This window comes from Microtus pennsylvanicus, chromosome 21 (genome assembly GCF_037038515.1).
Source record: "Microtus pennsylvanicus isolate mMicPen1 chromosome 21, mMicPen1.hap1, whole genome shotgun sequence".
Taxonomy (NCBI): Eukaryota; Metazoa; Chordata; class Mammalia; order Rodentia; family Cricetidae; genus Microtus; species Microtus pennsylvanicus.
Genome location: NC_134599.1, coordinates 27,025,432 through 27,169,610, shown reverse-complemented (window position 1 = coordinate 27,169,610; position 144,179 = coordinate 27,025,432). Strand labels below are relative to the sequence as shown.

The 144,179-nt window shown below is 42.3% G+C and overlaps 1 pseudogene; it reads left to right on the top strand.

The window, feature by feature from the left end:
- Positions 1-81,219: 81,219 nt before the first annotated feature.
- LOC142839268 (peptidyl-prolyl cis-trans isomerase H pseudogene) lies at positions 81,220-137,726 on the top strand (annotated as a pseudogene).
- Positions 137,727-144,179: the final 6,453 nt, after the last annotated feature.

The following is a 144,179-nucleotide window of genomic DNA, read 5'->3' as shown; positions in this document are numbered from 1 at the left end:
TTCAGTAACAGAACAGCTCTCCTCTTACTGCTTTTGTGAATAAAAACTGCATCTTAGAAATACATCATATTCACAATATGAGAACTGGTGTTAGCTACACTTGCTGGCTGACATTGTAATTCCATCCTGCCTGGGTCTGTGAGAAATGAGGGCCCTTCCCACCCATAGACGTGGAGAAGTTGCCAGCTAGTGAGAAGTCACCATTAATTATTTGCTCAGCCAAGCTGATAATGCGTTGAAAAATAAAATGACTATGTAAATATCCTGTTATTGACCATTAAAAGTTTGTGATGGATGCCCCCCAGTTTCACCTTTGCTCTTTGTGAGTCTCAAGTCTTCTTAAACATTTTTTCTGTTTGTTCAACCATGTTGGATCTATTCTGAGGCAGACATGTTGCTATGGCCACCACAGCCAGCACTGACACATTCTCCCTCATGCTGGCCACAGTCCCTGGTAACTATCAGCTTTTCAGATATAAGTGACAAGAGCGGAAAGCAAAATCTGTGGGAAAAAAATATGAAATTCGATCCCAGCATTGAATCTAATTGTTCTCTCATTATGTCAAGATGATCTCATGTTTTCTAAGAGTGGTGACTCTCAAGGATCCTGAGAATGCTTGGGCAGAGCAAAATTGTCTGTTCTGACAGACCCATGATTCTGGGTAATGGTGCCTCTGGCCAACCAAAATTCCAGTTTCCAAATTCACATTGCTCTTGAAAGCAACAGAGAAGAGTCGATTCCCTCAACAACTATGGCAGGATTTAAGCCACTTCATTATCAAGAATTTGTAAAAAGTTGATGATTCCAGATCCATTTTGTAAAGCCAAGAACAAAACAACTTCAGTAACAGGTCAGCTCTCATATGTCCCCTAATCTCTGCCTTGTCATCTAAAACTTTCCAAGTTCCGTGTTGAAACAACAATTCCAGCCCTGCTCCCCTCAACCAAGAGGTCACCCTTCTAATCATTTTTTGTCCTAACTTTAAACATTCAAAGTGCTTATGCTTGCTTTCATGGATAGTCATTTATTTACATGGGATTCACTGTGTTTGTTGTCAAACATTTGATCTTTTCCTTCCTGGATTCCTCAAGGATTTCCAGCTAGCTAATATGACTTTCAAGTTTCCAACAGAAAGAGCAAACAAAAACACAAGAGAAATGCGAGCATCTCGCTAAAATGTGGGGGCACCCAGGTTATCACCAGAAGGGCCCCTGAGTCATGACTGCAGTGCGCAGGGACTCTGAGGCACTGTCTGAGGAGACAAATCACATTAAATGTGTTTATTTGGTTTTCTGAAATGCCCCCCTTCCTCTGGCTTTGTTTACATTTCATTCATATGAAGTTCTTCAACCTGAGAGAGACTTTTTGTTCTCCGTAGTTTTCTGACTTCACTTTCACAAGCAGCCAGAGAGTGAGATTCATTCTAAACAAACTCTTGGATGATGGGAAACCTCTGTAGTTAATGAAGGACGAGAACTTTAGTGGACCGGTGTTCACTTCCCCTACAGAAGTAATGTTTTCACACTCCCTTGGGGAGAAGATCACCTCTGTTGCCTAGCAAGCTGAGAGGGTATAGAACTACTCCCGGGATCAAGGGTTAATGTATAGGCTTTAAATTCCTCAACTAGGCCAAATTTTTAGTCTCCATCATGTTCAATTTGAGCTAACCAAGTTCTAATTAAGCACAGTTTGTTTTAATGAAGTCAGAGACCAGGTTCTGCCTTGTCTACCTGGACTTGCAAGATTGCAGACTTCATTCTTAATTAAGGTAAGGAATTCGTTTTGGCTCCCACAGCCAAAATTTTCCGTTTGTTCCATGGGGAGTGCCAGTTGGCTTTCCACAGCCTGCAAGCATGTGCCTTTGGCACAGCTGGACAATTTATGAACTTCTGTAGGATTAAAAAGGTGCCATATCCTTGAGAAACATTCCCCAGTCACCCAGATTTCTATTTATTCTCACCACGGACCAACCTGTTCCAAGTAATGACGAGCATGTGCATAGCAGGGGTGGGGAACCACGGATATCAACAGCAATGCTTCCAGAGAAGTCTCTTTTTCTCCTTAAGCCTGAATTCCATGAAGATTGATATGGAAACCATCAGCCAACATTCTGACTTCAATCTGGTTCTGAAACAATCTGAAGAGAGAAGGAAGGACCCTGGGCAGTCTTTTCAGACATCTGGGATTTGTGAGCACAAAGGGACTAGCATCCCTTAGAGATCTCTGTGACAGCAGAGCTGGCACCCGAGTGGCCAGCTCAAGCTCCCCCACTGTCCTCCTGGAGCAGCTGGTAGAAGACCTTGAGTAGACATCTCGCTTCTCTAAGCCTTGGCCTTCTCATCTGCAAAGAGAGAGTGAGTAGCCCCAAGTTTCTCAAGCTACCTGGTATAAAGGAACACATCTTCTCTCCTTATTTTCCTTCCTGCAATCCACTGTACCCTGAGCTTTTGGGAAGCACAATAAAATATGAATTGTCAGAAAAAAATGATAATGTTTGAATGTTGAAGCAATAACAAATTGCTAGAAAAGTCTCTGAATATTTACCATTTCTGTATTTACTTCACCATGAACTGTTAAAAACGTATGGACCATCAGTGACACGTGACCCATGAGGACTAAATGAGGTCTTGGTCCCTTCTCAGCTGTTATTCTCTTACGTCTCAAAATCAACCTCCACATCCACTAGGTTTTCCCAAGCATCCAAATGTAAGCTTAACGGCATGGTCACACTTATATTTCTGGAGTGCCTTCCAGGGTCTGCCAGGACTCTGTAGAAAGATACTGTAAAGTGGATGGATAGCAAACAGTAGGGGTCTGTTTCTCACAGCCCTAGGGATGGGAGGTCTAAGATCAAAATGCCAGTTTTTGCCCTGTGATGTGGGACTGTCATATATCAATCTGTTGATTTCATTGGTTAAGCAATAAAGAAACTGCTTGGTCCTCATAGGTGAAAACATAGGTGGGAGGAGTAAACAGAACAGAATGCTGGGAGGAAGAGGAAGTGAGCTCAGAGATGCCATGCTCCTCGCTCCCGGGCAGACGTGATTCAGCTCCAACCCAGGATGGACGTAGGCTAGAATCTTCCCGGTAAGTGCACCTAGCTGTGCTACACAGATGATTAGAAATGGGCTAAATTAATATGTGAGAATTAGCCTAGAAGAGGCTAGATAGAAATGGGCCAAGCAGTGTTTAAATGAATACAGTTTGTGTGTTGTTATTTCGGGCATAAGCTAGCAGGCGGCCGGGGTACTGGGGACGCAGCCCCGATGCTCCTATTACAACAGCCCTGTCTGATGAGAGCTGATTCTTGGTTCATGGCTGACTGTTGTGTTATCATGCTAGAATGAGAAAGGGGTCTTCCTGGTATATCTTTTCTAAAAAAGAAAAGAAAAAATAGTATCACTCTCGTTCCCTCATGACCTAATCACCTCTCAAAGGCCCCACCTTGCAGATGGGAACATGCAACAACGACGGAAATGATTATTGTGCAGCTAGTAATATTTTTGTCTCTTTCCCTCTTTCTGTCATTCTCTCTGAACAGTAATAACAAATCCTGGCTGTGCCATGTGGTATCAGGGAACCCAAAGCAAGCCAGGTAACCTATTGGTGCCTCGTAGTTTTCATCTCTTAAATGGCAACACTAATAATGCATTTTTCCTAGGAATAGCGTGTGTGTGTGTGTGTGTGTGTGTGTGTGTGTGTGTGTGTGAACACACTTATGTACACATCAGCAGAGAGAACCGAGGTAGATGTCAGATGTGTTTTTCCCTTGCTTACCTTCTCCTTTTTGGAGACAGGGTCTCTCTCTGACACTCAATCTCTTTGATTTAGCTAGACTGGCTCACAAACAAGCCCCCCACACACACACACTTGGATCTACCTGGTTTCCCCCCCTCGAAAACTGGGGTTACAGATGTGTGCTACTGTACCAACTTTTTGCACATGTTCATAGGAGTCAAACTGCAGCCTTCCCATTTGCATGGCGAGCACTCTACTGACTGAGTCATAGCCTCAACCCCTGGCAACATTTTTGATAGAGGTTTATTTTCATACAGTTTTAGCCTAGTGAAAAGTTGTTAAGTTAGAGTAAGAATCCTATTTTCCTCCTGATTTTTTCTTTTCTTTTCTCAATTGTCCTGTCATTTTCTTTCTGCCCCCCCCCCAACCCATTTCTTCTTCCTTTGCTCTTTTCTCAACTGCTTGAGGGTAGCAGGCATTGATCATGCCCACTGGAGTGTCCTGAGCATTCATGAAACTGATACATATGAAATGCTGAATGAGTCAACCCTCATAAATCATTAGGTATTATGCTTAATTTTCAAAGCCCATTCTGGACATTAAAAAGGAGCTCAAACACGATCACTTGGAGGCTGCTTTACACCAACTCTCCAGCATGCTGAAGACCCGCCTCTGTGGCTCTGCCCTTCTCAAATATTTATGTCAGGTTCACTTACTTTCAAATGTGTTGAATTTGACCAACTGGGGCGGGGGAGGTTTCTCTGCCATCTATAGCTAGCCTTGAATGCTAGTGCAGAGCGTGTCTGCTCTAAATTACCCCATGGCATTAAATCCAAAGAATTCTGGGGTTTGAACTGTTTTTTAAAAAAACTTGAGATACTACTGTGGATAAAATATTAAATTGATGAGTAGTGACTAAAATACAAGCTCCTACTACTCTTACTGTTCTCTCTGTTCTCTGGGGAAATAAAAGCATCGATTTCTAGGAAATTCAAATGTTACCCTTTGAACAAAACTCCCTGAACTTCTCAAATGCCTCTTTTTTCCATTCTCCAATGTGTTTGCTGATTTGCATACCGTGTCAGAGTTAGCCTGCTGCCGGTTTAACTCCGAGCTGAACCAGAACATCCCTCTCTCACATTCTCTCCTTGGGTTCCTTTATTTCCTTCATCCAGTCCCTGCTGCGCTGAATTGAATTAAGATGGGGGGAAAAATTACTGATTCAGCTTCATCTTCCTGAATCCAGACTCAGCTACAGAGAAAGCAGGACTGTTCAGTCCACACACATTTCTTAAAATTATTCCACGTGAGTCATATGCCAGAAAGAAATCAAATCACAGATGATCTGGCTTCCAGAAAGCCTTGCTCTCCCAAAGCCGTAATCTAGAAGGCTGGGTGACTTGCTTTGATGACTCATTGCTCTTGGAAGTATATTTGAATAAAGCCCACATCACTTCCTGAGTTTTTTTTTCCTCAGAATTACCACATGACCACAGGAAATCCTATCATTTCTCCAGTAAGATTCATCCATCAAAACGTTTGTGAGAAACAGCACCTGGGGATGGGGAAGGAAACAAAGTAGGAGCCTCTTCCTTCCCAAGAAGAATTACATACGTACATCTAGAGCCAACTTAGCCTTGTTTCAACTCCTCCTCGGGGAGACAATGCCAGGCATAATCACAGCCCACAATGAATTGCTGTTAGTATTTGACTAAAGCATTTTGAAGTATTGGGTTAATGGCATTTCTTGGGCTAATCTGTTGCAGTCAAAAGAGCCACAGCATTGATACATCTCCCCCTGAAAAGGAACTCACATTTCTGGGCTGTTAGAGACTCAGATATGAAGAGGAAGTCACCGCTTACACTACACACAGCCCACATGGTCCATACAGATTCTAGCACCACTACCATTGTCTTCTAGAATTACTTCCAGCTGTCATGGGAGCAATATTCTTTCTAGGGGATCCTGTAAAAGTAAAATGATGGCTGAGTTTCAAGATTACTGTCTGGTGTAATTGCAAGTAGTCTCTGACTAGTGGATAGGGTTTTTCTGAGGTTCCTATTTCTAGCCAGAATGTTGTAAGGAGGTGCACCATTTCAGCTAATCAAGTTGGAACCATCTTGAGAAGCTGGTACCCCAAACCTGTCTTAAAGTAGTGCTATCAGCGTCATGACATCATATTAACCAAGTGGAGTCAATTGTTGTGTGACCCCATCTTCTTCCTAGAAACTTCAAAGATTACTGCAGGAAAATCTACTGTTCATGGTGGAAAACTTCAACATTCTCCATACAGATGTATATTCAGTGAAAGATATGATATAGACAAAATAGGTATGGAGAAAAGTAAATTTTTTCCTAAAATCTTTCTGCTTTCTGTCTCATACCAGACAGCTCCTGACATGAGACAGTAACTCTGAATTTTTGTTTCAATAACATGATTGGATATACATATACATATACATACACATATATAATGGATTTTTACCCTCAGATGACCTGTCCTCATAAGTCATATTCCTCTTTGCATACTGTCCTTTCTGGATCGTTATTGGATATCTAAATGTTCAGGGTCTCTTGACTCTTTGAAGATGTCCTGCAAAGACAAGAACAGAACCCTGCCACAACCCTTATGAGGTTTTCTTAACACCTATATGATTGTCACCTCTGTTGAGCTGTCATTTCTGTATCAAGAGGTTTCTCCTTTTCAAATCAAATCTTTATTAATTTTGGTGGTATCCTCAGCTTTTCTTCTCCTGTGGAAACAAGAACAAAACCCCTTCCCCAATGTAGCAGAGCTCCTGATTTCCATTCTGAGGTCAAAACATCCTTGAAATACACTGGCTGATTTAATTCAGAAGTCTTTTCTATTATCCAATGTCTCTCTGCTGCCGTTGTTCCTTACTCATTAGCATTAAGATAATTCAAGATTAATAAAGAATTATGAAATATATTTCTGGGTATATATTTTCATCACTTTCTATTTATTTAACATGTCCTTTATAGTTAAATTTGATCTTTCTATAACTGCAAGCCTGTAGAATTGTTTTATATACCTGTAATATGCTTTATACTATACTAAGCAAAAAACTTTTATTTTCTTAGACACATGCTGGACCATTATTTATCTTTATTTGTGCCAGTATACCCATAACTTCTAGTAAATGCATGATTACTGAATCAGCCTTTTCTGAGTTAAGGCAGTCGCCCATTGAAAACCTGAATAAGTGTCAATGGTGTGGTGTACATATTTTAATTTTCCAAATTCTGTAAAGTGGAAAACATCCATGTGCCAATTTCATTCCTTTGAGTATCCTTTAGGTTACTCCCTTCAGGTAACAGTATTTGATTATAGACAGAGCAAGTAGGACATCTCTTTATAATCTCCTTAGCTCATTGCCATGTAATAGAAAACTCTTTCCTCAAACCTTTACTATTGACATGATGTTTTTTTATGAAATTCCGAGACCTTCAGCATACTTCCAATCAATAATTGGTTAATTTTTGCATTATCTTGTGCTAGAGGACCTGGCAGACCCATATGGGATCAGATGTGTGTTATATATATGGGACAAAGCCTGATTATATCTTGAAACTGAATGATCAATGAAGTCAGTTCTGTATCATCTGGTATAAATTCAGTGGTTTCAATATGCAAGACAACTCTTTCTGTATATTGCAAACCAGTAACTATATTGAGAGGTTCTTTAAAATCCCCTAGTACCATAAGAACAGCATATAATTCTGCCTTTTGGACAGAATTATAAGGGCTTTGTTCCACCTCACTTAAATCTTCTGATTTGTAACCTGCCTTTCCTGATTTATTTACATCAGTATAAAATGTACAAGCTCCAGTTATTGGTGTATCATGTACAATTCAGGGAAGAATCTAAGTAGTTCTCTTTATAAGGTTAATACCATTGATTTTGGGATAGTTGCTCTTAATCTTTCTAATGGAGAAAGGTCATTGGTTAATAAAGAAACTGCTTGGCCTGATAGGTTAGAATATAGGTGGGTGGAGTAAACAGAACAGAATGCTGGGAGGAAGAGGAAGTGAGCTCAGATGCCATGCCTCCCCTCTCCAGGGCAGAAGCAATGAAGCAAGCCGCCAGGTCAGACATGCTGAATCTTTCCCGGTAAGACTGGTGCTACACAGATTACTAAATATGGGTTAGACAAGATAAGTCACCACCTCGTGGTGCTACACACATTAATAGAAATGGACCAAGCAGTGTTTCTATGAATACAGTTTGTGTGTTGTTATTTTGGGGCATAAGCTAGCCAGGCGGCCGGGAGCTGGGTGGCAGGAATGTAGCCCGCAGCTCCCACTACATCTCTCCTTAAAAAAAAATAGCACAAGCTCTTTGCCATGGTTCATTGTCTTCCCATAATTTTTTAACTTCATCAGTAGTGAAAGGTACTATAATCTCTGCTGGGTCTACTCCTGTTAGTTGACAAAGTCTCAATTTTCCTTTTAAAATTGATTCAGAGAACTTTTCCACAAAAGTTTTAAATTTTTACTTGGTTTATATGGTAAAAAGATCCATTCTAAGATAATATCTTCCCTTTGCATTAAAATTCCTGTAAGGGAAATTCTGGAAGGCAATATGACTAGAATGCTATTAAGATCTGGATCTATCCTATCAACATGAGTCTCCTGTAATTTATCTTAAACAACAGTTAATTCTTTCTCAACTTCACCTGTGACTATTTAAGTCTTTGTCACCATCTAAAGTTTTGTTTAAATGAATTATTAGATCAGATGTTATTCCAAAAGCTAGTCATAGACTGGAAGTGTCTAACAATCTTTGAAAGTCATTAAGAGTCCACAATCTGTCTCTCCTAATTTGTGCCTTTTGTGTTCTAATTTTCTGTAAACCTATTTTATAACCTAAGTAACTGACTGAATCTCCTCTCTGTATTTTTCCAGGAGCAATTTGTAATCCCCATTTAGGCAAAACTTTCTTTACTTCTTCAAACATTCTTTCTAAAGTAGCTGCATTCGAATAAGATAGCAAAATGTCATTCATGTAATGGTAAATTATAGACTTAGGAAATTGCTATGTATTATTTCCAATGGCTGACTTATAAAGTATTGGCACAAGGTGTGACTATTGAGCATTTTCTGTTGGAGGATGGTCCACTGGTATCTCCTAGTAGACTGAGAATTATTATAAGTAGGCACTGTGAAGGCAATTTTTTCTCTGTCCTTTTCTTATAAAGATACAGTGAAGAAACAATCTTTAAATCATTAACTATGAGAGGCCATCCTTTTGGTACTAGAGAATGCAGAGGAATTCCAGATTGTAGAAGGCCCATAGGTTGAATTACCTTGTTGACAGCTCTTAGATCTGTCACCATTCTCCATTTTCCAGATTTCTTTTTAACAATAAATACAGGAGAATTCCAAGGGCTGGTTGATTCTTCAATATGGTGAGCATCTAGTTGCTCCTGTACCAGCTGTTCTAAAGCCTTCAGTTTGTCTTCTGTTAAACACCATTGTTTAACTCATATTAGTTTCTCAGTTAACCATTTTAAAGGCAGGGTCATTATTACCTCTGAAGATTTGCTAGTTGCTTTGTGTTCTTATATAGACTGAATGGCTGATGACCTCTGTTTATAATACCTTATAATATACTTCCCAGAAACATGAGTTTGGAGGACTGCAGGAATGTTAATTTGGGTATTCCATTGTTGCAACAGTTTACAACCCCATAAATTCACTGTAATATTAGCTAAATATAGCCTTAGCCTTCCTCTCTGTTCTTTTGGCCCTATGCATTCAACCCATCTCATGCTTTGTTTCACTTGAGATAGGGTTCCAATTCCTAAAAATTAAACATTGGCTTCTTAAAGAGGCCAGTTTGGATGCCAAGATTCTGGAGTAATGATACCCACATCCATACCCATGTCTAGTAATATCTCAATTACAATGTTATTTATACCCACTCTTAGCTTTGGTCTTTGATAATTTATAGAAGCCTGTCAAAAATATACATTTCCTATTTCCTACTGGAGGTTTTGATTCATCCTCCATGTCTATTCCATCATCCAGAAGTATGGTTTTTACAGTAGGCACTGGATTTTTTTATTTTATTTTCCTGGTGAGACATGTTCTCCATAGTGATTGGGAATGACTGCACCACAGTTGACATGGGGGCCTGAGAGAGACCCACCCAAGGAGTTTCCTAATGATGTCAGATTGCCTTGTCTATCTTTTGTCAATCTAAATTCATTGGTTCAATGTCAGTCTTTGTCAAACCTCCTACATATTCCAGAAGGCTGAGACCACCTATTCTTGCCATTCCCAGAGGAGCCATTATTCCTAGGAATCCCTTGTCTATAATCCCTTTTCAGATGTCCTATTCAACCACAATTAAAGCATTTGGCATTTTGATGTCTCCTTATACCACTGGAAATCGCTTCTACTATCCAAGCCTCAGTAAAATAGTCAAATGTCTCAGCATTCATTGTATGCAAGATTCACTCATTTATTGGTACTGATATGACCTTTAAAGGCCCAAGGGTTCTTTTTTATTCTAAGTTGGGCATTTTCCAAAGCCAGAGATTCAATAAGTACATGTCTAGCTTCTGGGTCTGTTACTCCTACTTGTACAGCTTTAGTTAATCTTTGTAAAGAGTCACAAAGGGTTTTCACTGATCCTGTTTAATCCTGATATATGATTCAGTTCCCTCTCCTAGTTTCTGAATCCTGTCCCAAGCATTTAAAGCTGTTGTTCTACATAGGGACAAGGTATGTTTGTCATAGAGATCCTTGTCCTGAGGATTAGAGTATTGGCTCTCACCAAGAATTTGATCTTGGGAAGCCTCAAATCCTTGTTTTTCCCTATTGTTCTAAAATTTTTGCCACTTCTCACTAATAGCATTTCCATAGCTGCTGGGCTCTATTTTCTAGGACCACTGAGATTAATTGAAGCCAATCATGTGGAGTAGCCTTATTGCTTGAAGCCCACGTTTTTACCATTTCACTAACAAATGGTGATTACAGGCCATAGGATACTATTGCTTGCTTAATTTCTTTTAGATCACTCATACTTATAAATTGCCATGTACATTCTTTGACTACCTTAGGGTATTTTGTGACAGATGGCTTCTCGGAGGATATTACCAGATAGGCAGCTAAAACTCTGGGTAAGTCATCCCAAACTCTGACATGTACTGGCAAGGCTAAATCCTGTCCTTGTACCTTCTCTTCCAGCTCACCAGTTTTGATAATTTCCTTAATCTTTTCAAATCATTTTACCACTGCCTTTTGTAAAGTCTGAATCTCCAGTCCAGTGTTCTGTTCTAATGTCCTCATTGATGATTCCCAGCTATGAAACTTGTCCAGTAACAATAGCATCTCATCCTTGGACATAATTTTGATGGTGTGCATATTGCCTTTCTGAAAAGATACCTTCTCCATTAACCTATCATAGCTTTTCAACAGATTCTAGTTGTTAAATTCAACAGCATGAATTCTTTCAGATAATGTCTCAGCACCCTTCAACACTGATTGGGTTTTGTCTGTCAAATTAATGTTATCTTTTTCAAAAGTATTAATTTTTTCAACTAGCTGTTTATTATTAGTCTGTAAAGACTGTATTATTTCTAAAAGTGCCTCATTTTTGGCTCTGTTATCAAACCATTTTCTTAATGATATAATATGAAAAACAAAACTAAATCCCAAATTAAATAAATGGATGTATAAGGAAAATCACATAAGCCTTGCAGAATACCATCCATAGCATAAGCAAAATGGTTATTAAATTCCTAAATTGTAATATTGCTTGTCATCATGTAATTTTCAAACCTTACCTGTCGTAGGCAATTACAGTGAATTGAAGTAGATGTAATAATCTTATTGGCTATAGAAAGGAAATAGGAATGGGGTCCAACATTCAGGTATGGCTCACAGGAAGAGGAGGAGCAAGTGGTTGGGGCCACAGCTTTTTAGTACCCCAAAGCCACTCCTCAACCTGGTCCAGCCTCTCAAAGAGCATTGACTGAAAAAGGTTCCCCATCATCCTTGTGCTCCATCCTTGGCAAACAGAAAAGAGAGGTACAGAGTCACTGCTTGGCCTGAGTTTCTTACTTCAGTCTATATCCAAGTCACTAGACAATGTATGACAATAGACAAAATCCCACAAAAGAATATTCACCAAAGCACTACTTAAAATGGCCAAGAGTAGAAATAACCCAGCTTTCCATCAATTGATGAATGGATCAAAATTTATAAAATTTATTTGGGGACATAAACAGATTATTGATATATGTCAAAAGATGGACAAACCTCAGAAAAACCTGCCCCTCTACAAAAAAGCTCAAGTGAATTAAGTCAGACTCTGAGAGACTATGTCATGATACATTCACATAAAATGTCCAGAACAGGCAAATCCATAAATCAAGTAGAATAGTGGTTCCTTGACTCTGTGGTGGAGAGCAAGAAGAAGCAAGGAAATAAGTAATAAGAAATAAATAAATAAGAGTAAGTAAAGAAATAGTCCTCTTTGGAAGTGATAGAGGTTTTATAAAGTAGCAGTAATGGTTCGGTAAGTCTACAACTATTCCAAAATGCACTGAATTATACATTTTTAATAAAAGTGATTTGGGGTATTTTTAAGTCAATCAGTCGATAAAACAGGACACAAAACTTAAACAGCAATAGCAAAATATGTGGTAGCTAGCTTGCTGATTTTCTGTTTTCCTTGCTAGCCTTGCCTTTCTTCTTCAGAGTCGCCCTCCGATGTGGCCCAGGAAAGGTCGGCTCTTTCTAAAATCCGGCAGGTACTCTGCATTTCCCACCCCCTGCCCAGATTGGATTCTGATCCAAGCCGTGGAACCTTGTCTTCAGTGGTTTTTTTTATATTGTCCTACATCCTTGGACAGCGTGAGCCTCAGGCTCGTACTTCTCCATTTCCAAATTGCTAGTGGTAATTTCCATCGGAAGCGATCATCTGTCTTCCTTAGCTGAGCAGATGATACCCAAATGTTATCCCCATCCATCAAACTGTCAGGATAATTGTTTATAAAACATCCGAAGCTACTTGTCACAGAACATCAGCTAACTCAGTCCAAACAAAACATCCCTCATGTGAAGGAGAGAGAGCCCTGCTGACATTTATGGTGATCAAGGTTCACAAACACCTTGCCTTCATCCAATGATGAACAGAAACCTAGGGGGTGGGACTACCACCTTGCAATGCTAAAATGGATCTCAAGGGATTTGATTTTCCTAAGTGAAATTTCCTAAGACAGTTTTGATAATGCAAAAACAAATCAGTTCTGTCTTAAAAGACCTACCTAGGCTTTAAGTTTCCACTGATGCAATGTAAAGGAGGAGCATCACTGCAACCACGTGATCCCAGAGTTAGTTACATGGAGTAGAACCGTGACTTTGCAGCCAAGCTCCCCTGTGATGGAGGTGGAGCTGGGGGTGGGTTTTAGAACCTATCTAAGGAGGAGCTGACTCCCATCATTGCGGTTTTTCCAGCAGAGCTCTTGACTCTGACATCCCTCTGCCCTTTCCATAGGACACTACGTTCAGCCTGGATAAGGTGGCAATCTCCTGGACCACAGCTGGTCTAACATGCCCCTCTCCCCCTGCTCATCTCCCAAGGGATTCTTTAGCCAGTTTCTCTACCGTTTTTCTTTCTGACGGCATTCTATTTTTAAGCAGGTCTTGGGACCTGAGCCAATCAGAAACATTGATTTTTAAGGAAGTGGTTAAGCTTGTTGTAAGTGCCAAATGCTGTGTTAGGCTGGTGCAGAAATAATAATAATAATAAATATAGTGTAGTGATGCACTGGGTATGGTAGTGTATGCCTTCAGCTGCAGTACTCAGAATCAGTCCTCAATACTCAGATGAGTAGACAGATGCAGTACAACCTACTCTACATAATAAATTCCAAGATACCCAGAGTACTGGGTGAGACCCTGTCTCAAAACAAGCAAACGAAGGAGCAATAGTGATGGTGATGGTGGTGGTGGTGGTGATGTAGGCATCAGCTCTCTTACCCCACAGTTTTTTTCCACCCCCTCTGACTTCTGGTTCAACTGTGAGATCTTTGTAACTGAGTATTGTTCACCTTTAAAAATATTTTTTTGTCTACAATATATCCATCAAGTTCATCTTCTCCAGACTACATAACTCTTGGTCTTCCCAGGTAGACAAAGAAAATACTGTTTAGTTACAGGCATAAAACATAAACAACAAAACATGCGCAGATACCTGTTTGGTATAGTAAAAGAGGGGTTCGTGACCGGATACTACAAGTCTTGGTCTTCTTATTTCACGTAAGGTCAGCCAGCTACTGAGTAACTGCTTCATACAGCCTTAGAAGATGGAGCTGAGAGAGGTACTAACATAGCTGAGGTTCTGATCAGAAAACATCCATCATCACCATCTCCAAAGTAAGAATTTACAGCTGAGCCACAAACTTCAGAGTTTCTACCCTCTGAACATAGTGGTCCGCAGTCCTGCCAAAGACGGAGCTACTTCTGTGGTCTGCTTCTTCCCCATGACTGGGACTGAAGTAGGACCTAATAAATCCAGCCTGCAAGAAGACAGAGTCATGATGTGCCATCGACTATTGAAAGAATATCTATCAAATGTTTTACAGAACTCGGTAATTAAGTGATGTAAACAGATATTAGGAGAGGCTCAAAGAGTGTTTTTAGAAGTTAGGTTTATATTAAAAAACAGTTGATGTCTTTCGGGGCACCCAGTCTCTGAAGAAGAATGTTTGTCATTAGACAGAATTTTTCAGCATCTTTTCTGCAATGATCCACAAATTAATTTCTGTCCTCTTGAGTTTTCTTATAGACAACCCAAGGCAAGTCAAAATCAATGCGTTACTGAAAACACTTTGGAGTCTCACTGGGTTACTCTGAACTGTCTTGTGTATAGACAGGTCATAGCTTCTAGGACTTGGAACTGACTGGAAGAAATTCTTTGTTACTTAGTGTTAAAACAGAAACAAAAACAAAGCACAGATGGTTTATCAACAAACAAGTGCCAGCCAGCATCCTCCAAACAGAGGCAACAGCTACTATCTCCATGCAGCCCCGACATTCTCCACCTTTAAATGTATGGATTAGTGGACAGTAGAAAGAGAAAAAAAATCCCCCATGAAGCTACAACAACAACAACAGGAACAAAGATTGCTAGTGAACCAGGCAAACCAGAATAGCTGCCCTGCAAGTGCATAGACCAGAAATGCTGCATGAAGCTTAGGACTATTCAGCTGCTCTCACCTTTGCAAGCAAACATAAGTAGCTGGAATCATCTGAGGACCCCGCAGACTTATTGCTCATAAGATAGGAATGGCATTGCCTTCTGAAAGAGATGAGAAATCTGATTCCTTTCCACTGCCCGCACCTCTACTCCACCGGAGGCCTTCAGATCTCGAAAGAGAAGCAGACACCATGCGCATCAATCACTGAGATGTCCACGATTCTGACAAGCAAAGCTGAAGCCACGAATGAGTTGGGGCTTTTTACAGAATTAGCACACATTGTATAAGACTATTCTAAATGAAAACGAAGCTTTATAGTCGCTGCAGTTTTGGTTTTATGACCCATCATCATAAAAATTATTTATATGTGTAATATCTATGAATTATCTCCTGTTGTTAGATTTATATCTGGCTTAGTTCTTCCTGAGAAATGCAACCCTTGATTACTTGATCGCTTCTCGTCCAATGTTTTTATGGGTTTAGATTTCTGTGTTTTAAGGTGACATCTGTAGAAACTTGTTATTTTGTGTATGGGCTCAGTTGTCCAGAAGAGAACCCCAGAATTTCACTTGCCTCAAATAACAATACTGTATTCATGCAATGTGAACATGTTGGGTCCACTCGGGTGTGAGAAGAACCACCTCAACAGAGGCCTTGCTGGGTTAAGGGAGGAGATTGGGTGACACATTGCACACTTGCACAAAAAGTTTTCACCTAAGAGCATCCCCTGCCAGGTTTTCTTATGTTTCATTGGCCAAAGTAAAGCACATGGCCATGGCTAATCTGAAAGAAACAAGAAGTATAATCCCGAGTAGAGTAGAGACATTCATTACCAACTCTAACAGCTGCCAGAGCCTATTTAGGAAAGTAACCCCTTCTATTTTTATTTTTCTTTTTTTCGAGATAGGGTTTCTCTATAGCTTTGGAGCCTGTCCTGGAACTAGCTCTTGTAGATCAGGCTGGCCTCCAACTCACAGAAATCTGCCTGCCTCTGCCTCCCGTGGGCCGTGGTGGTGCACAGCCCTTATATTTTTAAATGACTTTTATTCTTTTTTTTTAAAGTATGTATTCACCAGCATTTTGCCTACATGAATGTCTGCACCACATATACGCAGTGCCCTCAGAGGCCAGAAGAGGGCGTTGAATCCCCCGGGACTGGAGTTACATGTTGCGCGCTGCCCTGTGAGTCCTGGGGATCAACCCCAGGTTCTCTGGAAGAGCAGCCGTTGCTTTTATCCACTGAGTCACAACTTCAGGCCTACCTTTATTCTTTTTCTTATACACACGTGTATATATTTGGAGTATGTACTGAATGTGTCTGTGTTCATGTGTGTGCATGTGTGTTGCGGTACACATGGAGATCAGCGGGACGATCTTGGGTGTCAGTCTTCATTTGAGAAGGGGTCTTTTTGTTATTCACCCCTGCATACATGGGGTTAGCTGGCCTCCAAGCTTCCAGCGAGGCCTCTCTCTGTGTCCCTCATTTTACAGCCCAAGTATTGGGATTACACATGGGTACAGCTATGCCCGGCTTTACAGGAGTTCTGGGGATTAGAACTCAGGTGTTCACACTCATGTAGTGAGTGCCCTATGTGCTGAGGCATTTCTTCAGTTGTGTGTTTTATGCACACAGGTATATGGATCTGGTTATCAATTTGCAGCATGTTTTTTCGACATCAGAATAGGCATATATTTTTGATCCATTCATTTAAACTTCAACTCACCTAAAAACACTAACCAACTATAGATTCGTGTGTGTGCCCTTGTCTTATGGCAAAATGCCATAGAAATTAATAATACAGAATCCTGCAACAGATCCCAAGGCAGGCAATTTGGTCTCAAGCCAGAAGACACAGCTTTCGTTTTTGGACAGAACTGAGGTTTGAGATTGGCCATTTCCTTTTCCCATAAGGTCAGAATCTGTCAACCTGCACAACACAGAAGGCTCATTTGTCACACCTGGCTTGCATCTGAGGCTTGAATTAACACTGCATTTTGAGACTTTATTTTAGCAAACGTTGGTTAGCAGGAGATTTTGTGGTTTCCATCTTATTTCCTTATTATTAATTTTTTACAGCCTAGCTTCCAGTTGCTGAATCCGGATTTGAGAGCATAAAATTCCTCTGACACAGCAGGCTCAGGTGTAACCACGGAGTCACTGCCAAGGTCAGAGGTAAGGTTCAAGGTTGTCGTGTGATGCGTGTCACAAACGTCCGCCCAGCAAGAGTCCAGGAAAGACAGGACGACCCAGAGTCCTTCCCAACAGCAGGCAGACCTGAAAATGAGCTTCTATAATCAAAAAGCATTGAAAGAAGCATGCATGAGTACCGGCTGTCAAATGACATTGGAGCCATGTAATTCTAAGATGAGGAGAGATGTAGGAGGCCCAAACTCTAACTATTAACTATCATTAGAGGATTTCATTGGAGTTTCTGAGTCCTTCAGGCATGCAGTTGGCATCCTGTGTTAGTTAGGATCATAGCAGGACACAAACGGTCCATTCAGCTAGGGGGATGAAGGAGGTTGCTGGATTGCAGAAATGGCTCAGTCTAGCATGTAAGAGTACTGGTTGCTCTTGCAAAGGACCCTGGTTCAGTATCCAGCACCCACATGGGAGCTCAGAATTCTAATTCCAGGTAACCCAAGGCCCTCTTCTTGCCTTTGTGGGCGTCAGGCACACCCATGGTGCACATACATCCGTGCAGGCCAAACACTAATGCACGTAAAATAAGATAAATGAATCTTTTTATCTTAGATGAAGAAGATTGTTAGTGCGGACTTTACAGAAGCATGGTAGAGATAGGGGAAATCTCGGTGGCTTTTGAGGAACCCAGAGACTAGCCATGGCACAAGCTATTAGCACCACTATGTCTGAAGAATCGGGCAGGAAGTAGTGCCAGAGCTCAGGGAAAGAAGCAGTCATAGGAAGAGGAAGCTCAATGGGAGTTGCAAACCTGCAGGAACATGGCCACCGTTAAAACAGAGCCAAGACCAAGGGAAGAAACCATATGGTCTCCTGCTAGACAAACCCAAACTTCAGGGCTTCTAGGGCAACTGAGGTGACCAAGTCCAGCTCCAGAGCATAGAAAAGCAGACCGGGACTGTTGAGCTGGCATTTGTCCCCTCATTAAATGAAAAGTTGCTGTCTGTAACTGTGTGTGGATGTTTCCTCTTTTTTGCTCTGTTTGGCCAGCATCGTTCTGTCCTGTTTCTTTTCTCCTCAGTGCTCCCTCCATCTTGCTTTCATTGTTGAGTCCAAGAGAGCTCAAAAACAGATGCCAATTTACAAATTAAAATATAAACAAACATATGCTCTTCTCTCAAACCCCCTTCTCCCCAGTCAACCAGGATGCTTAAGCATTTCAAACATGTGTACTGTTCGGAGCATAACTTTTGCAGAGTCTTCATAGGATATTCTTTTCATATCCAGTTTTTGGTGTCAAATATCTATCAGATTGTCCCTCCGTTGGAGTGGGGGAAATAAAGAGGCTCATTTAACGTCCTTTACACATTGATGTTAACCCTCCCTTGATAAGCCCTATGGCTCATTAATTTTACTTTGTGTATGAGTTTGTCAATTGAATTTTACATTCTGGGAGGAAAGCACATTAATCATTCAAAAATGATTGAATGCTTAAAATCATAGCCATAAACTGATCATAAAGTATCAATTTTTAAGTTCAAAAAATGTACCATTTATTTTAATGGATTAATCTCATTTTGAAGATGCATTCTGGGATTAGAACAACACCTTTCTTTTTCTGACCTTCTCAATACACATTTAAAACAAAGTTTCTTCCTGAAAAATCAAAGGCTACCCAAACAGTAGATTTTTGTCAGCATCCACTTACAACAATGCTGGCAGTGTATCCTTTAAAGTACTTAATAAACTTGAGTGGTTTCTGCATGTCCTGGTTGCTTTCCCAGAATATTTTTTCCACTAACTTAAAAAAGTCTGCTGCTCGATTATCAACAGACTTGAATGTTTACTTTTGAAGTCATAAGAGTCAGATTCTTGTTGTCTCTAATTACAAAAAGACGTTAGGGTTTGGATTTTTATCCTGGTTTATAAAGTGACATTATTTCATTTATCATTCTCAACTACTTCATCATCAGTGTCATTGAGTTGGCCAGAGGCAAGGAGCTTAGGATTTCTTTGATTTCTTACTTTTTTTTTTCAGTGAATAAGAAACAGACAAAGAGATGAACTGTTCATTCTAAGTCTGCAACTTAATGAGTTTATGAGATGAAACATCCTAAGACAGAGGAAGACAGTAAGCTGAGAATGTGCAACCTATTAAGAACTAGAACAAAATACCCATCTGAGAAGTTCTGAACAAATCTAGCACACAGTTCCAAGAGACATTATCCCCAAAGGCTTTGTAAGAAAACACTCAGCAGAGATAATGAACATTCCTATGTTTCCCAAAGAAAGGGCACCTGAACCTCTGATGAAGAAGTCATTGGAGTTTGTTCACCAGTGACCAGGGTGACTTCTCCTCCAGCAGGATGTCAGCAGGACTTGCACCTGATTGGCCTCATCACAGCTAGTAGGTGAGGCCTCTGAATGAGTAGTCTAGCTCTGTTGTACACAGCTCAAAGCCAACGAGGCTCTCTTTCCATCCGTGTGTCCACTACTTAATGCATGGTGAATGCCCAGCAAATGTTTGCTGAATAAAATGGTGGATGAACGAAAGAATACATAGCAAATGAGGCTGGAGGAAATGACCTGAATAAAGAAGACCAGAGATAAATGGGGGAAACAGAGGGAAATCTTAGTCTGTGTACTCAAGAAGAAAACCTGATGGGTCTGTGGCTTCCCCCCAACTTTGTCTGCCAGTCGGACATCTACTTCTCAAGCTTTCCTGAGTTTTACAAACTCAAGAGTTAATTTTTTCTTTTCTTTCAATATTTGTGCTTCTGAACATTTACCTTCATCTTGCATATATTCTGTTGCTAATTCTAGTTGACCTTCTATTTCCACTCACCTCCTTTCTCTTCTTGATACTCAAGAGTGCTTCTACCCCTCACTCCGAGACCAGATGTTTAAAATCCCCCTCAGTCCTAGCATTTATAATACTACTGAAATATTCGTCTTTTCCCTACTGATTTCCCCACAACATAGGAGCTCTACTATCCCTTCCCCATACCTTGTCCTGGAACAGTCACCTGCAGACGGTAGGGACAGTTGAATTTGGACAAGAAACTGTCTTAAATATATTAAAGTGTTACTACAAAAAGCAAACCCGAGATGCAAGAGAAGGAGTTGAGTCTCCAAACATTCTCTGGATCCTAGGAGTTTGAGAGGTCAGAAAGGAATAAGGAAGGAAAGATAGGAGAAGGAAAAAGGAGAGGAAGGAAATTCAGAAGATTGAGAGTGCTGGGAAGGAGGAAAGGGGAAGAGAGGAAAAGAAGTGGCTTGCTGTAATTCAACTCTCTTCCCTAATGACAACGCACACGAAGAGCCCAATTCCTCGTCGCCATTTTCTTCCTCTCAGTCCCCAACTTAGTTGATCACTCTACCTCCTGTAACTCTTGCCTCCTTGTCTCCAGGACACTTCTGGTCCTGACTTGTCTACCGACTCTCAACCTGTTCTGCAGATAGATTTCCCTGTCTTGTCCACAGCCGTTTTGCTAGCTCTCCGCAGCCTTCTTGACTTTGTGCTTTTTAAAAAACCCCATCAAAACTTGGCTTCAACCATTCAGACAATGTTGATGGAAGAGCTCACATTTTGACTGAGCTTCTCTTTTCAGAAATTACGGTATCAGACAGCCTTTGGGGCCCCGTAACTTGCATGTGTTGCAGATAATTGCAACTGAACCTTTGCATTACTAAACTCATCATTTATATCATATAAATCTTGTAATATGTAACATGTAATAGTGATTGGCACCACCAGTCAAATTACTGAAAGCCAAAGTCTGGGTTCACATCTCTGTACTCACATACGTGCCTAAGTTTATTCCACTGCCTAAAATTCTCTTGAATTCTTTCAACCTACTCTGAGCTCAGACAGGGCCTCTTGCTTGATATACATGGATCTATTCTTGGTTGGCCCCTCCCCATTATTCTCTTAATGGTAGCTGTGATTATAAAATACAACTGTTCATGTCTTAATTAAACTGCCTCAACAATTCCCTATTGCACCTTTAGAATGTCAGCTTTCACTAATACAATCCAAAAAGGCTTGCTTTATCAATTGATCTTCGCTTCTTAGTGGTAGCCCTTAATAGTCTCAATGCTCCATCAGCTGTTTTCAGAGAGACAAAAAAAGCAGTGCTTCATTAACAAATTCTTAGGTATGAACGTCATTGATAGTTTCTAGTAACCTTGATGTGAAATCAATCACAAGAAGTAAATTAAACACAGAAATTTATATTTTGCTTTGGCCCAGGAATATATGTTGGTATTATTCAAACAAAGACAGTGCATTTATACATGCGGCTCTGTCATTTCTGCAGCTGAAGTCTTTATCTTAATTCTTTCAGTGTAATTTGATTTTGCCTCTTTTTATTAAGCTGCACTTACTATACAGAGGATATCGTGGTCTTCTGAACGTATGCTTGCCATTCTCTTGCAAATTGTATCTTCCAAGTAGCTGTTCTTCCTAGAACTGGGTTTTTTTTTCTATTAGAAGCCTGTTACAATTTTGTCAGTGGCAGCAGAAAGCTGGGTTGTTTATTTGCGGTGGAGCAATCCTAGAGATGTGGAGCTTAGGTTTCCCCAGATCCCTAGTCCGTAATGACATAGTATTCTGATTTTGACCAAACCTCAGGATTTTTTTGCCCGTGGCCCAATAAATGGATGTACTCTCACTGCTTAAATCAGTAAAATGTGCTGTTGCTGTCCAATCCCCCAGTCCTTTGGTTACTTAGTAAGCCGATGCCGGCTTTCGGAGGCTTGTGGAGGTTTCAGCACAGGAGTCCTCTTCCGTATATGGACCTCCTGTCAAGGTGGCCACTTCTTTTTTTCTTTCTTTGATTGTTAAACCACATAGTTCTCTGGGAAAATGATTATGGATGAATGTATCATGGTACTTCATGTATGAAACCAGAAGTGTCTGGTTTAGACAAAATGAGAATATTTTAAAGGGATTCCATAAAGCCTAAGAACCATCAGGAGGCCTTAAAACCAAGTAAACTTATGTATTTGTTGGGGGAGGGATGCAATATCCCTCTTGAGTCATGGTTTCTATATGAATATATTATTGGCACATCTAACTATACTGGCTCTTTCCCATAGGTCAAGGAACTGATAAAGGATTCTGTCCAATGCTAACTGCTTCAACTCTAATCATATCCCAAGAACTGCATCCTGCATCCCTAGGACTGTCACAGGGTAAACTTAGCTAAAAATTGATTCCATGACCAAATAAGTTCTTACCCCCTGACCACAAGATGACACTGGCACTTCAGATCCCAGGAATGATCAGTTATCTCTAGAGGATCCTGATATCACCACCGAAGTCAGGGAGTGATTTCAAATGCCGTGTCTTTCAATGTGTCACCGGCCTCCTGAGAGCAATCAGCACAGCGGATGAACAGGGACAGTCAGAGAATCCTGGAGGAAATCCGAGAACACCGGGTCCTCCTCACTGTGCTTAGCTCCCCCACATTGGCACCTCTGATCTGTCTGTTCACACCACTACATTGCAAAGATGTGGAGCTTACCTTGAGCACCTTGGCAAAGACGCTGCAGGCTCCCCAAGTGCCATGCCTACAAAAAAGGAAAATGGGTTGTCAGGAAAAATCCTCTGCATCATTCCTATCTCTCTAGGCCTTTGGGCTCCCTTCAAACATTACATCTCAATTCACATATGAATTTTGAGCCACCAAAATACCTGGGTGGGTAGAAAACCAGGTTGTTCCCCAAACACTGTAGATATTCTAGGTCCTTATCTCTTCCAGTTTGTGTTCATTGTTTGATGGAGGAAGGTCATTGGCTAATAAAGGAACTGCCTTGGCCCATTTTATTGGTTAGGACATAGGTAGGTGGGGTAAACAGAACAGAATGCCGGGAGGAAGAGGAAGTGAGCTCAAACTCCACAGCTCTGCTCTCGGGAGCAGATGCCTCAGAGAGAGACGCCATGATCCCAGCTCCTGGGCAGAGGCGCGCGATGAAGCTCCGACCCAGGATGGACTTAGGCTAGAATCTTCCTGGTAAGACCGGTGCTACACAGATGATAAGAAATGGGCTAGTCCAGGTGCGAGAGTTAGCCTAGAAGAGGCTAGGTAGAAATGGGTCAAGCAGTGTTTAAAAGAATACAGTGTCCGTGTAATTATTTCGGGTAAAGCTAGCCGTGCAGGCGGCTGGGGTGTTGGGGACTCAGCCCCACTGCTCCCTATTACTACAATTGTTCAGAGCATCTCATTCCAGCTGATGGAAGAAGTTTTGGGATGAGCGGGCGGTTCACATTTCCAAGGTAGCTGGGGAGTCAGTTACGCTGCACCACTAGAGAGGATCGAGGCTGTCCAGTCAAGCACAGAATTGATGTCATTTCACTACCCCATTCCAAGAGCTGACCTGTCCTCTCGCCTCAGCCATAACTAATCACACCAGAAACAGTGCCTTCCCCTGAAAGGATTCCCTGCAGAATCTGTCCTCATGAGACACTAGTTCCTAATTTACAGGCTTGGGTAGTGTGCCACACATCCACAGTCCAGCTTTCAAGGAGGCCAGGAAACACATGTTAATATATCAAACAGCACCATAGAGCATTTCATAGGAGTATGGCTCTGATGAATAATGACAGTTATCTACTGCAGAGTGTTTCCATGCTACTGATTTTCCAAAGTATCTAAGAATTACCAGGCATAGAGATGTGTGGCTGCAACCCCAACAGGCAGAGGGCAAAGGAGGGAAGCTCGGGAGTTCAAGGACAGCCTAGGAACATAGTGAGACCCTGTCTCATGAAATAAGTAGAAGGGGTTGGGGTCCAGTTTCCCATGGCTCTCTGATGAGATGCAGATTGATGCTCCAAGGGCAACGTAATCCATTGAGGCCTCTTTGGGAGTCAGGCCATTTTTTTAAGTACTACTAAAGAACCATTGCCAAGTAACCTATGACTTGCTGAGACGGCAGTGGATAAAAACTAAAATTATAAGCAACTGTCCATATGAATGAATACATAACATAGATTTTATTCAATTAAGTATTTAACTTTCTATTCTTATTTCATTTGCCAGGGAGAGAACCCAATGTCTGGAGCACGCTAGGCAAATGTTCTGTCTCTAAGCTATATCCTCATCCCTCAGCTCCCTGAGCGAACAGTATGATTTGAGGAGCTGTGTACATAAACGCAATTTAAAAGCCTGCTTGGTTAGATTTAAACAAAACTAAACAAAATACTAGCTAGTGTCAGAAAATACTGTAGACACAATTACTGGGATTATTCATCTCACTGAACATAAATTATTTGTATTTAAATCTACAAACTCAGCCACTCCTATGGAGCCACAAAAGGGCCAACCGGAGAGAAAACAAGACCCAGCATTGTGCAGAAAGAACACGTAATCATCTCCTCTGCCTTCTTCCAAGCTTGGGATCATAGTTTTGAAAGTCATAGCACTTAGAGTTGCGCTGAATTTACACGAGAGTTTTATCACAGGTCAGTCTCGTCCATATGTCGAAAGAAATGAGCAAAATAAATAAGAGAATTTAAATCCATTCTCAAATACATTCAAACCCAAATTCTTATAATACATTTATCAACTTGGAGTTAGTAAGGTTCCTATTTTGCTGTGAATCATTGTCCCCCTTACGTCAGGAGGCTGGCAATGCAACACTTCTTTCAGTCATTTGTTCAGGTGTCAGTGTTCTTGTGCTCCTTCCTCAGACTTCTTCTTAAACATTTTCTCTCTGTGCAGAGTTTGGTTTTGAAATGACTAAGTTTGAGGCTCTTCAAATACAGACAAGCACAGCACCACTGTTCATGGTCAGCAATGCTAAAACATCCTGCACCAATCAGGATCCCTTAGAATACCTTGTAGGCTGTGGTCTAACTAACCCGACAATGGCTGGTTATGAGCAGCATGTCCAAGAATCCAGGGGTTGTTCAGTCCGTGAGGCTGATGTCTTGGATGATCTTCAGTATATGCCAGAATCCTAAAGAAGTAGGCCTAGACACCAGCGATGGAATGGACTTGCAAGCAAGGTGAGGGCAAGCAGACAAAGAGCAAAACCTTCCTTCTCCCATGTCCTTATAATAGGCTTTCAGCAGAAGGTGTGGTCCAAATAAGATCTGAATTAAAAGTATATTATTCCTACCTCAAAGATGGGATTAGAAGTAGCTATTCCCATTTCAAACTAAGCGGAAATCCCTCACAGCTGTGCCCTCCATTTTTTTGGGTTTTAGTTAATTCCAGATATAGGCAAGTTAATAGCCAGAAATGCTACGATGCAAAATACGATAGCCCTACATAGAAAGTCCTAACCAGTCATCTGTACCATGTTTTGACTTCATATTGCTTGATGTGTTCCACCTGTTCTGGTATCAAAATTGAGATTGGCTGCTAAAGATTCAGTAGGATATATTTTTCCTTATTTTATTTCACTAAAAGGGTGCTCCCCCACTTTTAAGTGGTTGTTGAGTTCAATATACTACTCAGATTACCAATGAGAGATCCCACTCACTATAGGGAACTCACGAGTGTTGTAGGAATCTATCAGAGCCACTATATCTAGGGTAAACATGAGAACAAAATTGTTGTTTTCTAGAAGTGCTTTAACCTTGAAGAAATCTTGCTGGATATCAGTGATTGTTTTCTGTGATTTATTGAGCTGTTTTTCTGAGGCAGCTTTACAACCTCTACGTGACTTTGGTCACAAGATGCTCTGACATGCCTGAAACAAACTTTTGGGTTATTGGATACTGCAAACAGTACCCAATAAGCGATAAAGCAACAGGGGCTTGCCTTCAGAAAATCATATAGATTAGATCAGGAATTTCGGTATTAGGGACTTGTTTACCCCCAAGACAACTTTGTGCAACAATCAATAAATAAAAATAACTTTGTATGACTGTCTGCGGTTAGGTCCATCAGAGGCTGGGCCTTCTGTTGTCACACTAGAAGACTAAAAAGTTCATCATGAAGTGACCTCTTTCTTCAATCGATCCACACAACACAGAACAACCAGCACACATGTGTCCTGTAGAGGCTATCATACTTCTCTGTAGAAAAAACAAAACACATACATACACACACACACACACACACACACACACACACACCTCCTATTAAGACAAATTGGTACACCATAATATAGAAATCACGGTGTGGTTACATATATGACTTAGAAAATGAATCCGACTCCTTTTAGCAACATGAACCAGAAAAGACCTTACACATGCCCATAAGGGATGCTGTACTTTAGCACCCAACAGTAACAACGAATAACCCTAATGTAATGTCCAAACATGCGAGTGAATGGAATCATGAAATGATAATACAATGAATTCCTGAAACAGAAGTAAATGCAAATGTATTTTTCTGTATTGAGAAGTATTTCAAAAGCACGATGCTGAATAAAGACCAACTTTCAGAACACACACACCATGAAATTTAAGTCAGTAAATGGAACACAGGGCTAGTCTGCTCGCTAACACATAATTAAAATCATGAACGCCCAAACCAGTGACATGGCAGCAGCTGCCTTCAGGAAGAAGAATATGATGCCCAAGGTTATTTCAGCTTGGTTTACAAAGTTGGAACTCTTTTATTTCGAGGATTCTGATGAAATGCAAAATTATGCTGTATATCTCGCCGGCCATTCTGAGTAGCTCCTAGACAGGGCTTACTGTATTTTTCATGTTTCACTTTTTGTGGAAGAGAAGATTAATGGAAAGAGGGCAAAAATAAGGGGTGTATATGAGAATTGGGGAGCTCCAGCTTTTGAGTTTCAGCCCTGTCATTGCTGTAGTGCGATGCTAACTAGACTTTGACTATTATTTTGGGACCTGTAGCTGCTGCCTAAAGCTGAGCACAGTGGCATGCTGATCGCCTTGCCTTCTAAAGGGAGCCTTCAGCTTCCCAGGACAAGTACTCTTGGGATAAACTAGAGGGGCAGAAGTAGCCCTGCCTCTGTTTGAGCTTTTCCAGGGATCACTGGAAAAGCTCTTGCCGAGTCCTGGGGAGGGTTTCATGGTGGCTGCTACACCACCATCACCACCGTTCCTTTCAGCCTTCACACCCAGACAAGGCAAGGAAACTCCAAAAGAAGCATCCATGGAGACTCAAGACGGAGGACTTGCATAAATTTGAAGCTGGTATCTGAGCCGGACTTTACCAGTGAACTTGCAGGCTGATACTGGGCCAGTCTCAAGCCTGGCAGGAGATATTCAGATGGATGATCCAGATGGCTCTGGTGTTTTCTGTTTTCTCAGCCGCGCTCTCCGCTGCTTCCCTATCGAGCCCTTTCTCTTGTACTCTTTTCCTCTTGGTATGGATTACAAATCACCATCTATATCTAGAAACTTTTGGCCAATTTACAGTCAAGCACACAAACCCTTCCCATTAACTAGCCCTGGAAGCCAACGGCAACACCCCACACAGCTCAGGGAACAACCGGGAGTCCCTCACAGTTCACCTTCACCTTTGTGGGGTCAATCTCAACACCATCAACTGATTCCAAAGGAATCCCTCCCCACCCCCACCTGCCTCAGTGAAGCCTTCATTCCAGTGTCATTGCACTTGTCTTTTAATGAGTTGTGTGGAAACGTGTAAACCAGTCACTGGCATGAGAGCCTTTGCCAACTGGCAATATCAACTTGACCACAAATAACATAAGCAACCAAAAAAGTCTGTGAGAGAGAGAGTTCACTCTCCTCAGCTTCATTCCCTTACTAGATTCTAACCAACACAAGGCTCAGCCTCAGGAGGAGACTCACCCGATCACTATCTACAAGCATAGCTGATGCAAGCTAATCAAACGACCTACTCTGGAAATTGAGTCAGAGCTACCTTTAGCTTCTCTGCCCCTGGTGACATAGTCCTGTGCAGAAGTCCATTCTCTCTTCTCAGACCACATGATTAGAAATTCTGCCGAACCACTCGCTCTCAACTGGGGTGACTGGGTCCCCAGGGGACAGCCGCCAACAACTGGAAACAGGTTTTCACTGTTGTAAGGGAGACAGTATATTCCCAGCTTCTAAAGATCACTATATCATACAAAGCATCTGACAGACCCTAAGACCGTTTATTATCCAGTCCAAAATATAACAAAGGCTGAGGTCAAGAAATTCTGTCCCCAACCAATGGCTAGATACAGAAGCAACTAAAGACTGTCATCAATGTAGAAGTGAGAAGAAACAGACCTGGGCAGCCTCTGAAACCCTAGTCAGGCAAGGATCGAGACAGTGCCGTTATTATACTTTAACCAACCTCCAAAAATTGAATACTTTTAATTGCACCAATGAGCTTCCCTTTCCAGCACTTATTCTAATTAGCAAGTTGCCAGTTTCACCCATTAAAAACGCTTTTTTCATCAGTATGCTAATTAGTAAAGCTTTGGTTGTTGATTAAGACATAGGTAGCAGAAGGCATTTAAGATAGACCAGAGATGTAGCAAATATCTCAATTAAGCCAGAATGTCAGGGGGCTGCATAAGGCCTCCTAGTGAAGAAAAGGCGGCAAGGTAGGCCAGTGCAGGAAAAGCTTTTAAGTGGGCTCCTGGGGAGCAGAAGTGATGAGTGTGCAATTGCCATTAAGGTTTGCTGCTGGCCTCCCTTTGGCAGCTCACTCAGAGAGATGAGAAACGCCAGCAGGAAACAGGCACACTTCACACCACACTGCCATCCTGACTGGAAGCTGGAAGTATCCCGCCCGCTTCCACAGAGGTGAATGATTCATTTCCTAAGGACTTACATGGTGCTCCATTCTTTACTTTGTTTGAATCCCGCCTAGAAGGTTTCCAAAGAAGCCTGCATTTTCTAAATCACGAAAACGTTCTATCCATTCTCCTTTTTAAATATATTTTTATTGATATTTATTGAGCTCCACAGTTTTCTCTGCTACCCTCCCTGTCTCTCCCCTCCCTCTTTAATCCTCTTTCAAGGTCCCCATGCTCCCAATTTACTCAGGAGATCTTGTCTTTTTCTATCCGTTCTTCTGCAGAGCTACTCCATTAATACTCCTAAGGGAGGAGGAAGCTTTAAGAATTTAGCAAGTTGAGATTTACATCATCCTTCAAAGAAAGAAGCAGACTGTGTGTCTATGCGTTTAAGAATCACATCATAGAGACTGTCTTGGGGTTTCCATTGCTGTGATGAAACAATATGACCAAAAGGCAAGTTGGGGAAAGAAGGCTTTATTTGGCTTACATTTCCACATCACAGTCCATCGTTGAAGAACATCAGGATAGGAGCTTAAACAAGGCAGGAACCTGGAGGCAGACCCTGATGTAGTAGCCATGGAGGGTTGCTGCTTACTAGTTTGCGCCTCCTGGCTTGCTCAGCCTGCTTTCTTAGAGCCCAGGACCACAGCCCAGGGATGGAACCACCCACAATGGGCTGGACCCTCCCATCAATCACCAATTAAGAAAACGACTTACACTGGATCCTATGGAGCCATCTTCTCCTTTAAGGTCTCCTCCTTTCAGATGACTCTAGTTTGTGTGTCAAGCCAACATAAACTTAGCCAGCACAGAGATACAAACATTAAATGTCTCCATTTCAGCTTCTTTACCCGATCTGGTAAAAAGTTAGTGTCGTAGTTCACTTCTCCATCACTGTGATAAAACACTGACCAAATCAACTTGAAGGCAGGAAAAGAGTTTATTTGGCTAATAGGTAGCAGTCCCTCATCAAGGGAAGCCAAGGCAGGAACTCAAGATGGGAACCTGGAGGCAGGAACTGAAGCAGAGGCTATGAAGGAACCCTGCTTACTGGCTGCTTCCCCATTGCTTGCACAGATACCTTTCATACGTATCCCAGGTCACCTGTCCAGGGTCGGCACCATTCACAGTGAGAGGAGCCCTTCTCCATCAATATCTGTCAAGAAGGAGCTCCCTACAGATATCCCAAAGGCCAATCTGATAGAGTCAGTTCCTGGTTGATATTCTCTCTTCCAGGTTTCTCTGGTTTGTAATAAATTGACAAGATCTAGCCAATAAAGCTAATTATTGAAAATAGTTGTTTATTAAATTTGGAAAAATCACAAAAACGGAACGCAGAAAGTGGCATATATAAATTTTTAAAGTTAGACAAAAAATATACTCCAATTTTTAAAAATCGACTGATATTATTAATCATTCTTATTCTCTGTTACAGCGGGAAGTTATGTCAGCTATTTAGTTAGTTGGGGTTTTTTCCATGTGTGTATATGGATGTGTTTCCCTGCGGCTGTGGGTGCACTGTGCATGCACATGTGTGTGGAAGGCAGAGGATAGCCTCAGGTGTCACTCTTTGGGCCCTGGGGACTGTCGATCTTTGTTGTCTAGTGAATGTCTCTCTTTGACCCTGAACTTACCAAATAGAGTGGCCAGGCTGGCCAGGAACACCAGGGCCTTTTTCTGCTTCCCTAGTGAGGGATTACAAGTGCACACCACCACACCTGACTGGTTTGTTTAAATATGAGTTTTAGGAATTGAACTCGTGACCCCATGCTTGCAATGTAAGCCCTTTGCTGACTGAACCATCTCCCAGTCACCATGTATTATTTTCTTATTTAAAAAAGTAAATGGATTCAAAGGCTATCACCCATGGAGTTCATAAACACATTTCAATTTCTTATTCATAAATAGCATTACAGGTTTAGTGAGTGATGATCAAAATGACTACAAAATGTAAAGAAATTACTAATGAGGAACAAATTAAATGATTGATTATATTTTATTTACCTCATAAGCAACTGATGCTATTCTATAGCATTTATTAATAAAAGAAATTCTGACCACTCAATGATAATAATAATAATAACAACAGCAACAATAATCCCAAAGACTGAATGAAAGAGATAGAATATTTTTAAATGGAAAAGGTTCACGAGGGAATACAGCATATATATTTAATGAGCATATTGCTTACTCCTAAGCCTTTGACTTGTTAAATTTTCATGTTATAATAAGTGCCGTGATTATTAGCTTTTTCAGGGACAAGAAAACTGAGTTAAGCAGTTTGCCTGAGGTCACAGTTGAAGGCTGTCACAAATCTCCTGGAGAATTCAGTAGCCGAGACGTATAGAAAATGCTTAACAAACTATTTCAGAGAAAGAACAGGCTAGGTCTTGACCTATGGAAGACAGTGGCTCACAGTAAACAAATTACATCGCAAAGCAACGACTTCATTCAATTTGGATTTATCTTTTCTATTAAAAATGATCTTCCTTGTGAAAAGAACAGAATAAACATCATTAGGACCAAACTGAAATGTGAAGACCCAGCTGCAAAAGAGAGTTGGAAACAAGACGCTTCATCACACAAAATGGATTCTGATATCTACACGGGAATTCATTTGGGCTAAAGCAACAGGCAGGTGTGGCTATGATAACCTCTAAGGGAAGGCTGAGGAGCAAGGCCTGGGGCCTACAACCGAGATGAACAGACGCCTGGATCTTCAGAAGTGAGGAAAAGTTAGAAATGTGTGCATCTCTGGCAAACGTTGGTAAACAGAAGGTGTCACAAAGCCCTTGCGATTGCCAGGTGATTGCCAGGAGTCTGTGTGAGCTTCCTAAGAAAGAGACTGCCAAACAAAGCTCATGGCCTGTTGGTGTCAGGGACACGGGAAGCAGGCCGGCTGCCTTTGTGCTTTCTAGCTATGGCACCGAGGAAAGGAAATGGCTCTAAAATGACAAGGGCGTATCACATGGCATGTGATGAGCAAGCAGAGGAAACCCTAACCATCTGCACTCTTCATCCACAGCCAGGATTTCTAAAGTAGGTTAGATTGCTGGAGAATTTAGCTTTCCACAGAGCCCAGGAAATCGAAGGCTGGCCAGGTGACTAGTGAGCAGGTGGTGTGGCCAGCTTGAAACAGGCTATAGGCTCAAAACACATAGCCTTTGGGCTTGCCAATTGGTTGTGAAAATGATGTCTTGTTGTAATAAACCCAGGAAAATCAACTTTAAAATAAATGCCACCTGCAGCAGAACCCAAAGTGTTTACAGATCGGTGCCTGAAAAAATAAAATCCAGAGATTCCTAATCTCATGAAGAGGCCACGATGCGTCATGCATAATCAAGGTTACCTGCTGCTATCACTAATGGAAAAGAGAAGAGGTAATCAAATTAAATTGATTGTCTTCTGACTGAGGAAATGATGAGTTAACAGAAGGGTGGCAAGCCGCATGGTGCCGAGAACAAAAGGAGCCAAGGAATGGGAATTTGGCTGCGTTTATCCAGTTGGGTCCAATGAAGACTAACACTGTCTGTCCCACTGAGTGTTTTGTTAATATTTTGATGACTCTTCCTCTAGCCATTTTTGTAAAGCATATTGCAAATTATTATATACTTTAATCTGTTCGCCCATTTTAATAAAAACCAGCACAGAAATATAATGATATTTCCATCGTAGTATCCCTTCATGTGAAAAAGCTGCACTTTGGCTAACTGCTGGCTGAATTCTTATTTTTAATTTTGTGTGAGTACCAATATTCTGCAAAAGCACAAACGTTTTGTTCTGTTCTTTCTCGTTTTCTCAAGGTAGATTTTAGAGATGCCATCGCAGAGCAGGAAACTGCGACAGCTTCAAGCTCTTGACAAACATAACCGATTGCTTCTGCCTTGCTCATCAGTGTGTTCCTCCTTCACAGCACATCCTTGGTGATTCACAAGGCGAGATGCGCTTCCTTCTAATTCCTGCTTCTTAATGAAGCTGGGAGTTTTTCCATATGTGATTTGCCGTTTGATTTTTCTCTTTTGTGATTTGTATGCTTGTGCCTCTGTCTACTTTGTTACTTAATTTTTGCTATTAATTTAATGATCTCTTATAGGTAAAGAAATCAAACACTTATTTGGCATGGATTGCCAATTATCTTTAATTAAGTGGTTTCTCAGTTTTATGTTTCTACATAATAAAAACATTTACTTTCCTTTGTTGTTCTCTCATTTTTTTATTTTAAAAAGCCTTTGTGATCTTCACATTTAAAATATTCCTTTATTTTAGTACAGATTTTATAATGGCTTTATTAATGCTATCTAACTATCATGAGGAATATTTTAAAATGTGGTATGATTACTGCTGAATGTGGGAAAGTCAGTTTCCTTCATGGAAGTGGCACTTAGTATAAAGACCACACTCCAAGGACAGTCCCATGTGCAGGAGTAATCACCCAACACAAACTGGACTCCATGGGATTTTCTATGATGAAGAGAGAGAGGTCACAGAAAGTTGAATGGATTAGGAGGTGACGGGGATATGGAAGGAGTTAGGGGAAGGGAACAAATATGATAAAAACACAGTGTATGAAATTCTCAAAAAATAAATAAAAAAGAAAAGAAGAGTGAACACTATCTAATTAAAATATTGTGACTCTTTTTAGTGCAAAGAACTTCATTGTTTCCTAGATGAAAATCCAGATGCTGAAAGTTCTATACTAGATCCATTGACATTCCAAATGCTCCTAAAAATAACCACTAAAGTGGTGTCAGTCTGTGAAATAAAAGAACCAAAAGATATTGACAGTCACCTAGCGATGTGCAGCTCATCCTATTGCTGAAATCCCCTGACAGCATCCTTGCCAAGTGATACTCAATTACACTCACCTTCCCTGTCTCCTAAGATAGTTGATCTTGTCTTTAGAAAGCTTTAGGTCTCAGACCTTTTTATATAGAATAAAATGGGTATCCTCGAACCGTCTCATGTGAATGGGTTTCAGTCCCCATGGCCTAAGCATCTGCCCCATTTTTAAAGAGAGTTATTCCGTAATCGCTGAATCTTTTATTCTCAAGCTAAGCTTATTTGCTACTCTGCTCAATGCCTCACTAAGATGAGATTTCTAATCTTCTCCTCATTGGTGTACCTAGAAACTCTAGTTAGTTTCTCTATTTTGAATTAATCAGAGCTGTGGGCAAGTACACAGTGAAGAAGTGGTGTTTCATTTTCCCTTTAGGACCCAGTTCCGTGACTGACCACGGGATCCCAGTTGAGCTGGAGAGACCCATCTGCATAACCTGAGCACACTATTCTCTAAAACAAAGCATCATAAAAGAAAAATGGTGAGCAGAAGTCACAACAGACAACAATAGACTTCAGGAGTTATGTATTCTAAAGTCACCCTCAATAAGTGTCCAAATACCAAGTCTCCTTCGTCACCTCTTCTCAAAGACTACAGAAAGACAAACACCAAAACATCCAAAGGTCAAAAAGAAAGTTGGGTCTACCTCAAGAAGAAACTGGGGGATCCCACGTGTGACTCCATAGAAAGATGGCTTTTGAACAAATTCTACTAATTTGTGGGAAAACAATCAGGGAGAGAAAGACAGCATCTTCATTAACCAAAGACAACCCTTCTCATTTATTTGCTTTGTTTTGTTGTGTTGCGTGGCAGGGTCTTCCATAGCCAAGACTGATCTTAAATTGGAGACCTGCCTCAGCCTCCCAAGTACTGCAATTACAGGGCTGTATCACTACTCTTGGCTTATTGCTCTCCCTCTTTTTTTCTTTTTCTTTTTTTTCTTCTTCCTTCCCATTATAGCTGCGTGTAGAAGACTACAGAGGAAATTAGCCTGTCATGGACCACGTCCCTTGGGCCCTGCTCCTGAGGAGTGACTGAGCAGAGTAACAAAGCTGAGGAGAGCTGATTCCCAGACCTTGAAACCCAGACTGAAGCCTGCCCTGGGAGGGGATAGGAAGAGAGATGGAAAGAGTTCAGAGGCTGGGGGATGCCGCCACTAATAGAGCACTTGCTTCCCAAGTGTGAGGACCAGGGTTTGATACCTAGCCCCACAAAAAGGAAAAGAAGACAAGGAAATAAACATGCACAGAATTTAGATTGAAGCTTTTAATCAGAGACGATGGAAAGAATCCTATGAAATCTGCTAAGATCTCACTGGGTGACTGGAAGAATATTTACATTGAGTTACAATCTCTACTGCTGCACAATTAGCGGATTTGTGCCCCGGTCCCCCCAGAGGGGTCCTGCTCCCTCCCAGAGGGTACCTGCTCCATACAATAGCTGTAAAGCTCCCTGGTCTTGCTTTGCTTTGTTATTTTAAGGTCAATTTTCAGGAAAATTCCAAAGCTGATTAGGGCCAGTTCAGATGGCTACAAGATATCCATTGCCCTGCACATCATCCCTGAAATTCTCTTCATACTGTTCAGCAAGGCCCTGAGCACCTACGGTTTGAAACATCTGTATTTCTACTTGAGCCAAATCTGAATTTTTGCTTTGCTGCCAAAAAAATGTAAGAAAAAAACCCTTTGGTGAACACAGAGGAGAGTATTTGAAAGCTGTGCTTCAAAGCAGCATTATGTTCTCCTGGTAGCAATTGTTTAATACCAAAATTTGTATTACTCAGGGGCTGAGCAGGTGGCTCAGGAGGTAGTGAGCCTAGCACACAAGCATGAGGACCTGAGTTCGTGTCTCCAGCAGCCACGTCAACTCATGGCCTACCCATAACTCCAATTCTAGGGGAAAGGCTGTAGATCCTCAGAGCTCTCTGGCCAACCAGTCGAGCCGGTCTGAGTGAGAGACCCGTCTCATAGAGATAAGGTAGAGAGCAACAGAGGAAGCCAGCTGACTCTATCTCTGGTCATCACATACACACACATAAATGTGATATGCACACGTACTACACACACATGAATACAATATACACACATACTACACACACATACACACACTACACACATAAATGCGATATGCACACATACTACACACATGAATACAATATACACACATACTACACACACATACTACACACACATACTACACACACATACACACACTACACACATAAATGCGATATGCACACATACTACACACATGCAAATGCAATATACACACATACATTATATGCACACATACTACACACACATACCACACACACACAAATACACTATACACATACACTGCACACATACAGAAATGTGATATGCACACATACTACACACATATACCACACACACTACATATACATACACACATATACTACACAATACATTATATACTACACATGCATACCACACACATACACAAATACACTATACACACATACACTACACACACACATAAATGCAATATGCACACATAGTACACACCTATAAATACAACATACACAAATACATTATATGTACACATACTACACATCCATATACCACACATACAAATACACTATCTACACATACACTACACACAGAAATACACACTACAAAATATAAACCAAAACTTCCATTTACTTAGATATTCTCCTAGTAGAGAACTATGGGAAGCAGACCACTAGGAGGTTTTAATTAGAAATAATTTTCACCAAAGTGTTTTTCTGGGTCACGTGAAGTGGGGATATGAATTAAAGGAGAAAAGCAACAGCTGTGCTATCAGATGCCGGTTTGGCTGGTTTGTGGTTTTGGTTCTTTATGATGCTGGGGATCAAACCCAGGTCCCCGGGCATGTAAGGCAGGAGCTCCATCACTGAGTCACATGTCCAGTATGAGCCAGAGCTTTTAACTGTCAATGACAAGTGCCAGACCATTGTTATTTAGATCCTGTTAAATAAGACAGAGAAATGTGTCACTTTCCTTAAAACAACAGGATCTGTATTACAGGAGATATTACATCCTTTTAAAAAAAACTGTAGCAACAACTTCTCAAGTTTTAACAATCTTCACAATTAATAACTTGAATAGCAATTATTTAGCTTAAAATATGAAAAATAAAATTAGCCTGTATTTCAACAGGAGTCCTTTGAATAAAAAATAATCTCAAATTACAGAATTAACAAAGATCTCATCTTTTTCTTAATGTGAAATTGATATTCAGATAGTTTAATTATTAGGTAACAATCATAGAAATTAGGAAAATGAAAATAAACTTTAATTTTTTTGGACATGAGCCGTGAAAATAATTCCAGGGGTAGTTTAAAACATTTCAATATGAATTGTACATAGTTACATGACTATTTTAAGTAGAATTTTAATCTCTTTTTTATATGCCTTGGTTGCAAATTACTCCGTTTTTAACTTATAAAATTTTCTTGGTATTAAGGAGGATACACAGATGATCAAGAATCCCTTTGGAACAGATGGGTCTAAGTATGAGGGTGCACGCATACATGTGTGCTCCTGTGTATGTAGAGGTCAGAAGACAGCTTCCACCTTTTGTTTGAGACTGAATCTTGCTTTACCAAGTAAGCCAGGCTAGTTGCCCAGCGTCTACCAACTCCACGCATCTACCAGCCTGCTGCACCGAAGATACTACCACTCACACCATCTGGCTTTAGAGGTGAGTTCTACGGCTTCCCAACTCACGTCCGCATGCTCCCAAGACTTCACCAACTGAGTCAACTTTTCAGTCACTGTAAATGTTGACAGCTCGCTCGTCAAAAGGTTGAGCCCAACTCCGCCCTGCCCCCTCTGAGAGCCAGTGGGACTTGCTGCAGGCTCAGTTCTAACAAATAGGACTTGGTGGAGATGACCTGAAGTGCTCAAGCTAGGTGTGAAGAGAGAGTGTTGAAACTTCCTCCTTTCTTCCTTGCATTGCCCACTCTGGAACCTCCAGCTGTCATGTCATGAGGACCCATGAGCACCGTTACAGAGAAGCACTAAAGATTTCTAGTGCTGGAGTTTGGGGGTTGAATGTCTATTTTTTTTAAAAAAAAATCCATCTGTGAAAGAAAGACCTGGTCCCCAGGGAGGTGCTGTTAGGAGGTTGTGGTAACTTCAGGACAGCAATTCCCAACTCGTGGGTCATGATCCCTTTCAGGGTCAAACAACCCTTTCACAGGGGTCGCAAATCAGATGTCCTGCATGTCAGGTATTTACATGATGATTCACAGCAATAGCAAAGTTAGTTATGAAGTAGCAACAAGAATAATTTTATGGTTGTGGTCACCACAACATGAGGAACTGTATTAGAGTGTTGAGAACCACTACTTGAGGAGGTAGAGCCTTGTAGGAGGATCTTAAGTTAATGGGAACGTGGTCCCAATGGGAATTTGGACATCTTGACCTGTCTGGCCTTCCCACTTGGCTTCTTCGCTTATACGGATAACAGGTTTGCACTGCTAGGCATGCCTGCCGTGTGCTGCTTTGTCACAGATCCAGAACAACAGGGTCAATGAATCATGGATCAAGACTCTGGAACTAAATGCCAAAATAAACCTCTTCTCTCCGTGAGCAAAACTTCTCAGCTGCTGTGTTAGAGTGACAAAAATCGAACACGCCTGTCAGACAGAAGCGTGAGTCATCTCGGAACCAGACTCCTTGCTCCAGCCTTCCCATGAGTGAACCCCATCTGATGTCATGACATATGGGTGATCCTCAACTAGAAACGACCAACTAAACTGATCCTGGGTTCCTCAGCTAGAAACGACCAACTAAACTGATCCTGAGTTCCTCAGCTAAAAACAACGAACTAAACTGATCCTGAGTTCCTCAGCTACAGAAACCACATGAATTGTTAAATGTTTCTTGCTACTTAGAGCTGTTAAGTTTGAGGATAACTTGTTGGGGATTTGATGCTATTTTATTTTTTAATTAGCATTAAGGTAAGAGGTTACCTGTGGCATTTTCTTATAAACTTTGGGTGACCCTTCTCACTGTTCTTCTCACTCCCATCCATCCCTCTCCCAGTCTTCCTGTTGACCAACTCCATTCCTATTATACCCTTCCGCCACTAAAGTGCCCTTCTAATTTCATATCCCAATGCTCTGTTGTCCTCTCCACGCCTTTGAAGGCTCTCTCCTCTGGACCTCATGCCCCTTTTCTCATTTCTTGACTTCTACCCACACTCACTCCCACATAAACATGCAAATATAAAAATTAGAATCTGAGATCCACATAGGACAGAGAAAGTGGTATTTGTCTTCCTGAGCCTGGGATACTTCAGCTAATTTAATATTCTCCAATTCCATTCATTTCCTCAAATTTCCATAATTTCATTTCTCCTTATGGTTGAAGGAAATTCCATTGTACGTCTATCCCATACTTGGGTTACCCATCCATTTGTTAATGGGCGTCTAGCCTGATTCCACTTCCTTGCTGTTATGAACAGAACAGCAACCATGTGCAAGTATTTCTGCAGTAGGATATGGAGTCCTTGGGACATTTGCCCAGGAATGATATGGCTGGGTCACGTGGCAGTGCTATTTTTAGGTTGTTTTTTAGGAACTTCCACACTGATTTCCCTAGGGGCTGTACCAGTTTACACCCTTACTAACAGTGAATGAGAGTTCCTCTTCCCCACGTCCGTAACAGAATGTGTTAGCACTTGTTTTCTTGAAGACAGCCATTCTGACTGGGGTGGGGTAGAGGCTTGAAGTAGTTTTAATTTGTGTTTCTCTAATGGCTAAGGATGCCCAGTGCCTTCATCGGCCACTGTGTTTCCTCTGAGAGCCGTCTGTCTGGTTCATTGCCTGTTGGATAGTTCGCTTTTGTGTCAATGTTCAATCGGTATGAAAATCTCTGGACTCTCGGCTTTGGTTCGTGTCTCTTCACGATGCTGTAACAAAAGGTCCACATCTTGGCACAGGCTCGTGGACTATGCTTTCCATGGCAACGCCCTTGACATCTGGCTGCTGCCCCCATGACAGCTGTCCTTTAATCCTGGGTATGGTTTCTACCCATCCTCTCCAAAATCCCTAATGGACCTTCTCTCTCTTTTCCAGGTATTTGCTTCTGAACTGGTGCCAAGCTCTGGTACACAGTTGTGTCTAAGTCATGTGCTGTAACTTTCAGGAAATGCAGGAGTAAGTTTCCTTAAAGGGAAAGGGAGCGTTTACCAGGTGCTTAGATGCTCGTGGGCCTTCTGGCATCCTTATCAAGTGGGCCCTGTGTCTTTGGTGCCGCCTTTCAAATCAGTCTAACTTGCATCAGTGGTTGGCTGCAGTGCCCCCCCCCCATTTGCTTCCACAGACAATCTCTGATGCTCCCTGTTGTACTCACCACCAACACAAACCCATGTGGTGCCCAGAACTACCCAGTATTGTGACCAGCTCTGATTTCCATTACACCGAAAGTTCCCCTAAAGCCCTTTGTTCTTCTGTCCCTGGTATCTTCTTCACCTTACAGCAATCTGTTCGCTTTGTAGTCCAAACATGATTATAAATTAGTTCTTTTGATTAAACAATAAAATTAACTTCAAAGGAAAACTATAAATTATTTTTCCATGTCATTTTGTCTGTGTGTGTGTTAAGTAATCAGGACACCAGGTCAATTATTGTAAATGTATATACCCAGTTTTTTTTTATCTACTCATATACTTAGAAAATTTGGATTCTGAAAGTGAGGTACAGAAGCTGGAGGTGGAGTGTTGGATTTAGAAGGAGGTTTTAGAGGAAACCCTGCCTGCTCCGATGTAACCCTGCCACTCGAGAGTGGCAGTTCTCAGCCTGTGGGTCATGACCTCTTTGGGTTCACAGTGGCCATCTAAAATTATCCTGCATATCAGATATTTACATTACAATTCATAACAGTATCATCATTACAATTATGAAGCAGCCACAGAAATAATGTTGTGATTGGAATTCACCACAAGTGAGGAACTGTATTAAAGGGTCACAGCCTTAGGAAGGTGGGGAACCACTGCTCTAGAACATTGTGGTTCTAGGTAAAATAATTAACCCATCTGCATCGTCTTCATTGCGAGTGGAGACAGTTACAGATCCAGACCCTGCCAACCGAATGAGTCAATGAGTGTGCTAGAATACAGACACACTCGGTAGCTGTTGGCCGTCAGCAGGGGGTCTATGTTCACTTGCAGGCAATGGATATCTTTACCTTCTCTGATCTGTGTGTCAGCAGCGCGGACCACAATGTTTATGTCTTTGTATCTTCCTGTTGTGCCGATGCAACACAACTCACAAACATGCTCGCAGCTGTATTCACCAGCTCCCCCAGGAAAGACAGGCAAAGATAAGAACCTCAACAGGATTACAAACCAGCTGTGGCTGTTCTCTGAATTTCGGTAGCCTATGGCACTAAACAATAGTGTCAGGGCTGGAGAGGTGGCTCAGTGGTTAAGGAGAGTAAGCCACTCTTATAGAGGCCCCAAGTTTAGCTCCCAACACTTATGTCAGCTGGACCAGTACTGTCTGTAACTCCAACTCCGGGGGGGGGGGCGGGATCCCACCTCTCTGGCCTCCACAGGAACCTGCACTTGCTTGCATTAACACGCACTCATACATGCAAACACATGCATGTACACACACAAGACCAAAGAAATCGTTAATAAGCGTCATGAAAGTCAGGGTGCTGCGTGGTAGAATCGGAAAACAACTGAAATTGTCCATGAAGAGAATAAAAACGCCTGTGGTTCTCAACCTGTGGGTCGCGACCCTTCTAGGGGTCAAACGACCTTTTCACAGAGGTCACCTTTGACCATGGGAAAACCTAGATATTTACATTGCGATTCACACCAGTAGCAAAATTTCAGTTAGGAAGTAGCAACAAAATCATTTTGTGGCTGGGGGTCACCACAACATGAGGAACCGTATTAAAGGGTCCAGCATCAGGAAGGTTGAGAATCACGGCTTTAGACAGTTCTAGTCACATGTAATTTAGTGCTACAGCCAAATTCTAAGACAAAGCGCCGAGGCACTGGGTGTTAGCTGGATTGTGTATTTACTCGATCCTAGCTTTAAGAGAAAGCAACGGTCACATCAGCCTCGGAGCAGGTTGTCGCCACATCAGCACCGCCGGCTTTAGAGAGAGCTTATTGCCAGGGCTCCACCACATCTGCAAGAGATTGCCTACCAACTGCCGCGGGATGCGCCGCTCAAGGTAGCAGTTACCAGCTGCACATTATTTGTTTGGTCCTGTTTAAAATAGTGCTAACTTGCGTGCCAGCTACTGTAGGCTCCAGATTCTATTCATTAGGGATGGAAACGCTAAGCCAGCGGCTTGTTCCCTGGCAGCCTGTGCCAGCTTGCTTCCAAAACTCTGCCTCGGAGTCCCCGCGGGCCCGTGAGAGACTCCAAGATAATGGCGAGGCTCTTCCAGGGCATTGCTTCTGAGGGTGGTCCACTCGTGATTTGCATAATAATCACCCGGGGAAACAAACTTATTTAAAATAAAATTTAAATTTCAGTCCCTTTCCTAGATCCTAAGAGATCAAAAATCTCTGGGGACAGACTTTGGAATCTGCACTTTCGCTACATATATTCTTACACAGGGCACACTTTGAGACCCAAAGTCATCTGGAGCCTTCTCTAAAAGGAATTGTTTCTCGGGAAACCAATTGGGATTTTTCCCAGCTAGAAACTGCCGACTGCTTTTCCTCATTTTCTCCCACTACTGTTATTCAAGGTTCAGTAAACTCTCATCTGCTTAATCGCTCTCCGCAACAATTAAAATCTTTGCTGCTAAGTTTCGCTAGTTGGTAAAGCCCAGATATAAACCATTCGGTTCTTTATGAGCATGGCCCTCGTGGGAGTCTGTGTCCCCTGTTCATTGTGAGAGAGCCTGTGTCTCTCCTTAGAATACACAAAGCTCCTAGAGCATGCGCAATGGGTAAATATGCGTTACCATGGCATCCTCCTCCTCTGTGGCTTCCCTTGTAACAGATTTAGTTGTAAACATCTTTCTTGGCTAAGTTCCTTAATTGTGTGACTCTTTGTGCTCTAGCAAGTGGAGGATATATGTGAGCAGTCTTTGAGTACATTTGATGTGTTGACGTTGATTCTGACGCTCGGGTGAAAGGATGCGTCTCTGGCCCAGTTCAACACCTGGTCAGCCCTGGCATTTCAGTGTAGGTGGAGTGAATGATCAAATGAATACCGCTTCTCTGCTACCGTAGCACAACCTGCTAAGAACCTCGTCCCAAAGTCCCGTGGGCTCTAACCTAATGTGTAACAGCCCCTTATGGTTTTGACAGCTCTATTTACATCTTTCTTCTTTCAAGTTGTTTCCTTACCTTCTCTCTTGCGCGTACTTTATTTTCGTCCTATCTTGCCCATTTCTTTGATTCTCTGAGTAGAACTTTCCCCGAGAACTTAAGCTACCCTTCTGGGTTCATGGATATACTAAAACATGTTCTTTTTCTTTTAGGTCATTGCTGAAAGTAAACCTTCTCAAAAACAGGAAAATTCTGCTGCTCCAAGCTCTTTCCGACCTTGACTTTTTAACCAGATTTTCTTTTTGTACCAACTGCTGCCTAATAATCAACCTTTACTTCATGTCCATAAACAGATCGAAGGAGAATTAATCCAGAGTAAAAATTCTGGGCTCTGGCCCATGAAATAACTTACTTGTGTCTCAGTAGACCATCCAGACGTAGGGGTAACATTTGGGCCATGCCTGTGTTTTCTGGTGAGTTCACTGCCCCTTTAAATACTTGAGAGCGCCATTTTTCTTAGATGTAGTCCGTAGCTTTACGGAAGGAAGTATTCTATGTCAATTGGCCCAAATAGGATGTAACTAAGGTCTGCCTAAGACAATTCCAGACTGCACCTGTTGACCCAGTGTAACTATTTATTGCCACTGTATACAGACTGCACCTGTTGACCCAGTGTAAACTATTTATTGCCAATGTAAACAGTGTGACCAGTAGAAGACCTATCCAATCGCCCACTTGCCATCCTTAAGTCTTAGATAAAATAAGAGTGCTATTTTTTAAAATCTTCCCCTACTCTTTCTTCTCACATCATCCTACTTATCTAAGGACAGGTGAGCTAAATTACCCTCGCTTTCCAAATCACCCTAGGCCTTGGCATTTACTACTGGAGATCTGATACGTCAGACAAAATTATTTGATGCTAATGGTGACTCAACCCCATAGCCATGTCCTTATAGGGAGAAGTCCAGTTACCCTTTGCCTTTTAAAAAATCCATTAAAATGCATTTCTACAACTAATTAACTGTGACTTTTCTAATTAGTAAAGCATAAATCCACAAATATTTATTGAGCACCTACTATGTGGTAGATACTCTCCTAACCACCGTGAATGTAAATGTTAACAAAAGATTTGTGCTTTCATAGTAATAAACATCTAAAAAAGATAAATGAGGGCAATAAAGAATGGGTAATTCATAAAGAAAATGAAATGTAGAGATGGGACATAGCATATGCTGTTTGGGACACAGATAAAAGTTGGTAACAGAGAAACCGCAATATAGCACTCTAAAAAATATAGACACGCCTTTTGTTGTTTTTGTTGTTGCTGTTCCCAAGGTGAAGGTGGCCCTATTGACCAGAGCCTCCAAGGGCCAAGCTTCCTTCAGTTTCCCCACCCACCCTGCAGGGTAGTGTCCTCATGCACATGGCCTGATCAGTGCATCAGCGCCATGTCTACATTTAGCCAGCAAGAATGAAGAAGTCCAGGGCACGTGCCTCTGTTAAGAAGCCCTATAAGCTTGCATTCCCACCAGCAATGGATGAGTGTACCCCTTTCTCTACAACCTCTCCAGCAAAGGCTATCATTGGTGTTTTTTATTTTAGCCATTCTGACAGGTGTAAGATGGTATCTTAAAGTTGTCTTGATTTGCATTTCCCTGATCACTAAGGAAGTTGAGCATGACCTTAAGTGTCTTTTGGCCATTTGAACTTCTTCTGTTGAGAATTCTCTGTTCAGCTCAGTGCCCCATTTTATAATTGGGTTGATTAGCCTTGCACGTACTGGCTTTGTGGGAACCTAGGCAGTTTGGATGCTCACCTTACTAGACCTGGATGGAGGTGGGTGGTCCTTGGACTTCCCACATGTCAGGGAACCCTGATTGCTCTTCAAGCTGATTAGGGAGGGGGACTTGATCGGGGGAGGGGGAGGGAAATGGGAGGCGGTGGCAGGGAGAAGGCAGAAATCTTTAATAAATAAATTAATTAATTAAAAAAAAGAAGCCCTATAAGCAATGAGCCCAAGCTCCTCTCCCTCCCATGGCCCACACTGAATCACACGGCTTCAACAAATTACAGCACTGTCTTGGAAACATGGTCTCTAGTTGAGCTAAGAGTTGCGGAATGATGGAGGAAGGTCATTGGTTAAATAAAGAAACTGCCTTGGCCCTGATAGGACAGAAAATTAGGTAGGCGGACTAAACAGAACAGAATGCTGGGAGGAAGAGGAAGTGAGCTCAGACGCCACGTAGCTCTGCTCTCTGAGGCAGACACAATGAAGCTCCGACCCAGGATGGACGTAGGCTAGAATCTTCGCGGTAAGCGCACATTGGGGTGCTACACACATTAATAGAAATGGGTAATCCAGATGTAAGAATTAGCCAGTAAGAAGCTAGAGCTAATGGGCCAGGCAGTGTTTAAAAGAATACAATTTGTGTGTTGTTATTTCGGGGCATAAGCTAGCCAGGCAGCCGGGAGCTGGGCTGTGGGAAGAGGCCCACAGCTCCCCACAACAGGGGAATTCTATTATTTTAATAGTGAGAGAGGAAAAGACACAAGTTCTCAATGCTGACATGATTTATCCCACCATACCTTGGGCTGGAGAGGCAAAGACTTTTCCAAAGAGTTCTGTGCAGAGAAGTTTTTAATTAGAGAAGACTTCTGGGGAGGGGACATTTGATATGAGTGCTGGCAGACACAAAGGAGGCAGTCATGTGACATATATGAGCGTTAAAAACTAGCAACTGCACCTGTTGACCCAAAGTAACTATTCACTTCCGACATAGACACTTTGGTCACTAGATCATCTAGTCACCCTACCGGGGATCCTTAAGTCTTAGATAAAGTAAGAGTACAGTTAAGCTTGATAAGTTAAGATGAATAGAGCAGTATGTCCTCCAAATTCATTTTTAATTCATTTTTGGTTTAGATTTTTGCCATTATTCCATGTGCTTATTTAAGATAATCTCACTAACAGAACACATCTTGAGATACATATAAAAATGTGTGTCATATAAGTAATTTTTTTTAATTGGTGAGATTTTTAATTCTGCTCATCTACTTCTGGTAGATCTGATCCATAGTTACACTGAAGGGCTTACACAGAAACGAAATTCTAAAAGTTTAGCGTTTCTGTTTGTTTGTTTAATGACCTGGAATTTTCAAATAGCAATTACCACCTTCTCCATACCCTTTGCCATGTGTTCCATAAACTAAGCGACTGGGCAGCCCATGCAGAGGACAAAAGACTGTGGGATAGGAAACTTTCTCTACAGTAAACAGAGCACTTCTAAGTTGGAGACTCACTCATTACTCAAATGGATTGTATACAAACCATGAAGTGTTTTGACGTTGATTATGAGGGGAGAAAATGCTAACTGGAAAGGTATCTCGCCCTCATCCCATCCTGGGCACTAGCCACGAATCTAATAAACACGGGTCTAATTAAAACCATAAGAAACAGCACTTGAGGCAGAACTGTAGTTCATTACGCAAGCTTAGGCAAGAGCATCCGAAGAGTCTAGGCAGGAGGTTCTAGGGCCCAACAATAAGAAGCTCTGGCCTTGGAGCCCTAACCTGCCTCTCCTAAGTAAGAGACTGTGAACCAAATTGTATGTCTTCCTCTCCAGAGAGTTCTTCCCTCAGGCCTCCTTCATTGGCCTCTGTGACCAAGAGTGCCCACTAATTAAAACATGATTGCAGGGAACACAGACTTCACAGTAATGTCTCAGGCACGAGATAATGGCCTTAAATAGCTTCCTGCGAGATTTATGTACTTGACTGGGTTTGGGAAGATAGGATCTTCCTCATTTTTCAATGAAAGTACATCTGTAGGCATTTTTGGTGGATGGGTGTTTGTTTCTGAAGAGTAAAGTTTATATTGTAGAGCATCTAGGTTGTTTGTCCTTCCTTCTATACGCTCCACGGGTGATGAGTCTCACTAAATATTACCTTGGCTGTAAATTTCCCTCTTTCTATAGCTTCCATTTCTTGTGTGTGTGAGAGAGACAGAGACAGAGAGACCATGTCATAGGAAGACAATACATGTCTAAAACTACTTTAATCTCCATTTTCCAACTGTCCTCCTTCTCCACGTGGGCTTGAGTGCTGGTGGGTGTCCTGTGTGTGGCATCCATCACCCTTAACGGCCTTTCTTACGCATCTCACAGATGCACATTTACCTCTAATCTATTCTTTGCCGTGAATTCAGCTCCTCGGTGTTTTTTCTATACCCTCCCAACCTTCCAACTCCTTGAATCATAAAACCTTAATAGAAAGTGCATGAAGGAGAAGAACACAGGCCGACCTTGGGTGCCTCAGGAAGTGCTCTGCTTTCCCTAACTAGAGGACGCAGAGGTCCCATCACAGCATACCAGCTCCAGCACAAAAGCCCAGGCTGACCTTTGACCTAATGAGACCCCGGGAGCTTTGAATCCACGTGATGATGTCTTGGAAAATAACTAATTGGCCACTAACCGCAATCTTGTTCCATGTTGAAAATGAGGAGGGTGGTACTCAGAGAGTTCCCGGGATTTGCCCCAGGTCACAAAGTCTGCCAGGGACAACGCAGTAAGTACCACCAGGGTACCATGCCCGCTTCATTCTAGTGTAATGCTGCTTGGTAGAAATGACGTCATTTCCATCTGGAAGACAGCGTTCTGTCCAGAGCCTCAGCGTACTGTGTTGGCCTGAGGTAGCGCAGTGCGGCAATCTTCTCTAACACTTCCCCATCCTAAAGACTGTATAAGGACTCTGAAGCTATCAATTAGCTTTGACAGAATTGATGCGTTGCCAACCAGTATACTCCATCACGCCCCCGGCTTCCAGCAGGCAGCACGTTCAGTTAAATGTAAACGTTGAGACTTAATATCTCAGCTAAAAATGACCATCTGTTCGCACTTACTCACCATCCTTCCCAAACATATTTATTTGACAATCTCAAAGGAAAACTCCACTTGTACAGAGGACTGGGGACTTAAAGGTTTAGACTTTCTGCTCAAGAGCTGTCAGTTAAGCCTACAATTATCTCGAACCTGGTTCAAGTCTTACTGGAAATAGAAATCCACACTTCTCAGATGATTCCAAAATATACACTCCTGCATGTATTTTTTTTTAAAAAAAACGAGAATTTAAGAACAAATCACCAGGGTGGCCAAGGACAGGCTGTCTTTATATTTCTTTCCTTTTTCTTTGCCTCTGTTCATCCTGATTTTTGTTTTTAATCACATTGTCTTAACAGAAAAAAAAAAAAGGATGTAAAACTTGAAGCTCTCGGGTGTCCTGGACCTCATCAATAATCACTTAAGCATGTTCGCTCAGGGGCTAACTAGCTCTACTGGCTTCTCAATGTCGGACGTGCGGCTCAAAAAACCCTTCTGGATCTTGGTCATTTGAGTCATGGAACACAGCAAACCCAGCATTGTGCTGTTACCAAACCAGATAAAGACCAAGCCATCAAGTAAAGAAAAGCCGAGGCCTGTGTTTATGATGAACGTAGAAGCAAAGTTTTCCAATCAAATACTTGCAAAGTGAGTTTGAGAACACATTGAAAAGATCATCCACCATGACCAAATCAATTTCATCCCAGAGATGCAGGGATGGTTCAACATATGTAAATCAATAAGTGTAATCCACCACATAAATAGATATAAAGACAGAAAGCAGGTGATCCTCTCATTAGATGCAGAAAAAAGCCTTTGAAAACCCTTTATATATTTCTAAACTAACAATGCCAAGTGTTGGTGCAGGCCCAGATTGTTTGTCAGTCTGTATATAGAGTGGTGTGGCTGCCTCTTTAAATGTTTGACATATAGATACCATATGACCTAGCTGGTGCCATCCTGGGCCTTAACACAAGGCAACTAGAAACAGGGTCAAAGTAAGACTTGTCCACAAGTGTCATGGTTTTGTTTGTCATCGCCCCAAACTGGGAACCATTAAAATGTTCCTCAGCAGGTAAATGGCTGCAAAAGTTCTCAGCCAGCTATGGTGGCTCATAGCTATAATCCTAGCACTTGGGAGGCTACTGAGGCAGGAGAACAAGTCTGAGTCCAGCCTGGGGTGGCATAGTATGTCCTAGCCCAACCTAGGTAGCAAACGGGAGGTCTTGTCAAAAAAAAAAAAAAGAGCTCAATTTCAAAAGGGTCTCAAAGTCATTATGCTGAGTGAAAGGGATGTGACAAAAAGAAGTGTATAACCTATGATTCCGTTTCTGTGAAATCATTGAGCATGTAAACTGATCTAAAGGGACAGAAGTCGTGGCCAACGAGATGGCTCAGTGGGTAAAGGCGTTAGCTATAAAGCCTAATGACTTGAGTTTAATCACTGGGGCCCATACGGTGGGAAGAGAGAACTGACTCCCACAAATTGTTCTCTGACTTCATAAGTCTGTTATGGTGCACTCGTGTGCACGCACACACATAAATGTAATAAAAATTTCAAAAGTAAAGTTATGGAAATCAGATCAGAAAGTGCCTTTGGATCTTGGCAGAGGGAGAAAAAGATTTACAAAGAAACTGGAGGAGAATTTAGGGAGGGAGACATAATGGTTAGTATTAATGATAATGGCAATATCCTCCTGGGTGCACACTTTGTCACAGCCGATCCAACTGTGTACTTTAAGGATATCTTGTTTATTATACTTTTCTTGTTCTGCCTCAGTCAAGCTGAAAACTGAACACAGCTTGTCTGCTTGCACTGAGTGCGCATTAGTGAATTAAATGTCTGTCTCTGCTCTGGTGAGATATATCTCACACAAATCATGCTACTGGGCAAAATTCCCAGCTTTAATCATATTAGACTGTACAATAATAAAATGTAGTTAAGAAATGTGGAAAGAATGGAAGTATTAATTACCATGGAAACCATATGTGATGGCTAAGGAGAAAGATCTGAAAGTTGCACATTTGAATCTTAGTTGTAACTTTTGGTTTTGGAAAAAAAAAACCTGTTTGAAACTAAGTTTCCTTTGTGTCTGTTGTGTTATCTATAAATCAAAAATAATAATCCCCATAAAATTATTTTGGAAATTCAGACAGAATACATTTAAAGTACACAGGCTTAGTTTGGTAAAATAGTGCCATAATACCCAAATGACATCCTCAAACCTCTACATTTTTGAAAGAATGGAGAGTTAATAAAATTACCCAGACAAGCCCAGACAGCTAGTTCATGAGTATTCTAAAAGACAACTCTTGAATATATCTTACTTAATTTGCAAAATTGTCAAGAGATATTTCCGTGGGATTTTATCACAATTAAACTATAAGAAAATTTTCTGTCCCCACCCATATCCTCTTCTTGTTTGGAGGTCATAGCAAAATCCTTTTATAGGGTTCTTAGACTTAAAAACTCAATATGAAGGTTCACTAAAGAACTTGAACTGTTTGTAAAGTGGACTTAACAGTCTATGTCTTTCCTTTGACTTAGTTTTCTGTCCCAGTGGGTAACTATTTCCATTTGGTATACAGTTGAAACCCAATAAGTGTTCATTCCTTTACTTCCCTAGCTTGAAATTCGCTTCTGTTAGCATAGTCCAAGCACACATGGTAACACAGAATCACTGGGGTCTGTTGAGGTGATAGAGTCCCTATGGGCTTCCTTTGGTTTGTGCTGAAACACAAGCGTTGCAGATACTACTTTTAAATGCTACAGTTGCTTCAGATTCTCTACATTTTGATCATTTCAAAGAAGACTGGGTGCTTACTTCCTTAGCTATAAAGAGACAGAGGAAAGAGCAGTCTGAGAAAGTGCTCAGCAGATAAAGGCACTTGCCAGCCAAGCCTGACCCCGTGAGTTGAATCCCCGGATCTATGCGGTAGACGGAGAGAACCAATTCCCACAAGTTGCTCTTTGGCTCCCCCACACACTGTAGCACCTGTGCACTCACGCAGATACATGCATGCACACTTATCAAAACAAAAGAAGGTAATAAAAAATTAGGCCTGGAGGGATAGCTCAGCAACACTCGTGTCTCTTCTAATGACTGGAGTTCAAGTCTCAGCGCCCACGTCAAGGAGTCCATAAGCTCCTTTATCTCTAACTGAGCAGCTCTGACTCCATTTTTTTTTTTTGCCTCTGAAAACATACACAGACATACACACACACACACACACACACACATTCTAAAAATTGTTTAAGGGACAGGGTTTAAATAAATTAGCGTCCATTACATGCAAACTACTAGGCTAAAAGCTTTCTATGTAACTTCCATAAGCCCTCATATAAACCACCCGCTTCATGGGTCACACTTCATGTATCTCAGCCCTGAGTCACGAGAATTAGGAGAGTGAAGCTTTCGTTTAAACCTGCATAGGACCTGGAGTGCACGCACAAACTACGTTCTGTGCACTGAATCATAACACGTCTTGGCCTTTGCCTAGAAAAGACAGCCTTCTAATTTGTCTCCAAATGGAGACTTTTCTCAAAATGAAGGTAATGGGGACCTTTTTAAATAATTATTCCCGGCTAACTATAAATTAGGACCTTATTTGACGGGCCAAAGTGGAAATTCCTCAGCACTCAGTCTTTGGCCATTCAAGCAACGTTTCAAACCAGTGAAACCAAGAACACAGAGTTGAGAAACAAGTTTGTCAAGTATTGGCATACTGGCCACTATCCAAACACAAGAGACAACCTTGATTTTAGGGAGCTCCTCAGTGCCCGTGGTGTGGTCTATAGACCACCGGCACCATGTGGGAGCTTCGTTTTTTAAGAACTTTGACTTCCCTGAGGAGTCCCAGATGAGAAGCCCTGGTGAATTCTATACACATAAAAGTTTGAGATGATCTTGCCTATGAGACTACTTCCATGAGTTTCTATGAGAAACTTCCATGTCCACTGGGTAAATTGCGGAGATTTTTTTCAAGTAAAGACCACAATCACCCTTGTCCCACAGAATCTGATTCTATAGAGTTGGGATGAGCCCAGGAGTCCAGATTTTGGAATGTTTCTTCATGAGATCACTGGGTGGCCAAGTTTGGGATCCAGTTACGCAGAGAATCCAGTAAGACACCCGTGCTTTCCTCGGAAACTGAAGAGTCCAAATGAAGGCAGCTTGAAATACTCAGAAAGTCGCTATATTTACATCTTTATTCAAGAAATTTATCTGTTTGAAGCCACAGGGAAAAAAATCTTTAAGGTCTAATTTCCATAATAGGAAGATGTGTTAGCTGAGGAATTTTGAACAAAATGAAGCAGTGCATAATTTTTCCAAAGAAGGACTTCCAGGTCCTGGATCAAACTCACACTGTAGAACTGTGCCCAGACACAGACACAAACCTCAGCCGAGGCCGAGAAGATAGCCAAATGGCACTTCCAAGTACGTACGTAGCACTGAAGTCGAGATTGCTTGGCCTTTATTGATTCCATTGGTCCCTCTCCCATTGCCAGCCTCCTTCCTCTAGGCACAAACAGTCTGGGTTTCTTGGTCACTTCATGCTAGAGCCCGAATGGTGGAAGACACCCTGCTGGGTTACTTCTGCTCTTCAGCAGACTTATGTGGACCCTAAAGCAGTTGTTAAGCATCTAATGGCTCTCTACTGAAATAACACGGAGGCACCAAGTTTTGGTGACCCGAATAACACTAAAAACTCTAACCTGTGATGAGAAAGATACCGTATCAATTTATAAACAACAAGCCAAGCTCATGAATCCAGACATTCACCATTCAAATGCTGAACAGGAGCGGCTAAGAAGCGAAAAACAAGACAGTAAGCGAGGAAATGACGCTGAACTTCTGCTGTGGGCTGCATATGCACAGGGCTCACGCACTGGAAACTTAATCCTCAGTGCAACTGTGCGGAAAGGAAGGACCCAGGAAGAGGTGGCCAGGTAGCAGGAACTTTGCTCTCATGAAGGGATTATCACTATCCTGGTTATCCTGGATATCCTAGTTATGGATAAACAAGAATCTATCTTCTGCCCTGGGGTGATAGGAGAAGAAAACCTTCCACATATAGACATCTCCGTCACAGACATCTGGCCAGGTGTTCTTCCTCTCTATCTTGATAGATATCTGGAGTGGTCAAAGGGAAGTTCCCTTTCTGTTGGCAGCCCTGAGCTATAGTTCCAGACCGAGGTTTATGATACCAAGCTTTCCACGTGCTGAATGTTCAAGGCACAGGCTTTTTGATCTGGGCTTAGGGTGCCCATGATTTACAGATCTTGAGTTTTGGACATTGGAACCCTCTACTCTTTTTTTTCTTTCTTTCTTTTTTGTTTTTTGTTTGTTTTGTTTTTCAAGACAGGGTTTCTCTGGAACTTGGAACTTTGTAGACTGGCTGCCTTCGAACTCATAAAGATCCGCCTGCCTGTGCCTCCCAAGTGGGATCCTCTACTCTTGGATCCTTGAAGGCTCTTTAAGTTTGTCTGAGGCTGGTACTTTCATCCCTTCCTCATCTTCACAGCCTCTCACCTCCCATCTCTTTAGCCTCTCCCGAGTCCCTTGTTGCCACTGTCCCTTACAGTCCCAGCCTCTTGTAGATTCTGTCCTTGGTCATCTAAACCATCTCCTGGTGTTTTTGCATCTCTAAGCTTTGGGTGTAGTAATAGGAGCTGCATCCCTAGCACCCCGGCCACCTGGCTAGCTTATGCCCCAAAATAACAACACACAAATTGTATTCTTTTAAACACTGCTTGGCCCATTAGCTCTAGCCCTTACTGGCTAATTCTGATATCCCGATCAACCCATTTCTAATAAACTGTGTAGCACCGGTCTTACTGGGAAAGATTCAGCATACATCCATCCTGGGCTGGAGCTTGATCTCATCTGCCTCAGAGAGCAGAGCTATCGCATCTGCCCAGGAGAGGGGAGCACAGTGTCTCTGAGCTCACTTCCTCTTCCTCCCAGCATTCTGTTCTATTTACTCCACCCACCTATGTTTTAACCTATGAAGCCAAGCAGTTTCTTTATCATAATTAACCAATGACCTTCCTCCATCATTTGGGACTCTTAGACTCTGTGGCTCTTTAGAGCTTTCGGTCACCTCTGTGAGGTCACTCATAGCTACATAGCTGGGAAATGCAGAATATTATCTGTCCCTTGTGCAACCCACCAAGTCTGCTTTCCCTGTGGTGAAGACCACAAGTGGGGGAAGAAGGCATTTGGGCAAATCTTTGATTAGTCATTAAGGTTGCTAAAGCAAGGGTAACGCCCAGGAGAGAAACCTCCCAGGATAACCTAGGAAGACTGAAAATAGCCGGTTTCCGCAGCTAGAAAGAAAGCTGAAACATACGTGTTCTGAGTGCAGCTCCACCAGTCACAGTATGGGCTCCGGCTCTACCCTGAAGCATGATGAATAAAAACTCAGAGAGAGAAATTGGGGTTCAACCTGAAGATCTGAAAAGCTAAACAGCCAACCACTGGCTCTTACCTCGACCTCAGTCCAAATTGGCTGTCCTGCCTCCAGGAGTCTCGGAATGAGACTCTGTCTGAGAGTCATTGCCTCCTATCTTATTCTTAAAGGTGTGCACCACTGGAATTAAAGGCTTGCACTGCCCGATTTCTATGGCAACTAGAGTAACTACTAGGATTAAAGATGTGTGTTACCACTGCCTGACTGTAAGGCTGAGCAGTGTGGCTGTTTTATTCTCCCGATCCTTAGGCAAGCTTTATTTATTAAAACAATTGAAATGTCATTACATGACCTCATGGACATCACGAGAAACAGCTACAAACCTCGCATAAGGACCTATCACAGACCTAACCTAAACACAGTCTATTTCCCACCCATTCATCACAAGCTTTTTGCTGAGTCACTGGAGAGGTACTCCTCGGTACCAGTCCTTAATCAAGACTGCTGTTACCAATCCGGAACATCTGTGTGTGTGTGTGTGTGTGTGTGTGTGTGTGTGTGTGTGTGTGTGTGTGTGGTGACATCTGGAGGTTGCAGAGGCTTGTCAGGGCCCAAGAGGAGTTCTCCAGGCTTTGATACCTAAAGCCAGGTCTCCAAGCTGAAGTGTGCAGCTTGGGCGGCACTGTAATACTGGCCCTTGTAGCCAGAAGGGCACTTCATGAGAATGACTGTAAAATATTCAGAACAGCCAGACCGTGATGACAGAATCTGTTGCCAAGAAAAGGACAGCTTGGTTGACAGCTCCTTGCTCAAGGAAGCCAGAAACAAAGAAAGAGCTGATAGTTGTCAATTGAAATTTCTAATTGGTCTCATTCCCAACACCTTGCCTTACTTTAAGTTAATCTAAACATTGAAGGATGCCTACTATTAATATTAACAGGGTTTAGCCTCTAGTTAAACAGTCTTAGGGACAATCCAGTTCCCCTGATCTGTCTCACCTTGGCTTTGAATTTTTCCGACTTCTAGAATGATAAGAAATAAACTTCTATTTAATGTATTTCTCCATCTCAAATGCTCCATTATAGTAATGCAAACTAGATAAAGGTATCTTTGGAACCATGTCTGGCAATATATCCATACTTCTGCTGACCAAAGTTGATCCCTTTCAATGAATATTAGAAGTTGTAAATCTCTTGGGTGCAATTTCCATTCATTATATTCTTTACTCGTCCACAATGCTTCATCATTTCTCATGCTTCCTCTTTAAATATTTCATAATGGAATGCAGGGATGATGACCATCCAACAGCCAGGGTCTAGATCCAACCATGGTTGCCATTTTGCCTTACTTGACCTGTTATCTACATTTGTGAAGAGTTCCCAAGAAGGGTTGGAGCTGCCATGACACCTCGCCACTACTGAGTACACTGTGGGCTCTTCATCCTCTCGTGCTTCCAAAGTCATGAGGTTAGCGGTGGCTTTGCTCTGCCACGTCTTCACTTCAAGCACCAAACCATAGGACCAATCAGCCATGGACTGGAACTGTCAAAATTATGAACCAAAATAAAATTTTCTCTTTGTAAAGTAATTATTACAGGTATTTATTATACTGATGGAATCTATCTTAACAGTTTCTAAGAAAAGTTTTGTATGGTTTTTGTGAATACATACATACATATATGTGTGTGTGTGTGTGTGTGTGTATACTCTTGATTAAATATTTAAAAAGAAACTACTGTGCTCTAAAGTAGAAATATAAGAAACTTTAGACATTTTGCAAGGTGAACACAACCTTTAGAGTTCACCAATAACAAATGAGATTCCTGAATATTGTGTTTTCTCTTATATTTTATTCTTGCTGCTATCTTTTTAAATCACTTCCTTCCGCTAACTTGGGATTTACTCCATTCTTCTTTTATTATCTTTTTTAAATGCATCCCCAGCTATTGCATTTTGGCTTTTTAAACATAATGCAAGCATTTGAAAGCTGTAAGTTTTCCTTAGAAGCATCACTTTATGTGTTCTCTACAAATTCTGAAAGCATTACTTCCTTTTATTTTACCTTAAGACATTATCTGGTTTGCTTTGTGACTTACTCATTACAGAAATTATGCTTGGCATTTTCTATAAAAAAATAAATTTTCAGTGTCATACAAAGAAGATTAGGAATGCTGTCCCCTTTCAAGACTTAGGGACATATCAACATAAATGCAATGCCTCAGTTTTTCTTAAACGCCTGATCATTTTTTTTGTGTACACAACTAAACCCCGAGAGACAGAGTGATGCACATGTCCCACTTCTGTTAGCCAGGAGCTCACCATCATAGTTACAATGCAACTGGATGAGGTAGTCCTGAGAAGATGGAGCAGAAATGACTCACCAAGGAAAGAAGCTCAAACAAATTCCACAAAAGGCTCCTGCTATGGACTTCCCCGCTTGGAGTCCCTCAAGAGAGGTCTACAGTGTCACGGTGTGCTAGACGTCTATGTGGAAGTCATGGAGGTAAAGAGAAATAATCCATCCTGCACCCTCGTGCCACAATTCTGTCTTCATTGAAAGCCACGAGCCACTATAAAAGTAAACCAAGGTTACACACAAGCTGCTCCTGCTTTGACTCTAGCCATTACGTGTGCTGTGCTGAGCTGTCCACTTTAGGACTGTAGCATTGTCTCTCCATCTGTTGGGAAGATGATAGCTCTCTGCTGATTAGTCCAACTAAGAGCAGCCATGTTAACCAAATCTCAGCCCTACTAAGGAAGCCTTTATTCAATGACTGGTCAATTTAGATAAAGCTGTTGCCCCTCACTGCAGTCACGTGCAACTCTAAAGGACCATGCCAACCTCAGAATTTCCTACAGTATAGCTGAGCTCTGTTCCATGGCCATGTTGATCTAGTCCTTCCACATTGTGGACCTCAAGGACATCCCCTAGTACTCTTTCTGTAAGCCATTCTCCATGTTAGAGTCTGCTTCCTAGAAAATCTCGCTTACACCAAGGCTGCCCAGCCCAACACCTTTGATCACGATGCTCACGTGTGTATATCTATGAAAATCAAATTTATTCATTTTTACAAAAGGGGAAACTAAGGCATAAATTCTCTTTGCTTGCTTGAAATAATCCACAGTGCTAACACCGGGCAAGGGCAGTGTGCCAAGGCATGCAAACATGCTGCCAAGTTTCCATCTATGTTCAAAATTTATTTTTGCTACAACAGAGTAAAACACACCACTCCAGCCATATGTACCAGATGGAGTGCTGAAATTCATGGGTTTGTGGGGTCAGGTACAACAAGGGGAAAAACAAATTTAAAACAGTGTTAAGATGCCCAGTATTCAAGGAAAGGCAGTGTGTTTAGTAGAACTGTGATCTGCTCTCCCCATTAGTAAATGACAGAAAAATGGGCAGAACCATAAACCTCCTTCACAGTTAGTGGCTACTGCCAACTACTGTAGATGGCATAAGAAACACCGTATCTCATGGCTTATTATAAAGGAATAGTGATATTTATATTTTCATCGCTCAGTTTATTTGCTGATGTGCTGCCAAAATCTCTAGTATTCAGAAATCTGCATTGACTACAAAGAAGTTGAGAGGCTCTGAGCTGGATGCTAGAACTCAGAAGTCTGGGACCCCTGTGAATCCTATTTGTACCGAATTGCATTAGAATAAAGAATCAATACAACTTTTAATGTCCCAAACTGAGGGCAGAAGAGAGAGATCCAGGACCCATGACTGAGAGTCCTTGTTGCTGTCACAGAGGACTCAGGTTTGGTTCCCAGCACCCACATGTGGGTTCACAACGACCTGAAACTTGAATAGTTCCAGGAGATATGATGCCTTCTTCTGGCCTGTGCAGGCACTGCACACATATGTTACATGTACAGTTAAGCAAGCACACATGCGTAAGCAAAAATAAATACATTTTTAAATAATAAAAAATTATCCCAAATCTAGACGTCTGTGCTGTTTTCTAATAAAATTAGGATGAAATACATTTGAGTCATGCCAAACACATGGCTGATAATCAAAAGGTGAGGAAAATGCTTACTTAAAGTCATCAATGTGCTGTCCCTGGGGTAAGCTCAGCCCCACAGAGAGAATACAAACATGTATTTTGCATCACCAGCATCTACACAGCCTTTCTGTTTTCCTCTCTCTACAGGGTTGTGGCCTATTCTCAAGCACACATCCGGCAGACCCGATCAGCAGTACAGCACAAAGCTCTATTTGTGTGTCGAGAATTATCGATCAGGAATCACTGGGTCAGACAGGTTTCAAAACCTTCAGAGCTGGAGCAGCACACTTAGATGCGAACTGCTGAATTTTATAGCTTCTGGGCCACTCTGAAACAAGAAATCTGCTCTCTGCCATCAAGATGGATTGTGGTAACGACCCTAAATCTATCACATAACCAACCACATACCCTTCATTTCACTCAGGATGGTGAAAAGGGCACACAACTCGCTCACAGAGCTTTCTTTTAAAAGAAATACTTGAAAGGAAAAGAATAACTTTAACCGTGAATCCAGAAGTGAGGCATATTGTGACCCTCTGGGACTTCCTATCGGTCATACCTCCAGGTCATTCTCCTAATGGGCTCTTGTTTTCATTAATGTGACTGGCAACTCTGACTTCGCCTTGCAGGGAATGTAACTTGGCAGCCAACAAGAACTGGAAACTCTCTGGGTTTTGTCTTTGGCTATTAGAGTCACTGCCTCCTCTAAATTTCGGATAGTGAATCACAATAAAACAGTGACCTGAGTATGAAGCTTCCCGAGGTTCAGCCAAGGGTGCCATCAGCGACACATCAGATCTTAAAGGTTGACAAAGTTCATCCACCAGTGTCCTATCCTAGTCCAGCCTCCCGGAAGAAAATGACTCCGTGAACGAGGCTTTGCTTGGAGAATAGAATACAGATGTGCTCAGCTGCATCACTGAGCTCCCCCTCCTAACGCTCACAGCACAGTTTATGAATTTGTCACGTGCACATGTGTCAATTTGCATCTCCGAGGGATTCATTTCACTTTATCCAATATGTTGCTGAATCTCTGTGGGGATTTATGGTTTTGTGCAATGGGCAGGCAGCACTAATATAGTTCAGATCCTGGGTTTCACACTCATGATTGTAACTGTCACAGCATTCTGGGTCATTTCAGACAGGACTGTCTACCAGAGGGAAATGACAAGATATCTTTTTATCACCCTTAATTCAAGCCCTCGCCCTTTCTATCCAACAAGTCCTGGAGGTTTGCTGAGCTCGGTTCAATCCCTGTCTGGCATCTCTGAACTGTGACTGCTTCATTCAGATCTCCTCAGCTTTCTCCGGGCTCTCATAATAATCTTCCCCCATGCCTCTTTTTAAGCCAGAGAGAATCTCCCTTGTTACCTAAGAAACCCCTAAGGATAGGCATTCTTGGACTATAAGTAGAAAAGATATGGTTTTATGGAAAATACAAAGAAGTTCTATGTCATAATATTACCTAAATGAATGAACCATCATAGCCTACAGCCTTGCTCTGACATTCATAGGCTCAGACATTCAGTATTTAGGAAGCAAACCCATGTTAACTAAGTATTCAAGAGTCACAAAGAGCCCAAGCTTCCAGTATATTAATTTCCACTGAAGCGTATCTGCTAGACAAGTCTGTGATCCTCCTTTGGACTGAGCTGTGTGTCCCTCCCCCAGAAGCGGTTATGTGAATAGTCACTTTGTAACCAAGATTCTTTGTGACTCATGGAAAGTCAGCTGAGACCTGAGGTAGATGATGCTCTGTCTGCAATGACCAGGCCCGTCTCTCTGCAGGTGCATGTGATAGATGCAGCAAGCTAATCATCACCAGCATCTCTTGTCTAAATTCCAAGCCAACACCCATTGTTTTGTTTGTGTTTTTCTTTGAGGTGCCGGAAACTTGAGCCTTGAATACACTAAACTGTTAGACATACACTCTGTCCCTGAGCTGTGTTGGCAGCCCCATACACAGAGCCCCCTCGCCAGCCCTTTTCTGTTCACACAAAGCAGTGGATGAGGTTCCCATGTTCTGCTTATATCTTCTCCCTGAGTCTACATTTCCCTTGGAATTCTGGGAGTTTCTTGACTCTCCCATAACCCACTGATGGGCCCAACTTGTTCTTGCTTCATTCCCCCACTAAATGAACACATTCTGTTTATGTTTGCACAGAGAACAATCTTAGTTCACATTTCCTCGAGATCTCTTCCCATCATCTCTCCAAACCTGGGCCCAAACAGTTTCACATCTACCAGTCTCCATGACTACTGTGGAGCTATTTGCTTCTCTCTTTTCTTATTGTAGTGGGAGAGTCTTAGAGGTCAGCCTCAGAAACTGGCTCTGGTGAACGTCAGGCTGCCAGTGAATGTGAGGTAGCTGCTTACAATACCAGAGACAAAACTGAAAAGCAGCTTCCAGAAAGGGCAGGACTGGAAGGAACCAAGAATCCAGGTAGCAGATTTCTTCAGAAGGACATCTGGGGTAGGGGCTAGAGATACGGCTCAGGGACTAAGATCACTTGCAAAGGACCTGGGTTCAGTTCCCAAGCACCCACATGGCACAGTTATAACCATCTAACTTAGTTTCAATAGATCAGACTGCCCTCTTCTGACCTCCAAAGGTACTGCATACATGTGGTGAACATGTACACACACAGGCAAACACCCATATATGTAAAAAGACACTGTGATGATCATTCAACTCTCAAAATTTATTTTTTGCTGAAGCTTTGAACCCCTTCAAACCATTTTTTTTAACAAAACGAAGACAGGAGTCCTCTACTAGCAGAAAATCTGCCAGCCAAGAATGAGAGGCTGTTTCCTAAAAGGAAGTCATGGTCCTAGAACAAAAGGGTGTAAAAGAGGTGGGGGCCATTTTATTGAGAGTGAATAAATTGTAGGACCAAAGCATAGAGCTGAACCTAAAGACTTAGTACAAGAGCTTATCTGAACAAGTAGTCTGAAGGCTAAGCAGGGAAAAGGCTAAGGAAACAGCACTCTGGGTAGAAAGAAGAATGGAAACGCCAATGCATTTGTGGTTTACATAACAGCATTGCGATGTTTCTATAAACAGCATACCAGATATCTTCAGACATCCATCTTAGAAGTGGTGATACACACCGGAAACCCTCAAACTTAGGCAGAGGCAGGAAGATGGTGTTCTAGACCAGCCTGGGTTAGAAGAGAGAACATGTACAAATATACCACAGAGAGTAGGAAGGAAGATGAGGGGAAGGGGGAGAAAGAGAGAAGAACATACATAAATAAATGTGAAAACTTCATCACCAACTGGGCACCAAGGGTTCAAATACTTTAGCCTATGAGGGACATTCTCATTCAAACCACCACATATGTTTAATTTTTAATTTCCACAAAGGCAGCTTCCTCCTACCTCAAGACCTTTGCACATGTGAGCCTACATAGTTCCTTCTGCTGCCACCTTCTCTATCTCCTATGTTAGTCTGACTTCTACAGAGAAATAAAACCTGTACATTGTTAATATCAATGTGGGTACAGCAAGCTCAAACTTATAAAACAAGACTAGAAACCTGTGAAAGTTGAGTCTGGAATCTTAAAGCCAAACACTAAAAAGTAAAGTGGAATGTTTATGTTGTAGTCTTAAGAAGAATTCAAATTCCTTCTTTGGTCAGGTAAAAGGATATCCCAGTCTTCACTCCTAAGGCCCTCAGTTTATTGAGGACTAACCATACACTATAGAGAGTAATTTATTTTATTTGAATGAGTCCATTGATTTTAATACTAAAAAGAGATTTTAACAAACTTTCTTTTATGGGATCGTATTTCTACCCAACTGGGCTTCATAGATTAAACAAATACACATGTAAAACTGGCCCTCACACCTCTTCACGTTTCCCCACCTGTATGCCTGTGGGAGCCCACAGAGGTGGACCTGGTCCTCCTTGACTAAAGGTCAGAGAGTTCAGACCTATTCCTGCTCCTTCCAGGTTGTATGACCGGAGCTTTGAACTAAGGTGTGGCTACTAACAGGATGTTTTGACCTCGGGTGTGGTTACTTAATGTTTGGGGTATTAAGAAGGTAATTACTTTGTTTATTCCTTATACTACGGTAAAGAAGTCTTTTACCTTCCTCCATCTTGGATTGGGGTCTATAAAGGCTGTGAGAAATAAATGTGAGGCTAATCTCAGAATTTACTGGAGGCCCTCCTGACTCTCTCTATGGCCTCTTATCTATTTCTAGCTCAATCCTCCCACTTCCCCCCAAGCACAGACAAATATGTTGATTGATAAATGCACTACCTCTTACTTTGTCAGATCAAAACTCGGGCCTCTAAGGAACACTTTTCTGATCCACTCATGATAGTTTGAATGATAATAACCTCCATAAACTCATATATTTGAATACTTAATCCCTAGTTGGTGGAACTGTTTGAATAGGATTAGGAGGTGTGACCTTGTTCAAGGAGGTGTGTGTCACTGGGCGCTGGGCTTAGGGATTTCAAAAGCCCACATTATTCTCGGTTTGCTTTCTCTGTGTCTCCCGTGTTGTCTCATGCAGTCCCAGCTAATACTCTAATGCCGTGCCTGGTTGCCTGTAGACATGATGGTTATAGATTCGCCCTCTGAACTCTAAGTCCCAAATTAACTTGTCATGCTGTTTTATCAAGGCAATAGAAAAGTAACTAAGATGTCACCTTACATGGATGCCTTTATAACATTCTAGACATTGCCTCCTAATTCTTCTCAAAGCCAGATGTTCATACATATGTGTATGAGCCTGAATTTGAATTGGGGGCTGGGTCTATAGCTTGGTGGTACAGTGCTTACCTAAAATATATGAGGTTCCAGGTTTAATTTCCAGTTAAAAATAAAAAGGCTAATTGAATTTTTCTACTATCTCCCCCACCCCCATTAAAATGCAAGCTCCTAAGCTAGACTACTCCTACCACCAGTGCCCAGTTTGCCCATCAGAGACTCTCAGTACATTTTTGTTGGCTAAATAAGAGAAAAAGGAAAAACATTAGCATAAACATTTATGATCATACTACATTTATAGGTTTTCAAAGTCAATGGAAGCCTTTGCTAGCTCATCAGCTTTGTCTTAATGTTCCAGAAGGAACATTATATAAAATATCTTTTTGGAAGTTTCTTACCAACAACCTCATATTCTCAGCCTGACAAGCATATGTGTTCTAGCTTCTCCGTTTCCTCATAAAACCAAAGATAATGAAGCCATGAAAGCTAATTTGGGTTACATAGGACTTCCTCCCCAATAGTAAACAGACATCAGCGGGATCAGAGAGCAGAGACTTGGTGACAGACTGAAGTTTTCAAGAACACATATTCATGTGGACGGAGACTGTTATTCTGAGAATCCTCAGAACACATACAGTTTTCACAGACAATAGATTTGTTAAGCATGTTTGGAATATTCTTTAGCATAAATATCTATGAAAAATTACAATAGCCATAAATTACTATGCATCAGCAGAGAAGCAGCTATAACACAGGCAAATTAATCCTGTTTAGAACTCTAGCCTTTTCAGTTGAAACCTGGCAAAATTTTCATTGTGATATGCATAAGAACAAACCTTTCAAATTTAGTAAGGTGGCTTTCTGAATATAACACTTTTGTTTTTGGTGTGTTTGCTTGTTTTGAGACAGGGTCTCTCTACATAATCTTGGCTGGCCTGGAAATCACTATGTAGACCAGGCTGGCCTGGAACTCACAGAGATCTGCCTGCCTCTGCCTCCCAAGAGCTGGGATTAAAGGCGTGGTACCACCATGCTCAACCTAAACAAAATACTTTTGTTGAAACAAAAGACACTATGAAAAAGCACATACACAGAGACAGACCATGCAGCTGGAAAGGGTTTTCTTTATTCTTTAAATCTTATACATTCACACAATGTATGTTGATTATATGTAGTCCCCACTTCCAGCTGCCTCCACCCCAAGGCTTCCCAACACCCTTCCCAAATGAATCTTTTATTTTTTTAATCACTATAAAGGCTCTGTTTTTTTTTAATGTCTTCCATACACCTCCACCTCACAAGTTTCACAACTCTCTAATTTGCCCAGTGCAATTGCCCCTGTCAGGTAATGGGAAGGCAAGATAATAAGTCTAGATAATAGTTTGCTTACTCCGTTTTTTGATGGTTGACTAATTATATTTGGAGATATACGTATGAAGACTTAGCCATCTTCTTCAATAATGAAATACTTAATATGCATTCGAACAGCCAATGGAAAGCAAAGCCAAGTTGGCCATCGATGAAGCAATGAACTGAACACATGTGCAGACAGAGATGTTGGGGGGAGTTTAATACACCTGGGGTAAGGCAGTGGCCATGCGGGGATTGCTAAAAAGCCAAGGCAATAAATGAGGCTGTATTGTGTACCCAGATTGCTTTCTAAACTCAGTAGTAATGGGTATCATAGCTTTGGGTGAAGTTACAGTCTAAGGGAATGTTTAGACCAAGACCAGAAAATAGGGTCATATAGAAGAAAGGATGAATGATTGAGGCTGGGACTTAAATGAGGTCTAATGAACATCAGCTGAGATGGAATGGAAATCTCTGTCAGAGAAGTCAATGGTGAGATGAACAAAAGATCCTTTCCTCTGTCTCATTATTTTCTGAGTCAAGACTACAAAAGCTTTAGACTTAGGACCACAGTGAACCAATGAAAACCATACGTTTTTGACAGCATCTGTGATGTGCAGATTGTAGCCTGGAGAGGAGGGGTGCGGTCTTGTGAAACGAATATTTACCAGTAAATTTTTTGTGCTTATTTTCGAGGGCAATTACATATTTTATGCATGTTTTCAAGAGATGCAGAGTATCCCCCTTTGATACTTGATGGTGATGAACTGTATCTAAAGATCTCCCTCAAGGGGGTTCTAAACTCACAAATGTCAAGTGCACCGCCATCTGAAAAAAAGGCTCATCCTGGAGAGGATGTGTGGTACAGTGGGACTGAGTCCTTCTTCCAGAGCCTGCAGAACAATAAACCATGATGGTCTAATGCAAACCAGAAATTCACAAGCACGGCCTGTGTGAGTTTACACACGCGCCGTTCCCAGCTGGAAAGCCAGCCCTTTCAAAAGACAGAGTGGAGAGTTCCAGTTGGAAAAGCCCGAGCTCTGAATAGCAAAATAAGTCCAGGGAAGTGGGGGTGGGTGGATGCCAGTCAATGATGCTGCAAAGTCAATTAAAAGAATTAAACGAGGCAATGTGGTAGAAAAGCAATTGATATTCAAGTCTCCCTTACTCAGTTATGAAGCTCGGTTTCCTTTCATTGAATTCTGGATGTAAAAGAACAAATCAGCAAAGCACAGTTGGAGCTAAAACTTGAATTTAGTTGTCCAGGATTCATTTCTGGTGAGGCTAAAATATCTGAGATGATGGGATTATTTCTCTTTTTCCAGAGAATCACCACCTTAGACAGATTGCTTGCTTTCTCCAGACAAAAATCAAAATTTATTTCCCTAAAGATGATAGATACTTTTTCAGCCATTGGTATATGGATAAAGCTATAATTTGGGTACTCTGAGTGTATATCCATGCAGAATATTGCAGAATATATGCATATTTAATTACAGTGGCTCACACTGCATGCTCACCACACGGCAAGCATATGTTTCCCATGGATATCTGGGCTTCTACTACCACGAGGATAATACTCTTCAACTACCCACGAGGTTAGTACTCTTCAACTACCCACGAGGATAATACTCTTCAACTACCCACGAGGTTAGTACTCTTCAACTACCCACGAGGTTAGTACTCTTCAACTACCCACGAGGTTAGTACTCTTCAACTACCCACGAGGTTAGTACTCTTCAACTACCCACGAGGTTAGTACTCTTCAACTACCCACGAGGATAATACTCCTCAACTACCCACGAGGTTAGTACTCTTCAACTACCCACGAGGATAATACTCTTCAACTACCCACGAGGATAATACTCTTCAACTACCCACGAGGATAATACTCCTCAACTACCCACGAGGTTAGTACTCTTCAACTACCCACGAGGTTAGTACTCCTCAACTACCCACGAGGTTAGTACTCTTCAACAACCCACAAGGGTAGTACTCTTATGAATGTCTCCATTTTAAAAAATAACTTTGAGAAGGATAGGCCTTTGGCAAAGTGTCACTAGCAGCTGGCTGTGGATCCTTTGCCTGTTCAGGCGAAGACCACAAATAGGCCAATCCAGTCTCTTGGGTATTGCCAGCATTGAACTCCTGGGTGCCACAGGCTTAGCGAATAGGCTTTCAAACCTCAGAGGCCCTAAGAACTCGAGACTAATGTGGCGAAGCTTTAAAAGAGATAGGCATATTGCTTTAGACACTAAGGGAACACCAGCCTCTGGGCCTTGAAGCCCAGTAGCAAGTGCTAGAGCCCCTGGGCGTCAGGTGTTGGGATCCTTGGTGGAATTCTTCCTGTGGCTGGAGCTCCGTGTCTGCTCTTGATGGCAACTTGCCTTCACGGTCCTCCATCATATCCCTGCTTCTCCTAGGCCATTCTCTCCTCAGTCTCTATTCCCAGCCTACTTCTGATGGTTTTTTGACAACCTCCTATCTCCTGATATATATCCCAGGATTCCCAGTGGTTTGTAAGCTTAGGCATCACCTTCTAGTCACGGCCTCTGAGGGACGGACTAGAGGAGCAGGGCTCTCGCTTCTCTTAGCATTGCTGGCCCAACCCACTCTACCTGCGGTAAAGACCATAGTAATAAAGGACCATTCTGGTGACATTTTCATTTGACTTAATGCTTCAGTTCTGGGAGAAATGCATAGGATAAGCCCCCCGGATTAACCCAATAGATCTTGAAAATGGCTTGTTTATGGAGCTAGAAAAGGGCTGTGGTATACCTGTAATTCTACCAGTTGTGATCGTCTTTGCGCACGATTCCCATTCCCACCCATCACAGGCTTTGCATTATGTCCCAACAGCAAGGCTTTTGGGGTCACTTGGGAAGTGCTCCTCGTCTCAACCTGAGTGAGAACAGCTGCAAGGCCATCTAGAGCTTGGTGAGGCTTGTCTTGGCCTGACTGGAGTTGCCAAAAACTGGAACAGGTTCCTCAGAGCAATAAACAGAGCAAAACTTCCTGAAGCAAAAGCCATGGCTGCAGCAGGGGCTGGAGGGTTGCAAGAGTCTCTGCAGCTTGAGTGGGAGGTCAAGGGGTGTTCAGGAAAGAGTTTGCCAGAGAAGGGGCTGCACAGTTCACAGCCCCCCCCCCCATGCTAGGAAACCAGGCTTATGGGCAATGTCTGTCAGCTGTCACCCAAGGAACTAAATAAATGGCTCACTTTCTACTTGCAAAAGTTTTGTTTATACATGGAAACAGAAATGCTAAAGGATGCTTATGGAAATAGCCTAGGAAATTAATGCTCTTAATGGTATTCAATAGCACTTAATCTTTAACTACCTGTTGTTAGGGCTGCATCCTTCTACATCTGTTTCAATAAGAGGCAGCTGGTGTTTGAACCTATACGGTCAAATTCTATCACTAGACTCTGGATCAGATGTCTTCGAAAGAGTATTGCAAAGAAGGTTCTATATAATGCTAATGAAGCTTTTATACTTTAAGTGCAAGTAACAACCATGTTGAGTGTCAAAAAATATATATTGAGAATTCAGCAGATTCCAATACCTAACTAACTAAGTAGAAATGTCAGAACGCCTAAGCGTGATCAGCTAAAGAAACTGTATCTTGGTCACAGCAAGAATTGACCTACTTTCTCCCCAGTGTCCCTGTTCTCTTCCAAAATTCTTGGCTCAAAGTTGTTTTAACAGAAGGGAAGCCCCTGTGGTCACGATACTTATAATAACTAAATGCTTAGCAGTGTCAAAGCTGAGAAGAGCAATTATATACTCATTAGTTAGGGTCCTGTTTATGTTCATCAATTATTCAAATGAACTCCATATTTTAAATGCGTCAATAAGCATGAATTCTAAATTGCTAGTAGGTTCTTCTACTCAGATAGCATCTTGAAATATCAGCTCATATAATCAGTCTCATTTTTTTGTGTACTGCTTAAATTAATTTTACGTTAAAATAATATTTAACAGACTTGTATGGAAATGTCTGTGCTTACTTACTGTTCCTCTGCTGTTTGAAATTACTTTCTGCATTGATGCAGAGGGTTTTTTTTTTAAAAAAAAATCTGTAATAATAACCATTTTTAGAGAAGATGAGATTTACATAGATTTGAATGTTTTAGTATTCTTGGACTTTCATACACAGCCAACCAACAGAGATCTCTATTTCCTATGAAACGTAAACCTGACAAAGGAAATCAGGCCTAGAACAAGGGAAGTTTATTCTCTAGGAAATAAGTTACAGTTATTTTTCATGTGAGGAATGAAACTCATTTCTAGGTTCAGAACTCAGTGAAAACATAGATGAATGCGAAGCCCACTAATCTATCAAAATGCCAAAACCCATCATTTTAGACATGTGGAACTGCACACATCAGCCGGCCTTGTCTTCACAGCGCCCACCAGGAACCAGTTGATCCTGATCCAATGGACTGACACTGACGTACATAGACGTAGGCGTTACTTCCTATCCGCACTAGATAAAGTCATCTCTCCCTGAAGCCGGGACTTTTCTCTTCGGGATTTATAACACCTTGAAACGGAGCGGTGATTCAGACCCAGATTTTTCAGCTCTAAGTGAACTTGCTTTCAAATAATTATGTCTTGCCCACTTTAGGCAAACCTAACACATAAAAACATGTATTTACAAGGAGATTTTACTGTAGTCTGCAGTTAAAGATAAGAAATACTGCTACCTTATATTTATAAAAGTCTACATAGGTTATGAGAAACCTGCTGAACTGACAGGGAATCCTTGAGCGGTTTAAAACATAATCACAGCTATTTTTTAACATGAGGCTGATCTCAGAAGAAAATTACAGAAATGAACAGCTAGCTACTCAAAACCAGAAAAAGAAGCCCAGCTGGCAAGCTGAGGCTTCAATGGTCCCTGAAGTATCCTGAGTGGAGTTCAAATTTCAGCATCCACCCAGAAATACAGGAAATTTTTTATTCCACAAGAGAGTAGAAGCTGGAATTGCATCTCCTGCAAAAAGACTCCGGAAGTACAGGCTCCCACTAGCCCAGGGAATAAGTAGAAGATCTTGTCATCTACAAGGTTCTTGGAAGGGGACACAGTTCCAATAATAAGAAAGAAAAAAAAATCCCAACCTGTGACTTGGTGGAAACGGAGGTCAAATTAATGCAACCCGAGTGACAATGAAATAGTAAGTTGTTGGTTTAAAAATTGTGCTGAAGCATAGAATCCCAAAAACCCTGTAGAGAAATGCCCACAAAACTAAGATGAAGGGGAAACCCGTACAAAAAAGCGGTACTTTCACACACATAGATACAACCAACATTTGGAAACTGTTCAGTGGAAATGTGAAAACTGATAGGAAAGAAGAAGCCAGCAGCAACTAGAGCTCAACAGCAGAAAATGTGAGCAGCAAGGTAGCACCACTAACCTGGTGTGGGGCCAGCATCCGAAACCAGGAACTTGAAAACTGGACAAATACGCACTTGGAAAAAGACCTCAAAAGTGTTCAAGCTCCATGAAAACAATCATAATGGAAATGTAAACGATATGGAACTGGATAACCAAAACTAACATGCAGTGAATGACAAGAGTCTGAAATATCCATTAAGAGCAAATTCTATATGTTTGGATACATACTTGGAAAGGGGAGAACAGTTGGGGTCCCTGGTACCTTAGAAGTAAAAAAATTAAAAAAGAGTTGATCTAATAATTCAAGTGACTAAGGGGGGCACAGAAGGGTGATGTATACACTATGGATACACTGGAGAAAGGGATGGATTGGGGCTGGGTAGGATGGACTGGGCTGTTGTAAGTTTTCATCCTACTTCTGAGATGGTACTCAATTTAAAAATTGTGGATTAGGGGAATAGAGAGGTGGCTCAGTGGTTAGGAGACTTTACTGCTTTTGCAGAAGATCCAGGTTTGGTTCCCAGCACCCACGAGGTGGTTCACAACTGTCTGTGACTCCAATCCAAGGGTTCTGATGCCCCCTTTAGAGCACTGGTGGACACTAGGCACATAAGTAAGTAGTTTGCATACAGACAGACAGGTAGACAGACAGACAAAACACACAAGTACTTTACTGATTCTGAATTATTTCTGGAAATTTATTTTTGAAGTTGACTATGTAAATGGAAACACAGAAAGGTAGTCAATCAATATGGGGCTCTTCCTTACTTGATACATAAATGCGTAAAACGTCGGTACCTTAGTTTATTTTCCTGTTCTATTATATCACTTTAATACAACTCCCAAAATACTTTGTAGAGTTACCTTCAGACATGGGAAGACACATTTCTTATGGCTAATAAGTTCCCTTATCAACCTTCATAAGTCAACACAGAATAAAACCAGGAGTCCAGCCTCAGTCACCTGAATCAGCATGCTTCTCTAAAAAGGTCCTTATTTTGCACAATTTGTAACAGAAAAGACGAAGTTCTGTAAAAATCAAGACTCATTACTCCATCCCATATTTGTTTCTATTTAGTTTAACTGTTAATCCACTTTTCTAGAAGAGACTGGTTTTTGTGCCATAAATAAGTGCTCATTGACATCCATGGAAGGCCATACTGATCAACCGACATAGATGTGTCGGCAACCATGTCACTGCCGTGTTCTAACTGGCATCTCCACGGGAGAGTCTGGGAGCCTACGCAACCTTGGCTCTAAAAGCTCCCTTTTCTCTGCCCAATAATCTCCCAGAGTTAGAGGGAGACGCGAATCCCCAAGAAATTGCTATCTGTGTGGACTTAAGCCATCCTGACATTGTTGAGAAAATCTGTGACTTGGCAGCCATACTGACTTACAAGCTCCGTTAAAAAATATATGTTAAAACCGTTAAGCAGCTGTTATTTCTCCTTCCTTTGCCAACTGATTATGTACAGCAAGGTTTGTCATTTTTCCACTCTTCACAACACTCGGGTTATCAGTCTTCTGAACAAATGATAGCATGCTTTACTGGAAGCCAAAGCGAAGCTGGAGTTGGAAGATAAGTTATTTAGGGCAACTGGGAAGGGTTCTGTGGCAGATGGCTTTAATTAGAGGAATGATATCAAATCTGCTCCTACTTTGGGAGTCGAGACACCTCCCAGGGTCTGAGATAAAAACTTGAGTCTTTTTCTACCAAAACTCCACCTGGGTCTTGAAAAGTTGGGTTTTTTTTTTCTGTTTTTCTGCAGGATGTCAGGAAATCTTTGTATAAAATATGGAAAAATATAAAAGAAAGGTTGATGCCAGTGGCTGTCTCAGGGAGAGCTGGTGTGTGTGTGTGTGTGTGTGTGTGTGTGTGTGTGTGTGTGTGTGTATGAGTGGATATTTGTGCATGTACATTCTCATGCATTTTGGAGGCCAGATGTTCATGCTGAGTATCTCCCTCCATTGTTCTTCCCCTTTGAGACAGGGTCTCTCACTGAGCCAGGAGTGTATCAGTTGGTTAAGCAGGCTGGGCAACAAGTACCAGAGTACCTGAGGACAAAGTTTGTCCTCGGGGTTAGGGACATCAATTCAGGGTTAATTATAACTGGAATAGAGTCGAGGTGGAAATTATGTAGGCTTAGGGATCTTCTTTGGGGGAAAAAAAGGAAATTGAGTGGGATAATGATGTGGGATTCCCCTCTGTAGGCTGTGAATACCGTTGGTTAATAAAGAAACTGCCTTGCTCTGTTGATAGGGCAGAACTTAGCTAGGCAGGGAAAGCGAGGCTGAATTCTGGGAGAAAGGAGGTAGAGTCAGAGAGAAGCCCCGCCAGAGACAGATGCTGGGGTGGCAATACACAGATTACTAGAAATGGGTTAAATTAAGATATAAGTATTAGTCAATAAGAAGTTAGAGCATGGGGCTGAAGAGATGGCTCAGTGGTTAAGAGAACTGACTGCTCTTCCAGAGAACCTGGGTTCAAGTCCTAGCACCCACATGGCAGCTCACACTGTCTGTAACTCTAAGATCTGACATCCTCACAAGGACAATCATGTAGCAAAACACCAATGCAAATAATATAAAAATAAATTATATTTTAAAAAAAGAAGTTGGAGCTAATGGGCCAAGCAGTGTTTTAAATAATATAGTTTTTGTGTGGTTATTTTGGGTCTGAGCTGGCGGGCAGTTGGGAAACAAACAAGCGACCTCCTTACAACAGGATAATAGGTAGATTAGTGTGCTCACACTAATAATAATAATAGTAAGTAATACAGTGAATACTTGTGAACTATTATTTATAAACAAGTTACATTGGTATAGATTCTTATATATTGATACAAATTCAAATCATATTTGTTATATTGAATAAGCTCCTATTTCTGTTTACAATATTTGTACACTTACAAAAAGTTATTTTGTCATACTGTATGTATACATACTTCTTCCTCTGTTTAAGATATTTTGTATATTGATACAATTTTAGGATATATTTATCATATTACACTATATATTTCTTTCTTTCTTTTTGTTTTTTGGTTTTTAGAGACAGGGTTCCTCTGTAGCTTTGGAGCCTGTCCTGGAACTAGCTCTTGTAGACCAGGCTGGCCTCGAACTCACAAAGATCCTCCCTCTTCTGCCTTCCGAGTGCTGGGATTAAAGGCGTGTGCCACCATCACCCAGCTTGTTTTTTGTTTTGTTTTGTTTTTCAAGACAGGGTTTCTCTGTAGCTTTGGAACCTGTCCAATAATTAGCCCCGTAGACCAGGCTGGCCTCCAACTCACAGAGAGACTACCTCTGATCAAGATACTTACACATTGTTTACATTTTAAGGTCATTGTCCTCATCTGCTTCACAGTCATTTAAAGATTATTTAATATTCTAATATGAAGTCCTAGCCTTTAAGCTATACAGATATTAAATATTATGTCAACAGTCATCCATGTTTGTCATACTTATAGTTAGACTAATCAGTTTCTTTAGATACGTAGAGATTGTATTCCGCATAGATAGGTAATCTCCAACCACTTCAAAGAACTATAGACCACGGCATTTAAATAATTTAGGGTTCTGTTGATATGAGACACAATCGCTCCTGGCAGCTCCGAACTATTACTGAGAGAATGTTGAGCACGGAAGATACTCCACTTGAAGCTTGTTTTCTTCTTGACAAAACTAACAAAAATGCCATTACCACTGACAAAATGCATGGTTTCCGGCCTGGACAAGCAGGATACAAGAAAAAAAAACTGCCAAACCTTGCCAACACAGGGTAAGATGGTTTTGAATTTTTTTTTCTGCCCCTGAAAATGGTTTCTCAATTACTCTAGGCCTTAGCTAAGTTGATTGTTCCAACATTGCAAATGAGACTTTGGGTGATTGCCCAGGTAGCCAGGTGTCTCTGTCATTTATTGCACATTTTGGAAGTTGCTTGATTGCACTATTCAAGTGATATTATCTCCCTTCTCGGGCCTTGAATAGGGTTAAATATTAGATAGTAATAGTTGTCTTTCTTTCATGGCCTAACCAAGCCATTTCTAATACAAGACTTAGACTCGTTAGGATAGAATAATTATTGAAACATTTAGCATATGTTTCTTGCTTAATATTGTTTATATTGGTTGTAATACTATTTTTTATACTTGATATCTGTTCTTATTGTATATATTTAGTATTATGTTTGCCGCTCTCTTATTTAGACAAAAGAGGGAGATGCTGGGGAAACTCTTTCAGGCAATGGCTTTTGAGATTCTGTACCAGGTTGGGTGTGGCCTTGGGTACAAAAAAACAAAAACAGAAAAAACACAATTACTTGCTTGGCTGCTGGATACAGTTCCTGTTCCCCTACTTGTGCAAAGAACTGTGACCTGTGAGGGTACCTCTAAATAAAGAACCCTTTGTTATACTCAATTCTGAGCTAGTGTGGGATTACTACTACTCACGTTCCCCTACAAGAGATCCTCCTTTAGTCCCTTCCCATTCCATCTCTATCCTCCAGTACTGGGATTATAGGCACTGACCACCACACCAAGATTTTATTTGGGTCCTGGGGAATCTAAACTCAAATCCTCATGCTTGTACAGCAAGTCACATATCAACTAATCCATATTTCCATTTTCTCATTGTTTATGCAACATGACTAACACCTAGAGCACCTTAGCACGAAAGTATATAACTCCTATTGCGTCTCCAGAAACAGCTGCTTCGTTCTCTAACCGAGTACATTTCTCCATTCCTGTCTTCTACGAGCAGGCACTATACTATCCACCCAGATGTTCATGGCCAAGAAGGATATTTAAGGATCCAAAGGCATCCATGATAAAAGTTTCTATCATCCCGAGAAATTCTACTTCCCCTCTTCCGGAGTTCAGTGTGAATGCCTGACAGAGGCTCTGCTTTCTCATCCAATTCCAGGCTTCTTCTGATTCCCTTTAAAATAAAACACGTGGCCAGCCAGGTGGGTCAGTGGACTTCCCACCAAGTCTAATACCAGAGTTGATCCCTAGAACCACAGGAAAGAACCAACGCTTGCAAGTTTTCCTCTGACCTCCACATGCACTGTGCAGCATAGGGATGCAGGCATGCATGCTTATACACAGAGGAATTAATAAATGTAAAATACAATAGAACATCTAAAGGCCATATTTCAGCATAAAATGATACCCTTTTGGATTTTTTTTGATTTTATTTATTGTGTGTATGAATGTGTGGAGGTCAGAAGACAACTTGTGCAAGTTGACTTTCTCCTGTCACGTGGGTCCTGATAGAGTGCCTTGGTTGTAAAACAGGATTCCCAGGAGATTACGGATGACCTTGCAAGGCTTCAGGAGAACCCCTTCCACCTGCAACCAGTTCCCCTTCCTCAAGGTGCTCACCCTGTCCCTATAAAGGTTCGCAACCAGTTTTTCCCTGACAGACCCCTCCACTTCCCAGTGGAGAGAGGCTGTCCCTCACTATATGTGCTAATAAGCACAGTCCTCTCTGTTGAAGGCCAGACTCTAGTCTCTTTCTGTATTCTGTCTGGTTATGCTGCTTCAGAAATCTAATGGGTTCCAGGACTTGAGCTCAGGCTACCAGGCTTGTCAGCAAGCAACTTTATCAGCAGAGCCATCTCACTAGCCCTTAAAATAATTCTTAACCAATTTTATTATCTTCCAATGAAGTATATTGACCCATATCTGTAATGGCAGGAAGAAGTGCCTTTTAAAATTGAGTATGAATACAAATTGGCCTGCCCTTTTTATTCAGGCATACTTTACTTACTATTCCAGAGGCAGAGAAATAAGCTAATAAGAATACATGTAAGTCTAAAGATAATACTAAGCCCCACTTTCTAAAGTTTAGTCACTGGGGCAAATTATGTAAAATTTTAATAGAAAATTGGCAGAGTTGGAAATTTATCTCTCACTTCTGATCCCCTCTATCTCCATTAATCAGGAAGAAATGATTCTAAGCCAAGTATCAGCAATCAACTCAACAAAATTCCTTTGAAAAGCAAAGAGGAAGGCAAATTGTCCCATAGGCCTTGGGAAACCAGCCTTGGCCTTAAAGCAGACTGAATAAACAGGGCTAGAACCATAGAAACCTAAAATGGAGAGGGCCAATCTGATTTTGGTTTCATAGCTCAATAATGGCCACACTGCTGAACACATAGAAGGTTCTCCATAAGTGTATAGACAAGCTTTCCCCGAAACCCACATGTGTATTGGGGTACTACTGAGTCACAGTGGGTTTCAGCCTGAGAAAGTCTCAGAGCAGGGGGTCGGCACCACTGCAAGTTTGAGATGTCTGTTAGACCTCCCGTGAGGATGAGTACAAAGCTGACTGTCTGGCTTCAGGGAAGCACTCTAGGAAAGAGATGCAAGAGGGAAGTCACTAATTATCCAAATGCTTCCTAAGGCTGGGAGATAAAAAGATAACCTAAAGAGAATCAAGGTGACAAGAAGAAAAGAGATCCATGCAAGGCTGCATCCCGAGGTGACCATCAGTGAGGGGACTATCCAATAAGTAAGCTGAGTTCTGCTTTCCTTTGGGTTATAATATCAGGAAGGAAAGGAAGAAAGGGGTTTTTCTCTTGCAACCACTTCCCAGGTTCCTAGAATGACACCAGGTAATAGGTGAAGGCACTAACTAAACATTTGATGAGCTTTTATACTCCGTACAATCTTAATTGACAAGCTCAACTGTGCAATCAAGAGTTCTTTCTATAGACAATCTCCCTTCTGCTTTGAACATCATCCCAAAGAGACGATGAGAAGATTAACAGTGCTCTTTTTCAGGACCCTACTCTTCTCTAGAGTCATGGAAGGAAATCAAGAATATTTAAGAAGCAGGAGAGTTCTCTGGCTCTCCCTTCAGCCAGTTCTATGCCCCGTGTTCATAGCTTAGAGGGTTTATATAAGGCCCCCAGGCCAAGCATATAGACTGAAAATAAGCAAGGCCAGGTGGAGTTGGACAAGCTGGAGCGGGAGTGAAGTGGGATAGGCATTAGAAGCCTCACTGTTTGTCTCCAAGAGTCAGAAGCTAGGTCCATCCCACTGGCCGGTTTCTATGTAGGAATGTGGCCTAGGAACGCCAGGTCATCGTGACTTTCAGTGGAAAATAAAAGGCTGAATTTTTGTGTGCAATTGCATTGAACTTCATGTGAATGATTTTTCATAGGGGAAAATAAATGAAACAAAGGCTGTGCTGTTCCTGTCACGGCTGCTCAGATAAGGCAAGGGTCCACAGGTTCTGTTTTCTGTCTTACACTCTCTGTAGGACCAGGAAGCAAAATGCAACCTCTGAGACTGGTCTTGTCCTAGCTCTCCATCCCAGAGGAATAATTTCTTACAGTTGGAAAGAATTCCCACCTCTCTTCCTTGCCTCTTTAATGCCTGGCAGCTCTCTTCGCTTCTCTGGTCTTCATTCTTTAAAGATGGGATCTTGAAACACTGCCTATGCCTCCCAGGAAACTTTATCACGGTGGTGCAAATTGCACTCCCCTTGTCTCTGCTTTGCCTCACTTATGAATTCAATGTTGTGACAGGAATGTAGCTACAGGGCATTGAATAGATAGAGATTCTTAGTGTGATTTCAGAACCCACCGAGGCTTATGGAACACATCCTTCCTGAACTACTGCGTAACTCTACATCTTGACTCTAGAAGAGGGAAGCCCTCTCCTCTTTTGGGCAGGGTCTTTCTATATGTTCCAGGCTGACCACACACTCAAAGCAATATTCCTACCTCAGAATTAAGAAAACAAACCACACGCCCAGCGAAGGAATCTTTTGATTGGTTTGTATCCATTTATTCATCATTCTCCAACAAAAAGAGGAGCATGAACTTTATTTTAAACATTTAGTCACCCCCAGATGTAACCAGGGATGTTTCCAGTTCTCTCCAGTGTTGTAGGAGGCTGATCGTTCATTCCTGGCTGCTCAGACCTGAAATAACCACACAGAAACTCTATTAATTAAATCATTGCTTGGCCTGTTAACTCTAGTCTTATTGGCTAGCTCTTACATCTAGAATTAACCCACTCCCATCATTTTATATTTTACCATGAGGATCATGACTGCTGGTAAGGTTCCAGCTGACAGCTTGTGTCTTTCCCCTCTGGCAGCTCCATGGCATCTCACTTTCTCCCAGCATTCAGTTTAGTTTTTGCCACCTAGCTCTACTTTGCCCTACCACAGGCCAAGGCAGATTCTTTATTCATTAACCAATGAAAGCAACACATATACAGAAAGACTTCCAACACCACCCCAGCGTGACCACCAGTTTCATTTTAATAACACTGGAGCATGGGAACAGTGACCTGTAAACACGGAAATCTCACTGAACTACAGCAACATCAGAAATTCAGAAATCACCATATGGCAACAACATAGTCCAGACCGTTCGCAAAACTGTTCTGAGTAGACCCGCCCTCTGGCTGGGTCTGAGATGGGTTTATTTGTTTAAATATTTAGCTGCCATCTGTAAGGGTTTGGGCATTCTTGTTTTGAGGGAACACAACAAAAAGAGGTTGGGCCTTTGAACAAAACCAGAACAAGTAGAAGAATTTTACTATAGTTTTCATAAAAGTCCATCCTATTTGACGTCCTAATTCCACCTGTGCAATTGATACTACAGAACATGGAAGGAAGAAAAGACACTTGAAGAGTCAATAATGATAGCTCAGGGAGGCACCTCTGGTCTTCAATGTTTAGCATGACTTGGGAAGGAAGACAGAGCCAACAGCATCTTCCTTGATGTGAGCACTGAATTTACAAATGTTCCATGATTACATTTAAATTGGTGGGATAATCTTTTCAAAATGCTCATATGTCCAAGTTTGTAGAACTGCAGTGTTAGCCAACTGGGCACCGAGCGAAAGTTCACTTTTCAGGATGAGGTAAGTCCTGCCAGGGCTGCTGCATAGCTGGGTGATTGCAGGTTCTTTCCTTTGAACCTCCAGAGGACAAGCATTGGCATAAAGCAAGGTTTTCACATTTCTATATGAAAATTGTCAGAAAAACTGAAGGCCAGAATATCTCTCATTAACTTGCAAAAAAATAACAACAGAAAAAAAACACAAATTGAAAGCATTAAATCACCATCAAAGACAATCAGGATAGACCCTGGCTATGAAATGTCTTAGCATTCATGCAAATGTCATTAAGAGAGTTCAATTAAAACATTTAGAAGAACAAAGAGAGCCCTCCTTCCAAAACTTACAAGTTTAAAACTTTCCTCAAATTTCTTTCTAATCATTGTTGAATCTTTTTCAATGTACTATATCATAACTCCTATGTTTAAAATATCTAAGCTGGAGAGGTGGCTCAGCAGATAAAAGCACTTGTTGCTCTCACAGAGGACCCAGGTTAGGTTCCCAGCACCCAGATGGGGTGGCTCTGAACTGCCCATAACTCCTGCTCAGGGATCTGGCAAGCACTTCTGGATTCTGCAGGCATCTGCATGCATGTGCACAATACACATAAAATAAATATGAAAATTAAATAATTTACAAATGTGTCTCCTGAGATGGACATGGTGACTTGCCTCTGTCATTCCAGTGCTTGGAGGGTGGGGGAGAGATAAAGCCGTAGGACTGCCGCACAGTTAAGACCAGCCTGCGTTACAGAGTTGACTCCAGACACGCCTGGTTGAGGCTCTCACACACGCACATTCATTTCCCATCTCTCGCGTTTTCTCTCTCTCCGTATATATATTAATAATTCATACATTTCACATATTATCTTAATCTTCATTCTTAGCATACAAAATATGAAGGCAATACAATGAGTAGTGGTGTCTAACCTAAAATCACAGAAGATGATAAAAATTTCTGTGACCAGCTCAAAGTACAGATATTTGGCTCAAAACATCTCTAGTATTGACCAAATACTAGGCTTGTCTAATAAACTCGAAATAAAGCAAAACTCTCTTGATAACTATCCATTCCACAGAAGAGGAAAGAAGGCAGTTTTCCCCATCTGACCGGCTGATTGAACTCAAGAATGAGGGGCTCCAGCACTTACCAGGGTTTTATTTAAACAGAGCCATGCCCAGAAGTAACATCCTTCAGCACTGTTGCAAAAATTGAGGAGCACCATGAGGACACATCAAGTTGTTTGTTGAAGGACATCTGCTTAGGCTCTGGAGCTGAACCCCAAGTTTAGTCCCCAAAGCAGATCAAATATTGAGACCCTTCCAAGGAAAACCAATTCACAATTAACATCTCACTAAGGCCAGGTTTTACACTTTGACAAGGGAAAAGATTATTTTCACTATTTTTACATGGTCAAGAACTTCCAGAAGTAGCAAATATGGGTGTATGCCATGATGGGGGCTGGCAGAGTCTAAGGGCAAACCTCCAGAGAGTCCTTCAAAACTGAAAACAGGTCCCTAGAGAGGTAGGTGGAGGGCCATCAGGTAGTTTCCGATGAATGCCTTGTTTATTGGCCATACGGATCGCTGAGAAATCAAAAGATCAAAGTTTGTATACTCACCTTAAACCCAAACGCTACCAAGACCAAGTCGCTGGATTCTAGGCATTATGGGACAGAAGGAAAGCAACCTATTCTTCACCATGGCCAGTGGCCCTGTGGGGCAATGGGGGCTGCACACACTAGCAAATTATTCCCCTCGGCCTCTAACGCTGATCGTTGCCTCAGCTGTCCCCTCCAGACAGGTCCTTCAGGTCCATCGCGCCTCTCATGGGATGTTGTGTCCTTCTAGAAATCCATCAGACTGTTTTCTTTCATTACTGTTCACCGTGGTTGTCAAATTCAGTCCTTTCAGTGTGTTTAAGAGACCCCTTCTTACGGCTGTACCGATGTCCGAAGATGTCTCTTCTTCAAACAGTTCTATGATCCAAGACTTTTGGAAACCTCTAGAATAAATGTGTTTGAAGTGTTTCCTTCTGCCAAAGATGTCCTCAGACCTCTGAACCTACTAACATGTCTTGGGGAAGTCTTGCTTCTAACAGGTCTGCCAGGCCTAGATGTTTTTTGTCACTCATACCTGTGAAAGTCTCATCAAAATAGTCTAGTGACTAAAACCCCTATTGAGTTCGGTCATAGTCTAACTGGACTCTAATTTGACATAGAGCTCAAACACAGAACTTTCAATGACACCTTAAGCAAGTTCTCACTGGTTCTCCTGCCTTTAATTCTCAGGGCCCTGAAAGATGACCATTGTACCCCTTCCCACCTTGTCTTCCCACAAAGCAATGGTTTCTCTCAAAATCAGAGGCAGGGAAATGTCAAAAAGGCTTTCATTTGGCCCCTGAGGGGTCCTGAAGAGGAGCAGGGTTCTGGGTTTGGCAGGAGATTCCCACAGCTCCTAAGATGAGTGTGTAAGACGTAACTACCTAGTGTTGGATATTAATGGAGATAATAAGTGTAATGGCTCTCACTGTCTGCAACGTCAGGGATCATTATTTTCACATCATTAAGTCAGCCCCTTTTATATAGCACCGTGCACAATTAGGCACTTAATAAATACTTTTTAGGATTGTAATGATTGAGTAAACTGAATCCATGCAATTTCAATCTTGCAATTAACTTTCTGCAGAATGGCGAAAGGCCAAAGTGGGGAGAGGGTGCTGAAGCAAGTAATTAAAGTAAAAGAACCTGGAACCCAGCACGACGGGTCTGACAGGTTGAGATTTGCCCCCACAGCGCCCAGAGATGACATCATGGGAATCCGTATCAGAGTCCGCCGTGAGGTTGTGTGGCTGAGAACGCCAAACTGATCAAAACAGCAAGTACAAACACACACTAAAGAGGCAGGGCTGCCACAGATATAACACGGAATATTCTGGATAAGCTAGAAGTATAAGTGGGAAAAGGGCAGATGTGAGAAGAACAGGAAGAAGAAGAGAAGGGGCAGAAGTCCCCCGGGATCCAATAACCCCCAGCATTTGTGCTCTGTAGAAAGACAAGGGTACCAGTGATGTTAATCGTTTCTATGGATGCTACCACCAGGAAAAGTAGGCACTGTCAACTCCTGGGCTAATGCTTCTTCACACTTGCTTTTTTGTTTCAGTTAAAACTCTGTCAAGACATTTACAAACACCCTAGCCACCCTGAGCCCTTCTTTTGGACAGCCGGGTGTACACTTACCTAATTATAACATTATACAGACCATGCCCACAGCAAAACATATTTCCTGTCGTAACCTTTCTGAACAGGTTCTTCAGCTAAGCATGCCCAGGTCTGTATCATCTTTTGTTCCTGAACCATAAGTTGAACATGCTCAAATATGCACACTTTAAACTGAGCATGCTCAGCAATAAGCCTGTCCTAACATATCTTCAATATGAATATTGTGCTTTGGGGAGGAAAATCCCTGTGCTTCCCCCAGGGAGAGGATTGGCTTGGAAGTAACCCCAGAGCTCTCCGTTTTGTTTCAAGTAATTAACCTTTACTCTTTTACCTTCTGTTTTTGCTTTTGGTGTGATAGTCACGGAGATAGGAACACGCTGAGGTCAATTACTCCTGCTTTGTATAAAGCAGTGGTTCTCGACCTTCCTAAGGCTGCGACCCTTCAATGCAGTTCCCCATGTGTGGTGACCCCCAACCATAAAATTATTTTTGTTGCCACTTCATAACTGGATTTTTGTTGCTGTTATGAATCAGATATGGTACCCAGAGGGGTCACAGCCCACAGGTTGAGAACCACTGACGTAAAGGGTGTCTTTCTCCTCTCTTGGCATGAAGAAGGGGAACAAAACAGCATCCGCTTTAGAGAATCAGCAATGCTACCAACTCCCAGCTCTTTGTAGACTCCACTGGAAGAAAGGAAGCAGGGCCCCAGATGGGAAAAAATGACTTGGACTTCCCAGGGAAAAGAGATGTCAGAAACAGGTACCTGGTCCTTAATTCCCACCAACAATTTTCATTCAAGACAGAATCATTTCCAATATAAGCTTTTGGAAACATACGGGCTTCTAGAAAAATTAATACATAAAAGAATGGCCCAGAAGACCAGCACCAGCGTGCTAAGGATTGGGAGCCTAGACCAGTTTCTCCCCTCCATCCTTCAATGGCCACACTGGAGAATCAAAAGAGACGATAACTATGAAGATGCTTGGGAACCGTACCCCACCATAGCACCCCCAAAAGTCTGTGGAGTTAGCCATGCCTCATCTTTCTGAGGGGTCCTTCCTTCTCGTTAGCTGCAGCGATCATCTTGCACCCTAGTTAATACCCATTTCCTTTTGGAGTCCCCCACAAATGTCACAACCTAAGTTTAATCAGGATGGTACCTAAGTGTATGCAGCGTGCTTAGCTCCGAGAAGGTTGTCTTGGGGACTCCAAAGCCGTCTCCTTTCCTTGTGGATCCACATGCATTTCCTCACTTGTGTTTTTACTTGCTGTATGTGTCCAATTTTATTTTCAGTGATTGACCTAGACTTTGGGTCTTAATGGCCCGAATATCAAATTTTGTTGGTTCAGCTGCATAGTTAGAATGTTTTCACTCTTTTGACTTTAATTAACGGATACCATTCAACAATGACGGATTCTGTTTAATCTTTTTTTTTTTCTTAATGAGATTTAAATTATTCTGTTTACACGTGGCCTATGAGAGCAGCTTTTCCGGGGAGGACTGGAGGAAAGCGGTGTGAGTGGAGTTTCCGTGATAGAAAAGGACTCCTTGTGACTGCGCCATCAAGGCTTTCCCACCTGGTACTCATTTAAGAAACCGATTTAAAAAAAAAAAAACCTAATCACTGGAATTTTGCACTTAGATTAAATTCCACTCTTGTTAGTTTTGACCTAGCAATTCATCCTGTACTTCCGTTTTTAAATTAGGCTTTTTATTGTTTTTGTTCTTAGAACTTTGGAAAGATTGAAAAGCTAAAACAAGGGCTGGGAGGCAGTCAGTTAAGCACTCACCACACAAACACAGGGACCTCAATTCAGATCCCCTGCGCCCACATAAAAAGCTGAAGCTGGGGAGACAGGGACAGGTGGCTCCCTGACCAGCCAATCGTGCTCAACCCGTGAATCCCAGGTTCAGGGAGAAACCGTGTCTCCAAAAAGTAAAGTGGAACACTAAGGTATTGTTGCGGGAGGTCGTGGTCTCTCAGCGGCTATTGACTGGAGGAGCTGAAGGACCTCCCGCAACACCATATGATCTTTGGCCTTTGTGTGCATGCATACACACACATGTTACACACACACACACACACATACACACACACACAAGCCTAATTTTTTCTTTTGCCACACCCTGTATCATGCCACAGTCAGGAAGCAAAGCATGTGCTACCAAATAGCTATTTATCCCAAATTCAATCCAGGCAAATGTATGCAAAGACACATAAGCTGTCTCCTCAGTATTGTGTGTCCAAACGCAATATTATCCTGAAAGTAACCCAAAAGGCCAGATTCTGTTTGGACTTCAGGATCGTGTTTCTAAAATGATGGGAACATAAGTGGATCCGAACTCCCAAACGCATACCATGGTCTACACACTATAAAAAATTTATTAGGTGAGCCCACTTTAAGATAGTGCTACATGCTTGAGCTGGCAATGATCTTGGTTTCCATCAGGACCAAGCTGACTTAAAATAAGTCCTTGAAAGGACTTACCCCAGACCCCCAGGAAAAAGCTTGTCAGCTGCCAAGCCACTTCAGGAGAGGATTCAGTTGCTCTGGAAACAGGTCGTGACAATGACCATGTGTGCCAAAGGGCTGAGCTTGGGGAGGGCACTGGGTTCCCGCCTCTCGAGTGATCTTGGGGCTTTGCTCTCCAAACAGATGACTTCATTCAGACAACAATGCTTATTTGCTGAGGCGCTGCCAGTTCATACACATTATAAAATAAATTCTCTCATTGACATCGGAGGGGCAGGAACTACAAACACTGCCTTTATTAAAAGTATGTGAATTGGAAAAGGTAGGCTGGAAAAGCAACAAGATTTCTTCCCCCAAAAAAAGAATGGTGGTAACTATGGAAACCAAATACCCAATCAGCAGCTACCTCATCAGCTGCAGAGTTAGAAAGCACGTGTAGCTACACACAGCTTAGGAAAGCTTACCTCAGCTTGAATAAGGTGTTGTGAAGAATAGGCTCCAATTATGTCCACGTATTTTCTTCCTTTATCACTTCAGATCTACCTCCACTAAAGGAAGAAGAGCCAATGGGCTTTAACAAGGAGGTACAGTGCCTTAAGCCCCATGCCCTCATCACACAAAGGATACCACAGAGGGTGGAGGGGATATGTAAAGAAGAGTTTTGTGTAGTGCTCCCTCTCAGAGCACTCAGGAGGTAATGGATGAGCCTTCTCCCCAGTGATGTCTGGCCTGAAACCCAGCAGGAGACACATTTGCAAAATGTATGGACGATTTGGTACATCATAACTCTAAAACACATACAAAGATGTACTAACACATAAACTCCTTCGGCTAACTTTCTCTGTATTAGAAGACTTCACGCTTCTCTTGTAAAAGTCCAGTTTATGTTCAGTCTTTTCTTGGCTTATATGCTTATATACTTTCCTCTCCCTTCCCTTCTCCTTCTCTTCCTCATCTTCTGACCCCTTCTCCTTTTCTTTCCTCATTTCTTCATTGATAAGAATCATTTGACAAATGGATTTGTTGACCTCCGCCCTACATTATGTCACAGAGGTTCTGACACCTTATTCTTATCATATATAGGCCACCATATGTCATCCAAGCTTCAGTGAACCAATAAAATACACTCGGAGTCACGGTCAATTAGGCAAACACAGTACAATATCCAGGGTCTCTGTTGAATCCACGTACTTTGATAAATGCAAGATGATCCCATAATCTATTCTACTCCATTCTCTTTTGACTGATACACTTGGAATTTCTTCCCACTGAACCCTGTACGCCCCAGGCAGGGAGTCAGGCCTAGTTAGAGGAAGGGAACAATTGGAACACGCCTTCACAGGGGAGTTCACCCCTGGACCGTTCTTATTTCTCTGCACTGCTTCCTACTTATCCGGAAGTAATCACCTGCCTTTTGTTCATAATGTTCTACCTCACCGAGAGGCCCAGAAACACAGCCTCCCAGGTACTACAACCAGGTGCACAAATAAAAAATAAACCCTTTCTCCTTTGAACTGTTTCTCTCTGGAGTTAGTCACAGCGATGAAAAGGCTCACAGTCAGGTTCGCACACCACTAACCCATTCCGTCCCCTTTGATTCTGTGCTGGGTTTGTCCAGGCCGTATTTGCACTGATACTCCCGCACCTGCGAGAGTGTGACTTCAGCCCCAGACAATGAAGAGTGAGGCTGACTGGGAAGGGTGGAGAACAAATGACTTTCGCATGACAAAAGGCACCAGGCAGGATGAAAAGTTCTCAATCAATGATGAGACCAAACTAAAGACATATGATCAAAACTAAAGATATATGAAAAGTCTACGGAAATGCACTGATTTGTAAGTTAACTCAAAAATATAATTTTTTTTAAAAAAAAAAGAAATGTCGACAAAAGTACCCTGCATGGGTGGGCAATGCTTCTCCCATAAGACATGGGTTAATAAATTAAAATGTCAGTGCCACAGATCTGATATTTCCCTATGAGTCATTAGTCAAGAAGGCCACAGAGGGATCACCCACACAACACAGCTATCGCCATGGCTAGATACTAAGACTCTATTGCTGAAGACACGACATACTTTGGTTAAAGATAAAGAGAAGTCAAGCTAGAAGTTGCCTGGAAACATCCTCCCTGCTGGCTGGTGTGCACAGTGCAGGGAGATGCTCCTGCAGGCTGGAAACATCCTCCCTGCTGGCTGGCGTGCACAGTGCAGGGAGATGCTCCTGCAGGCTGGAAACATCCTCCCTGCTGGCTGGTGTGCACAGTGCAGGGAGATGCTCCTGCAGGCTGGAAACATCCTCCCTGCTGGCTGGTGTGCACAGTGCAGGGAGATGCTCCTGCAGGCTCTTGGAGTAGAGAAGCCATCAGCCCTATTACCGAATAGTAGACCTCTATTCTACAACACTGATTTTCCAGGCAGGATATGCCTACTTCTACAATAGTTCCACGACTATTAGGAGGGCAGGCAATTGTTTCCTGATTGAATTCAAGGAAGGCCTGGACTACAGAAGGGAATTCGTTCCTGGTCAAAAGCCCATGGCTAGGGCAGGGGTTATAAGCCTTATGGGGAAAACCTCTATTGTTTGTCATTTTTTTGAGTTTTTTTTCTAAATAGACATTTTGTTCTATCACCATCTAAATGTTTATATTTATACCCACAGACTGGTGGCACCTTTAGCCTTAGTTAAACTTTTGTTTGTAATGGGAACAAGCGCCAAAAGACTCCTAACTGGTCCAAGTGTTGAGAATACGTGATTGCACTTGGACCTGACTTTGACATCTATATCAATTCTCTGATGGCTCAGAGGATGTCACAGAAGGGATGGCAGGAAGCATGTGAGACACAGGAGGTAGAGGGGAGTGCTGTCATCTGACATGACATGATATCACACCCGTGAATTGACAGTAGCTTTGGTTACCTGAAGAAGACCAACACAAGGGCTGGAGAGATGGCTCAGAGGGTAAGAGCACTGACTGCTCTTCCAGAGGACCTGAGATCAATTCCCAGCAACCACATGGTGGCTCACAACCATCTGTAATGAGATCTGGCGCCCTCTTCTGGAGTGTAGGCATACATGCAAGCAGAACACTATATACATAATAAATACATATTTCAAAATAAAAAAGACCAACGCAAGATCAAGTGAGCCAACATTCCAGCACGGTGGGGGAGGGTCTCATGAGGCGTGACACCTAGCTGAGATGCTATTGCTAACTGATAGCTACCAGGGTGGGAAAAGTTATTTTTCTCTGGAATAGGACTACTTGTAGCTTGCCCATACTATGGTGAATGGCCTCAACTTTGTGCACAGTCAAGAAGCACTAACAGGATTTGGTGAATTATATTTTTTAAGTTTTTATAAAGAAGAAGATAAGTTTAGGAGGGAAAATTTGGGGTGAATTTTATCAAGATTAATTGTGTACACATATATTGAAATTGTCAGAGGATAAATAAAAACATTACATTTCACTAATTTCATCTCATATTAAACCATCACATAAATCATAAGTGGTATGTTTGTATGTACGGTAGTTGATAGGTAGATGTTAGATTAAGAGCTTTTACTAGGCCCACCCAACTAAACAGCCTAAACTAATAGCTTGACAAACATTATTGCACTGCATGATGGGAGTTAGGAGACTTCAGCATGTTCTTTGGTCTATTTCCAGTAAAAATAGGAAGCAATGGACTTGCTCCAGATCCAGATTCCAGAACATTCAGAGGCTGTAGATAGCGGTGATCTGTCTGTGAGGCCTCCATGTGTATCATTTCTCAGAAGCCAGCCAGCAGAGCCGGACATCTGCCAGGGTATGGTTAGCACATTTATGTTGGACGGTTTGTCGGCCAGGTACCAAAGCTTTTCCTAAGTGCAGGCTTCCAAACCATGGGGACAGAAAACCACAGCACTGGCCAAGTCAACACTGAGAGACTTTTCTGTGTGTACCACACAAGGAGGCTCTGCACAGAATGGTGGCCGGCAGTCAGCAGCGTGATCGCTTCTGACCAAACACGTCTCTCTCCTCCAGTTGCTGCGGGTTCACGCTGCAGACAGGAACAGAGCAGATGTGAACTGAAGGTAACTTTGATGTTTGTTATGAAATACTTCAGCCACGTTTCTTCCCGGATCATTTTGGAGTCCTGGCTGGTGAGGAAAAGAGATACCCAAGTAACTCTAAAAATCGAATTCTCTTCTTGAAAATTGTTAATTTCTCAGCACTGAGTTAAAATGATTTTTAGGCCGTCACTCATCCGACTGTGAAGAGTAGTAGAAAAGGTTGTTCTAGTTGGACTAACAGCAGAATTTCATAATGTCTAATCAGTATTTGACACAGTGGCACATACGAGATTTTTATTCTTGCTATACACTGCTTTTTTCAAAAGGGCAATGTATATGAGATAAAAAAAATTATTGCTGGGCATGATGGCATAAGCCTTCAATCCCACAGCTACTAGGTGGAGGTAGGAGAGTCAAGAGTTCTGCTCCATCCTCAGCTACCTAGAAAATATGAGGTCCAGGCTGGGCTACATCAGACCCTATAGAAAAGAAAGGGGGACAGGGAGCGAAAGAGGAGGACAGAGAAAGGAGGGGAGGGGAGGGATTATTTTTAAACATGGGCTGCAGCAGTATAAGGGACATAATTCACAAAAGAAAGGAAATAAATTATGTTGCATCCTACAACCTCCTGCTTTCTGCCTGGATACTAAATAAAGTTCATGAAGGTGGAATCCAAGCAAGCCACAGGATCTCTGGGAACTGAAGAGACCATGTTGTCTAGAGGAACTGAGGCAACTTCCACATGCACGGCAGAGTGCCTGAAAAGAGAGAATTATATTGGAAAAGAGATCCAGAAATCTGCATAGGTGGCCTCTGGAGTCTTTGGCAGAATGTCTGCTTCTGCGTCTGTGTGGTAAGACACTGTGAAGCAGGCAACGAATAACTATACATGAGAAAAAGAAAAACTATACACAGGAGCTGTGGGCTGAAGAATTCCCAGAATTCCGACAGGTCTGGGAGTCATCCAAATTCTAACCAACAGTGGCAAGGAAATAGTACTGAACAAGTAGAGCATTCAGAAGACACCCCAGAAGTAGGCGAGGCTAGACCACAATGAGGAATCTGTAGGCCTGCACTAAGAACCAGCCTTGAAGGGATCAAGTCAATCTACATGTAGCCTAACTGTGAGACAAAAATCCAACTAACTAGAAGAGAATTCCAAAACTGACTTCACAAACTAAAACTCTCTATTATGTATCTTATGCAAAAGAGAGAGTTTTTAAAAACTAGAATAGTAAAATGGGACCTGCAGCCAGGGCTAATGTCGGTCAATACACTACAAAGGTTCACACGTGCTTTAAGAATGAGGTTATACATATCCAAGAGCGTGAACACACCAACAGTAGAAATGACAACATTTAATATATAAAACAGACATAGAAACAACATGTTGTTTCAAAATTTAATGAAATGGAATATCTGGGAATGATACTGCTCATAAAGTATAAATATAGAGGAAATATTAGGGCACACCATATTAAAATTGCTCAGGGTGGCAGGGGGGGTGTAATGCAGAAGAGCAAAGGTGAAAGAAACTCTGATATCACAGCAGAAATAGGATGGCATTTACAATGACAGCCACAGACACAAAGGCATCCTAAAGCACTGAAGGGGAGGTGAGAAAACACAAATGTTCATATGTGTCAGAAATATTTTTAAGTAGAAGCAAAATAAAAACAAAAGTTGAGAGACTCTACGAAGGCCAAACCTCCACTACAATAAAGGGAAGTTTCCAGCCCCAAAGAAACGTTAGCTGGCAAAACCTCAGATCTACAAACGGAATAAAGAATTCCGAGAATGGGAAGCATGCGAGCCAATATAAAAGAGATTTCTCGAAAACATCTGCACAGTGGCTGCAGAGATGGCTCAGCAGTACAGAATGCATGCTGCTCTTTCTCTGGATCAAGTTGAGCTCCCAGAACAGACAGCAGATGTCTCATAACTGCTACCTCAAGGGACCCAGCTCCCTCTACTGGCCTCCACAGGCACCTGCAGCCGTATGCACACACACACACACACACACACACACACACACACACACACACAGAGAGAGAGAGACACATGTGTATACATAATCTTAAAATATTTTTAAAATATGTTTTAAGACAAAAATGATAACAATGCATTACAAAAGTAATATGGTAATATCACAAAAATTAAGTGGAAAAGACAGAGGTATATAATTTTAATGCTCTTGTATTTTATGTGTAAAGTAGTAACATATTATTTGAAGACACACAACAATGTGTGTGTGTGTGTGTATGTGTAAAAGGCCCTGTTATACACTGTCCTTAAGAAATATCCAAGCACACAGAAGGCAGAGACAGGTGAATATCTAGGAGTTTAATAGTAGCTTGGTATACATAGTAAGTTCCAGGGCAGCCAGGGCTACATAGTAAGACTCTGTTAAGAAGGAGGATGAGGAAGAGCCGGGGGAGGGGGGAGAAGAAAAGGGGGAAAAGGGGAGGGGAAGGGAGAAAGACACCTCAAACAAACTAAGAGGGAGACATTAACAATGAAAGGGTAGAAATAGGTATTATGCAAATATTAATTGCAAAATTTCTATACTGAATATATTTATTTCAGAGGGGACAACAATATTTTAAAAGTACCAAATAGAAAGAGATGCATTTTCTCATGGACAAGAAGGATCATTTTTATAATAAATAAATAAATAAATATCCCAAGTAATCTGGAGGCCGCGAGATAACTCAGCAGTTAAAAGTGTGTCATGCTCTTGCAGGGGACCAGAGTTTGGTTCCCAGCACCACATCTGCCACGTTAGACAGCTCACAACTGTTTGTAACTCCAATCACAACTGTTTCTGGCCTCCATGATCCACACATGCATGGTGGACACATATATATAAATATAAATAAAGTAAATATTTTAAAATCCTAGGTAATCTAATGTTAAAAAACCGAATCTATATGAAAATAAAAACCTGCAAGCCAGCAACAAGTAGTTTTTAGCCCCCCCCTCCAGAAAAAAAACCACTAAGATTATCAAAGAGCTGAAAATATTCAAGTAACATGACAAACTGACATGTTTTACACTCTGTAAGTAACATGGATAAGTGCACATGCCTTGTATGTGCCAACACACAACAGCTATCATGAGGACCTATGCTCGGTCATAAGGGAAGTCCTGGTGAATTTTTAAAAATGTGCCCATGAAGCCGGGTGGTGGTGGCTTACGCCTTTAATCTCAGCACTCAGGAGGCAGAGGCAGGAGGATCTCTGTGAGTTCGAGACCAGCCTGGTCTACAGGAGCTAGTTCCAGGACAGGCTCCAAAACCACAGAGAAACCCTGTCTTGAAACACCAAAAAAAATGTGCCCATGCAGGGCACAAATGTCTGTGTATAAATATTCATGTCAATTTTATTCATAATAGCAAAAAAAATTATGAACAACCTAAATTTCAGTCAACAGGAGAAAGGAGGATAGATACACAAATTATAATATATCCATATATTGGAGCACTATCATATAGAATAAAGCTTCCATTCTGCAGCATGACGTCGAAACTCCTCCCAAGAGAAAGGCGGTGAACTGACAGGTCATGATTGCCAAGTAAAGTCAGGAAAGAAAATGCTTCCCTTTACCTTGCTGGTAAACAGCGGAGCTCTGACCAACTTTCAAATAGTCCTAGAAGCCGGCACCATGCCAGAAGGAAGCTCAAACATCCCAAGTGAAGAAGCAGTGGAGGGAGAACCAACCAACCAGATTCAACCAGCTACAAACACTTGCTTGTCTAGACTCCAGCTACCCACTGACTATACCCCAGGAAACACCATTCAGCCACCATAGTTCTTCCCAAATGTCTGAGCTATGAAAACTATTGGCTGATTTGGCAAGCAATAAGGATTATTAGAATAGTAATACCCTAGAAGATGCAATGCCACGTTTGATGCAGACCCCAAAGTCAACAGGAGGAGGAGGTGGCTATCATCATTGTTTTAAATGAACGGAGAGCTGCTCCACTCTGTGGTCTGACTGCTCCATGAAGAGGACTCAGCACACACAGCCTTTACTTTGAAGTCACTGTTGATATGTATCTCCCTTAACTACCCTAAAGAAGTTGCATTACATTAATCCTCATCAAGACAGCCTGTTCCCTTTATAGGAGTGACAAAAGGTAAAGGGTTAGACCCACAAGTAAAATACATTTCTCATTTTTCTGGGCCATAGTCTCTTTCTGGGGCCACTAGAGAAAAAAAAATTACTAAAAGAATACAGGTAAACAATGTCGACCTAAGCTTGAAGTGCATCTGAAACATGGGATTCTTTCTCAGCCGAGGCTCGTGATACACACGTAAGGGGTGGAAATAGACCAGGCACTGGCCCAAACAGACTCCAAAAAATAGTTCCAGCACAAAACACATCAATCTTGTTGCATCGGCATGTTGACGGAGCAGGCTGAGTTCCAGAGGGGCCAACTCACTGGAAGGAATAAGCCTTTCGATGGCAGGAAATGGGCAAACCGCCTTTCCCCTGATCAAAAGTCATCCAAAAACTAGAACCACAAGGGACACACACACACACACACACACACACACACACACACACACACTCACCTTTCAAATTCACTCGTCAGGAAAAGAGTACAAATAGAAAACCGTGCGTAAGCCTGTGTTTAGTTTAAACTGGGTGTTTATTTTCCAGTTTCCATAGGAAATAATTGAACTAGTATTATCTTCCAAAAGTAAATACTTCTACACAAACCTCCCTGAAACCGTTCCCCAGGCCAAGATTCCTGCTTCAGCCTCCTAGTGCCCTTACATCCACAAATTCTCACATTGTGGTCCACAGCAGCAGAGCACCAACAGAGAGGCACAGCCTCGCATCTTCCCCCCACCCCCCCACACTTCCTGGAAGTTCATTGGTTGTCTTTCGTCCCACTCTGGCCAGATCCTACTGCTTGACATGGGAGATAAAAATCAAACGGGAAACCAGAAATATGAGACATCCCAGAGGTCTGACCTTCTCGGTTCCCGTTGACTCTGGACACTATTTAAAGGCTAACTGGGTCTTTTCTGGAAAGTACATGAGCCAAGAGGGCTGGAGCTCTTTTCTGCTGTGTTTCTTTGGGCCCTGTCAGTAGTATTTCCCCACGTGTTGTTTATTGGGCTTTCCTCACCGGCCCTGGTAAGTCAGCAAAACCACGACCTTTTAACATCATCGACCTAATCCTGCCCGAGCTGGATATTCAAAGTGTGAATGTCAGGATCACGACAGGTTTCTGGTTTTGTTTTTCATCATGAAAGCCTTCACTTTCTAAGCACTATCCTTTTTGGAAATCCAGTAAGTGCCTAACATTCTTTAAGGGGACGGGTCTTGAGACTTCTCTCAACTCCAAATCTCCAACACAGGGATGTTTATGCAGGCCGCTGACTTTGAGCCAAGAGGCCTGAGCTGCCTTTGCAGGCCATGGCTCTAACCACATTTTGACCTGGATAAATGCATATAAATGGAAAAAAGATGGCCAACTACAGAGCCACACTTGCAAAAGAATTAAATTATTGACGATAAGATGAAAGTGGACCCGAAAAGAACGAGGCTTCCTGTTCTTCGCAGCAAGTAACTCGTGAACGGTAAGGATCAGGGGTTGAAATCAGGATGCTAATTAGAGAAAAGTTAGCAAGAATTTTTACCATTATGTAAAGCATACATTTTGATTTTCCTCAGCGTGTTTACTAGAGATGAATTCTAAAGCCATGATAAATCTTCAAGCCCTTCTGTATCATTAGAACATAAGGGTCGAAGCACAGCATGTCAACCCCAAAGATAAAGGCCAAACCAAACCAGTGTCCAGGAAGCCATTCCAAAGATGGTGAGGGAAACACTTACTGTGCTCAACCAAAATGTCCAACAAAAACAAAACCAATTAAAGAAACAATTACCTACCAGTTAATTAAAGTATAAGACAAGCTTTCTAATGATGGTTACAAAATCACATTGTACCAGCCATTGGCCCAAAGCACCCTGAGTTTTTAGGGTACTCTATCCTATTATCTTGGTGCAAGGTCCTTATACAGGAAGTATTCTTATAACGCCCATAGATAGCTAAACATGCACAAGTGTTCATTAATTCAGCAAGTTTCCAGCATATTGGTGCCATGATATTAATAACGTTCTGTTTTTGTTGCTGTTGTTGTTGTTTTGAGACAGGTTCTCCTCTGTTATGTGGCTCTGACTGATCAGGAATTCAGAATATAAACCAGGCTGGCCTTGAACTCACAGGGACCCATCTGTGTCTGCCTCCCAAATGCTGGGATTAAAGGTGCGCACCACCACAACCAGAAGCAATTCTTACTATAACTGCCTCCATCATTTGTAATTTACTAACAACTCTTGACTTGCAGTCCCAGCTCTGCCACTGGATGTGACTCTGGAATGACTTCTGTCCTCTCTAGTGTTTGTAGAGAGAGTCATTAACTTTTCTCTCCGTGAGCTAGTGTGCAGATAGAACAAGATGTCGCATACCAAGTGCCTGGCACAGAACTTAGGTTTTGTGGGCAGGTACTGGTCTTGTTTTTTCATTTTTCTTCAACGCAGAGCCACAAAGTGTCGGCCTACGCTCGCCTATTCACAAAGGCACAGAATCAGACAGGGTTTACACACACCTATGACACACTATTTCTCTTCCTTGGGTGTTTATCGTTGGTGGCAGAAACAATCAGGTCTCCTTTTCCAAGGTGTAATTTCCACTGAGAATTTTTGTGTTTAGTCCACTTCCTTACACTGTCCTTGCTATGTCACCGCATGACACAAAGAAGCAGGGCCATCGGTCAATTGATTCCTATTGATCAATACTGGCCGTTGATGACCTACTTGCCACTGGCCACAGTGCTATCCCCATCTGAAAGGCGAAGAGAGGCTTGGGATGGTTGAGTCACTTGGGCTGCAGCCCAGCTGACCAAATGACAGAAGCAGGGCTATTTGCTTGGCCCTGTTCAAGTCTAAAGAGCACGTGCTTTCCATTCTGTTCTGGCACCGAGCGAAGGTTCCTACCACAATGTCATGAACTACGGTTACAAGAAAACGAGACCACTGTTTACTATCTGTCATGGATAAATTTTCAATCAAGCCTGAGGATATAAAACCCATGACCTCTAAGTCTTCAGTAAAATCCCACTTGAATTAAAACAAAACAGTGGGAAATGCCTTAGTAATAACATTTGAAAAATCCCCAGAATGTGAGATTTCGGCTTGCTTTGCTTGATGGAATGCATGCATGGACGGAGGGCTGTGGGTATAGCAATGGTCAGTTTCTCTATAGTGGAATTCACAAGCCTAAAAACTGTGTCTTCTCTCCTCCTACTCACCAACCAGAGTTTTATGTGATGTAATTATCCCATGACCGAGTTTATAAACCGTCTTCCCAAAGGGATGACAGATTCGGTCTCGGCTTAATTTTAAATGGAGAAAACAAATGTGTTTCCATCTCTTCAGTGGATGAGTTGTATAAGGCAAAGAAAACTGCCTTGGCTGTGCCTTCTCCAGTCTCGTGATGTTCTTATCATCGACACTTTTCCGAAGGGTCATTTGCCAAGGCCAAGCTGCCGATGGGTGGCCTTTTCCCTTTGGTGCAATGACAGGCCCCTGCCTCGTGACAAGCACTAGCACTTAACCCACCACACACCCAGCACAGCACCTGGCATGCAGTGGCACCTCCATTTAAAAAAAAATTGTTCAGTGAGCTGAGGGTGGTGGCGCACACCTTCAATCCCAGCACTCGGGAGGCAGAGGCAGGTGGATGTCTGTGAGTTCGAGGCCAGTCTGGTCTACAAGAGCTAGTTCCAGGACAGACTCCAAATCTACACAGAGAAACCCTGTCTCAAAAATAAATAAATAATAAACAGTTCAATGAATAAGCTAATAAAATCTGCCTGCCTAAAATACTCATATATACTTCCTCTCAACTCTTCATACCAAGTCTGACCTTTCTTTGTCCAGAACCTCATGCTTCTACTACATAACACCTTTCAATCTAGCAGTCAAATGGAGTCTCTGGTTTCCATCTGTATGATCATGGTACCTGTCCCCGCATGTGTCATGAGAGGATCAAACTGTGAGATGACCAGAAACTGACAGGTCCCAGTAGTTCCCACATGCCCTTAAAGATGGAACAGAGAATGTACCAGAGGTTCATCCATGCCCATAGTCCAATCCCATGGGGAACTTAAAAAAAGTTAACTTTACATCTCACTCAAGTTAAACCTGAGAGGGCTTAGAATGGGGCATGGTGTTTAAAAATCTCCCTAGTAATTTCAATGTGGCCCAAGTTAAATGGAGTGAGGCTGGGATGTGCCAGGAAGGATTCGCACAGACAAAGCAATAGGAAACACTTTGTTCTCCTAATAGAACATGATGAGGTTATGAGAGAAGAACGCCCACTCTGGGAAAGCAGCTGCTGCCCTCCAATCAGGCTGCCCTTCCCACCCCTGGGGTCCTCTCTGCTATCTAGGCTCCACCTCTCATCTCCTCCTTCTTAAAAGAGTCCTTTAGGTTAGGTCTCCTTATTGGTGAGGTAACGGGAACTTGCCCCACGTACCCTACGCTCTTAATACAGACCATGCTATTCACCAAAACTTCCCAGCCCCAACCTCCACAGGGTTGTACTGTCTTCACCCTCCTAACTGGTCCTTCAAACTGGAGCTTACGAGCAGCGAGTCCTAAAAGCGCACTGATGCAATGTCCGTAAATCCACGAAGAGCACCGTGGAAACATGTGTTTCAGAGTGCTAACGGCAAATGGAACAGAGAGTGACCAGAGAGCCAAACATCAGAGCTGTTCCATCCTCCCCACTGTGAGAGTCACTGGATGCAAAACAAAACAAAAACCAAGTCTCTAGGACCCAAGACGGTAGAGAAAATGCATCCGAGCCCAAACGCCCATGTAAGTACATGCTGCAGCCAGGAAGGTGGGACCCTGACCTAGTCTGCTTTCTATGGCTTTGATGAAACACTCTAGCCAAAACCAACTTAGGGGGAATATTTATTTAACTTAGACATTCACGTCACAGTCCATCTTTAAGGAATGTCAGGCAGGAACTCGAGCAGAAACCATGGAGGAGCACTCTTTGCTGGCTCACTCAGCTAGCTGCCTTATATAGCACAGGTCTAACTGCCTGGGAAACGGTGCCCCCCCCCAACCCCAACATAGTGTGCTGAGCTCTTCTATATCAATTAAAAGTCAAGATGATCCCTCACAGGTGTGCCCACCAACCAACCTGATAAAGACAATTATTCAGTTGAGAGCACTTTTTTCAGATGTGTCTAGGCTGTGTCAAGTTGACAAATGATAACCCAGGCCACAGCCTAGTTATGCACTGAGTGTTCATGTTGCGCTAACGTCCACGTGTTGAAAACCAAACACTCAGTGTGTTAGATTTGAACCAGGGGCATCTGAAAAGTAGTTAAGGTTAAGAAATAGCATAAGAATTGGGTTTTGTTCAGATAAAAGATAGTGGCCTTCAAGCTCACTTCTCGGCTGCTTCCCTACCCATTTGAGGACATAGCAGGAAGCCAGGTATGCAAAACAGAAGTAGGCCTCCACCAGGAATCAAAGTTTAATGTGGAACTTCCGGCTTCTAGAACTGGGGGGAAACAAATATCTGTTGTTTAAACTGCCAGTCGAGTATATTTTGTTCCAACAGCCCAAGATTCACACACAAACCTGAAACAAATCACAATCCTGCCAACCCTCAGTGTCTTCGTCAACGAAAAGATAATAAACCCTACCTCTTCACAAATATCAAACAAGGCAGCATGTGTTTGTTTGTTTTTGATGTTGTTGCTTGGGGTGTTTGTTGGTTTATTTGTTTGTCTTGTCTCACCAAGTAGCTGGCCTTTAACTCCCTGTGTAGACCAGGACCAAACTCAGAGATATCTTCCTATCTCTGCCTCCCCTGTGCTGAGTTTATGCCACCGTGCCTGGTCAAGGACATGTGTGCTTTAAGAGCTTTGCAAATGGCCAGGCATTAAAGAAGGACCTCACCACTCATCAGCTTCCTCTGTGCTCTCATCTTTTCCCCTTGCATGAACCAACCATTTATAACGCTGTATTCCGATTGGATTGCTTGTATCTGTCTCGACCATTAGAATGCAAAATCCTGTGGCCCAGGCCCCAAGCTCACAGAACAACCCTCAGGTGGTGTTAGATGCTTTTCTCCATGTCTTCCAGCACTTCTGTACCTACTTCCATCACTTAGCAGGAGGCTCTCCTAGTTTTCCTGTTTTTCTAACCTGCTAGGCTGTAGGCCCTCAGCCAGTAGAGACTACATATTGTCTTTACTCTATCCCTACGACTGTTTCAATGCCTAACACCTAGTAGGAATTCTTTGAAAATTTATAAAAGGTAGACAATGATGAATTTGCTATGGAAGTCCCATTGTTGAATTACACTGTTCACAGCTGCCTTGCATTTAGTCCACCTCCTCCAGAACAAGCTGAACACGACTTATGCCACTGGGTCATTTCTTACAAGGTCCCAGCTCATGCGACTCTTTTATTCTACTGCCACCAGAAAAATATCTGAATGTACCATTTCATTGTACAAATCAATACTATCCCCCAGAGAACCAAGACTAGTCATTTATACTAATGACAGTTGCTATGCAACCACCCTCCAAGGCTTGGTTGTTAGATTCAGGACTAGGCAGTGACTTTTCCCACCTGGAAAAGACAATAGTCTCTAAGGGGGAAAAATACACTATTGCACAGTTACTCTGTCTTCTTGCAAAAAAAGAAACTTAACCATATCAGAAAATGATATGTATATAAAGTATTTGTACAAATAAATGCATGTATGTAACTACTAGACCCTTAAATACGAGTTTACAAACATTTGTGAGTTATATAATTTTATACACACTGTATAATTGATACAGTTTTATTGATGCTAATAAGAGAGTGAAATAATTTTTTTTCATTCCAAAAAATGTTCCATAATAACTCGTTTTGCTTTGCTTTGCTTTGTTCGTGGCTCTGGGGATCAAACTCAAGGCTGCAAGGCCCCAAGTATAGAAGACAAGCATCCTTGTTTTGTCATTTTCTACTTCTTTTTACAAAATAAACTTTTAAAGTACATTGATATTTTCTGGATGCAAAAGAAAACCTCAGAAATAAGATAAACTTAAAAAAAAGGTAAGGCTATAATCAAATGGCCTATGTAAACCACAGTTAGCTTTTGCTGTGTGGGCTTCCAGATGTTTATACATTTATATGTATAAACATCAAAGTAGGAACATGTAGATAGTTTGGACACTCCTTTACTTTGAAATTTCACAGCATTCCATAGATGTCTTTCTGGATCAACATGTGTTATCATTTTTAACACAACACGACATGATCATGTTTAAATATATCATAATGTGATTGCTTTCTTGTGGTGTACATTTTTTCACCATGATAGTTATAACGTTATATTGCATATTTTTCTAACTTCATCTAATTGTTTTAATAAGATTTTATTTTACGGACCAGATCAAAGACTAGACACTTATTTGAACTAAGCAATTTAAAACACTTAGAATTTTTTTAAGCTAACAGTATATATTTGTCTCCCAGAGAAAGATTTAGAGATAGAACAAGTTTAGTGAAATTTTAGCATAACTTAAAATTGCTTTCAAATAGTTATTAAAGGACTTTGGGGGATCCAGTATAATAAGGTAATTTTGGTTTTCCCTTCATTTCGCTATATAACAACACAGTTTACATCTTCCAACCTGGGCATATCTATGGCATTACCCTTTCTCACCATAATGCTCCCCACCCTTCTGTCTACTTGGGTGTTTCTGTCAAACAGTAGTGTAATTGAGTGCGCAGCCTTAGCTTGGCTTGTTTGTAGCCAGCTTTTCTTAACTTAAATTATACTATCTACCTTTTGACTATGGGCTTTTATGTCTCTCTATTCTACACCTTTCTTTCCTTCTTTTTCTGGTTTCTTAGGATTTCACATCTTCACTGAAACCACCGCTACAACCCAGAAGGTTCTGGATAAGGGCTGGACCCTGACTGGAAAACAAGAGTCCCTACCTGGCTCAGCTCTTAGCTTGCTTTATAATTTCAAGTGTAAGATCTGTGTTTCTTTTCCAGTTCCTCCTCTTCAAAATGGGGATAAATCCTCTGACACTCCCAGGCTTGGTATGAAGGTAGGCAGAATACAATATACATCTATGCTTCAGCGTGGCCCCCAATTGTGATAATGTAAGATGTTATCTTGAACATATGCAGCCCGTCTTTCGGCAACCCTTGGTGCCTCAGTTATGGGAGGGATCAAATGGGGATAAAGAAGGAAGGAGAAAGAAAATTGGCTCAAGGTGTGTTATTAGCTGGATGGAGTGAGGACGCCTAAGCTGCCCAAGCACTGGAGCTGGTTCCTGGTCGTGTTATTCTGTGCTCTTAAACTCCCCCGCATACTCGAGCGGCTGCCAAAACACATAAACCTCTTTGAATTACACTCCTTCTCTTACAGGAGCAATTGACTGCAGTTGGATGTGATTTTCCTTTGTTTGTTTTAATTTATAGATGACCAGGAATGCTGGCCTGCCTCCTTTTATTTAAACGCCCACTGTTCTTCTCTTAGGGTTGCTCACTCTTCTGGCGTCTTAGTTTTCTGGTATGTTCCCCCCTCTAAGAATAGTTGTGGTTAGAGACTGCTCGAAGCACAGCCCCAGATCGCTGGGCTCATTAGAGACATTCAGTAACCCTCAGACTGGAGCAATAAATCACTGGTCCAGGAAGGGAGAGTGGGCGTGGAGGGCAGCTGCAGAGCCTTCAGTTGGCTTCAGAAGGGCTTCATGGGTCTGCGTCCAGGATGACAGCCCCTATAAATGAGAAATGCTTCAGACATGCAAAGGGGAAGATACCAAGCCTTATAAATACACTTTCCATCTGTCAACCAACACCTGTTACGCTGAAAACCTTGCTGGCAAGGGAAGGAGAAAAGCAACCCTACTCAAAGAGAAACATGTCAGTCGAGAGTCACCCCAAATCCCCGAAAATGGCTTCTTGCACTCTCCCCTCCTGAAGTCAATTCTGTGGCTACATCTCAGCCCTAAACAGAACAATGGAGCGAACCACTCATGACCTTTTTCTGACTTCACTATCAGTAGAGGGCTAGATGTCGAAGACTGGATTTCCCCAAACAGAAAGAGTGTGTGAGGGAGAGGAACGGACTACTCTTTCTCTTGGAGAGTCCTAGTGCGTAATAGGGCCCTGAAGTCCTGCGATCAAAAATGTGTTGATCTAAAACATGAAATTTCTCTTGGGCTGGGGAGATAATGACTCAGTGGTTAAGAACACTGGCTGCTGCCCTTCCAGGAAGCCCAGGTTCAGGTCCGAACACCCACATGGCAGCTCACAACTGTCCGTAACTCCAGTCCCAATGGATTCGACACCCTCACACAGACATTCATGCAAGTAAAATGCATAAGGCAAATAAATAAAACAGTTTTTAAAAATTGAAAACATAGCATTTCTTGACTTTGGCCACCATTGTTCATGTGCCTGTGTCTCACCTATTAGGTAACACGTGGCAGGAAGCCCTGTGTCCTGGAGGGAAAACTGCATTGAGCCCCTTCGGTTCTGTTTGGTTTGCAGAAAAAGAGAAATTCCCTTCCAAGAAAACCTCCTTGCTCTGATTCCTATCTAGAACATGGCTGATATCCCAAGAACTTCAGTCCCTGGGTCAGGAACCGCTGCCACGTATCTCAGCCATTTCCTTGTCCCCCATGGCCACATTCCACTGCCTCTCAGCTTTCTCCTGCCACATCTTCTGAGGGAACGCTTAGCTGACAGCTTCACGCGGACTCGTGGCGCACAGCAGAGCAATTCAAATGGAGGCCAGCCAAAGGAATCTGCGAGGCAGATGATAATGTCAAATATACATTCAGCGCATTTTTCTGTGGTTCTTAAATGGAAAGAAAGATTTCTCCACTTTTAAACCTTCTGCTCATAATTTTTAACAAATGAGCTTCTTGGAATAAGTACATTTGAGATGGGAGGGGGAAAGATCTGTACATAAAAAAAATTTTTTTTTAATTAAAATGAGTATCCGAAAGAAAAAGTGCGAGGCAACTTGCAAGACCCAACTGAGGAATGCCCCTGAGTCTCTCTGTGGGAACTCATTCACAGTGTATTGTTGAGTGACGAAGCAAAGCGCAGAAGAGTATAAACATTTTTGTGAATGCAGTAGGCCCGGGGTTTGTTGAAAGAACAAATAAGCATCAAAGGAGAGTGGAAGAATTTGTACCAAAGAGACTGGAGAAATGGCTCAGAAGTTAAAAACACTAGCTGCTCTTCCAGGGGACGCTGGTTTGGTTTCTAACACACACATGCTGACTCACGACCATCTGTAACACCAGTTCCAGGAGATCCAGTGTCCTCTTCTGGCCTCCACAGACACCAGGCGTGCATGTGGGGCACAGATATGCACACAAGCCCAACACCCACACAAATAAAATAAAATGATAAATATTTGAGAAATTTTAAAGAATCAAATTGACAGATCTTTTTTCCTTCTTATCCCCCTCCTCATCTCATCCTTCTTTATGTCCCATCTAGTGGTTCTCAAATAAAAACAGCACTTATAAAATAAAACCAGTTTTCTCATGCTGATGTGTGGGTGGTATGTGTGCATGTATATGTGTTCGCATATGTGCGGGCACACAAGGATGTGCAATTGTTCATGTTTGTATGTGCATGCATGTGTGGAGGCCCTACGTTGATAGAAATTTTCTTTGATTACTCTTCCACCTTATACTTTTGAAGAAGAGCCTCTCAGGCCAACCCAGGGCTCATCAACATAGCCAGTCTTCCTAGGCAGCTTGCTCTACAGATCCATCTCCCAGCATGCTCTGGTTAGTGGGCTCTGGGGATCCAAACTGTGGTCCTTTTGCTCACACGGCAAGCACTTTAACTGCTGAGCCATGACCCAAGTCCCTGTATTAGAGTTTTCTAGAGGAGCAAAACAGATAGAATAGATGATAGATAGATAGATAGATAGATAGATAGATAGATAGATAGATAGATAGATAGATGATAGAATATTTATATCACAATTTATATCTATTTTTATTGTATCCTATCATAATCTATTTATAATTTATTACAGTGGCTTACAGATTGTGGTCCAGCTAGTCCAACAATGGCTATCTCCTAAAGGAAAGGCCAAGACTCTAGCAGCTAAGGCTAGATGTCTCAGTTGGTCTTCAGTCTATGTTGGAATCCCAAAGAAGTAGGTTCTATACCAGCAAAAGAATGCTTTAGTAGCAGGAAGTTAAACTTGCCAGGGAGAGTGAAGGTAAGCAAACCAAAAGCAAATCTCCCTGCCTCCACATTCTTATCTGTGGGCTGCCACCGGAAGGTGCAGCCCAGATTTAGGGTGGGTTTTCCCATCTCAAATGATCCAATAATGAAAATTCTTAGCATTCATGCCCTATTGCTTAGACTTTAGTTCATTCCAGATGTAGTCAAGTTGATATCCAAGATCAGCCATCACAGCTCCCCAAACCAATATCTTTCAAAAGTTCCAGTCTACCACCGATGTTATGTGTGCAAAAGTATTCAAGGATGGTAGGAAGCAATTTTCCTCATAGATAAGACGAATCATGTCAGCAGACTGTGTGGACCACTATTTGTGAAGTGAGAGACAATGGCCTCCATGGTACTTAATGTAAGATGTACATAGTAATACACAATAATTTGCCATATACAAGATAATCGATAAAGGGCCAATAGCAAGTCATGATTCGAAAGACTGAAGACAAATAGCATGTTCTAAGCCACAATAAGAAACTTACAATAAGTTCCCCCATCTTCATGCTCAGTACAAAGCCGCCGGCGCACCTCCATGGCCTTCATCTCTACTCACCAGCTGGAGTCCCAGACTTCTTTTAGGATACCATTTCTTAACCAGTCCAGAGAATTCCTTGGACTGTAATTCAAGTGTCTACTACTTGGTAGGTCTTTGGACTGAGTTCCTTAAGATATCATAAATAAAGAGATAGGGAGTTGTCACATCTACGTGTCTGAGAGATGACATGCGTGGGGGAACCAGAGAATGAAGAAAAAACAGACATACATTCAGAAAAGCTGGAATCAGATGGGATGCGCTCAGTCGGATGAAGCGTTGCCGTGGCAACCCAGAACCGTGGCTCGTTATGGGGGGATGGGATATTGTAACTAGTTTTGGTAGAAGGCCTTGTTTTGGGAATAGTCTTAGACTGCAGTCACAGAAGTGGAGGAAGCTGTGATTGTAATTTGGGCACACACTGTCAACATTCACACTCAGATCAGTGAAAGACTTTGCCATCCCTCCAAACCTCACCCATAGAAGACTTTGCCACTCTTGTGGGTCTGAAGCAGTGATCCTCTTGATATGACTGTGCCCATGTCAACAATACACATTTCCTCAGGACTTCACCCACTCCCTACAAATTCACTCAAGGCTTCCTTGGTTCCCCACGAAAGGTCACGTACATGATGACCACCTCTACATGCCCTCTCCTGTCCTCCCCTGCTGAATACTTTCTCTTTATCACTTACTGTTCCTCCAAGATGTGAAGTCACCCAGTTCTCCCTGACCCCACTACAACCACCGGCCATTGGCACATCTGCCTCTTCACATCCTACACCTTACCCCACAGCAAAGACAAGTCATGGAGTCTCTCTGGTTCCCACCTCTGTGTCACAACCCCTTTGGCCATGAGTAGAAGGAGTTGGAGGACATCAGGGACCAGAGGCTTGGAAAGAAAGTCTCATCTCAGGGCAAGGAAACTTGGAGAGCAAAGTTTTGTCAATGATAAGAAGGGCAGGCTCACATCATATCTAAATTCTAATGTTATCCTGAACTGCTCAACAAGGCTCAACATGCCAAAATTCTTCACACAAAATGATTTTTTTAAATCAGATTTTGCTCATTCTGGTTTCCTTCAGACCCCCCACAAAGTATCTCAGAAAGCACAATACATATCAAAATTGCAAAAAAAAAAAAATAGCATTCACATGCTTTTCCCACAAGACCCTTAGGCTCCAAGCAAAACAAAAAATATAGTTAAATCTTATTCCCTGAAGGTGCACAAACACACCCGACTTATGGACACAGACAGAAAGGAAAGTCTAATTCTGACCTCATCTCAGCCCTGACAGAGACAAAATGCCTGTCACAAAGTCCAAGTAAGATTTTTGCCCAAAATTCCCACTGAAGATTAGGAGAAGCTTCAGTAATCTCCTCTAGTGTGTGTGTGTGTGTGTGTGTGTGTGTGCGCGCGCGTATATGTGTATCACATCACAGGGGGGAAAAACAGGTTCGTGGTCACTCCAGCCAGTCACAAAACCATATTACTTAAGCTGATTTCTCAAGCTCTGACTTTTAACTCAAACGGGAGGCCAAAACCCTAATGCTGAAACGGAACCACAGGGAGAGCATACTACGTGCCATTACAGATAGCTGATCAACTTGATCTCAGGTCTAACCTGGGTTTTCTTTTGCAAATGCCACTCACTTTTGTTCTTACAAGTCTCCGCACTGCACAGATGGAGTAACTGAGGCTCTGAGAGCCAACCTGCAGCCTGGAGAGATGGCTCCGCGAGGAAAGGACTTGCTGTGCAAACAGAAGGTCTGAGTTTGAATGTCATGCATCTATGTGAAGCTGTGGGATGCCACATACACCCATAATCTCTAGTTTGGGGAGGGAGCAGAGACAGAAGGTTCCTTGAGACTTTGTCGCCATCCAGTCTATCCAAATCAGTGAATTGTAGATCCAGTGTGAGGTTCTTTCTCAAAAATAAGATATAGAGTGAGGTATACAACATTGATCTCTAGCCTCTATGCATGCATATGCAGGCATGTGCACCAGTACACACACATCAGACATACATAAACACAAACACAGACACACACACACACACATTTTAATCTAGTTTAAAAATAGAAATCTGTTACGGCGTAAATGAACGGCAGACAGAAATTATAACAAAATATTCAGCTTTAATATGGAAAAGACTTACAGAACCGAGGTTCCCGCAGAGAACAGGAAAGCAAAAGGGAAGGCAGGGAGCACACCCGCAATATTTATTAGTAAAAAATAACCTTAGGTGACTCCGCCCTTCAAGCAAAGTGATTGGCTGGTCTTCCCCTACAGAAATCCTTTCTCAAAACATAAAATTTGAACACAGGTGTAGTGATTGATACCGTCAACCTGATAGACTCTAGACTCACCCTGGAGACACTCCTCTGAGCATACCTATGAGGGATTACTAATACAGATTTATTGATGTGGGAAGACTCACGCTAAATTCGGACGTGATCATTTTATGGGCTGAGGTCCTGGGATGGATAAAAAGGAGAAAGCAAGTCGAGCAACACCATTCATCACTTTCTGCTTCCTGAGTACAGATGCAATGTGACCTGATGCCTCAAACTTCTGCCACCCAGACTTCATTGCTGTGGTGTTTAGATGAAAATGGACCCTGTGGGCTCATAGGGAATGACGCTATCAGGAGGTGTGGCCTTGTTGGAGGAGGTGTGTCACTGGGGGTGGGCTTTGAGGTCTCAGATGCTCAAGCCAGGCCCAGTGTCGTTCTCCCTTCCTGCTGTCTGTTGATCCAGATGAGCTACCTCTCTAGCACCATGTCTGCCTGTGCGCTGCCATGCTTTCCAGCATGATGAACATGGACTAAACCTCTGAAACCATAAGCCAGCCCATTAAATGTTTTCTTTCGTAAGAGTTGCCGTGGTCGTGGTGTCTCTTCACAACAATAGAAACTCCATCCAACTAAGACAATAATCTTGCTGGAGTGTGCTCTAAAACGGTGAGCCAAACCAACCCCTTCCTTCCTTAGGTTGTTTCTGGAGATATTTGCCACAGCCAGGAAACAAGAAAGGGACAGCGGTCCAGCCACAATTCCAATGAAGCCAGTTTGACCTCGCAGCCATATTTTTCCCTCTACTAAGTTTTCAGGAAGCCAGAGAAGGCTGAGTAGATGAAAGTCCTGACATTTAAACACAAAATAGTTACTTAGCAAATGAGTTTCCAAAAACCTCAACTGAGGGGGTTGATTGGTGATGTGGGAGTGTCATATATCAATCTGTTGATTTCATTGGTTAAGCAATAAAGAAACTGCTAGGCCCATTTGATAGGCCCACCCTTAGGTGGGTGGAGTAAACAGAACAGAAGGCTGGGAGAAAGAAGCTGAGTCAAGGAGTCGCCATGATTCTTCTACCCCAGGCAGATGCAGGTTAAGATCATTCCTGGTAAACCAGCTCGTGGGCTACAGCAGATTATTAGAAATGGGCTAGTCCAGGTGCGAGAGCTAGCCTAGAAGAGGCTAGATAGAAAATGGCCAAGCGGTGTTTAAAAGAATACAGTTTCGGTGTAATTATTTCGGGTAAAGCTAGCCGGGTGGCGGGACACAGCCCCGCATGGGCGGCCGGGTGCCAGGGACGCAGCCCGCCGCTTCTACTACTACAGATTGGAGAGGTGATTCAGTGGATAAGAGCACTTGTTTCTTTTTCAGAGGACCTGAATTCAGTTTCCAGCACCCACATCAGGTCTGTCAGTCCATCTCCAGGGGATTCCATCTCTGACCTCTGAAAGCACCTGCACATTTGTGCACACACGCACGCGCGTGCACCCACACACTTACACATAATTAAAAATAACAACAATAAAATCAAAATAGAAGCCAAACAAAGGCACCAGTAGATATGCTAAGAGAGAAAGCCTTCAAAGCCTCAGCCCTGCACAAAGAACTACAGACAGCTGGGCATGCTGAGAGCAGTAGAAAAGCCTCCCCCCCCCCCCCCGGGTCCAGCATATCAGCTGGGTATCAGATACCAAGAGGTCGGCTCCGAAGCCATATACATGCAAGTAACATAGCAATCTACAGACTGAGCAAGTTGTACATACATATTTAGAAATGTGGGTGTGTATTCGTTTGCGTATGTGTGTGGGCAAGCACACACATGTATGCACACATGCACATATGAATGTAACAACAATTAGAAAAAAGGCCAGGAATTTGGATGAGAGCGAGAAAGACACATGGGAGGGGTAGAAGGGAGAAAAAAGAAGAAGGGAAATGATATAATCTCAAAAAAATTAAAAAATATTTTTTAAAAAGAAAGAAAAGTTCAGACCCTCCCCCAAAAAAGAGCGCTTAGAGATCCAGAATCCTCATATTAAAAGTGATCCCAAATGAAGCAGTGCTCCGACTTCTCAAACTTGCTGCACTGTTCATCAGTCGTGTAGAAGGATGATAGAGGACCCCCCGTTAGAGTTTCAGTGTGCCTGCCCCCCACAGAGTGCTGTTTGAACACTTGCTCCCCAGCTGGTGGTGTTATTCGGGGAAGTTGCGGAGGGAGGGAGACAGTCAGGACTCAGTCAGCTTTTGGCCTGAGCTCACTACCGGCTAGTCGACCACAATGTGAATAAGCCATAAGCTCCCATGAACACCAATCAAGTCTCATCACCGTGCTATCGCTGCCATAATGAACTGTGTTTCCTAAAACCGTAAGCCAAGGTATTTCCTCCCTTAAGTCGCTTTCACTAAGTGACCTCTACCATGGCACAGTGCCTATGAAGTAGGAACTGATTCCAATTGTGTAACTTCGGAGGAAAAGGTAATATGCCTACAGGTGACAGGAACATTTCAAATATCAAACAGCAATTCCTAAAGAAGGATGATAAACTGTTTTTTTTAAATCAATAGATAAATAATCTCCTTTGATTCCTGGAGGCAAAAAAATGTAGAAAGCACCAATCAATTCAACTCTTACAAAGACTATTAAAAGATAAGATACTTTTGCAAAACTGCTATGGGTCTCATACTTTGTAACATGTCAAATGAAGGCTTCAATATTCAATGGAGAAAGGTTTAAGACTTTCTACTACATTTTGGCTGGAAAACACATAGATAGATTTAGGGCCTGTGTTTATACATGGCAAGGGATTGTATGTGTGTTCCCCAACATGACTGAACAAATTTTTTACTCATGTTGCAGTTAGTTGAAATACATAAGATTTGTTCTGAGGGTTTTTTTTTAATTAAGAACTACAGAATAGTAGACATATCTTTAGTTCTGGAAGACAAGAAAATCTCTCTTCTCAGGTTTCTTTCCCCTTTTCCTCCTAGGAACATTTTTGTCAGTTCTTAAACAAAAAGAGTTGAGGGAATACAAGAGTAAAACCCAGTATCGTATCATTAGAGATAATCACAGCAAACATTTGGCTGTATTTTCTAGCTTGACTACATTAAATACAGTTTATTTTTTAAACTTAGTAATTTTATTTTCTCATGGTTTTGTTGTCACTGACTTTTTGGTCCTTGAGAATTTGGGTATTTGTTTGTTTGCTTGCTTTTTTGGTTGGGTTGGTTGGTTGGTTAGTTGGTTGGTTGGTTGGTTGGTTGGTTGGTTGGTTGGTTGGTTGGTGTTTTTATGGGTTTTTTTGTTTTTGTTTTGTTTTGCTTCCTTTTTTAAAAAAAAATATAGTCTCACTATACAGCCCAGGTTATCCTGGAACTTCCAATCTTCCTGCCTCGGCCTTCTAAGTGCTGAAATTGCAGTTATGAGCCACATGCCTGTTGCTCTGAACCACTGAGCCATCTCTCCAGAGGGGAACATTCCTCCATTGCTGGTGGGAGAGCAAACTTGTACAGCCACTTTAGAAATCAGTATGACAGTTTCTCACAAAATTGAGAATCGATCTACCTCAAGACCCAGCTATAGCAGTCCTGGGCGAATATCCAAAGGATGCTCCATCCTACCACATGGACTTTTGCTCGACTATGTTCACAGTAGCTTTATTCGTAATAGCCAGAACCTGGAAACACCCTAGATGCCCATCACCTAAAGAATAGATAAATATATAACACTTTTACACAATGGAGTATTACTCACCTGTTTAAAATAATGAAATCATAAAGTTTGTCAGCAAATGAATGGAACTAGAAAAAAATCATCCTGAGTGAGGTAACACAGGCCCAGAAAGACAAACATGGTATGTACTCATTTGTAAGTAGACATTAGCCATAAAAAATAACCATGCTACCATCCACAGACCCAAAAAAGCTAAGTAACAAGGAAGCCTCTAGAGTGTACTGCGGTGTGCGGGGGATGAGGAGCACTGTAAAGAGGAAATAGAGTAGACATCACAGGTGAATGGGAGGTCTAGATTAGGGGTGGGCATGGGAAAAGAGTACTGGGAAAGACAACTGAAATCAGGGGCATCCCTGGGTCAAACTGGAAACCTAGTGCTATGGAAACTCCCAGGAATCTATGAGGGTGACCTTAGCTAAGACTCTTAGCAATGGGAGTAACTGAGCCTGAATGAGCCATCTCCTGTAACCAAGCAAGACTTCAAGTGAAGGGATTAGGACCCCAGCCGAGCCACATAACCTTTGACCTACAATTTAACCTGCCTAAAGATATGCTGTGAACAAAGGTGGCACAGACATTATAGGAGTGGACAACCAATAGCTGGTCCAAATTGAGACCCATACTATGAGAGGGAACCCACCCCTGACAATGCCCAGAAGGGCAGGACCCAGAGACTGGACAGTCCAGAGACCTAGGATAGAACTAAACATGACTGATTTTTTAATAAAATAAAGTATTAATTGAACAAAAATGGAAAGAAAACTAGGAAAAAATAACCAGTCCATGAAATGATTCCTAATGACATTCTGCCTAGTCCAATGGTCATCAGAAAGGCTTCACCCAGTAACTGGAAACAGAAGCCGAGACCCAGAGTCAAACATTAGGTGGACCTCAGGAAATCCTGTAGAAGAGGGGGAGAAAGGATTGTTGGAGCCAGAAAGGCCAAGGACACCATGGGAAAATGATGGAGAAAGGTCATTGGTTAATTATAATAAAGAAACTGCTTGGCCCTCATAGGTTAAAACATAGATGGGAGGAGTAAACAGAACAGAATGCTGGGAGGAACAGGAAGTGAGCACAGAGGCTATGCTCCCCTCTCCCGGGAAGACGCCATGAAGCAAGCTGCCAGGTCAGACATGCTGAATCTTTCCCGGTAAGACTGATGCTACACAGATTATTAGAGATGGATTGATCAGGATATGAGAATTAGCCTGTAAGGGCTAGAGTTAATGGGCCAAGCAGTGTTTAAAAGAATACAATTTGTGTGTGTTGTTATTTCTGGTGTAAAGCTAGCCGTGAGGGAGCTGGGTGGGACGAAAAGCAAGCCCGCAGCTCCCACAACAGGAAAACGCACAGTGTCAACTGACCTGACCCATGGGAACTCATGGAGATTGAACCACCAACCAGAGAGCTTGCACAGGCCTAACCTAGGCCCTCTGCACATGTGGTGCAGTGGTATGGCCCAATCTTCTTGTGGGACTCCTACAGAGGGAGAAGGAGTTGTCTCTAACTCTGTAGCCTGCTCTTCAGACCCTTTCCTCCTGCTCCATAGCCTCTTCCAGCCTTACTAGGAGAAAAGGTGCCTACTCTTGCTGCAACTTGACACCCCATGGCTGGCTGGTAAACATGGAAGAGCTGCACTTTTCTGAAGGGAAGGAAAAGGGGGTGATGGGGGCAGTTGGTGGGGGAGGACTAGGAGGAGAAGAGGGAAGGAGGAGAAAGTATGATCAGGCTGGGAAAAAATTAACTTAATTGATTAATTAATAAAACTATTAACAAAAGTAAAATAACTGTATCTGAAATAATTTTCTAGCTTTCTTTCCACTTTTGTTCAATTAATACTTTATAAAAATTCAGACAATTTAAAAATAAATGGAATAAGAAAAAAGTTATTTCTTTGTCATTTGTTTAATCTCATCGTTGTCCTTGAACCACTACTTCAGTTTTGAGCAGAATTCATTTTTTCAATATTGCTTCCATTAAATTTTGGATTTAACAATCTTATTTTCAGCTTTCAAAAACACTGTCTTATTCTCCGAATGATTCACAGAACTTAGGAATTACTATAGCTGGAGTTTTATTATAGCAAAGAAGACAAATTAGAGGCAGCCAAAGGAAGAGATACATAAGCTAACCCTGGACAGGTTCCCACAGTGAGGCTTCCGTCATCCTCAGGGACGCATTAGCCTCTTGGCACTAAAGAGTGACATTTGAAGAGTGTTGTCAACCGGGGACTCTCAGACTCACTCAGTGTCCAGGGTTTTTATTGAGGTTTCATTGCATAGGCATGATTGATTGAATATTGTCCATGTGACTCAATGTCTAGCCCTCTCACTCCCAAGGATTGGAATGAGCTGGAAGTTGGGCTAGTATCAGGTGGCTCAAAGCCCAACTCTCTAACTGTGTGGTTGATCTGTTTGGTGTGGCCAGATACATCCTAAATTACCTCATTAGCATATATGACTAGCCCCCTCATTCTAAACTATCTCATTAGCATATATGGCCAATCCCCCCCCCAACTTATCTCATTAGCATACACGGCTACATGTGGTCAAAGGAGTCTCAAGAGACTACAACAGCCATGTCCACCACTTGGGAAATTTCTAGGATTTAAAGGTTGCCTCCTAGTTACTAGGGATGAAATGTAGCCAAACCCTTTATTACACATATAAATTAAATGTTATATCAGTATATTACAAAAATTGTACACATTAGATTATTTTATTATAATCTTTAATATTTATACTCCGTGAAATCATCCATCTCTTCTATTTAACAAGTAACATAAAATGTTTAATTTATTTTAGACTAACTGTAAGACATAAAATACACTCTCTCAACAGATGAACTTTTAAATGACTTATATTATATTTGAATAGGGTCCAAGTACACTACATTTAACTGATTGCCCTGATTGGTTTTTTTTTTATCAAAAAGGCTGTTGCAACTCGTGTTGAAAATCCTTGTATTTCATATTTAAAAAATTAAAGAAGTGATCCTCAAAATGGCACAGCAGTTAAGAGCACTGGCTGCTCTTCCAGAGGACACAAGTTCAATTCCTAGCACCCATGTGGCAGCTCACAACTCTCTGTAATTCCAGTCCCAGGGGATCTGACACCCTTACACAGACTTGAATGCAGACAAAATATCAATTTACATAAAATAAAAATTAAAAAAAAAACAAAAATTTTTTAAAAATTATTGTTATGCTTTTTATTTTAAGAGATATAACAAGGAGGAAGGGTTTTTTCTGGTGTTTGGAAATGCTTCTCTACAAATAATCCATTTCAGGGTCACTGCTCGTTATATATCCAGATATATGAAAAGCTAGTTGCTTAGAATCATCAATATATTTCATTTTTTAACCCTGGAGTTAAAAAAAACAAATACTTGGGTGTCTATTATACTGTTGGCAACAACGCTGACTCATGAGTGTAATAAACTGTCCCAACACAACACTCCACCGTGACAATAGCAGCAGTGTAGCTGGGGTATTATTTAAAGGCTCATCACACAGACCCTTTCCTTTGTTCTTCATAAGTTAAATGATTACCGTCTACACTCTGATGATGCCTTCTTGCTCTTGCTCCTAGAGATTTGTTTATTAATCAACTTTATTTACACACGGTTTGAGAACTACAAACTTGAAGTGCGTTATGTCGGACACCAGCATAGTCCACATGAGCCTTGGGGTTCGGCTGTTTCCGTGATATATCTCACTGTCGGACACCAGCATAGTCCACATGAGCCTTGGGGTTCGGCTGTTTCCGTGATATATCTCACTCTGTCAACATAGTTTCAAGCCATGTACAACTTTTTGTCCCGGTGGCTTTTCTTTTAGTCATAATGGTGCTGAAACTTGACTTTCCAACCTTTCTGAGTATCTCTTCCTCTTTGTTGCAGTCTTTAGTGCAGAGACATTGCAAATATGCACTTCGCTTTTACAGTGACCTCAAAGGCACTGATCTGGGGACTCCAGCATTGCTGACACGGGGACAGGCTATGAATTTTAGCGCTGGCAGTAACGACAAAGACAAACACATGAACGTGCACACTTCAGAAAACAAACGAGAGAGATTTAAAGAAAATTTAACAGAACATTTGAAGCCTCAGCAAACGTGAAAAAAATTCAGCTGCAAGTTCTCAAGAGGACAAATTCAGTTGGTGTCGCAAGCATCTATTCCTACTTCACTCCATTGTCACAGCCGTGAACCCGTCAGCTCCGTCGGTTTACTGGGTTCAGGAACCTTTCACTAGTCAAATATTTTTGTTTTACAATTGCTTGATAAAGCTAGGCAAATAAATTTCTCATGAAATTTCTCTGGGCTAGAAATTCTAAAGAAACAAGAAAAAAGATCAAAAGCCCATTTTTACTCTTGAACTAAAGTCGCAGAGAACCGTAAATCAGTCATGGCTCTCCCCCTGAAAGCCGTCAGTGAAAGGCAGAGCTAAGTTAATGGCTCGCATTTTTACGGCTCTGTTAAAAATAGAATCCAAATATTTTCTCCTAAAAGGTTCGTCTAAATGGACTAGCTGATTAGTTGAAAGAAATGTTTTCTAATTCATTTTCTTGCTAATATGCAGGATGAATCGATGGCCAGGGTGTGAATAGCATTCTTTAAATGTCTTACAGGTTTCTGATTCTGGATGGAAAACAATGATTCCACCATCTTTGACGGCCCTAGTTAAGACTCACAACTTTCTGGGCCTCACAGGTCAGTAAGCCCACAGTTAGCTCATCTTTCATTCAATTCTAACACTGTTTTTCTCTCATCCATATCTCTTGATACCGTTTGGACGCTTACTGGTCAACTGTAGTTTACTATAAAGAATGGGTAGAAACAAACTGATGGGCTCTCTATGACTCTTAAACAATCATGGATTAGCTGTTGCATGGAGAGGCAACTTGTTTGTCCCAAATGCCCAGCTAGTTTAACACCGGAAATAACCACACAGAAATTGAATTAATCAAAACACCGCTTGGCCATTAGCTCTAAATTCTTATTGGCTAACTCTTACATATTCATTTAACCCATCTCCATTAATCTGTGTATTGTCGCATGCCGGTGGTATACCAGAGATTCTAACCACCATCCATCTCAGGCAGAGGATCCGTGGCTTCTCTCACTCTGCTTTCTTCCTCCCAGCATTCAGTTCTGTTTTCTCTGCCTACCCAAGTTCTGCCCTATCAACTAGGCAAAGGCAGGTTCTTTATTCATTAACCAATGAAAGCAACACACAAACAGAAGGAACTCCTACACCAGTTAGCTGATACATTTTATCACCGAGTCAAGAGAAACTTGAGTAGAGTTGTATTCTGTTTGAAAGTAGCAAGACCTGTCAGTACAACGCCCAACAAATGTCTCAGCAGGTCTCTGTCCAAGAGCAAGGAAGCTCTGATCCTACTGGCCATTGCCAGTTGCCTCAAAGGATGCAAACATACCTCTAGCACATAAATAGAGACCTGCCAAGAGGATAGAGCTCAAAGGACTGCCCCCTAATAAATTCAACATTCGTTCCTTTAGCTCAGTGCCACAAAACAGCCTTCAGATCTCTTCTTTGGGGTCCTGAGTATAACTTCCCAGTCTTAGTGTAGACTCTAAGGAAGAAAAAGTAAAGCTTGCCAACATTTCTATAATAGTTAATATGAATTCTCAATTTGACAAATCTAGAGATATCTAGGAGACACACTCTGTGAGGGCATTTCTAGGTTAGACTAACTAAGGAGGGGAGACTCACACTACTTGGGGATGATACTGTCCTGGATGTCGTGGTCCCAAATTCAATAAGAGGAGAAGGTGAGCTACAAGTTCACATGCTTAAATCTCAGGAAATTCAATGGTCTGATTGCTTTATACAAATCTGCCATCATCTACTCCCAGGAAAGGTCTTCTTCTCCATCATAGAATGTGCATAGCCTCAAGTGCAAACCCCCTTGGGAGAACAAGCATAGAAAATGCAACCATCCCACATGTGAGACTCACGATTGAAATTCTAATCCCTGAAAAGGAACTCTCTATAGACCCTAACAGTACTAACACCTCAGAGGAGCAAAGAAGGGGGGGGGGATAAATTATAAAACTTAATTCCTTCTCAGTGCCATGCCTAATCACTATTTTCAGATGTCATGGCTCTGGAGGAATTCCCAACTGAGAACATGTAGAATCCTTTAATCAATGGGAGATCCCACTCAACATACGAGTTGACTGTCCTTTATGAATCACAGATGAATATGCACGTGCGCGTGCACACACACACACACACACACACACACACACACCCTGCCACCTCTATGCCTAGGATTCACCAAAAATTCATCTTTAAGTCACCTCTCTTGGTTTCAGTTTCCTCCCCCAAAGAGCACGGTTCTACTTGGAAGGATGTCTAATGTCCTGCTCTGCCCTGGCATTCTGGACTGAAGCAGCCATCCTTTCAGACCGGTAGGAAAGCTCCTCTGTGTGTCCCCCCCTCACAGTCTTCCACGCTGGAGTGGAGCCTCTGAACAATGCTGTGGTCCCTCCTCAATTTGTACTCACTGTCCTGCTGATCCTAAGTCTGTGGCAGTAAATATTTCCTATCTCTGTCAAAGCCTAGTTTATCTTTAGTTCAGGCCCAGCCCTTGAACTCCAGGCTTGTACAAAATAGCCAACTCCACTCATATATCTAAAAGACCTCCCATACTTTAATATCCTAAACATACCGTGGTATTCTCCCTCTAACTGTCTCAGTGAAACCCAATTTCACCTTTCCCTCTCTTTCTCTATGACCTTACGTCCTGTCTCTCATAAAATCCCATTGGTGCTACGTTCAGGATGTACGTAGCATCCTCCCTTCCAAGGCCACTGCCTTTATCCGACCACCATATTCTGCCACCCCAGCTGTTATTTTGTCTTCTGACTCCTGCCCTTTGCACCCTGGAGCCGTCTCTCAGCAAAGCAACCAGACTTGTCCTCTTAAATGAAAGTCAGATCATGTCTCCTACACTTACGGACCTTATGGTTGCATGAGTTTCTCCCTTGACGCATCTCACACCTCTTTCAGAGGAAAGGGGTGGCCTGTCTAACCCTCTGTCACCTCGCCACTTCTTTCCTCACCTTCGTCTCCTCCCTCACCGTGTCCTACAGGACCTTCCTGGATGCTCTGTGAACACACTAAGCATGCTTGGCCTCAGGGACTTTACACTCAGCCTATGGCCTTAAACAGCCTTCCCTCAAGAGCCACATCCCTCACTCAGTCATCCACGTTAGACACTCTGGAAAACTGTGGGCCAGTGAGTTGCACAGCTTACCCTGCAAACCTGACAACCTGAGTTTGATCCCCAGGTTAAAGCTGGGTGTGATGGTGCAATGGTAATTCCAAAACCCATATGACGGGATCCAAGACAGAGACAAGAAGCTCAACGGAAGCTGGCAGTTCAGATCACATGGGCACATACAGGAGCAGACCCTGCCTCAATAAGGTGTCACGAGAGACCCAGCTCCCAAAAGTTGTCCTTTGACCTCCACATGCACACCATGGGATGTGCACCCCTGCATTCACACATACTGATCACACACACACACACACACACACACACACACCACAGAACACACATAAAATAACAAAATAACAATTTTTAGATAAAAAAATTTACATCTCCTAGCTCCTAGAAATCCTCTTATCTCCTTGCTCTTAATTTTCTTCAGCATGCATAACCATTTAATATACTATAAGTACTTATTTATTTACAAAGTGCCCCCCTTAGCTACAGGTTTGCTTTCCATAAATCTTAATTATCTAAATCAACCACAGACCCAAAAATATTAAATGGAAAATTCCAGAAATAAATACTCATAAGTTTTACATTGCGCGCTGGCTTGAATAGTGCGGCAAAGGCTCATATCATCCTTTATGCCCCCCTGGGACATAAATTATTGTCCACTGTGTCTATGCTATCATGTCCTCAGAACGTGTCCATTCACCTCCAACCTGTCGTCTCAGTTCTCGGATCAAGTGGTCACAGTACTGCAGCTGTAGGCAAGAAGCCCTGACTTGATTCCATCGCAGCCACAGTGTACGACAATAGAAGTGATGGTAATTCAGACATTCCGATGAAAAGCTAGATAGGTACAGGACAATAAGGAAGGGAGTGAGAAGAGCTGAGGAGAGGAAGAAACCACGCTCATTTGACTTTTATTATAATATATTGTTAGGGCTGTTCTACTTCCGTATTACTATTGTTACTGTCTTGTGACTAATTTATAAATTAAACTTATATCACAAGTATGTTTGTATAGGAAAAGCACAGTATGCACTATGTGCAAGACTTGTGATTTTAGGTGTCTTGCTGCAGAGGTGATTACCTGTGATTTTAGGTGTCTTGCTGCAGAGGTCTTTGCCTGCATCCCCTATGGAGAATAGAGACCTATTGTGATTATTTGTTTATCTTTCTCTCTGTCTCTCTGTCTCTTTGACTCTCTGTCTGTCTGTCTCATGCACGTGGCACACACACACATGTAAATTCTAGATGACTTGTTTGTTCATTGTTATAGCCCCAGTGCCTAGATTTGTAACTAAGTACATAGTAATCACCTAATACTTGCCTGATGAATAAACCAATGAATTATCTCAGTTGAGATCAGACTTGTGAGTTATTGACGAGAACGCGAAAGGAAACTGATCATAATATGTTTGTCCAGTGTACACTATTAGCATCTTCCTTGCACACCCGTGTGACTATCAGCTACGTGCATGGTGATAGATTACATATATTTGGGCTCCCCAGGAGATGGTTGCTGTAAACTTGAAAGGAAAGATTGCATTTATTCTGCAGAATCCAGGAGGTCCAATGTCTTTGAGACACCAAAGGTTTATGGGAGTGCATTTGAGCTTCTCTGGGATAAATGAATAAACCAATCTCTAGCAATTTGGGAATTCTTTAAGTCAAGTCCTCTTAGCATCCTGAGGGCCCAACCTATCATCATCATATCTGGCGCAAAACAAAGACTCAGGAGCCAGAATTCTTTGAGCTTGAATCCATCAGTAATTGAGCGCCTTCCTTGTCCATGCCTCTCCAAGACCAGAGGTAGCCAAGAATGTGCTGTTGGCCTCGCGTGATGCTAGGAGGATGCGAATTTGTTCTCACATGCAGATTTGATTTCCTCATTGAACCATCTTCACACAGTGAATAAACACTGACAGAATATTGGCTAAGATTAAGACTCAACCACTGAGACGGGGTATTACAGTGTGTTCTAGAGGAAATGTTACCCCCAGCCTTATGTGTTGTCTGAGAAGTCTGGATGGGATGTGTGCCTTAAGCAAAGTTTATGACCTGGTCCCCACTTGTGGCCCAGCTCTCTGTCTGTGTAGTCATCATCTCCTTCGTAACAAGAACTACATTGACTGTTCACCCTTTCTTCTCCAGTACCTGATCCAGATCCCAGAGCTCCGCTCAGAAAGTCAGTTGCTTGTCACTCTCTTTCAGACAGCTCTTGGAGGAATTCCCATTCCCTTTTTGAAACTGGATAATAGTCATGTGAATTCTATTTGTGTGTGTGCTTTGTGAATAAGTTGTGATTAGTAGATTCTTTTGTATTAATGGAGGAAGAAGGAAGCTATTACCCTGCCTTTTCTCACACAAGTTCCCTGATAGCATAGTGCACAGTCCAGTACAGGTTTTCCCTTGTATATGTCAAACAAAATTCCCCAGGCAGCACAAATCCTTTTAGAGAGAGAGAGAGAGAGAGAGAGAGAGAGAGAGAGAGAGAGAGAAATTAATCATAAAGTATTTAAAACACAGCACCATAGTGCTTAAGTAGGAGTTTTAAAGTTACAAAGTTTGAAAGTTGCAAGAAACTTTTGAGCAACTGAGTCTTGGGGATATGCACAGTGTCAAAAGTCAGCCTGTGGCAATAGACTGGGTTCCAAATCTTGGCCCTTAGTGTCCCAGACCAAGTGATTCAACCTCCCTGAGTCTCAGTGTCTTTTATCCCTGAGGTGGAAATAAAAATGGTGCCTACAGTCATAGCCAGACCATGAGCAAATGAAATAACACCAGTAATGAACTTACTTAGCACAGTGCCGGTGTGCCATAAGAGCTCAGCAAGGCACGGCGGCCACTGCCATGGAGAGTCACCATCATTAATCAAGCCTTCCTGCAGCTACCATTCAGTCTCTGACCCAGGAACTATCTGTCTAACCAGGAACTATCACCTCCGTCTTCCGTGCCTAACCTTGTGCCTTCATTGACCCCAAGCAAATTCTAGAACGTTGTTTCCTCTCTCCTGACTTTAAGGGAGGGCACTTTTCTCTCCAGGGCAGTCTGACTGACATTTCTCTCCTTTTATTCTGCCTGAAACTCAGCTGTGGGCCAGACTTGTTAGCTCTGCTCTAGCGCCAGGGATTCTTGCTCAGTTTAACCTCAAGATTTTCTCTCACTTTTTAAAAAAGTAAATAATCTTTGTTTGGGGGTCAGATGGCTCTAAGAAGAACTTAAGTAGGAAGCATGGAGAATCTCCACACTTCCTCTGAACCCCCCCTTTCCAGCTTCTCCATTGTTCACTTCTTCTACTGTTGGAGGGCATCTGCGGTGGCCGATATGCCAATATTAACATATCGTTTCTGTTAAAGCTGTTTTGTTAACGTTCCTTTAGGCCTGTTTTGGTCCATTCTTTCTGTGGATCCCCCTACTTCCTCACTGAACACCCCTTTCCTTTGATGGACCTTCCTTCTATCATTCGCTTATACTCCATCCAAGTTCTTAAGCCTGTGCCTGGTCTCCTCACCAGCTCCAGTGTGCAATGTGTTCTCAAGGTCATCGCTATATTTTAAAACCATACAGTCTCCACAGTACATTTAACACAACACTCCCCTGACCGGACCCTCTCTCTCTCTCTCTCTCTCTCTCTCTCTCTCTCTCTCTCTCTCTCTCTCTCTCTCTCTCTCTTCTCTCTCTCCCTCTTCCTCTCTCTCCCTCTCTCTCCCTGTCTCTCTTTCTCTCTCTCCCTCTTCCTCTCTCTCCCTCTCTCTCCCTGTCTTTCTCTCTCTCCCTCTTCCTCTCTCTCCCTCTCTCTCCCTGTCTCTCTGTCTCTCTCAGCAGTGTCCCACATCCTCTTAGGCCATCAGTGCAACCCAACCAATACATGCTTCTGATCAAACCTAAGCAAGGGAAGAATTCATAAAGAAAGCAAGTTACACTGCCCTCCTCGCCCTGCCCTGAGAACTGACTGCTCACCTGACTCCTAGTCACTGCCGCTCTTTGCCTAACACAGCAGAAGGAACAGAAACTAAGGTCTCCTTGTTCCTACAGCCTCCCTTCTTTCCGATTAATTGGATTAGCCCGTCCGTCGATAACAGAACATCTGCAAAATGGTCTAAGTGGGGAAGAAAGCCCTATCGATGCAAGGTGACAATCAGCAGAAGGCACCATTGCATTTTTTTTCTGTTCTCCTGTCGCACGTTTGACTGATACTCCAGGAGTCTCGGTCTAGAGTTGTCTTCCTAGCACCTGCCCAACCCTTACCCTTGCCGTAACTTGGACGGGTCATCAACGCCAACAAAACTGGAAACCTACAAGCCTGCCAAGGTCATAACGTTAGGAAGCTGATATTCTGGGTATGGGTGTTATTTTACTAAAGAGTTTCCTATCCAATTTGCTGGCTATGAGTTTCAGGCCAATGACACATTTGGGCTATATCAATACAAACCAGTTTGACTGGTTTTAGTAAAATACACGTGTATATAATCCAATCTGATAACTACATTTTGCATATTTACGTGACAGTGGAGATGAACCTTTCAGCCACCCACCAGTTGCTTTGACAAGGGTGCTTCAATATTTAAACTATCATTTTGTTTTTCTGATTCATAGGAGCTGAGTTTGAAGAAAGAATCTCTGGCACAATTCTTTAAATAGCATTTTCAAATCACAGAGGGGATTTACCATTTCCTCCCAAGCTAAAATGCCTCTAGGATGTATGTTTAACTGCATTCTCACCCCATCCCACACTGCTCAGGACTTACAAGCCCCGGTGGAGAAGTTGAGGCCAATTTTATCGTTGAATAAACTCTGGAATGCCCCAGGCAAGGTCGTTAACTTGTCTCCACTACAGACTACAGCCTAAATAGTCACCTCCCTTCTATGGGTTCCCACAGGGACCTGGGTTTGCTCTCTACCCACCCCCTGGAATATGGGACAATTAGACCATTATATTTGCATGAAGAGCAAGCAGCCAGCTCAATTCAGTTGTGTACACAGAGACGAAAAAAAAAACCAGTGGGGCCACCAAATATAGACTCCTGGGACAATTTATTTGTCTTGAAAGTGTTTAAGACACACAAGCAAGTCCCGTCAGGCCATAAATGGTTGGCTTTGTACAGTTATTACCACACAAGTCTGGAGTGCCTTCTACATACATGAAGTTTAAAGACCTTATCATGGATCACACCACCTAGGTGGCCTGACAAGAGCCTCGCTCATTGTATCCATGGCAACCCAAGAGGCTAAAATCCCATCCAACACTCTCCTCCACATTGTGCCCTTAATGATTTAAATCTTCTTCTTATTCAAAACTTACATTTGAAATTCCCATCCCCCCAATAAAATACTGGGATTGATAAAGCTTCTGAAGACTCTTCTCATCCGAATCTGACTGTTGGAAGAGATGGTTGCCTGAGGGGTTCACATAGAGAACTGTATTCTGGTTCTAGCTTTGCAGGCGCCTTGTGATGCACTATATTTTCACCAAAATAGCTGCACACACCTATTGGGTGTGGGGATTAAAAAAAAAAGAGGTAAATGAGAGAAGGATGGAAAGCAAAGAGAGAGAAAAGAGAGAGGGAAGAAAAGAGAATTCATTTAGAACCTGTGTATTTATTCATCATTTATGTATGTCTTCTGCTGACGGGGAGGATTCCCTTCTCCCCCAAGATCTTTCTCCTGTCCATCAGGGAGCATATCTCTCTACCCATCATTCCCGAGGGCTCCACCTGACTTGTCTTGCCCCTCAGCCCCTCCAGATGAACATACTGCTCCTACCTGTTGTTGAGCGCTCCTGTGGACTGTGTCTTAACCTACAGCAAAGTGGGGCCTCCGTTGCTCTGTAGAACTCAGAAGTCTCAAAGGCAGCTGCCCAGGGTGAGAAGGATGGAGTGGGGCGTGCACACGTAGAAAGGCCACCTGGGTGACACCCGTGAACCTCTCTCAAGGACACAAGCAGCAGATACATGGAATTCTGGGCAGAGAGGGGGCAAATAAAAACCATCCAAGCAGAGGCATAAGATTGATGGGGCAATTAACTTTCTATAGGGACAAAGCGATTCAGGATGGCAGCAAGGACCCGGATGCACCTGTCTCTCCCGATAAGACAGCTACAAAGCCAGGATAAGAAAAGTATGTTCAGAGTGTTTCTGTTCAAGCCCCCATGATGCAAGCAACCTTCAGTGAACCTAGTGATTACGGATCGGGCGGAGGTGGGTACAGCCTCCAGGAGCCCAGTGGAGGTCGTATGTATGCTAGTAACCTTCTACTGCTTGTTCCGTGCTCAGACCCTCAGATTCAGTTCACCTCCTCCTCATTTCCCCTTAGCAGCTAGAAGGTGCCGTTCCTTCATGACGACAACGAAGAAGAAGAAATATCTGGTCTACACTTCTCCCCTGACCAGCTAAGACTCAGGACAGGTCATTGAACTGGTCTGACCTCTGCTCTATAGATTCTTATCTGTGAAGTTGAGGTAATAATCAGGAAGCAGTATACTTAACTAAGTAGTTGACTCTGGAGTCAGAGCTCCAGTCTTGAGCTTACATGGTGGCTCATCTACACCCTAGGTAGGCAAGCTTGGAGAAGGTTCTTAACCTCTCTATGCTTCAGCCTCTGCGGAGTAGGAATAAGAGTTGTATCCATGAACTGAGATGAAAGAGCAACCTATCATCCCACCACAGTGTTTGGTCCAAAGCAGAGCGCAGTCAAGGCATCTGTCAGCATTGCTATGGTTACCACCTTTGCCAACATGGTAAAACAGGGTTGACCTTCACCCTGAACTATCCTTAGCACGGGAGTCTGACTTATCATTTTCTTCAGGTTCTGCCAGTAGATAAAAAGGCAAAACTCCTTTCATCTCTTCGGGGAGTTTGGGGATAACACGTGTTGCCTTTAGTTCTCAATGGATTTAGAACAAAAGAAACACGTGAAGCTCAAGTAAATATGGGGGGGGGGGGGGGGGAACATCACCGAGCACAGATTGTTCTAAAGTCCTTGAAACTTGTGCATCTCCTAGTGGCGATCTCTCAAAATAACGGAAAGTTCATGATTAAGAGTAAAGGGAGAACCGGAGGAGTCATCCAGAACCGGAGGAGTCATTCAGAAGCCGTCTGGATGCAGCACACCAAAACAGCTCCCTGCGGAGAGTAAACTCATGTCTCCCTGGGAAAAGCACATTTTCTTCTACCAAAGGTTGACAGGACAACCTTTGCAAGGGCTTGTATTTTCCACGCTTTCCCCTTTGCCGCATTCAGTCAAGCATGTCAGGTCATGAAGTCAAACTCCTACCAATAAGATGACAGACAGTTGATGTGAGAGCCGGAGTTACTTTTTAAGTTTTAATTACTGTGCCTAAGAGAGCTGTGAAGCAAAAATGCTTCTGATCTGCAAGCCCCTTGCCCAAGACAGTCCCTGAAGTGCTGGAGGCCGTTGTTTATGGGAGATAACAAGCCACCTGTTTTCACTCCCTAAACAAGTTTGTTTGACCCATCTGCACCGGATGTGCTTGATCAGATGTGGGTGAGAGGTATGTGGGCAGGAAGTACCTCAGGATGTACCCTTGACCCTGATTGGATGTAGGCAAGAGGTGTGCGGGCAGGAAGTACATCAGGATATATATATGCTTGCCCCTGATTGGATGTAGGCAGGAGGTATGCAGGCAGGAAGTACGTCAGGATGTATGCTTGCCCCTGATTGGACCTCATGGGAAATGCAGTGAATTATGGGTTTTCCCTTTTTAAGCTCCTGCAAAATGACTTGGGGCTGTTTCCTGGGAACCCAGGTATAGACCTGCCAAGAGCCCATCCACTTGGTTAGTATTTAACTAAAATTTGCTTCAAATTTGGCTTTAAACTGTGGTTGTGGTCTTCTCTGACGGCGAGATTAACGTTACTACCTACATTATGGACAAAAGATAGCCGCCATCTTGGCCCTGGTGTTTTTGTTAGCCAGTTTTGGGTTCTGCTACACCTTTTTGCAAAAAGAATCACCTAGCTGAGTTACTTTTATTTTGTTCATGTGTTCCCTTGTGTGACAGAAAGATTATTCTAGCATCCTTAAAGAATCATTAGGGAAATTGAGAGCAAATAAATTCTCACTCCAGTCTTTAGGTGCCAGGGACACATGTTTTTTTGTAGTCCTATATTAGTTCTGAACTATAACAAAATAGTTGGCTTAGAGAGGGGGGAATTTTTATTTTAGCTCACATTTTTGGAGGCTTCAGTTGGTGACAAACTGGCCCCACTGCTGTGTACCTGTGACAACTCTATACACCAACATCCAAACAGCCGTCCATCCCATTGCTATGCATGAATAGAGGAAAAAGGAACCAGCGTCCCACAGTCTCATTAGAGTCCAAAGAATGGGCGTGTCTCCAGAATTCCAAAACTCCTGTTAAAGCTTTTAGGGTTCCCACTGCACTCGGATGACAGCACTCTGGAAATCAAGCCTTTAGCACACGGGGTCATTAGACAATAGCCAAGATCCAAACAAGAAAAGATGGCCAGCAAACCTAAAAGAAAATGTCATTACCAACTGTCTTGAGTGGCCTTTGCTATATCCTGCCCTAATCTGCCTTCTCCCCAGCCTCAGGAAGAGGAGGCAGCAGACAGGGCTGTTTCTATCCCATGTCTCTCCAGGATTCTTTAGCCTTTCAAGAGTGTCCACGAAGAATAAAAGTTGGCTAAAACAAATGAGGGTTGTGCAAAGAACATGAACTTTAGAATCAGACAGATCCCTGGAGGATTCTAGACTGTGCCACCCACTGGTTATGACCTTGCAAAATCCTTTAAGACAGATTCAACATCCACAATCCCCAAATCTAAGCCCCATAAATGCTCCAATTTGCGGGAGGGGGTACTTAAATGTTGCTTCAAATAAAAAATTCTACACTTGGCTTCAGATGACGTGGACACACTAAAGACATTGCAAAAATCCCCTCCCATGTATGTATATAAGGCATCTATGCAACAGAAATCATTTTGCATGCAGATTTCTGTCACCTTCCTAAGGTTTCTCCTGTGTATGCAAAAATTTCAAGCTATGGGGGCAGGGGGGAATTCATAATTCAAAGCCCTGCAGTCCCAAGCATTCTTGATAAGAGACACTCAGCCTGTGTTTGTCAGCCCCAGATCTCTCCTAAGTAGCCACATACTCACCTTGTAGATGCGGAAGAGGCTCTCCGTGGATCTATCCTTCCTTCAGTTCCCTTCCACCCATGATCAGAGAGCCCTGGAAGCTGTTAATGCCGGGAGAGCTAAGAAACTGGCCTTAATGATCGGAGCCCCCAGTTGATCCCCGTGCACTTAGGAGGGAGTGGCTATTACAGAAAAATATAGTACCTTCAGGTTCCCTATGTCCTCCACACAGCACAGGATACCCTTGTTAAAGACAGCACCCTCGTGATTGCTACGGGGAAAGCTGGCCCCACTCACACCTGTAACCCCAGAACTTGGGGGAATAAGGGAAGAGGACCCCTGTGAGTTTGGGTCACAGAATATGTCTGGGCCAGCCTAGGCTACAGAGTGGGACCCTGTCCCAAAAACAAAATATGAGTGAGGGGTTGCATAAACCACTATAAATTCAAACAATGGAGTACCATGCCGCCATCAGCATGTTTACAAAGAACTGTCTATGAAGTGAGCAGTGTTACAAAATCTGAAAAGCAGGGGTGCCATATACATACATTATGATCACAATGATGCCTACATTGCAAAGAAAGGATTTGGGACAAGAAATATTGCAATTTTGTTGCTGTTGTTATTTCAAGACAGAGTTTCTCTGTGTTGCCCCAGCTGTCTGGAACTTGCTCTGTAGTCCAGGCTGGCCTGGAAATCAGAGATCTGCCTGTCTCTGCCTCCCAAGTGCTGAGATCAAAGCCATGCGCCACCACACCTGACTAGAAATATCCCAGATTATGAGCCATGACTCTCTCTTAGTGGGTACTATATATTTCTCACGAGGAGATGATTGCTACGTATTTTTAATTTTTAAGTTTTTCTCTACTAACAGCTGTGCTAGTCAAGTAGCCGTCAATGTTCCTAAATGTCTAAGAGAAGCTCAAAGGGAAGAAGGCTAAAGACATGGCTCAGGCAGTAAAGTGCCTGCGTTCAAGCACAAAGAGTTCAGATCCCTAGAACCTACATAAAAAGCTGCATGTGGTAGTGGGTACCTGTGACCCAGCCTTAATCAGGGAAGTTCAGAGATGGGTGGATCCCTGAATCTCATTGCCCAGTCAGCCTAGATGAATAAATGAACTCCAAGTTCAGTGAGAGACCTATCTTAAATAACAAAAGGAGAGAGAGATCAAAGACAGATGCTCACTTTTAACCACAGGCTTTCACATGCACACATACAATCACACACATACACAACACCGCACAAACACAGGCATTAAACAATAGAGGAAAGATTTATTTGGGGGTAACATGGCTCCTTTGCTTGTGGGCCTGTGGTAAGGCAGGGCATCGTGGCAAAAAATGCTTGGTGGGACCAAGCTCTCCATTTCACAATGGCATAGAAAGAGTAAGCAAAGAAGGGACCAGGGATAAAGTGCATCCTTTTAGAGCACACCCCTATGAGCCTACCTCTTCCAACAAGGTCCACCTCCAGAAGTTTGCAATACATCTCAGTAATATTATCAAGTTCCATCACAGGATTTATCAGCTGATGTGATCAGAGCTCCCAGATACATTCACCCTCCAGAAACCTCCACCACAGTGCGAACGGCCTTCACCACGAGTCTTTAGGGGACATTTCAAATCTAAATCACACCAGTGCTATATTCATTTCATAGACATTTGCTCACCTTTCTAATGCTTTGCTGAGCTAGCAGGACCAATGATTAAAACAAAAGAATGCAGAGATCTAGTGGCCATCTTAGAAGAAGTCACATCAATGACTTACTAAAGAGTAATGTGTGCCCAGAAAGCAGTCATGGTGATTCCGTGAGGAATTCAAATCACTCTCTTTTGACACCAAGTAGTAGAAACCTCATTGGTCAGTTTAGTGTCCCCTCACACTCCTTTTCTCTTTGTTTTCATCTAAATTATAAGAGACTTAAATGATGCCAACGCAGTGCTTGAAAGGCCAGAATGGTCCAGAGCAAGGATGGGAACCTGTTCTCAGCTGATCTCACAGCCCTGTTATCCCAGAGAGTGGGTCTGCTGGCTCCCCTCAACCACAAGGTTACCTGTGCTTTGCTAGTGCTTCTTCTCTCTCCCTCCCACCCTCTCCCTCCCTCCGTCCTTCCCCTCCCTCTCTCTCACACACACATACCACGAGTACTCACAATACTCAATAAGGTACAATCGTATTTTTTTTTCTCTCTTGATTGCTTTCATTCAGATCCTGTTGAATCTGTTTGTCTATTGCTACCTTGACATTTTTTACCTTCCTGGTTTCTTCAAGATATGAAAAAGTTTTTCTTCCAATGCAAAATTTCAACTCTTATGTCTAATAAGGCTTATGTCTTATGTCTAAGACTTTCCTCCCCCACCCTGTCCCCAAGGTCTTAGCAAATCCTGGCCCCCCAAAACTTGGACTTTCTAGATTAAAACTCCCTCAATAGAGGGTTAGTCCTCACCAGCTTTCCTCCCTTACCCCCATGGTGCAGGGAGCAGAGGCAGGTGACTTTGCTCTGTTTCACTCTCCTGGCTCCCTTGGTTGGCTGCACCATCCTGAAAGCTGGTTTCTGCAACTTGCCTCCCTTATGGAACTCAAGCTCACCCCAAGTGAGAAGCTCCCCAGTGTATCATCTCTTACCCCTCCTTGACCATACACTGTGAATCTCTACTCTTGAGCATGCCTTATTGTTGAAGATAACCTTATTGTTGGGTAAATCCCCATCCTTTGTCTACGGGAGAACCAAGAATCTTTGATCAGTAAAGACTAGGTACCTGTGCAGCCCTCGTACCTTATCGTCTCTCTTTATCACACAATCTCTTGACATTGTCCTTCTTCCCTCTCAAATAGAAGCCATAGGAAGGAAGGACGCCAGTTTGCTGCCTTAGAGAGATCCAGCTGGGTAAGGTGATATTCATCTGGCCTTCTCATAGTTACTCCATGTCACCAGTGATTTTGAGGTAGCTCCTACAGAGCACGGATGGTTCATGTGGTTTGAGGCTGGGAGGAAAAGGCACCATGGGAGAAAATTTGGACTCCCATCCCAACACAAGCCTCATTCATTCAGGCTACCATCTCTACCTTGTAGACTTAAATCACCAATTGCCCATCTCCACATGACCGAGAAGGGCTGAGAGCTGACTCAAGCCCCCTCTGTCATACCTGGAATTAGTCACAGGGACCTCACCACCAACCTGGGTTTGTCTTAAGGCTAAGAACACAGGTTCCCTTCTGCTTCAGCTTCACTAAGGCCACCCAGGAGTTCCATCTTGCTTCCTTTTAGAATTATCCAGTAGCTGCCATTCCTTGTTTTCCATCTCTCATCTCCTCTTAGTTTATAAAATCTTTATTCGGCTGTTAAATGGGTAGGAAGAGAGAAGGACTAGTAAAAATCTATTTCTGGTAGAGAACACTTTCCCAAATCTTTAATTCACTTCCAAAGTCTTCAGCATTTGAAACCAAAAGCCAACAATTGAAGCCAATAAATATCATCCAGGGATGGAATTCACACATACACACACACACACACACACACACACACACACTTTGGATCATAAGTTTAGTGACCATGGAAACAGGCCTAACAATGTCAGGCTGAGGACCTGGAAAGATGCTTGACTAATCAGAGTTTGGCAGACCGTTATGACCATTTTAAAACTCCTTCAAAATATCAGTTAAAGTTATTTTAGTACCTAAAAGCTACAGCCCATAAAAATAATATCTAAACAATTTAGCAAGGTGTCTCTGTCCCTTTCCACACAGCTGCGCATCTCCTCGTAAGCCTTCCGTCATCCCTTCCATTGTCAATAATAACAAAAAAATAAATAAAATAAAATAAAAACCCTCCCACACAACCCACCTCAAAGGGCATAAGGGATTGGTTATTACAAGTCAAATGTGAGTGACTGTGATTAAAAAATTCAAAATATATACTACTAATCTCCATGCTCCAGTGTGGAAACACTTCCGTTGAGATGTTATAGTAACAGAACAAAGAAAGCCATGAATCAAACGCCTAAAACATATTGGTGGAAACAGTAGGTAGGTAAGTTAAAGCAAAGTATAAAAATCTTCATTAATCAGTCTTTAATGACACTTTTAGCCTGTTGGTTAGTGGGTCTAGCTGTCTGTTCATACATCCCAAAGGATTTACCAAGTGGCCCCAAAGACATCATCTCCCACACAGAGGAGGTCAATAAACGACTATGAAAAGGGCAAAAGATGGCCCAAGATAATTTGGCTCAGGACTCTTAATATTCCAACCTCTCCATAATGATTGGCGTTCTAATTAACCAATCAGCCTTGCAGAAAGTTCAATGGATGGTGCAGGTAGCTTCCTTCCAAGAACTGACATCCATACCAAGAAGTGAGCAATGTGCCGGCCTTTCTTTTCGTCTGCAAGTGTCTGTGCATCCCAACACATTTCTCCATCTCCACTTTAGTTCTCGCTTTCAACCTTTCCTTCCTCCTGTAGGCAGCATCAGCAACATCTTCCGCTTTCCCCATTCGGCTGCGAACTTGGCAAAGAGGAAGATGTCTGATCCTCCTTCTCCCAGGACTCCAGCAGCTACACTCTAAGACGGGCTAACAGTTTCGTAAGTTTTAGCCTAAAGAGCAGCCAGGCCTTACAGAACACCATCAGAAGCTCCGTTGTATTATCTAACCTTTCATCTTCACTGAGAGTCCTCAACGGCTTGTCTAATCCAATGTTCTGTAATGCAATAAAAATAGGAGAGATTCAACAATATTAGCTGTTTAATTCTGGTCATTGCATTAGGTTTTTAAAACGCCCATAGGACAGAAGTGCCCTATTAATACATCCTTATCTCTCACTTGCAGACTTGTTGCATTAATTTCTATATGTAAAATTTCTAAATCAGTTATATGAGCTGAGAAACACACAGATCTTAGATGGAATTTTACTGGTAAAAACATTATTAATGCAAGTGAATGGATCTTTGTTTCCTCAGAAACTAGGTCAGTTGGCCACTAACACACATAAGGTGGAAAAAAAGAGGCAGAATTCAAAACTGACTCAGACCTCTCCTGAGTCACTTGCCTCTGGCAATAATATGTGTACGTGTGCCCGAGATCCACAGTCCCCCTTGAGGAGGAAACAGCTATATCCCCACCCACCCACCCCTGCCAGATGGCTAGGACAAAATCCAAACAAAGAAAACAACCAGGATTTAGGACATTCATCCCTGTTGCTCTGACTAGAGTCCAGAGGACGTTTGCGAGAAAGGTCTCCTGGAATGAAATGCTATAGTTCCCTGGCGATACTTACCTAGCATCAGCAAACTCCTCTGCCCACAGAAGGACACTGAGCCCTCCTGTTTGAGAGTAAATGCATTCAAGCCACACCCACACTTAAACACACACACACACACACACACACACACACACACGTGCACACTTGCCCCTTTCTTAACATTTCACTCCCATCAAGCTACTTTAACTTCCTTTTTACCAAAATTTTAAATTCTGTTCTGTCTCTCTGACTCCTCTTTCTCAATACTTAGAGCTAAGGTTTATATAAATCATTATTTCCAGGGATGGCATTCAACTGAAATATTAACCCAGATGAGTCTTGCATGGCCAAGACTCGCAGCATCCAGACAGAGCCAGTGTGGCTGCTCCGAGGGCTCCAATGAGCAGCAACCCCTCCCTACAGGATTTTTCAGTGAAGAACCCAGCCTGAGTTCAGGATACGAGAGCCTCCTGTTTTCCACGTGCCCTAACAGTTCTCCCCGCCCCCCTCCCACACCGCCCAAATCTTTTAGTTCTATTTTGACTTAGAAGACCTAAGGAAAATCATCTTTACTCCATTCTCCTGGCTTCCCCTTCCAGTCCTTTGGGGTCACTGATCATTCCCACCTCTCACCTAAGAAATCTCAGACTACGCAACTGGAATGAGTTAAAGCATGTGTTCTGAAAAAGACATCTCCTAACCCACAGACTTCCTAATGTAGTTTTGTCTGCAAGAGAGTTGCACACGCGCAATGATGGGGCTAGACTGGAGGGGGATGGGTTTCTAAAAGAAGTGATGCCTTCTGAGCAAACAGAAACTGGGGTACACAAGCAAGATGGCTCCTGAGCCGGAGCAGGAACTGGGGAGTCGCTGTAAGACACAGCACACGTGGCCTGCCAGAATCTGCTGTTCCTCCCGCTTGTATATTTGAGACTGTCAGCCTCCAGATCTGCACATGAATAGAATTCATTCACGTTCCTCCATTAGCTTGAAAAATCTTTTACAATTGACCAAGACAAGCTTGACCTCCCTCCCTTCTTTGTCTTTCTTTCACAGCTCACCGCCCCCCCCCCATCTCCCTTTAGACTCCTTTGGGGCTTCGCCCCTCAACCTCCAACACTTCTCGGTATTCTGGGATGCAAGATGGAGCTAGCAGTAGGTTTAATGAGAAGTGTCCCTGTGGGTTAAGGTCTTTGAACACGTGGTCCCCAGTTGGGGGTACTATTTGGGGAGTCGTGGAACCTTTAGAAGTTAGATCCTTACAGAAGGGTGCACAAGCATGTCCCTAGGCATCTCACCCTTGTCCAGTTCACTATCTCTGTTTTCTGCCCTTGGGTGAAAAGGCTGTAGCTAATCTTAAGATCCAGTGGCCTGCCGCCGGCTGCCATGCATCCTTCTCCCCTTCTTGAATCACTAGTGAACCTAAAGTTCAGAGTCCTGGCACACCTGACCCCGCCCCTTGTGGGGGGCCTGGCAGAGCACTTCACCCCAGGGTCATGCCTGTGTGTAGGGCAGGCGGTATTCTGTCCCTTTAAATGTGGAAACTCCGCCTACTTCTACCTCTTCTTCCTATTCCTCTTCTCTCTATCTCTCTGTCTCTCTCTCTCTGTCTCTATCTCTCTGTCTCTCTCTCTGTCTCTATTTCTCTGTCTCTCTCTCTCTGCCTCTCTCTTTTTTTCTCATCCACCTCTCCTGTCCTCAGAGGCCGGTCTCCCCCCACTCCCACCCCCCCACCTCCCCCCACCCCCCCACCCGCCATTTTCCATTCTCTCTCTCTCTCTCTCTCTCTCTCTCTCTCTCTCTCTCTCTCTCTCTCTCTCTCTCTGTCGTTTTGCAAGACAGGTTTTTCTGTGGCTCTGGCTGTCCTGGAACTCGCTCTTGTAGGCTGGCCTGGAACTCTCACAGATTTCCTTTCTCTTAATAAAACTTCCCACTTAAGCTCTGTCTGCCTGGCGTGACTGTCCCTCGCTGGCAATAGGGCTCTTACCCGCCACAGTCTCTCTCTCCTGCACAGAATCAAATCAATCAACTCTTCCATAATTCACTTTTGGTAGTGGTGTTTCCTCACAACAACAAAAAGTGACTGATACAGACCCAAAAATGAAAATAGCGTTTGTTTTTTTTTTAATTAAAATTCGACACCTTTGACAGCTCCGTTTGAGTCTCTTAGAAACTCGCTGCATCTTTCTTTGGGTTGCTTTACTTGAGGGAACAAGTCTTAACAAGGCAAAGGCTGTAATTCCGCTGTAGATGCCCAACACTAGCTGACGTTTCTGGAGAAATTGAGCCCTATCTAACCTCTAATATTTCCCTCAGCACTTCAACCACACCTTTTAGACATGTTCTAGACGTAATTTCACAAAATTAAAATTTTTATCTAGTGGACCTTTAACCATTGCTGGTTGAAGTAATATTAGACAATATTACTACTAAAATTCAGTTTGTGCACTTATTCACAGTCTGCCAGGCCTGGAATTTTAATCTGCACATATAACCTATCCCAATGATGTCCAGATTAATTTATATACTCTCTTATCAGCAAAAAACGATGCATGTTTTCACACTGTGTGTTTATAAAAATATGCATATATATTAAACAGTAAAATATACCAAGCTTAGAATTTTAATGAATGAAACTGAAACTAAATATAAATAATAGCTCTTTTGTTTTCATGAGGACCGTTTTGAGACATTTTAGATTCCACTAGTTTATATAATATTGAGTTTATATAAAGAATAAAATGTTGAGTTGCTTCAGCAGTTAACCAGAATACATGGAATTATTTTAAAAAACTATGATAGTATGTATTATCATGTATGCAGACCAACAACGTAAAAGTGAAACTGGGGGAACACTGGACCAAAGGACATGGATAAAAAAGAGTAGACAGGTATGGGGGAATACCCTCAAAGTACGTAATAGATTTCTGTGTGTGTGTGTGTGTGTGTGTGTGTGTGTGTGTGTGTGTGCGCGCACACGCGTATGTATCCTTATGTAACCTATGTGCATTTATGCCCTAACAATAACATATGCATATAAAGATAATAGCTATTTAATGAAATGTCATGGAACTGGCTACAGGGAATCTTTTCAGGCCCTTAGCCCTTTGACTCTTCTCTCACTAAATTAAACATTCTCCAGCCACCATTGCATATGTTTGCTTCTCTCCAAATTACAGAAGTGGACGAAATAGAGATCTCACCAATGTCAGTTCAAAAAAAAAAACTCAAATGACTAACTGTGCTGTCTATTATCATACCAAAGCACATGCTGGCCTCCATGTTCTCTATACCAAAGCACATGCTGGCCTCCATGTTCTCTCGCATCACAGATACCTGCTAAAGAGTCCATGCAGGCACCACGGCTTTTCTCACCCTGACCCCAATCCTGAACTTCTCCAGCTCCTGGGTTTCCCTTCCCCCAGCTTCTCATTCCTATGCAACCTTTCCATTTCAACCCTGAACTCTTGGTGCTCTCTTTTTGTCTTCCCCTATAGATCTCCCTCTCTAACCCTACCCTAGTCCCTCTCTCCTCTTTTGGGGTCCAGCCTCAGTGGGGTTCACACGTTCCAGGGTGGCAGCATGTGGATTAGAAATGTTAGCTAGGAGGGGCAGAGATATGAAAGAAAAGGATCAGAGACTCGGAGTAGACCTGGGACGGCAATCCCGTGAATACTGAATTCACCCGCGTTTATTTTCCGTATGCTTATATACCTCAACCCAAAGGGGCGGGGCACGGCAAAAGACTGCTTTAACATGATATAAAGCAGAAACAGAGCAATTACCTCTTCAGTACCTGAAACATCAAGCAACTATATCCTAAGTTGAGCATTCTGTTGCTTAGGCAGGATGTGCAGCGACCACACCTTAGACCAAGCGTGTTGTAGGCAGCCACTCCCTGGGTCAAACCTCCTGTCACATCCTTGAAGGCACAAGAATAGACTTGAATTCTCTGACTTTTGGGAAAATGGAGTGGATCCACCTCTGTGAGCCTTCTTAATACCAAAACACCAAGTAACCACACCCTAGGTAAAGATGTCTTGTTGGTAGCCACACCTTAGGTCAAACCTTGAAAGAGCAAGAGCAGGCTTAAACTTTCTGACCTTTGTCAAAGTGGAGTGGACTCACTTCTGTGGACGTCTACGTCCTCTCATGGTCCAATTTAATCTGCTGGTCATGTGCAGTGTACTATTTTTGTCCCTGCTCTGGACTCTTCTAGATGTCTCTGGCTGTACTCCCTCATATTTACAGTTTAAAAAAAGGATAAAAAAAAAACCCTTCTCCTCAACCATACCTGGGAGTGGTCATGTTCTTACTTCACATAACCAACAGACCATACTTTCAACCAGAGCTATGTAGAACACCATCAAACTTTAAATTTCAAGACCCCCTTTGGATTTTCCACAAACAGAAATAGTAGAAGTTAAAGGCTGGAGGAAATACAGGATCGTGGGCAAAGTTATGGTGTTAGCCGAGCTCGAGACAGAGGAGTGAGTCCATGTTGAGTCATTTCTTAATATACACGCACACAAACAGAGAGCTCACATAATTTGATATATGTCATACCTACCTATGCAAATTTCATAAGGTCATTGCAATCTACACACACACATAGTGCGGCTGAGTCGTTTCTTAGCTTACACACACAAGTAGTGGCTTCATTTGTTTGGGATCTGTCATATAAACCTTGTGTAAATACCTCCATGTCTAACTTTCAGCATTTACGATGGATCTTTTCCAGATATTAGTAAGACCTTTGATTAGGGAACTCTCGTGATGACAGTTTACACGCTAGGATTGTAGACCTTTATTGCAGCTCTCGTTTACTAAGTGCTTGATAAGTACCTTCTAGACATGATCTCACCCAAGCTCTCAGGTTTGTGTTTCCTCATCTGTGAACAGTAATTATAATAACTACCCCCACAGAATGGTTATTACCACCAAGTGGCTTACCTGGGATCCGGCAAGGAGAAATTGAGTATCAGAGACAAGGAGATCAAGCCTCTACAGATTTCACCACTCCTATACCGTCAGGAACAAAGACATCCTACCCCCCTTGAATACAGAAATGACATTAATTCGTCTTTTCGACAACTCAGTTATTTTCTCAAGTCCCTTCCATCTTGGCACATTAGATAGGACCGAAGGGCACTGAGCAATGATCTATTCTATCCCTATTCTTTCTCTCTTAAGATCCTCAATTGTGACTTCCGGGTCGGGGCCTAGGCAGTGGCAAATTCAAGTCCAGTCAATCCAGTGGTCTTCTTTGATGTCAGCATTGGTGGCCAGGAAGTTGGTCGCATGAAGATCGAGCTGTTTGTAGACGTGGTGCCTAAGACGGCGGGAGAGCTTTAGGCAATTCTGCACTGGAGAGTTTTGGAAAGGTGGTGTTCCAATTGGGTACAAAGGAAGCACCATCCATAGGGTCATAAAGGATTTCATGATTCAGGGTGGAGATTTTGTTAATGGAGATGGTACTGGAGTCGCTAGCATTTACTGCGGTCCATTTGCAGATGAAAATTTTAGACTTAGACACTCGGCTCCAGGCCTGCTTTCCATGGCAAACAGTGGTCCCGGGACAAACGGCTGCCAGTTCTTTATCACATGTTCTAAGTGTGACTGGCTGGATGGGAAGCACGTAGTGTTTGGAAAAATCACTGATGAACTTCTGGTGATGAGAAAAATCGAGAATGTTCCCACGGGCCCTAACAATAAGCCCAAACTGCCAGTGGTAATCTCCCAGTGTGGGGAAATGTAATCTAGATCAAGACTGAACCAGGTCTTCAGTGTTGGGTGACACTCCCCTTGAGTCTGACAAGCTCGACTGACCTCTGCCTCCACAATGTGTGAACCAGGACCTGGAAGTCTCACAAATCAGAGCCAAGATCTTGTTTAAATTTTGAACTGTAAATAAAGGATTTTTTTAAATGTTTTTTTTAAAAAAATCCTCAATTATTCTTTATCGGGGTTGTGTAGATAGAAGTTTCTGTCCCACCCAGTCCCACAGCCATTCAGGACCAAATAAACACAAAGAGGCTTATATTAATTATAAACTGCTTGGCCTATTGCTCAGGCTTATTACTGACTAGCTCTGATGACTTAAATTTACCCATAATTTTTGTCTATGTTTAGTCACATGGCATGGTACCTTTTCTCAGCAAAGCATTCTCATTTTGCTTCATCTGCATCTGACTGGTGACTGACTCTCTGCCTTTCCTCTTCCCAGACTTCCCAGATCTGGTTGTTCCACCTATACTTCCTGCCTGGCTACTGTCCAATCAGCATTTTTTTTTTCAAAGGTGTGAGCCACCGCCTGGCTCTTTCTCTCTCTTTTTTTTTTTAATATTTATTTATTTATTTTGTACGGAGTTAGCCAGAAGAGGGCGCCAGACCTCAATACAGATGGTTGTGGACCACCATGTGGTTGCTGGGAATTGAACTCAGGACCTTTGGAAGAGCAGGCAATGCTCTTAACCACTGAGCCATCTCTCCAGCCCCCTCCAATCAGCATTTTATTAAACCAATATGAATGACAAATTTTTACAAGAGTACAAGAGCATTATCCCACAGCATTTCTCCTTTTTTCTTTTCAAAACAAAAACCCTGAAATCTCTTTTGTTTAGCTTTTATTCTGACCATTATCCATAGCAACTTGTAACCAACTTGCTAAACAAAAACAAACATCCATAATCCATTTTGGGAGGAATATAAGCATTGTTTTCTAATTCCTGTTGTCTGGGGATGTTGGCAGTTTTACCCAAAGAAAATATAAGATTATGGTCCAGTCCTTACTGGAGTGTTTTGTGAGGCTAGATCATCTCAGCCAGCAGCCTTGTAGTTTTCTGGATGCAGAACTCAGAAGAAACTCCAATAGAGGTTCTTAGAAACATTGGATCACCTGGGCTATTCATTCCCAATGGAGATATTTCAAGGGGTCTTTCTCAATCAAACCTTAGTTTTCTTAACCAACAATGAATCCATAGCCTCTCCTTTCCTGTGGAAACAAAAGCAAAACCTCTTCTCCAAAGTAACATGTATATTCTTTTATGTTTGAGTGGAATGTTTTATAGATGTCTGTTAAGTCCATTTGAGTCATAACATCTGTTAGTTCCCTTATTTCTCTGTTAATTTTCTGTCTGACAGATCTGTCCAGTAGTGAGAGTTGGGTGCTGAAGCCTCCCACTATTAGTATGTGGGGTTGATGTGTGATTTAAGCTTTAGTGGTGTTTCTTTTACACATGAGGGTGCCCTTGTATTTGGGGCATAAACGTTCAGTATTGAGATTTCCTCTTGATGGATTTTCCCTGTGACTAATATGAAATGCCCTTTGTCTCTTTTGATTGATTTTAGTTTTAATTTTATTTTGTTAGATATTAGGATAGCTACACCAGCTTGCTTCTTAGGTCCATTTAATTGGAAAAATTTTTTCCCAACCGTTAACTCTGAGGTGATGTCTGTCTTTAAGAAACGTGTGTTTCTTTTATGCAGCAGAAGGATGGATTCTGTTTTCTTATCCAATCTGATAGCCTGTGTCTTTTTATAGGTGAGTTGGGTCCATTTATATTAAGGGATATTAATGACCAGTGATTGCTAGTTCCTGTTATTCTTAGCTTTTGTTGGTGGTGATGTTAGTGTGTGTGTGTGTGTGTGTGTGTGTGTGTGTGTGTGTGTGTGTGTGTGTGTGGTTTCCCTTCTTTGGGATTTGCTATTGTGAGATCATCTATTGTCTATGTGTTTTTGTGGATGCAACTAACTTTCTTGGGTTGGAGTTTTTCTTCTAATACTTTGTGTAGGGTTGGGTTTGTGGCTAGATATTGGTTAAATCTGTTTCTGTCATGGAATATCTTGTCTTGTCTGTCTATGATGATTTAAAGTTTTCCTGGTTATAGTAATCTGTGTTGGCATCCATGGTCTCCTAATGTCTCTATAACACTTGACCAGGACCTTCTGGCTTTTATTGTTTCTATTAAGAAGTCAGGTGTAATTCTGATAGGTCTACTATTATGTGACACTTGGCCTTTTTCCTTTGCAGCTCTTAATATCCTTTCTTTATTCTATATGCTTAGTGTTTTGATTATTATATGGCAAGGGGACATTTTTTGTGATCCAGCCTATTTGGTGTTCTGTAAGCTTCTTGTATCTTCATATGCATATCTTTCTTTAGGTTGGGAAAGTTTTCTTCCATAATTTTGTTGCATATATTTTCTGTGCTTCTAAATTGGACTTCTCTTTCTTCTATTCCTGCTATTCTTAGGTTTGGTTTTTTTCATGGTGTCCCATATTTCCTGGATATTTTGTGTTAAGCTTTTGTTAGATTTAGTGTTTTCTTTGACCCATCAGTCTATTTCCTCTATCGTATCTTCAGCACTTGAGTTTTTTTCTTCCATTTCTTGCACTCTGCTGTTTATGCTTGCATTTGTGTTTCCTGATCATTTTCTCATATTTTTGATTTCCAGAATTCCCTCAGTTTGTGTTTTCTTTATTGTCTCTATTGCAGCTTTCAAGTCTTGAATCATTTCTTTCACCTGTTTGATTGCTTTTTCTTGGTTTTCTGTAAGGGATTTGTTGATTTCTTCCAATTTTTTGTTTGTCTTTTCCTCCATTTCTTTGAGGGAGTCTTTCGCTTTCTCTTTAAGGGCCTCAAACATTCTCCTGAAGTATTTTTAGGTCATTTTCTTCTGCTTCATCTGTATTGGGGTGTTCAAGTCTTGCTGTTGTAGGGCCACTATGTTTTGTTGGTGTTGTGTTGCTCTTTGTGGTGTTGAGTGTTTTCATACCTTGTCTACCCATTTTTTCCTCTGATTGGTGTAGTTGGGGCTGTGTTTCTGGTGATCAGTCTTCCAGTGCCAGTGGATTCACGACCCAGATGGTCATTCCTTATGGTGCAGTCAGGGCCATGGTTCCAGTCACCCTGGAGGTCACTTGGTGTTCCCAAAGGTCATTCAGCACTCCCATGGGTTGCTCTGCAAACTCAGAGGTCCTTAGCGCCTGCTCCCACAGAGGTCACTAGCGTGTGGCTGCTCCTGCTGAGGCTGCTGCCTCAGGCCTGCTCCGGTGGAGGCCACTGGCTTGGAAACAGAGGTCCCTGGCTTAGACCAGGTCCCACAGAGGACTCTGACTCTGGCCTGTTCCCTTGGCAGTCTCTCCCTTGTACCTGGTCCTGTGGAGGTTGCTGCCTTGGGCCTGCTCTAGCAGAAGTCACTGGCTCAGGCCTTGGAGGTTGCTGACTCAGGCCTTCTCTGACAGAAGTTGCTAGCTTGGGCCTGTTCCCTTGGTGGTCGCTCCCTTGTAAGAATGAAATTCACTACTAATGCTTAGACCAAAGGGGTGATCCTGTCTCTGTGGGTCCTTAGACTGCTTGCTCAGACTGAATCCTCAGACTTCACTCAGCATTTCTGTTCTTAATAAGTCTGTGGTGAGCAGTGACAGTTTTGCCACCAGAAGCCTCTAGAACCCAAGAGCTCATTCGGCAAATGTATCCCAACACCACTCTTCATCTAGGACTGAAAATTGTTTCCTACTCTGCTTTCCAGGAAATGAGCCCATTTACATTATTCCATTACAATATCAGTGGTTCTGCAAATAACGAAAACATTTACAATAAAGACACTAATGTAGGCTAGATGTCCTGTGCATAAAATTTAAGTCCACTCGCTATGAAATTTCTAGAGAAAAACTGAAGTCCTCCAATTAAATTCCTTTATAAATCAAAGTCTTAAATAGTGAAATACAAAGAGATTCCAGACTAAAACTTTATTCCCTATATATACTAAAAATACAAGCCAGGCAGTGTTGGCATATGCATTTATTCACAGCACTCGGGAGGCAGAGACAGGGGGAATCCCTGTGAGTTTGAAGTCAGCCTGGTTTACAAGGGTTAGTTCCAGGACAGTTTCCAAAGCTACAGAGAAACCTTGCCTTGAGAAAAAAAAATTAAAAATGCAAAGGAGGCCTCCAAACCTTACTTTTATGGCAAATATTTATAGATATATGAATATTTAAATATATATAAATATATATAGTCTTTCTGGCAAATATAAACATATATATTTGCCAAATATAAATATATACATATACATTTGCTATATATTCACAAATACATGCATACATACACACATATATACATGTATTTGCTGTATATGTGCATTAAATGTATATATTCGTGCATATTTATACACATATACACATGTATACATATATATTTGCCTTCAGTGCATATATATATTGTGTATATATATATGTATATATATATACTCAGACACAGATGTATTTATACCTTTTGTAAGTTAAGTGTCATAAAAGCATATCCAGAGAAAGTGCTGAAAATAATACATTAAGCATTTCTTCAAGCTCATAGCAGTTGAGCTGCCAAGAGAGTAACAAGATTTCTTCATGGTCTAAGGTATTTTTGAAAAAATGAAGAAAATCTATGAGACAGCTAAACTTTGAAGCCGACAGCTGCCCCTAGGCACACTGATCTATGGTCACTGAAGTGTGGTCTAAGAGAACTAATGGGCAGCAAAGTCAAAAATCTGAGGCAAGTAAGATGTGAGTCCTCCAAAACTCAGACCCCTCAGAAGATGGTGTGAGCTGAGAAAATAGAACCCAGCCGGTCTCACAGCCATTATCCATAAGAAACAGAACTATCAGTTGTAGACAAAGGAGGAAAACACGTGTCTTCTGCTGGATTTTCAGCTACGAATATCACCAAAAAAGACCCTAGGTTGGAACTCTGGTTTTAACTAGTCCCGGGTTGGTAATGTCACAAATCACACAGAGGGACCAAATCCAAGCTCATTCTGGAGGACTGCATTGACATGATCAAGACCTTAAAGAATCATGAGCTCATGTGTGAAATAAAATCACAAATAAATAAAAATAAAACCAAGGAAATATGACTGATAGTCAATAGAAAAGGCACTGTACAAATTTAAGTGTATATTAAGATAGATATTGGAGGTATCTGATATAAAATATAAATTACATTAAATGTGTTTATGGAGTAATCAAGTTTAAAATTGTAATAATGTAAAAATATAGTGAGACTTAGAAATTAAAATTTCAGCTCTTAGAGACTCATCAATAATCATAAGACTATTAAGCCAGGCATGATTGTGTATGTTTGTAATCCCAGAATTCTGGAAGCTGAGAAGAAGATTAAAAAGCTCAGGGCTACCCCCAGGAAACACAGTGAGTTCAAAAACAGTTTATCAGATCAAACACAAGCTCAAAAGAATAGGCATGCCCTAGAAAAACTGGGAAATGCATCCATAGCGAGCCACAGCAAGACAAAGAAATGTAAACTATAAAAGCCCAAGAGGTGTGGGGATAAGAAATAGATTATTGCCAATGAGAAGATCTGTGTGTCCAGCGCTTGCTGCAGAAGCCTGACAACCTGAGTTTGATCCCTGGTGGAAGGAAAGAACAGACACCACAAAGCAATCCTGTGAGCTCCACACACATTTTATACACACCCCTACACTTGCATGTGCACGCACATATCATACACACATATATACACACAATAATAACAAATATAAATTTTAAAAATTATTTCTCTTGTATTTTAATATTATAATTACCTCATTTCCTTCTTCCCTTTCTCTCTCCAAACTCTTCCATATCCATCTCTGATCTCTTTCAAATCCATAGCCCTTTTTCTTTAAATGTTGTTTCATGTATATTACTAAATGTATAAATACGACCTGCTCAGTCCTTTTATTTGTATGAATATGTTTTCAGGGTTGGTTATTTTGTACCAGATAACCCTTGGTATGCTCTTTCTTGGGATGACTCTTTATTCTACTCTTAACATTCCTTAGTAACCTACAGTTCTTCGTGTAGGGTTGAGGCCTCCTGGGCTTCCTGTTCTCACGCAGGTTAGCATGTCTGTCAGCATTGTCCTTATCCAGCTCATGTCTAGGCGGTCATGTCAGTGGGACATTGCAAGTGTAGCTTCTGACATTCCTAGGAGACACAATCTCACAAGAAACTCCCTGATCTCCTGAATCTTACAGGCTTTCATTTCTTTTCTCCTCCCTTTTTTCTTCCTTCCCTCCTTCCTTCTTTTCTAACTCTAATGCCAAATAGTGCTGCTTATAGATGCATGGATGTGGGGCCATCTCCTGAAGCACAGGAACCCTACCACTGAGAGACACTAAGAAGACAAAACAAATCATGATTCTCTCTCCAACAGGAGCATGTACCAGCAGCTCCTCATTAAGGGGTAGTACCTGGATAGCCTCTCTCTCATCTGTGCCAGAAGTTTGGCTGGCCAGATCTTATGCAGTTAACCATAGCCTCTGCGAGTTCGTGAATGCAACAGTCATGTCCTGTCCAGAAGACAGAATTTCAAAGCACTCTTTCCCATCTACTGGCTCTTTCTTCTTTCTCCCCCT